This window comes from Symphalangus syndactylus, chromosome 19 (genome assembly GCF_028878055.3).
Source record: "Symphalangus syndactylus isolate Jambi chromosome 19, NHGRI_mSymSyn1-v2.1_pri, whole genome shotgun sequence".
Lineage (NCBI taxonomy): Eukaryota > Metazoa > Chordata > Mammalia > Primates > Hylobatidae > Symphalangus > Symphalangus syndactylus.
The window spans coordinates 42,780,380-42,922,199 of record NC_072434.2 but is presented as its reverse complement, the minus strand read 5'-3'; the positions used below and the strand labels follow the sequence as shown (position 1 = coordinate 42,922,199).

The 141,820-nt window shown below is 49.2% G+C and overlaps 2 protein-coding genes and 3 long non-coding RNA genes across 19 annotated transcripts; 2 read left to right on the top strand and 3 right to left on the bottom strand.

The window, feature by feature from the left end:
• The first annotated feature begins 37,519 nt into the window (after positions 1 to 37,519).
• Positions 37,520 to 119,591, top strand: LRP8 (LDL receptor related protein 8). 12 transcript variants are annotated; one of them, XM_055235296.2, is made up of 20 exons: positions 37,520 to 37,829; positions 38,624 to 38,743; positions 76,225 to 76,347; positions 84,580 to 84,708; positions 88,208 to 88,597; positions 89,519 to 89,641; positions 92,575 to 92,613; positions 93,880 to 93,999; positions 94,073 to 94,198; positions 98,577 to 98,751; positions 100,813 to 101,040; positions 102,639 to 102,757; positions 102,996 to 103,135; positions 104,562 to 104,703; positions 106,646 to 106,798; positions 107,650 to 107,874; positions 109,947 to 110,015; positions 114,247 to 114,419; positions 115,586 to 115,762; positions 118,083 to 119,591. In XM_055235296.2, the coding sequence occupies exons 1-20, from the start codon at positions 37,715 to 37,717 to the stop codon at positions 118,119 to 118,121; spliced, it is 2,925 nt and encodes a 974-aa protein (XP_055091271.1). In that variant the 5' UTR covers positions 37,520 to 37,714; the 3' UTR covers positions 118,122 to 119,591. The 12 variants fall into 12 exon arrangements, with proteins under 12 accessions (XP_055091271.1, XP_063469921.1, XP_055091272.1 ...); XM_063613851.1 differs by lacking the exon at positions 88,208 to 88,597; XM_055235297.2 differs by lacking the exon at positions 92,575 to 92,613.
• Positions 60,400 to 71,162, bottom strand: LOC129458908 (uncharacterized). 3 transcript variants are annotated; one of them, XR_008649768.2, is made up of 9 exons: positions 70,499 to 71,162; positions 69,697 to 69,800; positions 69,264 to 69,401; positions 67,960 to 68,456; positions 67,317 to 67,799; positions 65,148 to 65,330; positions 62,587 to 62,681; positions 60,961 to 61,120; positions 60,400 to 60,589 (listed from the first exon to the last, which is right to left on the bottom strand). It is a non-coding gene; the product is annotated as an uncharacterized lncRNA (long non-coding RNA). The 3 variants fall into 3 exon arrangements; XR_008649769.2 differs by having other exon boundaries at positions 67,960 to 68,411; XR_008649767.2 differs by having other exon boundaries at positions 67,960 to 69,401.
• LOC134731990 (uncharacterized) lies at positions 108,452 to 110,035 on the bottom strand. Its single transcript, XR_010114768.1, has 2 exons — positions 109,877 to 110,035; positions 108,452 to 108,985 (listed from the first exon to the last, which is right to left on the bottom strand). It is a non-coding gene; the product is annotated as an uncharacterized lncRNA (long non-coding RNA).
• Positions 119,592 to 122,344: 2,753 nt separating the features above from the next.
• Positions 122,345 to 126,549, bottom strand: LOC129458907 (uncharacterized). Its single transcript, XR_008649766.2, has 2 exons — positions 125,770 to 126,549; positions 122,345 to 122,690 (listed from the first exon to the last, which is right to left on the bottom strand). It is a non-coding gene; the product is annotated as an uncharacterized lncRNA (long non-coding RNA).
• A 23-nt stretch (positions 126,550 to 126,572) lies between these two features.
• Positions 126,573 to 138,460, top strand: MAGOH (mago homolog, exon junction complex subunit). 2 transcript variants are annotated; one of them, XM_055235307.2, is made up of 5 exons: positions 126,573 to 126,754; positions 129,486 to 129,544; positions 131,454 to 131,564; positions 136,404 to 136,486; positions 138,207 to 138,460. In XM_055235307.2, the coding sequence occupies exons 1-5, from the start codon at positions 126,667 to 126,669 to the stop codon at positions 138,304 to 138,306; spliced, it is 441 nt and encodes a 146-aa protein (XP_055091282.1). In that variant the 5' UTR covers positions 126,573 to 126,666; the 3' UTR covers positions 138,307 to 138,460. The 2 variants fall into 2 exon arrangements, with proteins under 2 accessions (XP_055091282.1, XP_055091284.1); XM_055235309.2 differs by having other exon boundaries at positions 126,576 to 126,709; positions 138,207 to 138,338.
• The last annotated feature ends 3,360 nt before the right edge of the window (positions 138,461 to 141,820 follow it).

Below are 141,820 nucleotides of genomic sequence, written 5' to 3'. Positions count from 1 at the left end.
TGAAACCCTCTCTCTACTAAAAATACAAAAATTAGCTGGGTGTGGTGGCAGGCACCTGTAGTCCCAGCTACTCGGGAGGCTGAAGTAGGAGAATCTGTTGAACCCAGGAGGCAAAGGTTGCAGTGAGCCAAGATTGCACCACTGCACTCCAGCCTGGGCAACAGAGTGAGACTCCGTCTCAAAAAAAAAAAAAAAAGAAAAAGAAGTAAAAATGAGAGTGACGTGGTTACAGCCAAGGAAGCCGAAGAGGCAAGATGGGAGCCTCCCTCAGAGCCTCCAGAGGCAGCACAGCCCTGCCAATGCCTTGTTTCTGCTTCAGGCCTCCAACGCTGGGAGAATAGAGTTCTGCCGCTTTTGAAGCCACTCTGTGAGAATTCCATACAGCAGTCACAGGAAACTAAGACAGCTCCCACACCCAGTTTCCACTTCACAACCTTGAGAAGCTGGGGAAGCAGTTCTGGAGGTGCCAGGGACTGGGCACAGAGCCAGCCTGGGCTGGGGTCAGAGGCGAGGAGAGCTCTCTAGAGGAAGCCTTTATCTTGGAGTTTGATCTTGAGTAGGAAGTGTTCACGGGGCAGGTGGCGGTGGTGGGGCGGTGTGTGCCTAATTTTCAACAGCCCAGAGAACTGAATATTGTGGGGCTTTCTAGAAATTTTGACTTGCAAATATGGCTGGAATAGGAGGTACCTAGAAGGGAGAGGAGGGAAACACGACTCAACAGGAGGCCAGGGCTAGGTCGCAGAGGCCATGTTGTGCCTGTGGGAGCCTTGCTCTAGATGTGAGATTTTTCTTCTAACTTTATATTTTAGAACAGATTTAAAGTTTCAGAAATGAATTCCAAGTTTGTATAGAGTTTGTGTATACTGTTTCCCCTAATATTAGCATCTTACCTGAGTGTGGGTATATTTGTCACAATTATTGAACCTATGTCAGCCCGTTATCATGAACTGAAGTCCATAGATGATTCAGATTTCCTTTGTTTTTCCGAACGTCCTTTTCTGGGCCGGGACCCCATCTAGGACCCCACATTGCATTCAGTCGGCGTGTCTCCCTAGGCTCCTCTTGGTTGTGACAGTTTCTCAGACTTTCCTTGTCTTTGATGACCTTGACAGTTTTGAGGAGACTGTCCTTCAATTCAGATTTGTCCTGTGCTTTTCTCACAATTAGACTGCGGTTATGGGTTTTGGGGAAGAAGACCACAGAAGCAAAGGGTGATTTTTACGCCATCATAACAAAGGTGTGCGGCCGGGCAAGGTGGCTCACGCCTGTAATCCCAGCACTTTGGGAGGCCAAGGTGGGTAGATCACAAGGTCAGGAGGTCGAGACCATCCTGGCTAACACGGTGAAACCCCGTCTCTATTAAAAATACAAAACATTAGCCAGGCATGGTGGCAGCTGCCTGTAGTCCCAGCTACTCGGGAGGCTGAGGCAGGAGAATGGCGTGAAGCTGGGAGGTGGAGCTTGCAGTGAGCTGAGATCGCGCCACTGCACTCCAGCCTGGGCGACAGAGCGAGACTCCACCTCAAAAAAAAAAAAAAAAAAACGTGTGCGCTGTCACCATGACTTACCTCTGTTACCGTTGAGTTCGGTCACCTGGCTGAGGTAGTGTTGTCAGGCTTCTCCACTGTAACCCTCAAGTTACACTTTTCCCTCCCTTTCCACGCTGCACTCTTTGGAAGAAGGTCATTTTGCACAGCCCACACTTAAGGGTGGAAGATTATGCTCCAACTCTTTTTTTTTTTTTTTTTTTTGAGACGGAGTCTCACTCTGTCACCAGGCTGGAGTGCAGTGGCGCAATCTTGGCTCACTGCAAGCTCTGCCTCCCGGGTTCAAGCGATTATCCTGCCTCAGCCTCCCGAGTAACTGGGACTATAGGTGCCTCCCACCACGCCCAGCTAATTTCTGTATTTTTAGTAGAGATGGGGTTTCACTATGTTGGCCAGGATGGTCTCGATCTCTTGACCTCGTGATCTGCCCACCTCGGCCTCCCAAAGTGCTGGGATTACAGGTGTGAGCCACTGCACCCAGCCACTATCCTCCAACTCCTTGAGGTGTGACGGGCTTTAAGCAGGAAATTTGCATGGTAAGATTATCTTCTTAAAACCCAGTGTTGACAAAGATGTGGGGAAATAGACACCCTTATATTCTGTTGGTGCAAGTGTAGATTGGAGCAGTGTTTTAGGGGGACAATTTGACACATCCTTCAAATGTTACATGTATATAACCTTTGACCCAGCAAGTCAATCCTGCAGAAATGTCCACCCACAAGCAGAGCGATACCTGGACAGAATTCCAGTGGTGGCACTGTTGGTAGCCAACTAAACTGTGAAAAGAACTGAATGGTCATTTACAGGGCAATGGATGGGAAAACTGGGAGATCTGTATCATGAAATACTAAGCAGCCATCAAAGAGGAGTTAAATCTACGAGTGTGGACAGTGAAGTTCTCCAAGATAGGTTACAAGTGCAAAAGTCATCGCAGGTGTATTATATGTGTGATCCGAATCCATTGCACGAATAAAAAGAGCTGCACATTGGTATGTGCACATATGGATGGAAGGTGCATGGCGGGACCCACAAGGAACCAGAACCTAGTGGCTCTGTGGAGAGGGACCCTGGGAGTAAGGGTGGGGACTGGGGAGGAGGGCATTTCTACTTCTCATTTTATACCTCTCTGTAGTGTTTGACATTTTACACAATAAGCAAGTATTGCTTTCATGATAAAATGTCTTTAATATTAAAAATATTTCTTTGAAGTTTTGCGTTTGAAGAAACCTCCCGTGGCTGCTTGTGAAGGGTGAGGTGGGGGATCCAGGGTGGAGTGGAGAGACCCATTAGGAGCATCCAGGGTGTTTATATGGCACCTGAGACACAGGAGAAGGTGGGTTGGGGAGTTACTTAGGAAGCAGAATTGAGAGGACTGGGTATTTCTTGGTGGGGATGGGGTGGGGGCAGAGGGTGTTTCCCACAGGGCCCTGGCAGGAAGCAGATGGTGCACTCCAGATGGGGAATGGAGAAGAGTAACCAAGGTACTGGTGACTAAAGCCAGGACACGTTAAGGGAAACTAACAAGGGATGGTGCAGCACCTGGGCTGGCCACATGTGGGAGATGTCACCACCCCCAGGCAGAGGGAGGGCAAGGCCACCGGAACCAGACAGGGTGGCTGTGGGAGAAGGTGCTTGACAGGAGGGACCAGCCTACCCATGGCCTGGAAGGAGGGGGCCTGGAGCAGACACCCCAACCTCACTCCTGCCTCCCCATCTCCTATTGGAGATAGTACCTCCCGTTGGCCAAACCCAACTGGAAACCACAGAACTTGCCCATGCAAGGCAGCCTCCTGGGTGACAGCCAGGTAGGGAACAGTAGAGGGGACTCAGCACCCAGAGGGAGGGGTCTAGGTTGATATCCAGATTCCTGGCTTGGGTGCCTGAGGGATGGAGGGTCCCTTGGAGATGGGGACAGAGGAGAAGCAGGTTTGTGGGAGGATGAGAGTACCACTGGGGTCTATTTCAGGTGGAGTAGGCTACCTGCTTCACAAACAGCCCTGCAATCTGTTGGTGGTGGTGGGGTTGAGATATTGGGCTGGAGCTTAGATCCCAAATGGCCTAGTTTCCCATGCCAGACCCTTTACCTACAGTGACTCTTTGAGTTCACCCACCCCGCTCAGGCATACAGGCTTCTATCTGAGTGTAAAATGGGCCCTAGATGGCTTTTGTTGGGGGCACACATCAGTTGTGCTGGGCCTCCCCCAGTTCTTCAGAGTTATCAGGGTCACTGCTCTGGGACCCATGGACTTGTGTGTGTGTGGTCTGGCCCTGTAAGGCAGCCTAGGGACACAGGCTCTCAGGCTGGGTGAAGGAGAGTGGAGGGGGTGTCTTACCAAAGCTTACAGAGACTAGCCTCGGGACTGGAGGGCCTTGGGCCACAGCGTTGTACCCAGGCAGGAGCAGATCTTGAAAGAGCTTGATTTTCTATGAAAGGGTCAGCTGTGAGGGAGGCAGTGGGAGGGGGCACAGTCCCACCACCCTGTAGGGGACTGGAGTTCCTCCAGGATGGCCACCAGCTCCTCAGAGGAATGAAGACCCCAGAACAATGTGAATAGGGTGTTTGCAGGGAGAACAAGGAACCCACTGGCACCATCAGCACATTCCACAGGATTCTATAATCAGATTAGCTCCCAGGAGGGCCCAGGAGGGACGGGACAATGGGGTGGAGCAGAAAAGGGGCCAGGAACTGCCTCTGTGCTGAATTTGCCTACTCTTCCCTTCCCTACGCTATTCTAACGCTTTTAAATCTCTCCATCTGATGGCCCCTCACTGATCCTAAGGGGAAGCAGCCTGTGTGAGGACAGGGACTTGTCTAGGGTCATACGCACTTGTCAAGGACTCACTCCTGACGTCGAATTCTGCCCTTTCTTTGTGGGAGGCTATTTTCCCAGCCCCCTTTGGTGACAGGCTCACCCCCACTCCCTACAAGGCTGGTACATAATTTATGAGATCCAGTGTAAAACGAAAACGTAGCGCTCCTTGTTAAAAAATTATTAAACATTTCAGGATGATGCCTGCAGAGCATTAAACCCTTCTGAATGCAGAGTCTTGTGCAGTTGCACAGATCGCAGGCCCTGGCAGCCAGCCCCGCCCTCAGTGCCGCTTAGTGCTGGCCTCCTCCTTCCTCCACCCCATGGCCCCAGTCACCCCCTGGAACCCAGCACCCCACCTGCCCTGGAAGAAAAGCCCTCCTAGGCTTCAGGTTAGGCCAGGGGCTCCTGGGTGTCCTACAGACCCTGGGTGTCCCTAGATGGCACTGGGAGGCATCATCTCTAGCAGTCTGTGGGCTTCCTGAGGGACTCCCCCAGAGTCTGCAGCACCTGGCCTGTGGGTATTTTATGAGTGACAGAGTGCATGTCTTCTGGCTAGGACATTTAGGACAGCTTGGAAGCCCCTCCCACTCTGACTCCCTGTGCACAGCTTCCCCCAGACTCAGCACTTCCTTCTGGGTTCACCCAGGTCGAATCAGGACCCACAGCCAGGCCTTCCCATTTTCTGGTTCCTCATGCCAGGATGGGATGGCCCCTCCCTTTATTGGAAAAAAAGTGAGGGCTAAGGCAGATTAAGGCGATAAGGGGATTTCTCAGAGAGCAGCTGTAAAGCTCTGTGGCAGGATGAGAATTAATAGATTAATATCCGAGGCCAGGCTCTGGGCTCTGGGCCCACATCTTTGCTGATAAGTGTTGGTTCCTGTTCAAGAAGTACAACTCTTTCCAGACAGAAGGAGTTGTACTTCTGGACCAGATAATTGACATTATTCCCATTGTACGGATGAGAAACTATAGCTCAGAGAGGTCAAACTGCTTGAAGACGGCTGATGTGCAGTGTAAACTAGTTCTGGCCCAAACTGCCTCCCAGGTCCTTGGGCTGAGTCAGGTCCTGCCCCTACCCTCATGGCCCTCACTGTCTAGTCACTGAGATACACACGGAGTGAGACACACAGGGAACTCCGTGGAGGGAGAGGTCTTTGTGGGTAGAGCAGTGAGGGGAGACTTCCTGGAGGAGGTGGAGGAGAGAAGAGCATGAGCTGTCTTTCAAGGTCAAAGGTTATTCTCTTCAGGGTACCTATTGCAGGTGTGCAGAACAGCCTGAGCAAAGGGGTAGAGGAGGGCTGGACGTGGAGAGTCTGGGATCTCCATACAGGACCTAGGAGTCCAGAGGTCCTGACAGGGGTCCCTGGGTGGACAGTAACCAGGCTGAAGCCCTTGGCCTTTGTCCTCTGGGCCAGGGAGCTCTGGATGGGGGCAGGCTGGACACTCTGGGGCAGCTGTGAGCAGGAAGGGGCTCTATTCTGGGCTGCAAGGAGCAGAGAGGAGCTCAGCTGCAGGAAGGCCACAGGGTCAAACTTGGGTGGTCCAGAAGCGGCAGAAGGAGATAATCAAGGACCTGTCTCACAGAATTTGCCCTGCTGACTAACTCCTGGCCCAGCTTTGTCCAAGGATCTGCAGAAATCTCAGTTCCAGCAGGCAGCCTCCCACTGCACAGGGTGACAGCAGGCCCAGAAGCCCAAGGGTCTGCCATCTCTTGTTCGGGTGCTTACACTACCCAGGTCCCAGGACAGAGTTACAAGAGAGGAAGACAGTGATGATCAAGCTCCCAGAAACACTCATTTGGCAGATGGAAACACTGAGGCTGGCAATAGGAAATGACTTACCCCAGCCTATACCCCAGCTAATAGAGAGAGTGGCAGGCTGAGTACATTGATCTAGGATGGATCTTTTTATTCTTTTTGGAAAGAGGAACAAACATCGGTGAGCATGCACATGTCGGGGCCACTGGGGCAGGCATTATGGTTTGTCTTGAGTGTGTAATATGACATCAAGCTCAGAGACACTAAGTTCCCTGTCCAAGGACACACAGCTGAAAAGTGGGCAGGTGACTTCTTTACCAAGTCTCAGTTTTCTCATCTGTGCAAGGTGGGATCAGGCTGGGAGAGGCTCACAAGGAGCAAAAAAAGGGCTTGAGAACCTCTCCACACTTGTCCATGAGACTGGCTCCTGGCAACCAGGGTTAGATCTAGAGGCTTGAATGTATAGCAAAAATAATTCATAGACAGTATTGTGAACTTCTATCAGGAGGAATTAAATGTCGGGTTGTCCTCATTTTATATTATTAACTGCTATTTAAGAACATTGACTAGATCCATTTTCTCATTATTTCACTAGGGCTTGCAAAATGAAGATATTCTGATATTTCTTTATCATTTGTTACCTAGAATATCTCTATCAAGGGAAATTTCTCTTTATTAACTATTAGTTTACCACGAGGCATAGTCACTGCAGGTGTCACAGTCTAAGCAAGTATGTGATGGGATTAAATTTGTCTTTTCTGAAAGAAAATCTCAAAGGACCAAATAGTGTAATGTAAACAAAGAAAATTGTTAAGCAGACAATTGTTTATAAAGTTGTTTACCTCGTGGTAAACTAATAGTTGATAAAGAGAAATTTCCCTTGATAGAGATATCCTAGGTAACAAATGATAAAGGAATATAGAATGTCTTCATTTTGCAAGTCCCCAAAACCACTGTACTTTAAAGATTCACAAGTAAATTCTTCAAAGCCTTTTAGAAATAGATATCTCCAATGCTACGTAAGTGGTTCCAGAGCATAGAAGAGCTTCCAGTTATGTTTCATGAATGCCATTTAACATTGATAGCAAAATGCAAGAAAGCACAGAATAGAACACAATAAGTCAGCTCACATTAATATTGAGGTTGCAACTATCCTAAGTAAAAAAATAGTTTTAGGAATACACTTTAAAATACAGACACACATTAAGGAAATAGCTTACTGTTGTAACAAACCTTTGGAGTTTATACCAGAAATGCAAGGATGGTTCAATTTTAGAAAATCAACTAATTAAGGTTAATATCAATAATGTAATATTAATATAAATGCCATGTAAATAGGGTACATCAAAAGAGGAGAAAATCATGTTATTTTCCCTATAGATATGAAAAAAGCATTTGATAAAATTCAACATCCATTCCTGATTTTTAAAAACTTCTTGATAAAATAGAAATAGGTGGATATTTCCTTAATGAGACAATATCAAAGCAAATGCCATCAATTTGCATAATGATGAACAATTTGAAGGATTCCCAACAAATTCGTGAGCAGGACAAGGATGTCCCCTTTCACCAGCCTTAGTTAACATTACTTTGCAGATATTAGCCACTATAATTTCACAAAAAATAGAGGTATAAGTATTGGGAAGAAATAAGAGACAAAAGTGCTGTGTTATTTGCATGTGATATGATTATACACTTGAAAAACCTTAAAAAACTATTACAAATAAGATGATTTGGTGTAATATGGGTAAAAATTAAAATATAAAACTTAATAGCTTTCTTATATGACAATGAGTTAGAAAAGATAAAGAAAGATTCCATCTACAAAAGTAGCAAAAATTATAAAATATCTTGCAACACATTTAATAAGAAACATGCAAGATCTATATTAAAAAATTTTAATGCTACTGGACACCTAAAACACAATAAGAGTAAATAGAAAGAGGTGTCCTATTTTGGAAAGGAAGATAATATTTTAACAAAATCAATTCCCTAAATTAATGTATACATTTAGAATGATTCCAATAAAAATGAAAATAGAGTTCTTCCTCAATATATAATGGCTAGAATATGGTAGATATTTAGTTTTAGCTTATGTGAAGTTCAAAATAGATATTCTTGATTGGCAGGTTTTTCTCTCTCTATTTCTTTCTCTCTCTCCCTTTCTCTCTTTACTTCCCCTCTCCTATTCAGATTTCTTTAATCTTGTGTCTCTCTTATTTTCAACACATGGTTTCCAAGGTGACTGTGCTCATCTGCCTCTAGCTGGTAAGGGAACATGAATAACCAAACATTGAAGGTTTTTAAGGCCAGTCCTAGAAGTGATACACATCACTTCCACTCATATTCCATTGGCTAGAATTCAATCAATCATATGACCACATTTAATTACAAGAAAGGCTAGGATATGTAGTCTATCTGGTTGCTTAAGCAATAGAGGAATTGATTTGAAGCACTTTTTGTCATGGGAAAATTGACAGATTCTAAAGGTCACATGAAAAACATTCAAGGATAGCTGGGGAATATTATAAATAATTTTATGCAAATTTTGACAACTTAGATGAAATGGACAATTCCTTAAAAATGCAACTCTAGCAAAACTCACAAAAGAAGAAATAGAGAATGCAAATAGCCCCATATCTATTAAAGAAACAAAATTTACAATAAAAACCCTTCCCACAAAGAAAACTCCAGGTCCAGATGGTCTTTGCTGGTGAATTCTATTAAACTTTTAAGGAAGGAAGAAATAATACTAATTCTACACAAACTATTTCAGAAAATAGAGCTTTTAAAAATCAGCAATAAATGTCAATTTTTGTCATCTATAGAGAAAATAATATGAACACTTCCTAACTCACTTTAGGAGACCAGTATAATCCTGATATTAAAACCCAGTAAAGATATTACAAGAAAAGGAAGTGCAGACAAATATTCCTCGTGAATAGAGATGTGAAAACTTGTAACAAAATATTAGTAAATTGAATCCTGCAACATATTAAAGGAATAATACATCATAACCAAGTGAGATTTGTTCCAGAAGTGCAAGATTAGTTTAACATTCAGAAATGAATGTAATTCACCATATTAACAAAATAAAGGAGAAAATTCACGTGATTATTTCTATAGGTGCAGAAAAATCATTTGGCAAAATTCTAAATCTATTCATTATAAAAACACTGTCAGCAAACTAGAAGTAGATGGTAAATTACTCGAACTGATAAAGGCCATCTACAGCTAGCATCATGCTTAATGGTGAAACATTAAATCTCTTTTTCCTAAGTTCAGCAATGAGGCAAGAATGTTTACTCTCACCATGTATATTTGACATTGAGTTGGAAGTTTTAGTGCATTAAAGTAAGAAAAATAAAAGGGGCCAAGCATGGTGGCTCACACCTGTAATCTCAGCACTTTGGGAGGCCAAGGCAGGAGGATCACTTGAGGCCAGGAGTTCAAGACCAGCCTAGGCAACATAGTGAGACCTTGTTTCTACACACACACACACACACACACACACACACACACACTAGCCTGGCTAATGATAATTAGCTACTCAGATGGCTGAGGGGGGAGGATCACTTGAGCCAAGGAGGTTGAGGTTACAGTGAGCCATGATCATGCCATGGCACTGTAGCCTGGGTGACAGAGGGTGGCAAACCGAGACCCTGCCTCAAAAAAACCAAAATAAAAAACACAAACATTGGAAAGGAATGAGTTAAAATGTGGAATTTGCAGATGATATATTGTTCAATCAGGAAACTGGAATTTATGAAGAATTCCTAGAACTAGTAAATAAATTTAGCAAGTTTGCAGGATATGAGGTGAGTTTATAAAAATCAATTTTATTTCTATATACTAGAAAAAACAATTGAAATGAAATTTTAAAATATCATTTACATTGTCATCAGAAAATATCAAATACTAGAAACAGCAAATAAAATATATGTAAACATGTGTCTAAAAATATGGCTAAGAGAAGACTTCATATGGTTAAGATGTCCATTCTCCCCAAAATGACCTGTAGATTCAATACAATCCCTATTACAGTAAGAGTAGGCCCTTTTAAAGAAGTAGACAAGCTGATTTGAAAATTTACATGAGAATTTAAGCACCCAGAATAGCTAAAACAATCTTGAAAATGAAGAACAAGTTTGAAGAACACTGCCTGACTTAACGACTTACTATAAAGCTACAGTAATCAAGACAATGTGATATCAATGTAAGTATACGCAAATAGAACAAAGGAACAGAACGTAAAATTCAGAAATAGATCTCATGTATATAGTTGAGTTTCAACCAAGGGACCAAAACAATTCATCGGGGAAGGAACTTCTTTTTGAACAAATGGTGTTGGAACAACTGTATATCGATATGGGAAAATGTTAAAGTCCTTATCTCACTCCAAACACAAACATTTATTTATATGGATCATAGACATAAATGAAAAAGCCATAATCATAAAGTTTCTAGGAAAAAAATAGAATGTTTTTGGGACGCTGAGGTAAGCAAAGATTTCTTAGAGGTCAGGACATAAAATAACCATAAAAGAAAACAATTTATAATTTTGAAATTTATAAATTGCACACTTCTGCCATCAAAAGACATAATTGAAAAAGTGACTTTGGGATGCTAAAGCGGTATTATCGCTTGAGCCCGGGAGTTCAAGACCAACCTAAGCAACACAGTGAGACCCCCATCTCTACAAAAAAAAAAAAAAAAAAAAAAATAGCAGGATGTGGTGGCATGTGTCGGTGGTCTCAGCTACTCTGGAGGCTGAAGTAGGAAGATTGCTTAAGTCCAGGAGGTCGAAGCTGCAGTGAACCATGATCACACCACTGCACTCCAGCCTGGGTGACCCTATCTCAAAAAAAAAAGAAAAAAGAGTGTGTGTGTGTGTGTGTGTGTGAGAGAGAGAGAGAGAGAGAGAATGAACAGGTGAGTTACAGATTGGTAGAAAATATTCACAAAACATAAATATGTGTATGTCTGTGTGTGTGAGACAAAGGACTATTATCCAGGATATATCAAGTACTCCTACAACTCAATAATTAAAAAGATAACCTAATTTTTAAGTTACGCCAAAGATTTTAATGGACACTTCACAAAAGTTATGCAAATGGCCAATAAGCAAATGAAGAAATGCTCAACACCATTAGTCATCATGTAAATACAAATTAAACCACAATAAGATACAACCACCCAACCACCAGAATAGTTAAAATTGAAAAGATTGACAACCCCACAAATATAGCCAAGGTTGTGGATCAGTTGGAATTCTTATATACTGTTGGCAGGAATAGAAAATGGTACAACCATTTTTTTTAAGTCTGATAGCTTCTTACGTGACATTACTTTGGAGATATTAGCCACTATAATTTCACAAAAAAAATAGAGGTATAAGTATTGGGAAGAAATAAAGAGACAAAAGTGCTGTGTTAACACCTACCCTCCACCAAGAGAAATGAAAAAATAGCAGTTCCACCAAGAGAAATGAAAAAATACGTCCACAAAAAGATTTGTATAAGAATGTTCATAACAGCTTTATTCATAGTTGTCCAAAATTGGAAACAGTCCAGGTGTCTATTGGTAGGAAACTGGCTAAAGAGACTGTGGATTATGCATGTAATGAAACGTCGTAGAGCAATCAAAAGGAGCAAACTGTTGCTTCACAGAACAACCTGAATGAAATTTTAGAACAAGCAAAACAAATCTGTGATGAAAAACCTCAGTTGTTGCCTCTGGGATGGTGGGAGTGGAGACTGACCAGGAAGGAGCATGAGGGAATCTTCTGGAATGATGAAAATGTTCTATGTTTTATTTTAAATAGTTACACGTGTATACAACTGCCAAAACTTACCAAACCAAACACTTGAAAATCTATGCATTTTTTATGTCTAAAATAGACCACAATAAAAACTAAAAGAATAGCTAGGAAAATGACACAAGAAATAAAGAATCCAGAATTAGACACAAACACATATGAGAATGTAGTTTTTCTAATGAGTGGGTAAAAATGGATTATTTAATAATGATATTTAGGTAACTGGAAAAAAGTAGGTTGAGACCGCATATCACTTCTTACACCAACATTAATTTTGAATGTATCAAAGATTGAAAGATAAATAAATGAAACCGTGAAAGTACTGAAGCAAACATGTTTCATTCTTTTGTTGTTCTTTGTCTGGAAAGGCGAAGGCCTTTCTCAAAATAATTCAAACCCAGAAGTTGTAAAAAAAAAAAAAAAAAGATAAATATGATCACACTAAAATTAACCACATCTGATTGGGGGGAAAATACCATAAATAAAATAGAAAGAAAATGAATAAACTATTATATAAAGAGACACCACTCTTTTTTTAAAGATTAATAACCCAAGAAAAAAATGGGCACAGGGCATGGACAGATGGCTCACAGAAAGTATATGCAAATGGCTTCCAAATACATGAAAAGATGTCCCCCTAAATTACCATAAGAGAAGATGCCAATATAAATGACATGAAGTTACAATTTTCCCCAGCTAGATAACTCGGATAAAAATTTTTGATAATATGTTGGTAAGAGTGGAGGGCAGTAAGCTCTCTCCTGCCTTGTTAATGGGAATATAAATTAATAACTCTCGGGAGGACATTCTGGCGATATCTATCAAATACAAAATTGCACTCACCCTGTGACCCAGGCATTCAGCTTCCAGGAATTAATTCAACAGATACACTTCCACATGTCCAGAAAAATGAATGACAGAGATATCCATGGCATCCCTGTTCACAGTGGCAAATAATAGCCATCAGGAGGACGCTGGTTAAATAAATGACTGTGTCTTGATATAATGGAATTCCTTGAGATTGCTTGAACTACACCAGAGCAGTTGAATGTGGTCCCTCAGAACACAGACTCTGGAGCTAGGATGCCTGGCTCCTAACCCCAGCTCTGCCATTTTCTGACTGTGTGACCTACAGCCAGTTCCCTCACCTAATCTCTCTGTGCCTCAGTGTATGCTATCTCTGAAATGGGACTGGTAAGAATGATAATGATGATAGTAATAATAACAGCAGCAACAACAATAATAACAATAACGTCACTTACCTCAATACTGTGCTGAAAATTAAATAAGCAAATATACACAAAGCATTTAGATCGGCGGTATATGGTAAGGACCGTGTGTGTAGGCTACAATTGTTACTGATCTAAAACAATTTCCAAAATATATTAAGTACAAAAAAACAAGATATGGTTTCAGTGATATAAAATTGGAGCCTTCAGGATAGTTCTACATACTTATGCTTGTATAGGCATGAAATATCTCTAGAAGGGTACATTTTAGAACAAGCAAAACAAATCTGTGATGAAAAATCTCAGTTGTTGCCTCTGGGATGATGGGAGTGAAGACTGACCAGGAAGGAGCATGAGGGAATCTTCTGGAATGATGGAAATGTTCTGTTTTATTTTGAATAGTTACACATGTATACAATTGTCAAAACTAAAAACTACAAATTGCATCTGAGGAGTAACCAGCAGTGGAAGACACAGTTCTTACCGAGTAACTTTTATACTTTTACGTATTTTTTTTTACAAAGTATATATGTTATCTGTTCCAAAATTTTAGTATTAAAAAAGACATATTTTGAAAAGAAAGTCCCTTGTGTTCTGATTATGGTGGTTACATACGTTTGTACATGAGTTAGAATTCATAGGATTGTATATCAAAAGAAAAAAATAAATTTTACTACATAATTTTTTAAAAATTAAAAAAGAGAAAGTTCCTTTGGCCTCAATACATAATACAGCGCAAGCCTGGGGGATGGGACACCAGCAAGGAAGTGACTGCATTTTGTGGAGGAAGAAAGTCTTGGAGCAGGGGAAGGAACCACAGCAGCAGGAACAGAGAGAAGAGGGTCCGGGGCTATGTGGGGAGGTGCCTGGGCTTGGTGCTTCTGTGAAACACACACTGTCTGCCAGGCACTGTCCCTGTGCTCTCTCCTCATCACAACCCCAAGAATGGCAGCTGCGGCCATTCCTAGTCTCTGTGAAGTTCAAATGACTGGCCCAGTGTGTAAGCAGCAGGACCTCTGAACCAGGCCTGTCTGACTCTAAAACCTGTGCTCTTTTTAGCACAGGAGGTTCCTTTTCCCCCAGTAAATTAGATCCGGGGGAGTCTGGGAAGACTTCACAGAGGAGGCGACATTTGAACTGGAGCCTGGCTGAGTTTATCTAGGACTTCCATCCTGCGCAACCCTAAGCAGTGCCATTCACAATGTGTTCTCTGGGACTGGGTCTCCCTGCAGTTGTGCAGCGCACAACCTGCACAGTCATGGGCAGCAACTCTGAGTTCTTCACACAGAGATGGAGGTGTATGAGGAAGATTTTGCTGTACAACAAATCACTTTGCAAATGCAGTAGTTGCTTTAAAACAATTGGCATTTACAGGCCAGCAGGGCAGTTCTTTTGATCTCAGCAGGATTTATTCCTCTACCTGAGTCAGCAGGTGGGTCAGCTTAGGGTGATCAACCATCCTGGTTTTCCTAGGACTGTCCCAGTGATAGCCCTGAAAGACCCATGTCCCAGGAGAAACCTTAATCCTGGGCAAACTGAGACAATTCGGTGACCCTGGTTGACTAGGGGCTCTCAGGTCTGGGTGGGCCTGGGCTGCGGTGGCTGAGGCCTCCCTCCATGGGGTCTCTCATTCTCCAGCAGCCAAGCCCAGTCATTCTCATGGCAGCAGTGATGGGCCAGGACAGTGAAAAGAAGCATGTAGGGCATCTTTCTTACAGCTGAGGCTGAGAACTGGCCTGTCATCACTGCTGCCACATTCCGTTGGTCAAAGCAAATCATAAGGCCAGCCCAGATGGAAGGGTAGGAAATTGGCACACCCCGCCACCCGCTTGATGGGAGGAACTGTAAAGTCACACTGCAAGGGTCACAGATATGGGAGGAGGGTGGAGACCTGGGGCCAAGTGTGTAATCAACCTGTCACAGACGGGACGTCCTGACTCAGGTGCAACAATAAACACAGTGACATCAACACAACTGCCCAGTGGAACCATAAATGCTTATTGTTTTAAACCAACAGGTGCAACCGGGAGGCAGTTTATTACACAACAAAATCCAACTGACGCACCTTCCCTAACTCATCTGATATATTTGGGGAGTGGCAGGAAGTTCAGTGTGGCTGGAGCATGGTGAGGCTGTTGGAAGGTGAGAAGAGACAGAGAGAGAAAGAAGAATGGCTGGGGCCAGGTGTTTTCTCCTAGACTAGCGGGATGAGAATAGGAGAAGGACCATTATTCCTTTATACAGTTGGGAAAGACTGAGGCCCAGAGAGGGCAGTCATGCGTTCAAGACCACACCGCCAGTCAGCACAGTCAGGGATTGGAGCCAGGACTTTCCCTGCTGGGCCAAGGGAGGACATGGGAGGAAGGAGGGGATTGGAAGTACTGTTGTAATTTCTTTACTCGAGGCCAAGAGGCCATCAGCTATTTGTAAAGAAATGGGGGTGGGGGCTACTGTTAGAGATGGGCGGGTATTGAAATCACTGGAACTCCCCAGGGCACTTGCACTCCTGCAAGCATGTGTTTATTTATTTCTTCAGTTTGAATGATTTTTTTCCTTCAAAAATTCCCTGGGGCTCCCTCTGTATTATTAGGTAGCAAATGGATCTGCAGGTATTTAATGAGGTTGGAAAATAAAGGATCCAGAAGCCTTGACCAGGGTTCTCTTGCCTCCTGTGGAGGCCCCTCAGGCCAGGAACCAGGCCAGGTCTAGGGGAAGGGCCTCCCCGGCAATGTTCTGACCAAACCAGCCCCTGGCAGTCCCACTGACCGGCCACTAGCTTGTAGCAACTTTGGACTAGTCCCTTCCCTCCTGAGACCTTGGGCTCCTCCTCTGTACCTTGATGGGGTGACAAGGTGAGACTCAGTGTGTGTGGTAGGATTAGAGACACCAAGGAGCATCCTGGCATTGCAGGCCAGAGGCCTGGTTTGAGCAAACCGGTGGTGACCGGACAAACAGGGACCTGTGCGGGGGACATTGCTGCCCCCAAAGTGGCTTAGAGGAAGTTGGTAGAGTGCAGCACCCCACCAGTGACTGTGAGGAGACAGGAGGGGCTCTGTCCTCCCTTGGAAAGGGCAGATGGTATTCTGTTTGACCAGCAAGCCTACTGTGTGTCCAGGGCTTACACATACCCTACATTGACCCATGGCGGCTTCTCTACACTCCTAGGGGGAGCCATCGGCTGCCCCAGTGGACAGATGAGGAAACCAAGGCTTGGGAGGAGAAGCAGCGCATCCTGTGGCACACAGTAGGTGTGACACAAGGCAGCTGACTCTGGCTTCCAGGCTCTTCCCACAGATCCGCCGAGCTTCTGCCCTCCCAGCCCCACCTGCCAGGACTAAGTCCTCTCCGCCGGCCCTGCAGCTGCGTTCTCTGCCTCTGCTCCATGGACTGGCGCCTCACACGAGCTCCCTGGCCTCTGGCTTCTGGTGGGTTCACTCAGCAGGAAGGAGCAGCAGGAGCTCTGGGGGTGGGAAGGAGAGAGAGGCTGGCGGGTTCACTCCCTGGTGCCGTCCCTGCTGAGCCAGTTGTGTTCCTGTACGGAAGGCCACTGGCCCTCTTCCACTGCGTCGGCCCTCACGGGGCTCCAGGACTGCTGCCTGCTTTGCCCTGTGGGTCCTGGGGTAGTAACTGCTCCCCACTGTTGCTGTCTTGGGGAATTTAATCATCCCTTCACCTGTCATTAAACTCACTTCTGTCACACCTATGAGAGGGACCCTGGGAGACACCCTGCCCCCACTCCCAAAGAGCTCTGGGCTTTGTCACCCACACTTCCTCCTCTCCCCTTTCCAGCTTCCCCAGGCCCTCTCCTGTGAACAGTCCATCAGGGCTGGGAGGAAAGTAGGCTGAAACCAGTTCCCAGCGAAGCAGCATTCGCCAGCATTTACTTCATACCTCCCTTCAATCAACTCACTTTTCTCTAAAAGCTTTAAAAAAAATGAACCTGGGAATTTTTTAAGTAACGATTTAGTTTAGGACAGTTTTAGATATACAGAAATATTGTGAAGGTAGTTCAGAGATCAACTCACTTCTTAAACTTTATTTTAAAAGGAAATGTTTCATTATTTCTGCAAATGGAAAACCGGTATGACTTGCCTCAAGTAGACTTTAATCTTAAAAATGAACAGTGAAAACAGTCTAATGTTATTAAATTTAAAAATTAAAATAAAGAATTAACAGCCCTATACAAGCTGTAATAAATCTGACTGATTACAAAAATGCAGTCTGTGCAGAGTTGGCTGGGGTGTGTGTGTGTGTGTGTGTGTGTGTGTGTGTGTGTGTGTGTCTAGGAATAAGAGAAGGCAATTCAACCCCTTCACAGTGCTGGGCCATCCTCAGGTGCCACATGGCTATTCTCCACAGCCCATGTTAATGACCCTGCTGAGAGCTCTCCAAAGAATGGGCCAACCATGGCGCAGCCCACATTTATGGAGCACCCGCCTTGTGTGGGCTCCATTCCAACGACTTACATATATTCCCATCACAGCCTCCCAACTACCTGATGGGGTAGTACGTACATCATTATCTCTACTTTTTAGGTGAAGAAATGGAGTTAGGTTAAGTAACTGGTTCAAGGCCACAGCCAGGAGCCACATCAAGGTAGCTGGACCCCAAAGCCTGCACTTTTACCCGCTGTGTTCTGCTACCAAGAGCTGGAAAAGGGGGAACTGTCTTTAAATAGGAGTTGAACAGGGGTATCTCCTCAGTTTTATCTCCCCCAACGAACTTTGTACCCTGAAATTTCTCAGTGACACAGAAAAGTTGAAAATGTGCTCCTACTTCACCTTCTGCCATGATTGTGGGGCCTCCCCAGCCATGTGGAACTGTGGGCCCATTAAACTTTCCTTTATAGGCCAGGCACAGTGGCTCATGCCTGTAATCCCAGCACTTTGGGAGGCTAAGGCGGGCGGATCACTTGAGGTCAGGAGTTCAAGACCACCCTGGCCAATATGGCAAAACCTTCTCTACTAAAAATACAAAAAAAAAAAAAAAATTAGCCAGGCATGGTGGCGCATGCCTGTAATCCCAGCTACTTGGGAGGCTGAGGCAGGAGAATCGCTTGAACGCAGGAGGCAGAGGTTGAGTGAGTTGAGATCGCACCACTGCACTCCAGCCTGGGCAACAGAGTGAGACTCCGTCTCAAAACAAAAACAAAAACAAACAACAACAACAAAAAACTCCTTTCTTTTATAAATTACCCAGTCTCCAGTATGTCCTTATAGCAGAGTGAGAACAGACTAATACACTCTCCCTCCCCTAGTTTGCTTCTCCCTTCACCCATCCCCACTGATGGGGAGCAGGCAACACCCTCCTCCTGGCTGGGAGGCCTGGCTGACAAAATCCCGAGCTGGACCAGATAGTGGCAAGTGCCAGCTGGGATGCAGCAGTCCCAGGATCTCTGCCACAGACTCACCATGTCACCTTGGGCCTCGCCTTCCATACCTGCAAAAAGGGGGCAATGAACTTGCTCTGGGCCCAGGGATAAGGAACGATTCTTGGTCAGGTTGGCACACTCCAGGGCCTTCCACAAATAGCAGCTGAACCACCCCATCCCCGGGGCCTCGGGCACAAATCAGCAGCAGAGAAACACCTTGGGGCCCAGCTGGCCTAAGCACAGGCCGAATCAAGGAGGAGCCAGGCCAGGGCCCCTGCAGCCGCCTAATTCCGAGCTCTCAGCATGATGCATGGGACAAACTAAATCCATAAATAAAAGAAGAGTGGCCTGTGGCATCTTGGCCACAACTGCACTTCTTGGCAAACGTTGGCAGGGGATGGTAGGAGAGCCCCTAAGAAGGCCCAGCCCAGTGTCCTCTGTGTCCACCTGCCTGCCCCACAGGCCACACAGAGTCTGGTCACCAGGAGTTCACTTGGCCTTGTTCCTGCCTCATGTGTGTTCTCCCTGACCAGCTCCAGACACAGCCACCTGCTGCCTCAGCCCCAGTAGTTCCTGATGCAGGAGAATGGGGACTGGTGGGAGCCAAAGGGCTTCTGGTAATGAGGGGCTTGGGTCAATAGTCTGGGTTCAAGGCCCGGTCTTGGGGTGAGGGCTGTCCCCTACCCACTCTGCATGCTACCCAATAGATCAGGAGTGAATTAACTCCCAGCCTCCACTGGGAATCTCTCCTCAGGACCCTCATACCCTGCATAGTAACCACTCCCTTCTCATCCTCCAAGGCCATCACTGGACACCTGGACACCCCCTCCAGGAAGCCCTGCTGGAACGACCCAGATTCAGCCACTTGACTCCCAGGTGCATAGGCTTCTCCCAAAATGGGAAAGTCCTGGGCTGGGCCCAGCCCACCAAGATCTTCCCTGGCAGCCTTGTTTAAAATGCCAGCATTCTCCTTGCCTCAGCAGCCCTAGTCCCCATTCCCTGCTTTAGTTTTTGAGCATGGTCCTTATTGCCATCTCTCATGATTTTAATGATTTCTTTATTTTCTGGCTCCCCCCTAGAATGTAAGTTCTCTGAGGGGAGGGTCTTTGTCCTTTCTGCTTGCTTTTGGATCTCTGTGTGTAGAGCAGCGCCCATGTACATGGCCTCAAATATTAGACAAAGGACAAATAAAAGGTAGGGTGCACAGCATATGCAAAGGCTCAGAGGTGTGATCGGGCTTGGGAAAGAAGAAGGTGTGACAGATGGTGGGCATCCCAGAGCAAGGTCCTCAAGAGGTGAGGTGAGGGGAGGAGAGCAAGGCCCAAACACAGAAGGATCTGGAATGCCAGGCCAGGGTTACAGGGTGATGAGGGCCATGGGAGGGTATTAAACATTCATTCCATGAACAGGACACAGCCTGCACAGTAGCTTGCTTTCTTCTCTTTTTTGCTTGTTTGTTTGAGTCAGCATCTCACTCTGTTGCCCAGGCTTGAGTGCAGTGGTGCAGTTATAGCTCACTGCAGCCTGGATCTCCCAGACTCAACCTTCAGAGTAGCTAAGACTACGGGCATGCATCACCATGTCTGGCTAATTTTTTATTTTTAGTAGAGATGAGGTCTCGCTATGTTGCCCAGGCTGGTCTCAAAGTCCAAGCAGTTCTCCCACCTCGGCCTCCCAAAGTGCTGGGATTACATGCGTGAGCCTCTGTGCCTGGCCATTTGTTTGTTTTTATCAAATTGGTTGCAAACATTTAAAAGGTAAAAGATCAGGATATTTTACACAAAAATCTAGATCTATTTTCTTGAAAGCTTTTCTTGAAAAATCAGAAGAGCTGGTCTCACCGGGTTCTCATCCCTGCCAGACAACCACCCACTGGAGTGGGTCTCACTCCCCAGCCCCTGAAGGCCAGTGGGCTTTCTGCCCCTGAGCAAAGCTAGAAGCCCCTAGCCTTTTGTCAGGGTCTCCAGAGCACCTGGCTGGCCTAGGCCTGGTCCTTAGACGAATGCTGGATTGATGAATGAATGAGTGGAGAACAGATGAATGCAGCAAAAATGAGAGTAATAATGCCTGCTACCTGTGCCCCACTTTCCCAGAGAAGCATAGAGGTCCTGGTGTTTTGTAAACTTGAAAGTGCTGGAGCTGAGTGTGGTGGCTCACACCTGTAGCCCCAGCTACTCAAGAAGCTGAAGCAAGGGGATTGCTTGAGCCCAGAGTTTGAATCCAGCCTGAACAACATAGTGAGACCTCATCTCTAAAACAAAACAAAACAAAAACCAACTTGGAAGTCCTGGGAATAATAATAACAAGAAAATAAACACATACGTAGCATTTACCAGGTGCCCAGCCCCGTTCATAGCAATTTTCTTCCATTATCTAATTTGTCCCTCCCTAGGGTGCAGGACCTCATCCCCTCCTGGGAGCAGTATGCCACTTACAGGGCTGGTGGGAGGATTAACTTAATTAATGCAGGTAAAGTGCCTAGAAAAGAGCCTGGCACCCAGCAGGTGCCCAGCAAGTGCTAGTCATTGATACACAAGTCAGGCACTTCCACCCAGCAGTGAGCTTGTGTGGTGCCCAGATGAGGCCACCGAAGCTGGGGAAGGTTGAGAGACTCACCCAAGTTCACAGGATGATTGGTAGGGAACAGATGGTGAAATATGTAGCACTGGGGGCCCCCACCAGGGAGCCTGTTCTGGTGAGGGGCTGGGTGAAGGGGCAGATCTCTGGTAGAGCAGAAGCCTCTGGTCACGGGACCATAATTCTGGTCCTGGTTGGGGGTTTGGGCTTCCTCCACTGCCTTCCAGTCCTGCAGTCTGAACCCAGCACCCTCCCTCCTCGCTGACCCATCCAGCAGGCCCTCTCAGTGTAGCAACTTGCCTTACAGATGGGGACACCAAGACCCAGAGGAGAGGCAGCCTGGCAGGGGAGAGGCGCCTGGGCCTCTGGTCAGACCCTCCACATTCCAGTCCCCGCCCTGCTCCTTGCTGGCCCTGAGACCCTGGCCAAGCCGCTTAACCACGCTGGTTCTGGGTCCTCACCTTTTATGACCCATCAGAAGTGTGTACCCTGCCCCAGGCACCTGGCTCAGAGCCTTGTATGTATCATTCCATTCATTCCTGACAGCAACCTCATTCCATGCATGGGGACTCTGAAGCACAGAGAGGGGAAGCAGCTTCCCCGGGTTCACACAGCTAGGTGTGGATTCAGAGTCAGGATTCAGACCGAGGCCTGGGTGAGTCCAAAGCCTGTGTTCTTGAAGTGAAGGAAATAATGTGGGCCTCATATAGTGGTTGTGAGAATGTAGGGCAATAATAATACAATAGTAGCTAATGTTTCCATCACTTTTGGTTATTGGACCAGGTGCTATTATAAGCATTTTTAACGTATTACTAGTTTAATCTACACATCGATACTATTGACAGGCATCAATGCTATTATCATCCCCTGATTATAGATCAGGAAACTGAGGCACAGAGAAACTGAAAGCACAAGTTAGGTGATTTGCCCAAGGTCACAGACAAGCGTGTGGTAGAGTCAGGGTTTAAATCCAAGCCTTTGGTTCCCAAGTCCTTGTTTTTTTAACCCAATACTCATGAGCGCAGAGCACCGGCCTGATGGGGCATGCTGGGCCCGAAATCCACATGAGCTCTTCTCCTACCTCCAGCATTACGATGTCAGCAGCAGAGCCGGCAATGAGGATGCAGGACACAGGGATTCCTGTCCCAGACAGCTCTCCATCCCCCTCACTCCAGCCCCACCATAGGATCTGGTTGGGTCTGGTTGGGGGCACAGGCCATCACCCCTGGGAAAGAGAAGTATCAGCCCAAGAACGATGTGGGAGCTATGCCATCCATCTCCCTAGAAACCTGGGGCAGGGCTGGTCCAGCTAATGCTGCCTGTTCTCCATCCTCACCAGGGCTGTCCCTTTCTCTCAGTTTCCAGAGCCTAGACCTGGGATCCCACAGCAGGCCCCAAGGAAGCCATGACCATACTGAACATACTCTTTGCCTTCTCCTGTCCTATATCCCGCCATTCCAGGTCTTCTTAAGTGAGGGGACATCTCCAGCCTTGCTTCAATACATGCTTTCCAACTTCTTACCTGTTCTGCAGTTCCCTCCGCCTGAAGGCTCTCTCACTCTCCTCCAGAAAGACTTCCATCTCCCTGCAGGTAGGGTTCGTCCACCCTTTCTCGGAAACTCCATGGCCCCACAGCATCACACACCACTGTGATCATCTTGTTTGTCTCAACTCCTAGACTAGGCACCTAGTAATTTTACACAAACCCCTCCAAATGCACAGCAATACACTCAGAAGCACGCAATCACACAGATGTATAGCAAAGCTCTCTTCATCTAGGATACATCCAGAAACCCCAAGGGCCAGTTACACAAAGGCACAGGCACATACACATGACCCTCTAACCAGGACACCCGGGTACATGCTAATGGTGACACAAGCAACAAGTTGACATCCGGGAGCTTACACACACACACACACACACACACACGCTCATAGCGTACTTCCAAGCACATACAGACTCAGCTACCCATACAAGACCACATGAAGAAATAGCCCTCTCCACACATGGATATGCACACACATGTACAGTCATGCAGAAACACGCAACACCCCACAGTGGGCTCACACACAGAGGTGCCATCTGGTGTCTGTGCTAGAGTCAGTCCCAGGGTGGGCTGGGCGGGCTGTGGCCTGAGGCTGGGAAGGCATCTCCTCTGAGACAGGTTGGGGGTCCCAGGGGCAGGGCCTGGGAAACCAGGCCACCACCCCCCGCTGGAGCTCACTTATGGAGGGGAAGAGAAATGATGTGTCTATTGGGCTCCTGGGGAGTACGGGGTGAGGGGTGGGGAGAGGGTGGTCCTGAGTGGGAGGGGCCTCTTGGGCTGATTCCTGGCTCCAGTTTTCTTCTTCCCACTTGGGCTTCAGACCATCCCCAGACCATCCCCAGGATGAATGAATGAATGACAGGGCCCAGGAAGGCCCCGTCCCCAGGCCCAGCTGCAGGCCATTGCTCCAGGCACTCTTGACAGCCTTGCCCCTTATGTAGTGAAAGGCAGCATTTACCAGCATTTACCGAGCACAGGGCAAGACCCAGGGAGAATTTGCACCCCAGGTGCCTCACAGGTTCACCCTAGTCCCAGCCCGGCAATGCTGACACACAGACCACAGTGTCCCTCACTTCAGGGATGTCATCTCCCATGATGCTCTCCACACCTCTGACACCTAGGGATCATTCTGCCCATTTTCAAGAGGCTCAGGGAGGTGAAGGGAATTGCCTGAAGTGAACCAGCCCTCCCGAGGTGTCTCCTGGTCCCTGGGCCCCCAGGCTGGGGCTGAGTGTCCCTCAGTCCTCACCCACTACCCAGGAAAGTGGCAAGAGCAGGGACAGCCCAGGGTAGGGGAGACAGCAGGATAGATGTTGCTGGACACAGCCCAGTGAGGAGCCATAAACTGTAAGGGCCGGAGATGGTGCGTCAGGGACTACACATTCCACTCACTGCAGCCACCCGAGCAAGGGCAGGGAAGAGACCTCAGGGCTTTATTCGTAAGTGGGTGTATTAGTCTGTTCTCATGCTGCTATAAAGACACACCTGAAACTGGATAATTTATAAAGAAAAAGAGGTCCATTATAAAGAAAAAGAGTCCATTAAGGATTCACATTCCATATGGCTAAGGAGGCCTCGCAATCATGGCGGAAGATGAAGGAGGAGCAAAGGCACATCTTACATGGTGGCAGTCAAGAAAGCGTGTGTAGGGGAACTGCCCTTTATAAAACCATCAGATCTTGTGAGACTTAGTCACTATCACGAGAACAGCATGGGAAAAACCCACCCCCATGATTCATGTCCCTCCCACAACACCTGATTGTGGGAGCTACAATTCAAGATGAGATTTAGGTGGGGACACACTCAAACCACATCAGTGGGATACCTGGAAGTCATGACATTTCATTCATTCATTCATTCATTCATTCAGCACATATTTATTGAGTCACCACCCTAGGAATGGAGGATGCAGCGTCAGACACACCAGAGGCCTTGCATCTGGACCTGTCTACTGGTGGGGACACATCCAGCCCTGTTCTGGGGACTGCTGTCTCGAGACTAGTCGCTGCCACCAAACCTTCCTGTCCTTTCTCCGGTTTCTTCTTCCTTGGGTATAGTCTCCTTTGTTTTAGAGGAGAGCAGGTGGTGTCACCCCAGTGACCATGACTGCTCACAGTGATTGAGAGCTTACTAGGTGCCAGGCCCCTGTGATTCAGTTAAGCTTCAGTGAGGTAGGTACTTCCATCATCCTCATTTTACAAGAAAACTGGACACATGGAGACATTGAGCCACCTGCCCGAAGTCACACAGGTAGGACATGTGGCAAGGCTGGGATGTGAACCCAGGAAGTCCCATAGCAGTACCTGCACACAAGACCACAGAGCTATTCCTCCCCTACCGGCTCTGCAGTGTGTGTATGGATAGGTGTGGGGGTGGTGGGTGAAGGACAGGGGGAGGAGGCTGTCAGGGAGTGGGTTTCCAGGACAAAGCAGAACAATAAAATGTCCCTGCTGCCTTGTCTCTTTCCGCTTCTCTATCCCAATTTCGCTCTCACCTCACTTGATATATGACTCATCTGGCCTGAGAGTTCTCCTTGCTTCACTCTAATGCCTTCAGTGCCTCCTTGCTGCCTTCAGGATACAGTCCAAGACCCTGGGCTTGGCATTCATGGCTCCAGGAGGCGCCCTCTCCAGCCCCATTTCTGCCAGGCACTGCCCTGTGCTCTGTGCTCTGCTCACAGCAACCTGTGAGCTGCGTCCCCACCCTGTGCCTCCTTGCCCTGCTGTTTGCCCCTTGTCTTGTCTGCCTGGAGCACTCTTCCCCCCACTTTCCCTACCCAGCTCACTCCCGTCAGACTTCAAAAGAGCTCCAGGCAGCCTTCCCTGGGCCCCAGGTTGGGCTAAGCCCTCTCCTCTGCACTGTCACAGCCTGGTCTGTGCTACAGCCTTGATCCACTGGGTTGTCACAGTTTCCATCTCCAGCTGCCCCCAGGATGGGTCCCCAACATCACCCGGCATGGGGCCTGGCACAGGGGCCCTGGGTGGACCTGGATTGCGGGTGAGGTTTCAGGGCCCCTGGAAGATGGCTCCACAGGCAGTGAGAAGTGGAGGAGAGGACAGAGTGGGGCCCAGGACAGGTGAGGTGTGGGGTCCAGGGCACAGGGAGTCAGAGTGGCCAGAGGGGTCTGGGGACTGGGCGCTCCAGCGCTTGGTTCATTGAGGCCCCAAGGACAGCTACCCAGGCTGATTCACAAGGTTGTTAGGGTCAAACCACAAACATCCCATGAGACTGTGGCCAGGCTATGGCCCCAGTATTAAAAACTATATCGATTATGGAGGCCAGGTGCAGTGATTTATGTCTATAATCTTAGCGTAATCCTAGCCTTGGGAGGCTGAGGTGGGCAGATCACTTGAGGCCAGGAGTTCGAGATCAGCCTGGGCAACATGGCAAAACCCTGTCTCTACTAAATATACAAAAATTTATCCAGGTGTGGTGGTGGGCTCCTGTAGTCCCAGCTACTCGATAAGCTGAGGCACAAGAATCGCTTGAACCTGGAGGCAGAGGTTGCAGTGAGCTCAGATCGTGCCACTTCACTCTAGCTTGGGCAACAGACAGAGACTTGTCTCAAAAAAACCAACAAACAACAACAATGACAACAAGAACAAAAACAAAAAAACTAAAAACAAAAACAAAAAAACACCTGTATAGATTATGCAATAATAGATACATACAAAAGAGATGCATGTTGCATTTTATAAGAAATAAGTTGGCCAAAATCATTTATTATCTACATTAGGATCTTTCTGAGAAAGGAGAGGCTTGCACTAAATAATTATCTTGAGACAATAGATGTAAACCAAGATTGTCCTAGAAACACCAAATGTATAGCCATCATTATGAAGCATTGTAATAATGAACACCTTTGAACTCAACTTCAACATGAGAGCATGACCAACGCTGTGGGCTTCTTCCTTGTCCCATTCCCCTGCCTTCCCTACAGAAGTAACTACTATCTTAAATTCTGTGGCTCATTTTCTCATTAAAAACAAACAAACACACTTTTATCACATATGTATGAAAACCTAAACAATATCATTTAATTTTCCTTGTTTTGGAGCCTTACAAGTGTCGAATCCTGTTGTTTGTGGTCTTCTGCAACAGGCTTTTCTCACTCTGCATTGTAATTCTGTGATTCCTTCTTGTAGCCGGCCACAGCTATGTTAGACTCATTGCCACTGCTGTATAGGATTTCATTATATGGTGATGCCACAATTAATTCATTTTACTGTTAAGGACATTAGGGTGGTTTCCATGTTTTTACCATAATAAACAGCACTGCTATGAATATCCTTGCACCTGTCTCTGGGTGCTTTCATGCAAGTGTATCTCCAGGGTTTACACTTGGTAATGAAATCGCAATATTCTAAAGTGGTTGCAGCAATTTACACTGCATTAGGAGCATATAAGGATCCCTGTTGATTCCTGCCTCTCCAATACTTGCCACTGTGGGACTCCTTTTCCATGGAAAATCTTCCTGTGGTCTTAATTTACATTTTCCTGATTTCTATAAGGCTAAGAATCTTTTCTTGTGGTTTATTTTTCATTCATATTTTTTCTGCTGTGAAATGCTCATTCATATCTTTTGCTCTTTTTTAATTGAGTTGTCTTCTTACTGATTTGAAAGAATTCTTTATGTATTCTGGAGAGTAATGCTTTGTGCGTTATTTGTGCTATAATATATCCTCCCAGTTTGCGGCTTGTCTTTTCAACAATCAGAAAAAAAATTAACTTGGACAAAGAAGAGATTAGGCATGGTGAAAAACACTTCAACAGAAACAGCAACAAAACATTACTAATATCCTCAAAGAAATAAGAGAAAATATTACATCCATGAAAAAAGAACGAGATACTCTTAAAAAAAAGGAATAGTCAAAGAACAAACAAAAAGGCCTTTGGAAATATGATAAGATAAATTTTTGAAAAATAACAAAAAACTGTTGAAGAGTTGAAGAAAATTTCCAGAATGAAGAGCAAAACGGGATGAAAAATAGGTGAAAAAAGATATAAGAAATATAGAGAACTGGTCCAAGAGGGCCAATATTTGAAAAATTAAGGAGTTCCTGAAAGAAAAAATAAAATCATTATAGAGGTACTTCTTTTAAATTTTCTCCAAAATGAAGATTTGTCCATGAGGACTCACTGGGTACCCAGCACAGTGAATGGAAATCGATTCACTTCAAGACACGCTAAGGCTGAGCAGGCATGGTGGATGAGCCTGTAGTCCCAACTAACTACTCAGGAGGCTGGGGCAGGAGGATCCTTGAGCCCAGGAGGTCAAGGCTGCAGTGAGCGATGATTGTGCCACTGAACTGCAGCCTAGGTGGCAATGAGATCCCATCTCTTAAAAGACCCACTGAGGACACAGCTTCCAGAAAGAGAGAACAGAGTCTCTATAAAAGATTAGGAAACAGAATGGCCTTGGACTTTTCAGCAGAAACTGGAAGACAATGGAGCAAGCCTTCAAAATTCAGAGGGAAAAATATTTCCAGTTTAGAAATTTATACCTGGTCAAACTATCTGATTAAATGTGAGGCACTTTTAGAAATGCAAGGTCTTAAGATTTCACCTCAAACACATCCTTTTAGAAAAGTATAGGTATATATCGGACCAGGCGCAGTGGCTCCGGCCTGTAATCCCAGCACTTTGGGAGGCCAAGGCGGTTGGATCACCTGAGGTCAGGGATTTGAGACTAGCCTGGCCAACATGGAGAAACCCCATCTCTACTAGAAATACAAAAATTAGCCAGACATGGTGGCACGCACCTGTAGTCCCAGCTACTTGGGAGGCTGAGGCAGGAGAATTGCTTGAACCTGGGAGGTGGAGGCTGCAGTGAGACGAGGTCACACCACTGCACTCCGGACTGGGTGACAGAGGGAGACTCCGTTTCAAAAAATAAAATAAGATAAATAAATAGGTAAACAAAAAATAAAACAGAAAGCTATGGGTATATGTTCCCCCAAATAAGGTAGTGAACCCAGAAGGGGAAGACATGGGATCTAGGAAGTGAGGGGTTCGATCCAGGAGAAAAGTGCAGAACAATCTCCAGGTGACAACCAGGGCAGCTGGCCTTGCCGTCAACCAGTCCAGGACACGGCAGTCAGAAATCCGAAGGGAATTCTTCAAGAGGAATAAGTTGGTAGAATACAGTAGTCCCCCATTATCCTCGGGGATGCATTCCAATACCCCCAATGGAACCTGATTGCCGTCAATCAGAACACGTTTCTGTTCATGTCTTGCACCCACAAATTTAATGGCTTTTCCATCATTACTAAGCACTCATCACACACAGGTGTTGTAACTTTTGCAGCTTGAGGTGCAACAGCAAAACTAGCACAGATTTCTTTCCTTCTTCACGATTTCATGAATAGAATCATTCTTACTGTAGTCTTAGCAACCACAGCATACAATTTTGTTTTTTTAATTTTAATTTAACTTTGACTTATTAAGTCAAGTACTTTCACCTTTCTACTTAAAGGAATTACTTTACAGCTTCCCTTTGGCATGTCGGAATCACCAGCAACACTCCTCTTGTGCTTTGGGGCCCATAATGAAGTAAAATAAGGATTACTTGAACAGAAGCACTGCGATCCTGCGACAGTTGATCTGGTAACTGAGGCAGCTGCTGAGTGACTGATGGGAGAGTAGTGTCTATAGCGCGGATCCACTGGACAAACGGATGATTCACATCCCAGGTGGGACGAAGCCGGACAGCACGAGATTTCATCGTGCTACTCAGAATAGCATGCAACTGAAAACTTACAAATTATTTATTTCTGGAATTTTCCATTTAATATCTTTGGACCGTGGTTGACCTCGGATAAATTAATCTGCGGAAAGTGAAACTTCGGATAAGTGGGGATTACTGTATTGAATGTGGGTGATTGTAGTAAGAGGAGATTTACACAAATGAGGGAGAGTTTAGGGAGGAAAGAGATAAATATATAGAAAGCTGAGAAAGAAATAAAGCAATAAAGCAAAACATAACAATTACTAATTCCAGGGAAAACACAACGGCATGCAGGAAAAAAGTATTAATCATGGCACACTACAAATAGCATTTATTTTATTATGATCACATAGAAGTATGTTCAGAACATGACACCAAACGCACAGACAACAAAAGAAAAAATAGATTGAACTACATCAAAATTGAAAAATTCTGTGTATCAAAGGACAGAATCAATAGAGTGAAAAGGCTGCCAATGGGATGGGAGAAAATATTTGCAAACCATATATCTGATAAGGGGTTAATAGCTAAAATATATAAGAATTCCTACAACTCAACAACAAAAAACTAAACAACCCAATTGAAAAATGGGCAAAGGACTTTAATAGACATTTCTCCAAAGAAGATATACAAATGGCCAATAAGTACATGAAAAGATGCTCAGTGTCACTAATTATCAAGGAAATGCAAATGAAAACCTCAATGAGAAAAAAAACCTCACATTCATTAGGATCTGTGTTAAAGCAAACAAACAACAACAACAACAACAAGAAGAAGCAGAAAATAACAAGTTTTGGCCAGGACGTGGAGAAACTGGAAATTTTACACATTGTTGGTAGGGACATAAAATGATACAACTGCTGTGGAAAACACTATGGTGGTTCCTCAAAAAATAAAAACTAGAATCACAGTATGATCAGCAATTCCACTTCTGAGTATATTCAAAAGAGCTGAAGGCAAGGACTGGAAGAGATATTTGTGCACTCATGTTTATAGCAGCATTATACACAGTAGCTAAAATGTGGAACCAACCCAACTGTCCCTTGATGGATGAATGAAGAAACAAAATGTGGATCAGACATACAATGGAGTATTCCCCATCCTTAAAAAGGAAGGACATTGTGACACGTGCTACAACATGGATGAACCTTGACGATGTTATGCGAAGTGAAATAAGCCACTCACAAAAGGGTAAATATTGTATGAGTCCACTTACATGAGGTGCCTAGAGTAGTGAAATTCATAAATACAGGAAGTAGAATGGTGGTTTCTGGGGCTGGCGGGGAGGAAGGGAGGGGATTTCGAGGTGTCTCACGCCCATACTCCCAGCACTTTGGGAGGCTGAGGCAGGTGGATAGCCTGAGCTCGGGAGCTCAAGACCAACCTGGGCAACATGGCGAAACACTGTCTCTTTAAAAAGACTTAAAAAAAAAATTAGCCGGGTGTGGTGGTGTGCGGCTGTAGTCCCAGCTACTCAGGAGGCTGAGGTGGGAGGATTGCTTGAGCCTGGGGCTGGTGGAGGGTGGAGGTGGGCAGAGGTTGCAGTGAGCTGAGGTGGCGCCACTGCACCCCAGCCTGGGTGACTGAGTGAGACCCTGTCTCAACCAATCAATCAATCAGTCAATCAATTAAAAAATATAAAAAACAATTTAAAAAATAAAAACTAACCCAAAATAAAAGCAAACAGAAAAGTACTGAGTCTGCCCCTGAAGGCCATGTGACTCGGAGGTGGGCACCCAGGGCCTGAGCCACCTGCAAGTCACCTTGAGGAATGCCTGTCATCATGGGCAGAGTGGTCAGGGCTCCTGCCCTCCATCCATCCTGGAATAAACAGGGAGCTCAGAGCTGATGGCCTTTAGAGAAAAGAGACACATCTGGGCCCATTGTTTATGTGAATAGCCATACATTTAATTTAATATGCATTGGAAAAATATAATGAGCATATCAAGCCTGTGATTTCATGGAGATTATTGCTTAGGATGAAGCTAAATCTACTAAGTGAAAGGATTTAAGGGGAACCCTGGGATGACAGTAGCAGGTAAGAGGAAATAGGGAAAGTCACTCAAGCGGATGGGAATGGCTGCAGTTACGGGATATACTGACCTAGTTCAGCCCCTCAGGTTAGGGATGGACACCCCAGGCCTAGAGAGGGAGAAGGACCCACTCAGTCTCCTACATAAGACAGTGGTGGAGGAGGCAGCTGTGAGCCCACCCTCCTGAAAGCACACGGCCAAGAGGCAAGAAACTGAGGCTGGGTCTGTCCTGCTTTTCTACGAACCCCTGAACCACCTTCATCCTCTCCTTTCCTCTGCAAGATGAAGGGATTGTGCAGCTAATAGCAATAATGCAGCTAATATTAATGGTAACTGCAGATAATTCTTACGGAGTTCTTACTATGTGGCAGAAACAACCACAAAGGCAATAATAATAGCAATGGCTTATATAGTGTGTAATTAAGTTCTTAGAAGGGTTTTTAGTAGATAGTGCACACTATATAAGTGTATACATAGTTGGCCCTCTCTATCCATGGGTTCCGAATCCTGGATTCAATCAACTGCAGATCAGAAATATTCAGGAAAAAATAATTGCGTGTGTACTGAACATGTACAGGCTTTTTATCCTTGTCATTATTCCCTAAACAATACATTGTAACAACTATGTACGTAGCATTTACATTGTATAGGTATTATAAACAATCTAGAGATGATGTAAAGTATACGGGAGGATGTGTACAGATTATATGCAAATATTGTATCATTTTCTACCAAGCACTTGAGCATCTGAGGATTTTGATATCTGCAGGAGGTCCTAGAACCAGTCCCCCATGGATACAGAGGGAGGACTATATTAATTCATCCTCACAAATCCTACGACAGTGTGTGGCAGCCAGCCTCCAAGACAGCCCCTGGATAGACCTCCTGGGAGTCACACTCCTACGTAGTTCCCTTCCACATAGAATAGGGCTGATCTATGTAACCGACAGGATATTGCAGAGATGAGGGAGCGTGACTTCCATGGTCAGGTCTTACAAGACATTGTGACTTCATTGCTTTCTCTTTCTTCGATCCGTCTCCCTAGGGAAAGCCAGCTATGTCATGAGGACACTCCAGCAGTCCTCTGGAGTGAGCCACATGGTGAAAAATGGAGTCCTCCTGCCACCAGCCAAAAGGGACTTGCCAGCCTTGTGAGTGAGCCGGCCCGGACACTCCAGCCCCAGTTAAACCATTGGAAGACTGCGGCCTCGCCAACATCTCAACTGCAACTTTGTGAAAGACCCAGCGCTAGACCCATGCAACTAAGCTGCTCCCCAATTCCTGGCCCACAGACACTGGGAGAGATAATAAATGTTTATTTCTGTTTGAAGCTGCTAAGTTTTGGGGTAATTTGTTTTGCAGCAATAGGTAATTGATAGCATTAGGAAACATTAGCTAATGCTAACAATGTTTTGCAGATGAGGGAACTGAGGCATAAAAGTAACTTGCCCCAGGTCACACAGGTAACAAGTGATTTAAACCATGGCAGTTTGGATCTATGTAAAGTTCAGTAATAAATGAGAATCTCTCTCTTACAGGAATCAGGACACTTTGCCTGCTCAGAGGGAGAGAGGGAAAGAGACAGAGACACAAACACGGAGAGACAGTGACACGGAGAAGTGCACCATGGGCTCACAGTACCATGTGAAGGACTAGGGCTGCCCTTGCGTAAAGTGAAGGCAGTGGAGAAGTGAAGTGAAGTGTAAGTGAAGCAGAAGGTGAAGGATGGTGGAGAGCACCCTTGCCCTTGCAGCTTGGCTGTGCTTGGCTTGGGTCTAGTGGTCTCTGACCCTAGCTGGGCTGGTGACTCAGCCTAAGGTACCTGGGGTGGAATCTGATGCCCCTGAGCAGACCCCTCCCTGGCTCTTTTCCCCCTGTGCTGACACTGTCTGTCCCAGGATCTCTCTGCCTCCAGACCAGAGCTCCTCCAGGGAAAAGGTGGAGTCTTGTTCATCTGTGTCCCTCACCTAGCACAAGGCCTTCCAGAGCAGGCTGGGCGAGGTGAGCACAGAAGGTCCTCTGGCCCTGGCCCTGGAGAGGCATCACCACTGGGGACAGAGTGAGAACCAGGATGATCCTGTTTGTGACTGGAGGATCCCATTGTATGGAGGAGCTAACAATGACAGTCCAGTGTGATCAGGGAGATTGGGACACACAGTGCCGTGGAGCCCCAGAGGAGCAGGGAGGATCTCTGTGGAGGAGGCTAGAAGGCTTCCCAGAGGAGAAGGCATTTGAGGTGAGGCCCAAACGGTAAACAGAAGCCAACCCATGCAGGAGTGTTCTAGGCAGAGGGCACGGCCTAGCAGAGGGCACAGCCTGGCAAAGGTCTGAAGCTCCAGTTCCTGGGAGGCAGTGTGAAAGAGTAGGCTGCTGGGGCTCCCATGTCTCTGGAGACCAACATGGGACTTGGGAGTGGCAGGGCGCCATATTGACAGCAGGTGAAATATCACCTACATCTGTCTCATGGGGAATTCATTACGTTTCGGGTTGGGTTTGGGAGTTTTCTTTGGAAACTCAGGGTAGGCAGGGTCTGTAAGCTTGAGTCAGCCCAGGATGGAGAGGCGGGGTAGGGGAGGACCGGAAGTCACCTGGGTGGCAGAAGTTTTACCAGGACCTCAGTGTCCATTTGGTGTCTTGTGTGTTTCAACGACTGAGCTTTCTCCCTTTGCCCCTCACAGAAATTAACCAGTTTATGTGCCCTGAAAAATTCCCACTTCCACCCTCTGGGTTCGCACACTGGCTCAGTCACTTACCAGCTGTGTGACCTCTCTGCTGCTTAGTTTACTCATCTGTAAAATGGGATAAACGCAAAACCTGCCTGATGGAGATGTCGTAAGGATTAAAGAGGAAAAAGAATTTAAAACATTTAGAATGGTGCCTGACCCCCAGCAAGTATACAGTAAATATTGGCTATTGTTGTTATTTTATGTGGTTTTCTTTTAACTTTTTCAAGTAAATACAACTTACCTAATGCTTGTTATGTGTCAGGCCTTGTATTTATCCTCTGAAGACAAAGATGAGGAAGACATAGTCCTCCTAGGGGTACAAAAGCCTTCAATAAAGGCAGAAACAAGCATTGGTCAAATGTGCCCTGTGCCAAGAATCCAGGAATGCAGGAGAGCGGGCTCCTGTCCTCCGGCAGCTCGCAGTGACGAGGGAAACAGTTGCATAAACAGACTGTGGCAACACAGGGTGGTCAGGGCTGTGACAAAGGGAAGCCCAGAGACTGCAGGAGCCCGGGGAAGTGGCCCAAAGTGGGTGGAGGCTGAGAGGAGCCAGGAGGACCTCTGCTGAGGGGGCTGTTGAGAAACACGGGTTTGCCCACTTTGGTAACTGGCATCCTTCTCCCTTGGGGAGGTCGGGGGATGCCTGGGCTCAATCTTGATTCTGGGTATTGGAAAGCCATCAGGGTTTTGTGAACAGGAAATTATGTTTGAATAATAGTAACAATAACTAACATTTCTCATGCAGCTACAATATACTGTATGCTGTGCATACACAATCTCATCTCAAATCCTCACCACAACCCTGTGAGGTGAGTACTGTCACCTTTCTCATTTTTCACATTTAGAGCCACAGAGATTGAGTTGCCCAAGTTCACATAACTAGAAAGGGAAGGAACAGACTCAGACCCAGGCAGTCTCACCCACAGGCCCATGCTCTCCATCTCTCTCTTTTCTCCTTCCTTCCTTTCCTTCCTTCCTTTCTTTTTCTTCCTTTCTTTTTTTTTTTTTTTTTGAGACAGAGTCTGGTCCTGTGGCCCAGGCTGGAGTGCAGTGGCGCGATCTCGGCTCACTGCAAGCTCCGCCTCCCGGGTTCACCCCAGTTCTCTTGCCTCAGCCTCCCGAGTAGCTGGGACTACAGGTGCCCGCCACCACGCCCGGCTAATTTTTTGTATTTTAGTAGACAGGGTTTCACTGTGTTAGCCAGGATGGTCTGAATTTCCTGACCTCATGATACGCCCGCCTCGGCCTCCCAAAGTGCTGGGATTACAGGTGTGAGCCACCACGCCTGGCCTCTTTTTCTTTCTTTTCTTTTCTTCATCTGCTGCCTCTAAACTTCAGCCCACATACTAATCTTACAGTTGGAATGAACCTCAGAAATTCCTTATCTCTTCCATTTCCCAGATGAGAAAGTGAGACTTGGAGATAGGACTGACTTTCCTAAGACCACAGAGTGAATAGGTCAGTTTGGGCGGCAAGATGGGCTTCTATCTTTGTCCCCCAGTCCCAGGCACCACTGTGCTTGACACAGAATCCAAACTCCCAGCTGTGGCCTACAAAGCCCTGGTGATCAGGGCCTTGCCAACTCCCTTCAGCCTCACCTGAGGCACCCACTCCTTCCCTGTCATCAGGCCCCGGCCCATCTTGAGGCCTCTGCATTGCCATTCCCTCTGCCAAGAATGCCCTTCCGCCTGACCTTCATGGGTCAGGATCCATCTTGCCATTCAGTGAAATGTCACCTCCTCCGTGAGGCCTTGCCTGATCACTTCTACAGTTACCCCCATTGCTCTCACCTGGGTCTGTCTTGTTTTTTCCATAGAAGTTATGATGACCTGAAATAATCTTTTGTTTTCCTGATTTTGTGTGTATCTCTTCCAACTAAGACATAACTGCAGGAGAGCAGGGAGGGACCTTATCTGTTTCCACTGTATCCTTGAGCCTTGAACGGCGTTTGGCACATATAGGTGAAAGTACGCCTGCATTTCATTGTCTGTGTGCTAATGGTCTGTCTCCCCACCGGTCAGGGACCTCTCTGGGGCTGGCACCATGCCTGATTCACCTTGGCACCGGCAGGCCCAGCACAGGGTTGGCACAGAACAGGGCCTGAAATGCTTGCTGAATGACTGAATGAACAATGGACAGAAGGGGTGATGATGGCAGGAGCACCGTGCCGGGCTCTCTGGGGGTCTAAGTCCCTTTCTGGTAGGGTGGCCACAGACATTGCCACTGGGCTGCCCTTTGGGGGACTAGGGCTCAGGAGGCTGCTGAGGAGACAGGGTGGTTTCCAGGCCAAGGGCTAACAGCACCTGTCCCTCCGCGAGGGAGGTGAAAGGGCAAGAGGGGAGGGAGGGTGGACCTAACACTGGCTCTTGGCACCTGCAGGCCGGTTGTTTTGAGTGGTCAGTGTCCTGGAATCTCATTCTCTAAAGAAGGTTGTGTGGGTTGGACCCGGCTCACAAGTCTGAGGCTGAAATCGAATCCCAGCTCTGCTCTCCGCACCCATTCTCCCCAGCGTGGGTGAGGGGGGCTGCAGCCCTCCAGAGGAGGAGGCGCCTTCTCCTTCCTGCAGAAGACAGCAGGGGCGGACAGCGCCGGCCTAGGTGCGCGGCCCCTAGCGGCAGGGATGGCATCCCTTCCGTGCCCTCCTCTTCGCCCCCACCCCCCCCGGGCCCGGCCCGCCCCACAGACCTCGCCTTTCTCCATCACAGCGAGGATTCCTTGTCTTCCCTGCGGGCCCCCCTGGTTGCCCCTCTGCCTAGGCGCCTGGAGCGTACTTAACGACGATGAACAGTCTGTGCACCAGGCCCAATCCACCTGCCTCACGTCCCCATGATCACATGAGCGTGCAACATGCACAGATGCACATGGCACGGAAACCAAACCAGCCACAGGGATTTATAATATCCCAGCTGGAGCCCATGACAGGTGCAGGGGTCCAGCCCTGCGCCCCCAGCTTCTCCCTGCTCATCCACATCTTGGTACCTCACCCCCATCCCTCTCTTCCCCGCCCCACGCGCACACTGCACAGGCCTGTTCGTCCTGGAACATCATTTCCCCTCCCGCCCAGGCTCACTCCTAGACATCCCTCAGCCTCTGATCGGACTGTCACCTCCTCCAGGAAGCCTCTGCTGCTTCCTCTGGACCTGCTACCTCCGTGGTGAGGGGCTCGCCTGGCCCATCCCTGCGTCTGCAGAGCCCAGCATCCAGGCGAGCCCAGAGCAGGGCCATGGAGCACCTGCTGAGAGAAGAGTGGACGAGGGACAGGAGGGAGGAGGGCGAGGAGGCGGCGGCAGGGGGAGCGTGGGGCGGAGACGGCAGCGGGAGGGAGCGCGCGCGCTGGCGGCGGCCGCCCAGGGCCGGGGCCGCGCGCCCAGCCTGAGCCCGCCCCGCCGCCGAGCGTCACCGAACCTGCTTGAAATGCAGCCGAGGAGCCGGGGCGGGCGGCAGCGGCGGCGGCGGCGGCGGCGGGGGCAGCGGCAGCCCCGGCGCCGCGGCAAGGACTCAGAGGACTGAGGAGCGGCGGCGGCGGCGCGGGGAGCGCGGGGCGCGGCGGCCGGAGCCCCGGGCCCGCCATGGGCCGCCCCGAGCCGGGCGCTCTCCGGCCCCTGGCGCTGCTGCTGCTGCTGCTGCTGCTGCGGCTCCAGCATCTCGCGGCGGCAGCGGCTGATCCGCTGCTCGGCGGCCAAGGTGCGTGTGGCGGGTCTCTGACTCGGCTCTGCTCCGCCCTAGCCACCAACAAAGCGCGGCCCGGAGGCCGGAGGAGGGAGGGGGGGGTCCCGAACCCGGGGCTATCGGGGGCGCCGGGGCGGACAGGCTCCACGCGACGCGGCTATTCCTGAATTTGCCCTCGGCCCCCCGCCCCCGCGGGCCTCGGTGTTGAGGGCTCTGCCCTCTGGGCAGCGGCTCTTGGGGGAGGGGTGCAGGGGGGCTTGGCCAGCGGGGAACTTTGCCGGAGGGGCGGCCATTCATGGTTCTGGATGAGCTATGTGATTCTCGCCGTTGGGGTTTATTTGACACGCGCGCTCCGCGGCGGTAATGAGCAGAGCCGGGCGGCTTCTCCGCCTGACAATGCGTTTCCGCAGACCCCTGCGCGCGGCGGAGAGAGAGGGGGCTGCCTGCCAGGGTGATGTGCCTGCGGCTCCCACTGCGCGTGGCGCGCGGGCTCGGGGACTCCCTATGGGTTGCGTGTGCGCGGATCTCTGACTATGGGTCGCGTGTGCGGGTGAGTGTGTCTGAATTGAGGGTATGCCCAGGTCGTGTGACACTTTGGGTGCCTGGTCTCGCCGTGCCACCGAGCGGCCCGACATCCACGGAACCCCTGCCATTGTGCCCTCCCTTTGGATGGAGTGTGCCCGAAGCCCCCGGGGTCTCCATAATCGCCCCCTTTCCTCCTCCCCAGAGGGTCCTTCCGGGTGGCCCTGGCTGCATGGTGGGGAGAGGGGCCGAGTCCGCTGATCCAGCTCACGCTCCCTCCCCCGCAGGGCCGGCCAAGGAGTGCGAGAAGGACCAATTCCAGTGCCGGAACGAGCGCTGCATCCCCTCTGTGTGGAGATGCGACGAGGACGATGACTGCTCAGACCACAGCGACGAGGACGACTGCCGTGAGTGGCGGGCCAGGGAGCTCAGACCCGGGGAGAGAAAAGGAACGGTGGGGGGCACCATGCTTGGCGCGCACGTGGCCGCAGCCGCGGCGCTGCCACCTGCGCGGGACTTGCCGCCGGTGCCTGCGACCGGGAAACCGCCTGGGCACCGCCTCCCTCGGGGCCGGGTGGCTCTTAGCGACCCGGAGCGGGCAGGAAAGCTGGCGTGTCCTGGTGGGGCCGGGGCGGAGCCCCTGGCAGTGTGCCGGAGGAGGAAGGAGCACCATGCTGGGGAGGCTGAACCGGAGCTGTGGGCGGGGACGCGGCAGTCCCTGCAAAGGTCTAGCTTCCCGAAACACGGCCCTCTCGGACTCCTGCCTCGGCCCCGCGGGACGGGCGCGTGTTTCAAAGTTCCACGCAGCTCCGGGCCGCACTGCGCTCCTTTTCCTGCTCAGTTTTTGTGAATGAATGGGCTCCCCAGGGCCCGATTGGCTGGGCGAGGACCACCCCATAGGCCCCCGTGGCCGGAGCGGCCAATCGCGGAGCAGATGGATGTGTAGTATTCGGGTTCCCTGAGCGCGGGGGCACTGCCCTGCCCCGGCCCCGCCCCGGCCACACCCCCGCGCACATCCTCAGGGTGGTAGGTGCAGGCGGGGCTCGGGCGCCACTTTTCTGCCGAGTCACAGTGAAGAGCTTTTTGAGCCACCCTGGTTAGCAGACCGCGCTTTTCTGCTAGCCCTGCTCGGCTCTGAGTCATGTGGCACACCAGGAAGGAGGGTACCAGGAGGAAGAGTTTGTTTCCTGGAAGGGGCCCGAGAAGCCCGAGGCCACGCGTGAAACGGCTGCCGGCTGCCTTTGCTGGGCGTGCGCGACTGATTTTGAAGTTTCTTCTCAGAGTGCACAGGGTTTCAGAGTGTCTGTGGGACCGGGAACTAGTTAGCAGGCAGTTGCCACGATGGAAGAAATGTAGTTCCGGGAACAGAAAAACATGGCTCTCCTAGAGACATAGACCCAGGCAGTCATTCATTCATCATTCGGGAGCATCTGCTGTGTGCCAGGCGCTGGGGTGCCCTCCAAGACAGGCCAGCCCTGCCAGCCAGGGAACACTGACAGGGTCTGAGGGAGGAGAGCGACAGGTGGACAGGCCCACAGCCCCACACTGCACAGAAAGGGTCGCGGGACACTTGGACAGGCACCCTCTCTGTTGAATCGTTTTGGTTTTTGACTGTGTTTGCCAGTCACCCTCCCGTTCACTTTCAGACCTAACCCAAAGTTGGCTTTGTGTCTTGTGCGTGGCAGAACTAGACTGCCTGAGTCTATGTCTCTAGCACATCTTTCCCTCCTGCCTCAGTTTCCTCACCTGACCACTTGGGTTCACATAATTCTTGCCCCAGCAACCTCACTGGACTGTTTTGAGGACCAGTTCTAAAGTGAAATTGGAAGTAATGAGACTAACATGTGCTGACCATTAACTGTGCCAAGCACTGCAGTAAGTACTTATCTTGTATAAACTCCTTTAATCTTCATAACAGTCCTATTTTAGAGATTAAAAAACAAAACAAACAAACAAAAACTGAGGCACTGAACTGTTAAGTTACCTGCTTAGCAGCTACTGAGTTGTTAAGTAGGAGCCTGAACTTAAGCATCTGACTCTAGAGTTCTTAGTCTAATCATGACCCTGGACCATTTCCTAGTGCTGTTGAGGTTATGAAAATGGCTCTGCCTTGGTAAAATATTGCAGTGAGTTTCCTCACTGGGAGTTGTTCTGTGGTCTCCTAAGAGTGGGAGTACTGAGGATGAGGCAAGGAATAGAAACTGTGCGTTTCTGGGCTGGTTATGCCTTATCTCCCTGGCTCTTTATAACAACTGTCCTTGTGAGGATGGCTGTGAAAAGCAGAAATTTTCTTGTCATTCTACTTTCTAGATAAGGATGCCGCCTCAGAGAAGTTGAGTGACTTATGCAAGGTCACACAGCTCAGGATGACAGAACTTGGTCAGGATCTCTGCCTGCCTCGAGTTCAGGGCACTGTCTGCTGAGGTGGGGAGTGTGGTGCGGAAAGCACTAGGAGTGTGATCTAGGAGCTGGAAAGACAGGCTTTAAATGTTAGGCCTGGCACGTTTCAGCTCCATGTTAGGCTTTGGACAAGATGGAGGAGTAAAGTAGCTGGGTGCTGAGTGACGCTCAGGTGGGCCAAGAGAGCTCCAATGGCCAAGCTGGGCTCCTGCATGGCTCTGAGATGCATGGGGTAGAGTCATAGGCAGGGAGTTATTAAACAAAAGTGAATGACGTTCAAGCTTGGAGTGGAAAGGGTGGTGGCACTGCTGATAGTACCAAGTAGCAATCACACATGGCTTGGCTTTTCTGAGCTTGTTTCCTCATCTGCCAAACAGGGGCAGCTGTCCCTCCAACGCTGGCTGTGCACATAGACACACAGGGCTGGCAAGAAGGGAACGGATGGATGAGTGTTCCCACCTCCACGGCCTTTAGAAACGGACTCCTGGTAGCCATAAAGGGAAACTGAAGAATGGAGTGGGGCTTACACTGGCTGTGTTGAGGCCAGGTGCTGGAAAATGTTCTTTCCTCAGCCCTTCCCCCATTCTAGGCCACCTGCCCAGACTGAATTTCTTTGAACTGTTCTCCCTGCAGGAGAGACAGCTGTTGGCTCGTCCCTGAGGAGCTCTTTATTAAACCTGGGATGGAGGGGTGATAGGTGCTGGGATAACAAAAGCTGCTCCTCCGTGAGCAATCTCCATGCCTCACCCCTGACCACCTCTTTGGCACACCACCCTGCAAGAGGGCTTCAGCTGCCCCACCTTTGTACATCTCTGGGCCTGCAAAATGGGGGGTGGAATTTGTAGACAGAGTCTGTGTGAGGCAAAATGAGACCAAGTTCCCAAAGGGGCCAGAATGCAGCCCCTGAATACCACCAGGCTGGAAGGAGGGAACTTTTAAGGAAGCCAAGGAAGGCTTCCTGGAGGAGGAGACAGCTGAACTAGGCCTTGAAAGATGGTAACTAATAGCATTCCCCCAGAGTTTACCATTTAAAAACAGGTGGTATGGTTCCTATATTATAGAGGACATAGGCTTGGAGGGGTGAAGTGACTCCCCCAAAGTCACAGAGCTCCTCAGGGTTGGAGCTGGAACTCAAACTGAGGCCTTCTAAGTCCCGAGCCTCATCCACAGTGGCTGGGACTTGGCTCTTTGGAGACACAGCTGGAGCTTGTGGGATGGAAGAGGGAAAAGCTCCTGGGGCTTTAGTTCCCAGCTCAAAGAACCTTCAAAGTGGAGGAAGGAGCTGGAAGCCAGAGAGCCAGGCCCAAGGAAGCCCAGCCAGGGGAAGTCGGGTGGGATTCCTGGCTGTGGGCCTGGGTCACGTAGGCCATTTGGCCCCTGGGCCTCAGTTTCCTGTTGCTCCCTAGTGTCTGGGGGCAGAGGCAGAGATTCTGGTCTGTGGCCCGGCCTTTACTCCCAGAGTCACAACTATAGTAACCATAGCGCCGATGAACACTGACTGAGCACTTGCTGTGGACCGGGCGTCGTGCTGAGATTGTCCATGCATCGCCCCTCGTTCCTCTATTCTACAAAATGGGGCAACACTATGAAGTATCTGAATTAGTCCTATCTCATCGAGGCACAGGCGGGTTACGTAACTGGCCCAAGGGTGTAGAACTGCTGGGGTGTGAATGTGGGTGACCAGCTATGGAACTTGTACTGTCTCAAGTACTGGCTGGTGACCTTAGGTAGGTCCTTCCCAGGCCTTCACTTCCCTGTCTTGAGATGACATCTTAAGGCTACTCCACCTCACTTCCTCCTCCAGGAAGTTCTGTGCTTCTCGCGGAAAGGCTGGCTGGACAGGTGGACCAGTTTTGTGCTCACTGACCTCGACTTTGTTCAGGCTTCTTTGGACTCTTTTGTTATCCCAGCACCCATCACCCCTCCATCCCAGGTTTAATAAAGAGTGGCCACAGGGAGGTCTCCCATGGCTGAGAGTTCATTAGCTGGGCAAGGCCAGGCTGCAGGAGTGCTGAGGCTTGCTGGGAAACAGCCTCATAAATAATTAAAGCTCGGCCACAGCTCCTGGCCTGTGCCGTAGCCCGCATCTGGCCCTCAGTGTGTGGCCTGGACGCGTGCTCCTGACACTGGACCCAGCCTCATCTCCTTCGTGGATGGAGCCATCTGACGACAGTGCGGCTCCTTTCTGAACCTCCCCTTCTTCATCTGACCAGGCAACTCCACCATCCAGAGTCCTCCTGGGGCTCCCAACTATCCGGAGGATAAAGTCAGTGTAGACTCCTCTGTATTTGGCCCTCTGTGACCTGCTCCTCTTACCCACTTCCCTGCAACCTCTTTCCACCTCTTCCTGTGAGCCTGTGACACCAAACTAGCTTCTGCCACACTCTTACCTTCCTGCTGCTTCTCACCTCCAGGCCTTTGTGTGTGCCATTCCGTCTGCCGGACACCCTGCTCCCTCACTGGCTAGATTCATTTTATCTGGTGCAGATAAAATGGACACCTAGGAAATCTGGTGCAGGTGTCACCTCCTCTAGGAAGCCTTCCCTGACACCCCATTGCCTCCAGGCTGAGATACAGGATTTGAGATAAGAGACTTAGAGACCCATGTCAAAGTCACAACTCAGACACACCTGGTTTTTACATCCCAGCTGTCGCCTCCTGGATGAATGGCCGTGAGGGTGATACTAGGCCTTCCTTTTCAGAGATTAAATGTGAGGATTAAATGAGGTCACGTGCCTGGTAAGCAGGTGTTCAGTGAATGGCAGTGGGTGAGGCTGTTCTTGGTGGGAGGGGTTTCACTGAGGTCTCTAGGTACCTGACTCTGGTCTTTGCAGGCCACCCCGGACCCCCTGATTCCCCTGCTCCTGTCTGCTTAGCCAGATGTCTGAGGTTCCTGCAGCTGGTGCTCGCCTTAGCCAGGGAGTTGCCCAGCCACAGCAAAGGTGACAGAAAGCTGCTTGGAAAGGAGCTGGGGGAAGAAATGAGTCAAACAGGCCTAGGGCCCTAGGAGGGGCAGTGGATGGCTTCCCTCTGGCCGTGTGCTGGTCCTAGAGGCTGGCTTCTGTCCTGTCTGCTCCTTTCCTCTTGGCTGTGCCTGGGAAGGAGAGGAGGGCCTGCATCCCCCATGGCACTGCCCAGCAGGCCCTAGCAGGCCTTGGGAGTGTTTGCTGAAGACTTTCCCTTGGGCCCTCCCAGGTCAGCGTTCCCCTGTGTGAGTCCCTGGGGCCTCAGGGATGGTTGGCTTCTTCCTCCCCGATTGTCTACTGGTGTCCGACTTGACAGCTTTCCTCCTTGGGGAAATGCTGGTAGCAGGTGAAGCCAGAGAGAGAGAGATCCCCAGGGGGCGGTGAGGAGCGAGAGCCCAGAGGGCGGCTGGAACAGGCACCCCCTCGAGGGAAGTAAATGCATGCATGCTCTCCCAGCACCAGGTTAGTGGTCTACTCCCAGGCCCATGCTGTCCCAGGGGGCCAGCACTGGGGTCTGTGGGAGGGTGTGGGGTTGTGTCCTTAGGGTTGTGGAGCCAGGCCTTGCAGCCCCAGGCCTAAGTAACGTTGGTAGCACCTGCCCCCAAAATGCCCACACATCCAGATCACCCAGGCTCTGAAGGCCTGGCAGGGATGCCATCTCCTGCAGAGATGCCTTTCTAGACCCCTGTCCTCCAGCACCTCAGGCCCTGAGCTACCACAACTTGTCCTTGTTCTTCCCACAGTTGCAGATCCTTCTCAACATCGTGCGCTCCGCCAGCCTTGTGCTGGGCAGTAGGAATTCCAAAGTCGTTTCCTCAAGGGAGTAGCTAATAACAGCTATATCCCATGCCTGGGACCACGTTGGACAATTCACATCCTTTAGCTTCACTACTCACAACCCTGGGAGGGCTAGTTTTTCATTATTCTAATTTCGAAGATGATGAAACTGAGGCTCAGAAAGGAGACGGGACTTGGCCAATGTCATGACCGTTAAGTGGTGGAGCCAGGATCTGACCCAGGTCTGTCTGGTCTGGAGCCCAGACTCTTCTTAAGCCATTCCCCGCTGAGCGCTGTCTACCCTGGTGGGGTCAGAGGCTGGTGCTTGGAGGGTATGGGAGGAAGTGGGGAGCAGCTGCAGGACTCAGCAGTGCCTCCCTGGGCTACCAGTTTCTGACCTGGGGAGTAGGACTGGGGAGGGACCCTGTTCTCTGGAGACCCCACAGAGCCCTCACATAGGCCTCCCTTTTCCAGCTCCCATGGGGATGACATTCCAGTTTCCATAGACTTCTCTCAGCCTTTGCCTGTTAGATGCTGATTCTTCTTCTGACTGTATGGAAGGGGAAACTGAGGACCTGATAATAGTGATGCAGATGACCTCAGGGAGTGTCAGCCCAGGGTCATCTCTTTTACTCTCTGTACTAACACAGGGCCTGGCTGCCTCCTCGCACCCAGGTTTAGAAAGGTGAAACCAAGGGTCTGGTGATCGAATTGGCTCCATTGTCAGTAGGGACCCATTCTCAGAACTCAGGTGTCCTCAATTCTGGGCAGGACTGGAGTCACAACTGTATGTGCTTTCCCCTCCCACTCCCAACCTCTGGATGATCTGGGAACAGGGTGCTCTCAGGCTGAGGGGTGGACACAGGCCTTTTGCAGTACCGAAGGGCTTTGGGCTCCTGACTGGGGACCTCAGATGCACCACTGGCCCCACTGGGCCCTGCTTGCCCACCTCTGGATTGCCAAGAAGTCATCTAAAATACTCACGTTAACACTAAGAAGAGTTAGGGAGCGAGCTAGTGAGGGGGCTTTCTCATGCAAGACCTCCTTCAGCCGGTGCCTTGAGGTATCATGACTGCATTTCACAGAGGAGAGAGCCGAGACTCTGAGAGATGAAGTCATTTGCCCTGGGTGGCCCCGCTGGTCAGTGGCAGGACTGGGCCATGCCTGTCTGGCTACAAGTCTAAGGCAGCTGAAAGGAGATATGCATTCACACATCCCAGTCACGATGACAGTAAAGTGTGGCTTGCGGGCTGTGCTGGGGCCTCTCTTCCTTTCCAGGCATCCCTCTTTGCCGGCACCTGCCAGTGGGTGTGCCAGCTCCCTCCTGAGCAGCCCGGCCCCTCGGGCGCCCTCCAGCATGAGCTGTGTCCCCCGGCAGTGGTTTTAATTATCAGCCCTGCTCACCCCAGCTCCTCTCACAAGCTGCCATATGTCATAGACTCCAGTAATCACCCCGCAGCCGGAGTGGCATGGGAGGGGCTGAGGGCCTTCAGGGGAATCCTGCTCAGTCTTGACCGAGTTCTTCACTGACTGCACCCGCTCTGACCTCTTTGTCTCTGGTGGGGCCCAGCCTAGGTACCCACAATGGGAGAGCCGGGCCTAGCTGCTTTGGGGGCATAGAATGTGGCGTACTCTCAGGCGCCATGGAGTGTCCTCGGTAACTGAGAGTCACCCAGCGAGCCCAGGGCTGTGGGGCTCGTGTGGTGCACACAGTTCCCATGACCCCTCATGGCCTCTACATGCCTGCCCCTTGGAACGTGGCACGTGGCAGGACAGACAGCCCAAAGCCATCTGCCAGTCTGTCTAGGAGTCCACGGGAGTGGTCATGTGGCCCCCATCCTCCCCTGGTCACTGGCCTTGAGGTACCACAGGGGACTTCATCCCAGCCACTCTGGAGGGCATCTTAGTTTCCAGCCCTCTCAACCTGCCATAATCCTTGGATGGCTTTTCCAGTTGGTGCCTCACAGGCGTGCTCCTGGGAGGCAGGCGGTGCAGGAGTTCATTATGATCCCCATTCCCTGATGAGGAACTCAGAGAGGATAAGAGACTCACCCAGTTATTGGTAGTTCTGGAGCTAAAACTCACTTCAACTGATTTTACTTATTTAGTTTTCAGGGTAAGTAACTTCTGGTTAGCTGAAAGTAATTTTATACTGGTAATGAAAAACACAGTTAATAAAGAACAGGAGATGAAGGTTGCAGTGAGCCAAGATCGCACCACTGCACTCCAGCTTGGACGAAGGTAGTCCTCACCCTTGCTAGTACCACTATGTAAGCAGCATAGCCTTCTAGAGATTTTTCTCTGCATGTGAGTTCTTGGGCATGAATGTATGTTTTGTTTTTTTTTTTTTAACAAAAATGAGGCCATGTTATGCCGGTTGTTTTCACATATGGCTTTCTATGGCAATAACAGTCGTTCACATCCTTGTTTTAAAGGGCTAGATAGTATTCTGTTGTGTGGATCTTCCATAATTTATGACATTTTCTCCCGTTGATAGATGTATGTTTGTTTGCTTCCATGTTTTTCCCTGCTGTATGCAATGCTAGGATGGACATCCTTGAACTCCATCCTTGTGCATTTGCTTGGTCCTTTCCTTAGACTAAGTTCTTAGGAAAGGAGCTGCTGAGTGTGTGCATTTTCAGCATTGCCATTTTGCTCTCTAGAGGGGAGAATCTTTCCCATCTCAGAACTTTCTCCCTCTATGGCCCCACGGCTCTCCTTTCCAGCGAGGCAGGCAGCTGAAGGACTTCCCTCTTCTCTGAGCACAGGGCCACCTCATTCTGGTCCCATGGGACAAAGTAGCCATATCCAGGCCACAGAAAGCAAAGCCAGGAGAGAGGACAATGGTGTTCTGGCCCCAAGGGCTTTCACCCCCACCAAAAAAAAAAAAAAAAAAGCAGAAGAGTACAAAACTGTTCCTTCATTCTTCTCAGGGTACGGTAGAAGGCATCTCCTCCATAGCTTTCTAATTCTTCTATCTATGCCCCTAACTTGCTGTGTGACCTTGGGCAAATGGCTCTCCCTCTCTGAACTTCATTTTCCCTTCACTCATTGGTCCTTATTCCACCTGCAGTGCCCCCAGCACTCGGAGCAGACTCCTGTGCCTGGAGCTGGGTTCAGGGCTGGAGCTGGCCAGTCCTGGCCTAGGGCGGGGATCTGTGCCTTACTACCTGGTGACAGTGCAGGGAGTATAGCTGGCTTGGTGGGCTGGATTCTGGGCAGGGAAACAGGGCAGCTGGACTCCTTAGCTCCACTTCCAGAGCTCCACCCTGAGGCCCAGGTTCCTTGGGTGACTTTCCCTTCTGCCTTCTTCCTGCACTCACACTTGGGCCGGATGCAGTGCAGTGATGGAGAAAAATGGAGTGAGGCCCACCAGCTTCATGAGACTTTCCAAAAGGGGGAAAATGAGCCCATATTCCGGAGGTGTGCAGGCTGAGGAAAGTACTTTGCCCAGAGCCTGGCCCTGAAAATGAGTGTTTCCCTTCCCTTCCTAAGCCTGTGATTCCTGCACAGGGAATGGCTGAGTAAAAGGAACTGTCCTTAGCTTTCCTCCTCCTCCACCAAGGACACAACAAGAGGGCAGTGGCGAAATAGCAGCAGGAGAGATTTAGGTCAACTGGCCAGTTGGGAGGACTTGGCTGCCTGAGAGAACAGCAGCTCCTCGGGCTGGGAGGGACTGTCGGAGCCATCTCATCCTACCCCATCTGCGCTGGGGCCCCAGGGTGGCTGCTTCCTGAGTGGCCCAGAGGGGCCCGGTTAGCCAGCCGAGCCTGCCACGGTACTTAGCCACACGTGGGGCCTTGGTTCCCCAGTGGGTCCGGGCTAACATCAGAGACTTGGCAGCTGATGAGAGGCAGGAAGGTCCTATCAGGCCCAGGTTAAGCTGCCCGATTGAATAGCTAGAGGCCAAGGGTGGGCTTTCCTGGTGGCCTGAATCCAGGGACATTCAAGCCAGCACTCCTCCCCTCCCTCCCTCCCCCACTTCCTGGACCCTGAGCTGCCATCTGCTGCCCTACTCTCTCAGAGCCCTTTCTCGGCCATGGGCATGGGCACATGTGTGTGTGCTTGGGGTGTGTGCTTCAGAGGAGGGGGTGTGTACCAGGAGGGAGGTGACTATTCTGGACCTGTGGAGACTACGGGGCCAAGATGACACTTCTCCCATACCCGCTAAGTCTGCCCAAACCAAGCCAGAGCCCACCCCCCCTCCCCCCGCTCCCCACTAGGCAATCGTGGTGGGGAATGATTTGTAGCTGGAGGGGTGCCAGCAGTCTCTCTTCCCAGCCTGCCCTCTGCCACAGCAGCCTCTCCTCCCCAGGCCGCGTGTGCTCTGGCCCTACCCGGAGGGCTGCTTGTTATAAACAGCAGCCTTTCTCCTCTGTTCCCACCTTGCCGAGTGGCTATTTGGCAGATGCTTGCCCCTCTTGGGGTCTCTGCCCCTTGGGAGTGGGGCATCTCCAGTGCCTCTCAGTCCCGTTCTGCGGAATTCTTTTGTTTTCCCCTAAGAGTCAGGGATTCACATGGTGGGAGTCTGCCATGGCCAGGCCCCAGGTACCAGGTGCTCCAAGGAGCTGACCCTGTTCTCTGAGGCCCAGGGCAGGAAGCAGGGGGGCAGGGGCTGTGAAATCCAACCCCATGGGTCCCCAACAGGAGACATGGCCTAAACCATACAACTGTTTATTAGCAGAGCCTACATCTACTGGAGGCTTTTTCCGCCTGCTTATTTTTGTGCTGAGCTCTGACGGGGCTGATTTTTTAATACCTATGAGCCAGTGAGAGCAGACTCTACATCAGCTGCCTATGCGACGCTCTTTTGTCTCCCTCCCCTCCCCATTCCCAGCCTGCCTCTACTGCCTGCTTCTCCACTGTAGGGGCCAAGTGGTACATCGGCCAACGTGGCCTCTCCAGCAGCAGCCAGACCTGGCTTCCAGCTGCAGCTCTGGCACTTCCTGGTTGGGAGGCCCTGGGGCAAGTCCTTTGAATGGAACCCCAGATTTCCGCTCTGTACAACGTGGGTAATAAATAATTCCTGGCCTATGTAAAGTACCAGAAACCTCCTTGGCCCTCAGTGTGCGAGTCCCATGAGCCAATCGGTTCTTCTTACACCACTGAATTGGACCAAACCAGGGCAGAGTGCTCTGGCAGCCCATGTGGCTTGAGCACCTGTTCTCTCTGCCACCTCCCCCACCATGCCTTGCCCTCCCCTCTGGCCCTTGGTCTCTCCCACCCTTGAAGGTCCTGTGCTGATGTCTCCCCTCTGCGACAGAGGCCTGATCCCTTGTTGCTGCTGGCTAACTGACCTACCTGGCTGGCTGCCCTCCAGGCTGTCAGCCTCACTTTGTCCCCAACATGCCATGTGACCTGGGTATATTCCTGCTCTGGGGCTCTGAGAGACTGAGGATTAGATCAGTGGTTTGCGTCACTTGGGGCAGCTTTTGAAATTCTGCCCCAGCCCCTTCCAGGCCCACTTGGTGCAAAGCCAGCTGGGAGGTGTAGATGTGCAAGTCCCCAGGACGGGCCCCTACCTCATCCGGGAGAGGATCTATCATGACATGGATAACAGCAGGGCCCTACCAGGCCGCCTGGGGTCAAGTCCACACCTCACCACTTCCCAGATGTGGGGCCCCAAGCAAATGACTTCACCTCTCTGAGCACCTGCCTCATCTGGAGAATGGAGCCACCCCTCAAGGTGGTTGTGGGATTGACAGGTGAGTTAACTTCTGAGGCACACTAAGAGCAGTGTGTGGTGCACTTGCAGTGCTCAATTCAAGATTGCCTGGGCTTCTATTGACCTCCTTCTCTGAACCTCCCTCTCCCATCTGTCCTTCAGGAATCCCCATCCTTACTGGGCTGCTGCACTGCCGGGTGGAGTAGGAGGAGCCAGGGAGCCCCCAGAAAGACTCCTTTATCTCCCCTTCTTCCCTGCCGCTCCAGGCTGTCACTTGCTGGCCCAGTTTAATTAGGGAGAGGCCTTCTAGGAACCTCATTAGGAAATGAGCCCAGAGCCTTAGGGACCTTCAGGAGGGGTGGGGTGCAGAAGGAGATTACATTATCATTGGCCCTGCCTGGCCCCTGGCCTTGTGCCCTAAATATGCCCAGGAAGTTATGGACACTTGGTCCTTTAGTGGCCAGGACACAGGCCTGTGACATGGTGCATAGTCAGCCAGGGCTGAAGGGACCCATGCTTCTATCTCCTACTCCCGCTGGGCTCTGGCCTCACCTCCTGGATCAGGGTGGAGAAGGGTGACAGAGGAGGCTTATCTGGTTCTGCCCCACCCAGCCCTGGTGCCCACTGTCACCAGCGTGGCTCAGAGCAGGCCCCTGGTGAAGGTGTTGAGTGAATGGATGTGTGAGCTGTGGGCAGCATCTTCCTTAGGCCAAAGCGGCCTCCCCCTTCCATCCCAGTGCAGGAGTTTCCTCAGCAGCCTAGTGGGGTGGAGGTCAGGGGGTCCAATGTGTCCGGGGACTGGGCACTCACCCACTGACCAAGCAGCTCCCCGCCCCTGGACTGCTCTTCCTGTTAGAAAACCTGCTCTTCTGTCAATCCCAGATCTGTCCCCTGCAGCTCTCCTGCCCTCTCTGATCCCAGCTCTGTTAATGGGAACTCTGCTTACAGAGTCTGCCCCCACCTTCACTGAAAGCCTGCCACATGTCCCTTCCTACCTGCATTCTTGCCACAGCTCCCATGCTTAGGGAAGTCCAGCCTGTGACAGCTGACTTGTGGTGTGGGCTCGGATAAGGACCATCCTCTCTGGGGCCACTGCTTCTTTGGCTCCCCTAGCGTGGGGCCTGGTGGCATGCACATTCACAGGCTCTATAAATGTTAGCTGCATCCTGCGACTTGCCTCCCAGGGCTTTGAGAAGTGGAGGGTGAGGACAGAAATGCCGTGCCTGGAGGCAAAGGTATCGTTATGGACAGCTTGCTCTCCTGGGTAGCAGGGCAGCAGCGCCCAGATCCTGCAATGACTGTGGCACAGCATATAGCACTGGGGGGCTGTGGCTGAACCTCTTCTGCCTCTTGGACTAGTCCAGAGCGCAGGCATTGCCTGGGCCTTGGGCAGGAACCTGGGAGTCATCACAACCCCTCTCTTCCTCCCTCTGAGCCCTCACCCCGAATAGGGGAAGGAGGAAAGTCCTGACACTCACCCTGCCTACCTGCCAGCCTGGGCCTCTTCTGCCCCCGCCACCCACTGCCATGCCCTTCCTGGATCTCAGCAGCAGCCCCTTCCTAGCTTCTGTTCTCTCCTCCAAACCCATCTTCACTCTGCAGCTGAGTGCTCTGAGAGATGCAAAGCTACACCCTTTCCTTGCTCAGCTTCTGCAGTGACGCCCACCCCTCATAGGACCAAGTCTTCTTAACTGACAGTCAGAGCCCTTCAAGACCGGACATGCACCTGTCTCCTCCCCAGGTCTCACCTGGCACTGACCCCAAGCCCCAGGCGTCTCCTGTTCAGCCACACCCCCAGGAGAAGCCTCAGGCCCTTTTGCATGCAGGCCCCTAGCCTGGAAGGCCCCACCTCTGCTTGTCCGGCCTCACCTGCAAGCCTGGAGTCACCATTTCCAGGGTGCTTCCTCCCCTAGGTGGGTCAGAGTCTCCTCTGGGCTCTCCCATCCTTGTGTTTCCCCACACTCTGTACCATGATGGCCTGGTTTAGAGTCTGTGGTTCACAGTGCAGTCCACAAACCTCAGGGGGACAGGGACCTGCGGAGGATGGCAGAGGAAGGAGGGGTGGAGGGTGCCCCTGACCCCTTGCTAGGTTTCCAGCCCCTCTTGCCACATATGACTGGGTGTGGTTTTCTGTGAGTCCCTGGGAAGCGCCTGCTGTGGACTGGAGCCTTTGGGTCCCAGCTCCAACATTCACTGAGGGTTTGTTCTGTGTCAGGTGCCCTGCCAGGACCTGGGGAGGATCTACAGATGGGAAAGCAGGCCATGCCCTGGGAACACCAGCCCCTAACTTAATGTGTGACCTTTTCTGAACCTCAGCTTCCTCTGCTATGAAGGGGATGAGGACCCAAGACCCTTCCCTGTCACCTCGGGCACATCTGTGCTGTGACTGGGATCAGACATGGCCCCGCATGACCCTGAGGCTGCAGCTAGACCAGAACTTCCTCTCCACTGGGCCTCTGGAACCCTGGTCCAAGCTTCACAGGAGCAGGGGGTGAGCAGAGGTTTTGCTCTCTTTTCAGCGAAACTGCCCACTTCGTTTGCCCAGCATGTCAGCATTGCCGTGTGCTTGCCATGCATAAATTGAAGATGCCTCCTCGGCTGCTCAGAACTATCCCAGTTTTAAAACTCAACATCCTGCATCTCAGGAACCCCTTCAGTTGTGAGCAAACTGGGACACTTGACCAGTCTAGCTGAGCCCCCAAGCCCTGGCCACTGCCCTCTCTGGTCCCCAGGAAGTCCTCTCCATCCCTTGTGGAATCTGCTAGCTGGGCACGGCTCACTTAATTAAAAACAAAGAAAAAGCCCAGGCACAGTGGCTCACACCTGTAATCCCAGAATTTTTGGGAGGCTGAGATGGGAGGATCACTTAAGGCTGGGAGTTCAAGACCAGCCTGGGCAACATAGTGAGACTCTGTCTCTCAAAAAAAAAAAAAAAAAATTAGCCAGGTGTCGTGGTTCATGCCTATAGCTACTTGGGAGGCTGAAGCAGGAGGATTGCTTGAGCCCAGGAGTTTGAGGTTGCAGTGGGCTACAGTCATGCCACTGCACTCTGGCCTGGGTAAGGGAGCCAGACCCTGTTTCAACCCCTCCCTGCCAAAAGAAAAGACTGATTTCTTCCTCACCTTTTGGGAGAACTCAAGAAAGAAACAGGCTCTTGGAAGGTCTGGAAGAGCAGGGCCAAACATCCTGAGTGGGGAGCTGTGTGGATAGAGCCAGGAGGCCTGGCTGCTGTTACAGACTGCCTCTAGCCCAGCTGCGTGACTCCCCTCTCTGGCCTGTTTCCCCGTCTCTGCCCTGCTCACCTCGTATGACTGTGGTGAGAATCATAACATTCACGGGCCTGCCTGTGTTACCACCGCCATTTCTGTTCTTCCAGGCATGTGGCTGTCTGTCCATGTCCCAAGTTGGCCTCACTCCTCCCAAGTGGAGGGCAGCACTGAGATTGTTGTTCTCGTGATGAATAGAAAGAAGCTGGAGGTGCTGGCCACATGCCTTGTATGAGGCTCTGCAGTTGACAAGGCCCTTCCTACGTGTTGCCTCCAGGCTCATGGTAGCCTTTGGGAGGTGGGCCAGCAGGAATGACTCCACCCATTGTACAGATGGGGACACTGAGCCCATAGTCCCACAGCATCTGACTCCTTAATGGTGGGGAGAAGGGAAGCCACATGGGTGGCCGGGCTGTGGCCGTGGTGTGTGGCAGTTACGAGTGGGGTCACCGGTTGGCTGGTCCTCTTCCCCTCCCTATGCCCACTCTGTCGATGTCTTCATCAGTAGGGAGAGATGGAGACAGATGGAAGAGAAGGCAGAGACAGAGGAGTAGGGAGAGAGAGATGGGGTGGGGTGGGGTGGGGAGCACACTGGGGAGGCTGGGGGCAGGGAGGGTCCACACAGTGTCGCTCCTTCCTCTGTGGTTCTCACAGTCTGTCTGCACTGATTCCTGACAGATGGAGGGAGGAGAGAGCTAGTGCCAAGAGGCTGTCACCACAGGCAGGCAGAGCTGGGGGAGGGCGCTTTGTGGCCAGGGCTTATGTGGGGAGGGGAAGCAGCTGGTGGTCTGGCTGCTGGGCCTCCTTGGAGCCCACACCCCAGGAACTGCCAGGGGACAAGAAAGTGGGCAAAGGGTAAGCCTGCCACCTGCCTGGGACTGGCCGTGCCCATGCCCCTGTCTAGGCAGAGACAGCTACCCCTCCCCCCTCCTAACACCCTGCTGCCAGCAGGGCCCTCCCTGTAAGCTACAGATTCCTCCTGCGCACCCCTCACTCGGTGTTGGGGGTGGGCAGGGGCCTGCGGACTGGCCCTGAGCTGTGATGGAGGTGGACCAGGGCAGGGAGGCCCCCGGGATACTGGAGGGTATGGCAGCTCAGAGCAGGCTGGGGCCTAGGTCTTGCATCTGCTGGCTGGAGCTCAGCCCTCACTGTGCTGCCCTGGGTGTTTCCCGAGCCCCTTTTCATGGCATAGGGCCTCCTGCATTTCCTCCAGGCTCTGAAGCATGTGCAGGGCTGGGCAGGCATGATCCGGGGTGGATTTGGCACCTTTGTCATCTCCTGTGTCTTTATAGTATGGCTTTCTTCAGGCAGGACTGGCTTTCATGCTCTCTTTCCCAACCCCCCAGTGCCCATCACAGGGCCCAGCACAGAAGAGGGGCCCAGTGTATGCTTGTTGAATGAATGAATGGATCCCCCTGCTTGCATACCTCCTGGGATGGAGGCCCCACTCCTTTATACGGCAATTCTTTCCAAGATTTTCCAAAACAAAATTCTTTCTGGTTCTTCCCGAGAAGCTCCATGGCTCCCAGGCCTGCCACAGGGGCCACACAGAGACCCTGGCTGATCCTGCTGCCTCAGAGCAGCGCGGAAAAGACCAGAGACCTCTGAGCCAGCCCAGCTCCTCACAGGCTTCTGCACGGCTGGGTCTCCACTGCACTAACCTCTGGGTTGTCAGTAATCATAGGTGTCACATATGGAGCCCTCACTGTGCCAGGCAGCATCTCATTCCATTCACATCAGCCTGTAAGGCAGGTAGTTCTCATCCCCCATTTACAGAGGAGAAAAATGACTTCCTCCCCGTCACACGGCTTAGCAGGAGACAGAACGTCTGAGTCAGGAGGGTTGGAGGTGGGCTGGAGGAAGACCTCCTGGAGCATGGGATTGTGGCAGGGCTTGAGGATACTGGGGGCTTGGCAGGAGGGGGCAAGGCTGAGCAGGGGGCAAGGCTGAGGAGGGGCCCAAGGGCTTTTCTGGAGGTGGAATCTGCCCCTGCCCCAGCCCCTGTCTCTTCCCTCTCCCCATGCTGTCCCCAAATGGATCCCTGACACCAAGACTCCAACTGGGGTAGTCCCAGAGGTGAGACCTGTGGACCTGGGGCCCAGAGCCCTTCTAGTCCCCCGGAGGCCAGGGTGTGGGTGTGCTCCGGGGCAGAGCTCAAGGCCACTAAACTGACGCGGAAGGTCAGTCCAGTGACCCGAGACATGCAGGGTTACGGCTAGGGGCGTGAGGACTCCCATCTCTGGTGAAGGGTAGGTGGGTGGGGCTGGGCTTCCTTTCTGCTGCTGCTCAAAGTTGGTTCTGCTCAGAAGCATCCTCCCATTCATATGAATAACGGCGATCACTGATGATAAATGAAGGTGTGCCTGCCCTGTGCCAGGGCTGGGCTGGGTGCCCTGGGGACAGCTGAGAGGAGTTGGAGGTGGAATCCATCCCAAGAGCAGGGGCACAGCTTTCACCACCTTTGTCTCATCCCCGGAGCCTGACACAGGCTGGGCCCTCAGGGGCTGCTTAGTAATGCCTTAGTCATTGAAAAACAGGGACCTGGCCTCTCTGCCAGGATGCCCACTTCCCAAGGGTACACTGGTCCCCAGCATGGCCCTGCAGCCTGACCTCTCCCCTCACCGTGGCTCTCTGGATCCTTCAAGGGGCTCCTGCCAGCAACTGTAGTGGGTGGCTGGAGCCTCCTCCCCCAACGTCACACAGCATGTGGGCTGGATGAGCCACCTCATCTCTCGGTGTCTTGGTTTCCTCTTCTGCACAGGGGCGTCATGGCAGGCCCTACCTCAAAAGGCTGTTGGTTGGGAAGATGAAGTGAGATGATGAGCCCCATGCACCATCATCAGTGATGCTTATGCTTATGGGGAGCAGGGTGGGAATCACCTCTGCTCTCCATGCATGATTTCATGAATCCTTTTAAAAGATGGAGCCTCACTCTGTCGCCCAGCCTGGAGTGCAATGGCATGGTCTCGGCTCACTGCAACCTCCGCCTCCTGGGTTCAAGCGATTCTCTTGCCTTAGCCTCCCGAGTAGCTGGGATTACAGGCACCTGCAACCATACCCAGCTAATTTTTGTATGTTTAGTAGAGGTGGAGTTTCATCATGTTGGCCAGGCTGGTCTCGAACTCCTGACCTCAGGTGATCTGCCCATCTCAGCCTCCCAAAGTGCTGGGATTATGGGCATGAGCCACCACACCTGGCCCATAGATCCTTTAACAGCTCTGTGAAGGGGGATCTGTCCTGTCTCTTTACTGACAGAGACAGTGAGGCACACAGAGGTGGGGAAACACCCAGGATCACATAGCATAGGAGTGGCAGCAGCAGGATTTAAACGCTGGTCTCTTGCACTCCAAGGTCCACGTGTTAGCCAGTGCACCAGGCAAGGGATAAAGGACTTAGTCTGAGAGCTCCTTTGGAATTGGAGTTGCAGAGGCTCTGGCTTCCTGTGCTGATCTCCTGCAAGCCTCCAGCCCCCAGTCACGTCTGTCAGCAGCTCTGAGAGCCCTCCTTGGGCCTGTCACCTCCCACATGAGCAGGGAATCAGCAGGCAAGGTCTGGGCGGTGAGGATGGGGGATTTCCCGACTCACTTGAGATCCGTCACAACATTAATGTTAATTAAGCCTTGTTAATTCAGCCCTCTGCTTACAGACGGCTCCTGACAGCAAATTGCTCATAAGTGAGGCAGTAAATTTATTGCTGCTTTTTCCAAACATTTAGCAGCAAAGACGGTGCCCCGGGAAAGGCAGAGACCTGGAGGGCCAGTGATGCTTAGTTCCTGCTAGCCTGAACCCCCCAGGATCTTCATGGCCTAGAGAACAAGGTGGGGCTCCCCGGGAGACCTGGGTGAGAATGAACTCTGGCCCGCTCGGAGCATACTGCCTGGAGATGCGGTGAGCACTGTCTCAGCACTGACTGGTAGCTCTGTGAACATCCCGTTCCCTGCGCTGTCCTCCCACAGTGCCTTGAAGCGTGCCCTGCACACAGTAGGGCTCAGCAAAGTTGTGTTTGGATTTGGATGTGCAGCCCTGAGCCCACCTCCATGTCAAGAAAGCCTCACTGCAGTGCAGTCTGATAGAGCCAGCAGCCTCCGCGGGGACTGAGCGCCCTGCATCCTGAGGTGGGCACCCAGGGCCAGACCACTCTGCCAGGGCTGCTGGGAAGGGATCTCTCCCTGTCCTGGGTCATAGGAGCACTGTTGGAACCAGGATCAGGCCCACATCCTGGGCCCGTGACCGCAGCCTCTTGCTAGGCTAGGTATCTACTCACTAGGTGAGGGCAAAGCCTCTCCTGAGTATAGTGGGACCCCCTCGTCCTAGGTCCTGCTTCCCGCCTTGGCCTCAGACTGGGTCGTGCCTGGACAAATTGAACAAACCCAGGCTTTGGGTGCCTAGAATTTTAAAAAATTAATTAGAGCATTAAATGGCAGCCCTCTGGGAGAATCCTACCATCTGGCTGTCACAGGAGAGGCAGGAAAATCTATGCATATTTGTCTGCAGTGTGTGAGCATCATATGAAGCCAACTGTGCATGTGTGGGTATGCGGTTTGTGTGCTGCAGTGTGTGCCCAGCATGACGTGTGTCTGAGTATGTTCAGTATGTGGTGCACACCTGAGTGTGCAAGTGGGCAGTGTGTGCCCTGCTATATGCACGGGTGCCCATCTGCAAGTACATGCGCTGTGTGCATGTGCCTGAGTGTCTGCACGTCTGTCTGAACACACCTGTGCGTGTGTGGTCCATGCCCAGGCCTGCCTTTTTGGTGCAGTGAGCCAGGCTGGGCTGTGTGCAGATAGGAAAGGGGCTCGTGACTCCTCCTGGCTGAGGTGGTGGGCACAGACAGCTGTGCAGAAGGCGGGATGGGGTAAGTGTGGCAAGTGCACAGCTGGCCTTCAGTGGGTGAAGCAGGGCAGGCATCCTTGCCCTCATTTGACAGATGGGAAAACCTAAAACTGGAGCCTGGGCTCTGGGGCTCCCTGCGTGGTGCTCTTTGTTCCAGCAGGCTGCTGCCCTGGCTGGCACCTGTGCTTTTGGCATCTTTATGCTGTTAGATTTTCATGGTGGCTCGAAGTGGTTCCTGAAAGAGTACCACCACCCCCTACTCAGTATTGCTCGGGGGCAAGGTCAGGATTCCCATTGCACATCCTATGTTCTCCTGTTTCATGGAGGAGATATCAGGGCTGCTGGAGAATGCTGGGCCTGATAGTCCTCTGACTGCTGTGTGACCTGGGCCCATCCTGTCCCTCTCTGAACCTCAGGGGTGATTGTAAGAACTAAACGAGGAGACATATACAAAGGGCTTCGTAAACCACGAAATGAGGTGAGGTGATGTAGACAGATGAGGGCCTGGCCCAGAGATGGCGTCACAGTATGATCAGGGCCAAAGCTGAGGCTCAAGTTCACGTGTCCCAGGGTTTCCTGAGGAGCAGGCCAGGAGGTGGGACCCAGGACAGAGGCAGGTGCCCTCCCAGCCTTGCAGACTCTGAACCTGTCCTCAGAACCATCTGCCTGGTGCCAGTACTCTCCTCCAACTCCAGCCCCAGACACGTGGCTCATGGCAGTGAAAGTAGAGCAGGAACGGACCCAGAGAGCAGTGGGACCCAACCCCTCATCCAACTGGTGTTGACGCTGAGGCCCAGAGAGGGGGAGTGGCTTACGCAAAGCCACACAGCAGCTCAGGGGTAGAGCTGGGACAAAAACCCAGGCCTCCCGGCCCCTGGCTGTGTTCTCCTTGATACCATACCACTGTCTTTGGCAAGAGAAAGAGGACACAAGAGCTAGTTCACATGCCTGGAGAAAACGATGTGGGAGTGCCACCCAGCTAGAGAGCACTGGAACAGACCAGAGCCCCACTTCCTGCATGAATGGAGGATCTGAAGCAAGGCTTCAATGATTACTGCTTTTCCTAGGTATGCAGAATGCTGGAGGGTAAATAGGGTTTGTGTCCTGGGCTGTACATTCTGTATAGATGGAAAAGCCCCAGGCTTCCAGATTGCCTGCATGCGATGCCTTCAGCACACGCTCCCTCAGTGCCTGCCTCCACCGAGCTGCTAGTCTGGTAGAGAAAGAGGGTTGAGTGACACCAACACAGGATGATGAGGCTGTGGGTCAGAAGAGGTCTCTGATCCCACATGGGGTCATGGAAAGCTTCCCAATAGAATAGAGAAGGGGAGGAGGGTCCTCCACTCCCAACTCCTGGAGAGTGAGGAATGTATGTGTCTCAGACACCCTGGCCCCCTGGCAGTCTGGGCCTCATAAGAGCTCATGCTTGGGCAGGCTCACCGTTCACCCTGGAATGGGTGGCTGGGTGCCTTCCAGCTTCCTCCCCAGCGCCTCTCCTGTGCCAGGGCCCATGCACGTGGGTGGAAGAGAGGCCATTCTAGAGGCCCCTGGCTCCCTGTGGGGCTTAGGAGAGACTAGTGTGGGGGCAGGGGTGGAGGTGCAGGGAAGGTGGTGGCCAGACCTCCTGTGACCTCTACTCATTGCCTGTGTGTCCAGGTGGGACAGTCTCGGCTGCCCCACTTGGCGTTACAACCATTGTGGTGTTAGCCGAGGACGAGGCTTCTGAAGTAGCCTGCACTGTGAGCCCAGCTGGCTGCCAGGTGATAATTCCACCCGCCTTGACCTTTTTCTCCAAGGAACAGGCCTTCTACTTTTTACATGGAGAAAACAAGTCACAGAAGAACCAGGTGGCCCAGGATGACAAAGGCTAGGCCTCCAGATGCCCTTTAAAAATTGCAACAAAAACTTCTTAAGGACTCACTGTGTGCAAAGCCTGGTGGTGAGGCTGCCACAGTGGCTGAGAAAAAGGGAGGAGGAACTTCGGTCACTGAATATTTTCTGTGTGCCATCCCTTATGTCGGTAACTGATAGATGTGATCTAGCAACGAACTGCCCTCCGAGTCAGGATCTACCACATTTTTAAATGAGGACACTTGGGCTCAGAGCAGTCAAGTAGCCTGCCTGAGGTCGCTTAGCTAGTAAGGGACAAAGGCGTGATATGAGTCCTGGGTTCCTTCACCTGTTTTGGTGGGAGACTGGCCATGTCAGGCAGCAGACTGGGATCTTCCAAACCTTAGTTCTGGGAGGAAGTTTCACTTGCAGGAAAGACCAAGGTGAGTGGAATCATCTTCAGGCAGCCGGCAGTGCTCACTGGGCAGGCTGTTTAAAAGTGGCTTCCTCTTCAAGCTATAGTGGGACCTGTCTTATTGGGGGAGCCATGCCAGCTCAGAACCCCTAGGCTGATGGGCACCCCTCTGTAAGGGGCTCTGAGAAGTTGCCGGTGTGGCTGAGGTCTGGGCCAGTATGCCAGTGGGCAGTGAGGGTTTCCTGGGCACATGACCCCACTCCTTTCCTCCTCTTGCCTCCCACAGCCATGTCTGTCTCCTTCTGCCCAGCTCTGGCTGGAGGCGCTGAGCTGGGGCTTGTGGCCATGAACTATGCCCATACTGCTCGTCCTGTGGCTGGCCTCAGATGGTTGGGTGGTCCCAGCCCGAGCCCCAAGCCCCGGCCCTGCCAGAACCAACACCTGGAGACATGGCTACCTCCGAAGGTCTTACCTAACTGCAGGGCATGCCAGCATCTAGCAGGGTCCCTCATGCACAGTAGGCCTGCTGCTTGATTATTTTGGCTTCCAGCAGCAGAGACCTGAGACTTTCCAGGTAGCACAGGAGTCAGCAGAAGCTTGGCTTTCCCAGAACATGGGACAGAGGAGGTGTCCTGGACAGGGCCGGATGAGGGGAGGCTGCTGGTGGCCCCTCACTGAGCCTTTCTGCAGTGGGCCTGGGGACCCCATCTGCCCTGAGCATTTGCCAAGCAGTCCAGTGGCTGCACGTGGGCCTGCCTTTCCTCCCCCACTTTGGCATGGCTGTCTCCCAGGAAACGGGGAATTTTCCCTCATTCCCATCATTAGGGTGCCAGGGCAAACAAACAGTCTAATCCAGATGAGCCCTGGGCCACAATCACACTCTCTTTGGGGGTTTTCTCTTCACTTGGAGCAATGCTGAGAAGGCTGGAGTAATTGGTATTCCACCCAGGTTAATAGAACTGCTGCCTCCCCGGTATTATGCCTTAATTTCCTTTATCGCTCAGCAAGTTGGAATTCATCGCCCCTTTCCTTTCTTTTTCCCACCGAAACCTATCAGAAGCCTGTCTGCTGGGTAAAGTCATTTCGTGGCAGCTCTTGGCTCCTTTCCACTTCCCTGGGAATCTTTCTGACCAGAGCCAAAGAACAAGGAGGGGTGAAAAATCCATTTGTACAAAGTGGGGATCTCCTGTTGAGAGCTTATTTCCCTCCCCGTTCAAGAGGAAGGAACGTGTTCAGCCTCCAGCCAGCACGGCTGACTGAGTCCCCTGTCGCTGAGAGCATTCAAGAGGGCGAATGGCCATATGTCAGCGGTGGGAACAGAGGATTCCTGCACTGGTGGGGGTGGGGGACAGAGGCAGGCCTTTGCCACTCCTGGCGCCTGGATTAGAAGCTTCTAGGGTTTTGTTTTGTTTGTGAGTCTAAGATTTGTGATTTAAAACTGGAAAGATTCTGACTCCTTAGTCCTAACGTTCAGCGGAATGAGCCTAAGTACTTGTAAATTGTGTGTTTTACAATTCTCAGATCCTGAGACAGGGAGATTCTGTTCTGGATTCGAAGACTATCTTATGATTCCTTGAGTCTCTTCGGCGGCAGTTCTGTTCCTGACTGGGTCTTGGGAGGAGTGGAATTGCTTTGCTGAGGTTGCCGTGGGAGCGCAAGGCTGCCGTGGCCCCTCTTTCTCATGTATGAAATCCAAGGGCTGGGCCACATGGCCTCGGGGCCCAGGTGTGTTCTGCCTGCAGCCCCCTTGGCTCCACTGGAGCCTCCCACAGGCCCTTTGAGGACTGGCAGCTCCCCAGCACCTCACTGGACCCAGATGCTTTTCCAGCTGAGCTATGCCCCTTGCCTGTCTGCCCCCGGCCCTCTCCCATTCCAACAGGGAGGCAACCCAACTCTCCCCAAAGTCCCTGCAGGAAAGCTGGAGCAGTGGGGGAGTGGTGGTGGTAAGAAGCCGCATGATTGACAAGAGCTCTACCTGCTTCTGTGGGGATGTGCAATTTCACCATGAATTTCAACATTACAACCTCTCTTAATTCCCACCCCCTGAGGTGGTTAGCCCCATTTTATTGATGAGGCTCTGAGAGGTTAAGTCACTCACCTATAATCATACAGGTTGTTCCCAGGCCCTGACTCTGGATCACGTGCTGTAGTATGGCCCTAGGCCACCTGGGCAGTTATGACGAAACTCTGTCTCTACAACAAAAATCCAAAAAAAAAAAAAAATTAGCTGGGTGTGGTGGTGCACACCTGTAGTCCCAGCTACTTGGGAAGCTGGGGTGTGAGGATGGCTTGAGCCTGCAAGGTTGAGGCTGCAGTGAGCTGAAATACCACTGCACTCCAGCCTGGCCAACAGAGGGAAACCCTGTCTTCAAAAAAAAAGGAAAAAAAAAAAGGCATTGATTGGCCCAAGGTCATGTGGCTTGAGGCAAGACAAGAACCCAGGTCATCTCATTCCTAATGCAGTGCAAGCAAAGGAAAAAGCGAGAGGTAGACATTCATCATAGAGTCTATAGCCAAACTGAGGAACAAGAACCCTGGGTGTAACAGCCACAACCCAGAACAAAAGGATATGGGTCTTCGTTAAACTCCGGGGTGCTGACATCACTCATCTCCCCTCTCTGGGCCTCAGTGCCCCAGCTGTAAAACAAGGACGCCGACCTTGGTGGTCTCCAAGCCCACATCATGTTAGGTTCCAGCCTAAGATGAGCCCGAGGCCAGGAATCTGCTTGTTGGGTAGGGGTTGCGGACCACACGCTCACACCTCCCTGTTGGAACCAATCCTGGGGCGGTTGAAGAGCTTCAGAGAATGGACCCCATTTCCTTCCAAATGCACTGAGAAGCCAGAAGCAGCCTTCTCCATCTGCTTTCAAAATCCACCTTTTCCTTCTGGATCAAACATAGTTCCTCGGGGGAGGCTTCCTCAGCCCCTACTACTGCCAGCCAAAATCACCCCCTTTCTTTGAGGACCAGCTTAAAAAGTCTCTCTTCCAGGCAGTGAGCCCTCCCCAGGCCTGCCTCCTCTCCCTCCAGCAGACCTTACTCACAGGCAAGGGAGATGCGGGCTTGGAAACCACCAAGGTTAGCGTCCTTGTTTTATAGCTGAGGCACTGGGGTCGAGAGAGGGGAGATGAGTGACATCACCACCCCAGAGTCTAACCAAGATGCATCTCCTTTTGTTCTGAGTTGTGGCTGTTACACCCGGGGTTCTCCTCTCCTCAGTTTGGCTATGGACTCTCTGAAGAAGGTCCGCCTCTCACTTTTTCCTTCTCTTGCACAGCATTCAGGATGAAACAACCTGCGTTCTGGTCCTGCCTCAAGCTACATGACCTTGGGAGGATCAATGCCTCCTTTTTTTTTTTTTTTTTTTTAAGACAGGTTTTCCATCTGTTGCCCAGGCTGGAGTGCAGTAGCATGATCATGGTTCACTGAAGCCTCAACCTCCCCGGCTCAAGCCACCCGACCTCCCAAGTAGCTGGGACTACAGGTGTGTACCACCATGCCCAGCTAATTTGTTTTTGTATTTTTGTTGTTGTAGAGATGGGGTTTCACCATGTTGCCCAGGCTGGTATTGAACTCCTGGGCTCAAGTAATCTGCCTGCCTTGGCCTCCCAAAGTGCTGGCATTACAGGCATGCACCCACCACACCTGGCCAGTTCATGCCTTTTAAGGTCTTTGCTTCCTAATCTCTCAAAGTGGGTGGTGGCCTCTGCCTCACACCCACCTCACAGCTGCCCTGAGGAGCCAGGCTGAGGGACGGGGGATAGAGTCTCAAACCTGTCACTCAACTCCACACCCACTAAAGACCCAGGACCAGTCTGCTAGATTTCTCTTGGGCTCAGGGAGTATCCCAGTCAGAAAATTTCCCTGTTCCCCAACGCTCCCATGATCCGCACCTCTGAGCCGAAGGTCCTCAGGAGCCCCTGGCTCCAGGGCCCTTCCACTCTCTCCATTGAGCACCTGCCCTGAGCCACGTGCTCTGCCGTCCGCATCACCCAGCAGCACACCTGTCTCCCCTCCCACAGCGGGTGCTGACTACAGTGGCCCACCCACTCCACCCCACCCCCCACACCTCAAGCACCCTCCTTCTGTCCCTTTCACTCTCACCTTGTGAGGTAACCCAGGCAGGCCTTTGAAAGGTACACATGAAAACCTGACTCCTCCGATGTCTAGGTGAGGAGGCTGAGGCACCAGAGGGTAAGGGGCGTGTCCAATGTCACCCCAGAGGTCAAGGGCAGCCTGGAGGGGTGCCCAGGGCTCCCGAGGCCCAGATTACTGAGAGGGTCTGGAACCCAGGCAGGGCTTTGTGGAACTCCCCAGAGAAGCCCTGCGAAGGGCTTTCTCACAGCTGAGGGCCCAGCATTTCACTAGGAGAGACTGGGAAGGGTTTGCATCTCCCTGAGCCCTGCTCTATGACAGTGGCCGAGCCATGTGTCACTGGCTTACTGAGCTGCTGGGATGACTTCTGAGCCTAGTCCGGTCTGGTGGACAGCTCCTGAGGTCTCCCCTGGCCAGTGGGGCCACAGATCTTCATCTCAGCACTGACGGCCAGGGTGGGCACAGCTTGGAAGGGGCTTCCCGTAGGCACTGCCTGGGTCTGTTTCCCAAAATACAGCAGCAAAATAAGCACCCCATGGAGACTCGAGCTTGCTAACGTCCTACCTTTGGTGTTGTGGGCCCTGGCTGGCCCTGGGCTGGGATCCACTCATTTCTGCTCTGTCAGAGGTGGGGGCATTTGGATGGGGGCATCGTCAGACACCATGAACAGCTAATGCCTGAGCTGGCCATCAGGGGTGGGAGAGTTTTGCCCATGGAGGTGGAAGAGGGGCTTCCGGCCTGGTGGAGCTGCATGAGCAAAAGCACCTGGTATGAAGGTCGATGGCTTGTCCATAACCACTGAGTGGCTACTGGAGGCAGGTGATGGCCAGGGATGGCCCAGAGCAGTAGCAGGGCAGCTTGAACTGTTCCTGAGTGCCCTGCTAAGGCAGTCGGTCATATTCAAGGGGAGATGGGAAGCCAACAGGCAAGGAAAGATGGCTCTTTGATTATGGAGAGGCCTTTGGGAGGACAGTGACTACTGTGTCTGGATTTGTAGCCCCTGGAGCCACAGGAGTGGACTGTGAGGGGCTGGGGACCAAGCCACAGTTCCCTCCCTCTGTCAGCCTCACTCTGGGCCTGGTGGTGGGTAAAACCACACCTAAAAAGGAGACGAACTTAGAGCTTATCTCATCCAACTCACCATGCCATGAAGGAAGAGAGCAAGGCACAGAGAAGGCCAGAGACTTACATCAAGGCCACAGAGCAGAGCCAGGCCCTCCAGGCCAGGAGTGGCAGATGGCCCATTGCTAACCCCATTCTCAGTGAGATATTCTTAACCTCTCTCCAGAAAAGCCAGCAGACTCCCTGCACAGGTCTCAGCGATATCACAGAGTGATACTTTAACCTGCAGACCTTCTGCTGGGCACACAGGTGGGCAGAGGCTCCCTGGATGACCAATGTGAGCCTGGGGGTGGCAGAGAGCTCACACCAGCCTCCTGGGCACAGCCTGCCCCACACTCCCTGGTGAGGAGCCCAGAGCCCAGCACAGAGGAGCACTCCAGAGAGGCAGCTGTCCCGCACCAGGAGCCGGATTTCCCAATAACAGGTGCTGCCCATTTATCACCGGAATGGGCCAGTGAGGCTCCTGTTAGGAAATGCTTCTCCTACCAGCCTAATTGGTGAAAGCATTTACGTTTTTCACTTAGCCAGGGCTGCTTCCTAGTGTGTGCAGTCTCTACCTGGTGGGCAGAGGAGAAGATGCTGCAGCGACCCACTGCTGACATCAGAGGCCCGAATGCCCTGCCTGCCTGTGGGTAGCAGCGAGGGACCCACCACCCCTCCCCACACAGGCAGGGGTCATCACTCAATCATTCACTCCATACAGGCAGGGGTCATCACTCAATCATTGGCTCCACACAGGCAGGGGTCATCACTCAATCATTGGCTCCACACAGGCAGGGGTCATCACTCAATCATTGGCTCCACACAGGCAGGGGTCATCACTCAATCATTCGCTCCACTAGAGGAGTGTCCGCACCTCGTGGGTTCTTGAGTCCCTTTGGCCTGGCCTCCTTGGCCCTGGCTGCAGAGTTCTGCTCTGGGAGCCCTGAGCTTCCCACTTGCAGTTAGTGGGGGCCGAGAGCCCAGAGAGGCCTGCCCTGTGTCACACAGCGTGTTGGTGGCAGAGCAGGGCTGGAATGAGATCTAGAACCTTCTCAACTGCAAAAGAAGAAGCAGAAGAGCTGCCCCTCCTTCCCTCAGGGGGCTGGTGGCAAGAACAGGGCCTGGAATGCAGGGGTCCTTGGCAAGCTCCAAGGTCAGCCCGCCCAAGGGGGGCAAAGCCGTGGACCCATCAGCCCCAGGGGGCCTGGCTGGGGTTAGCCAGGAAGGTCCCCTGGTCAGAGGAGGCCACGTTTCCACTGGGGTAGGAGTGGAAGAGGAATGTGAGGCTGGGAGCCTGGCAATGACTGTGGCTGGAGGGCCTAAAGGGTCTCCTGGCCTTGCCTTCTGGCCTCTGGAAGCTTCTACTTTAAGAATGCCATGAGTTTTCTTCTAGCTGTTTCTCTGGAACCCACAATCCTAGTGCCAAAATCCAGGGTAGGGCTGGCTGGAGCCTGGGAGAGGGCAGGAATGTGGTCATCTTCTCAGCCTGCTGCCTGCTCTCAGAGCACCCCTTGCGTAATGCTTGGTCCCTTTGCAGGCACCAGCCACGGACCCCTGCTGATCCCATCCTGCTCACCTCTCCCCCATACCCACCTCCTCCCAGCCCCTCAGCTGTCACTCGTTCAATACCTCCTGCAACCACAAATCACTGGGACAGGAAGACGCCTTTGTCAGTCTGTCCCTCGGAGACGCTCTTATTCCCTGTGGTGACAGGCCTACATACCCCAGCAAGGGCTTGGGCCTCCCTTGGTGACAGTGGGGCCAGGGTCCGGCAGTATCTGAGAGCAGCTGGGATGTAGTGGGGCCTGGAGGAGGTGCTTGGCTGTGGGAAGCCCCAGATGACCTCTTTGAGGGCTTGGAACAGCACCAAGATCCACAACCCCTCCGTGTCACGGGGTCACAAATCCAGAAGGTCAGCTGGAGGGGGCCCTTAGAGATGTGTTGTGTTCGCCTGAGGAAACTGAGGCCCAGAATGGGAAGGGGTGAGTGACACTCCTTCCACCGCTGGGGGCCCTGCCGCTGCCTCCCATTTCGTCTTTCCTCGGGCCTCCTGATCCTTGCAACCTCGTTTTCATGCCTTGGTGTTTTGGGGCGAAGGTGGACCACTTGTTTCTTGTTTGGACCACTTGTTTCTTGGGAAATAAATAGATTTATGGTCTTAGGATCTGGCTTGGTTAGAATTGTGTAACTCCTTAGTGGAATGGGTTGGAGGAGAGAACCCAGAAAATTTTGAGGGAAACTTTTCCCGATTTGAAAGCAAAGCCGCCCTCACCAAAAAGTGCTCCTTCCGCTGCAGCCTCTTAATTCCAAATGGGGCGAATCCTTTGGCTCGAGCCCTTCACGTGTCTCCCTCCTCCTCAGCACCTGCAGCTTCTCAGTCTCCCCAGGTGGGATGGGAAGATGGGGGAGAGGGCAAATTTAGATGTCGCCTGCTGATGGATGATGGTGGCTTGAGCCCCAGAGCCCACTGGGCAGCACAAAGCCACGCACCGAGTCCCGCCCACCACACGCGGGTGCTGGCTCCTGCACTCTACTGTCAGGACACTGTGGGAACCGTTCGCCTTCTGGGAACCGCCGAGCCTTGAGTAGTCAGAGACTGTCGGCATGTAGACTTCTGGACTCAGATAAACAGTTCCTTTCAGGGAAGGCATCAGAGGCTGCCATCCGCAGCTTATCGACATCTCGGACTCTGGCAGTAGCTGTCATGGAGTCTTGTCACAGGGGCTTAGGGTGCAAATCAGAGTGTTATGGCCTTAGAACCGTAGGTCCCTAGAGTGTCAGAAGCAGAGCCATGTGGAAGCTGTTTGCAATGTTGTGATGGACCCACGGGATCTTTAAACTGAGGGCTTTAGGAACATCACATGTCCAGGGAGGGGTTAGGGTTTGAATCCATTGCTGCTGGACCCCAGATCTGCTGGCGATGGGCTCTGGATGTCACCCCCACCCCCACTTCCAACCGTGCAGCTCCATTTTAATCTGTTTTATATGTTGGAGGTTCACTTGGGAAAAGGGTTCCTCTGCTTAAAAGTAGTTTGCCAGGCCCTGTGCTGAGCCCCAGCTCCATGCCAGGACCTGCCACAGCCTGAGAAGGTGGCTCTGGTAGTGGGACAGCCGTCAGGCCAGGGCCCCCGGGTGGGGTGCAGGTTGCTCTGGGCCATGGTCTCCTCCCCCTCATTACTGCTGTGTCGTTGCTGCAGCCAGAGAACACTCTGGGTCTGTCGTCCTGTTGACTGGGGTGACAGTTTAATAGTAGCTTCCTGGACTGTCATTTAAATCTGCCTGCCAGGTTAGTAGGCCAGGGGCGGGCTGGCACATCCCCTGCCCCCACCCCGGATCTTCGTTCTGCTGGAAGCGGTCGTCTTGGCAACGCTGGGGCCTGGCGAGCTCTGTCGAAGGGTAACTGTCGGTGGGAGCAGCCCTTTCATCTCCCCGACCCAGGTACAAGTGGCTCAGCTGCCTTAGGGCTGGGCTGCAGGACCAGAGCCAGGCCACCCTGCGCTGGCCCAGGCCTGGGAGAGGAAGTGGGAACAGCCGAGTCCCTTCTGTGCACCCAGCTTTCTAAGGTGGGGGCTTTACCTTTGCTCTCCGCCTCTCAACTGCCCTAGGAGGGGAAAGAACCTGCCCCAGGTTGCTGAGCAACAATGTTGAGCTGGAATCCACCTTTCTTAGGGGTCGCTGCTCTGCCTTCAGAGAACATTCTCTAGAGCCCAAGACCTGTCCACAGAAACCAGAGATCAGTCAGAGCCTGTAAGGCTGACAGCTCCCTCATCTCCCTGTCCTAGGTGGCTGGGTATCAATTCTGTCCTTTCCTGGGCCCTCCTCTGGACATGTCCCTGCTCTGAGGATTGGGGTCTCTGGTGGGGTCCCTGCAGCTTCACTCTGGGCTCCATGCTCTGTGAACACTTTGTTCTATTTTTTATGGCCTAGTGGGGCTGCCCCAGAGACAGACGGCTAAGTACAAGTACCAGACTGCTGTGTGAACACGGGCCAGTCCCTCCCTTCTCTGTACCTCATCTAATCATCTGTAGGATGAGAGGCTTGTGCCCCAGCAGTGTTTTCCTAGGTGTGATTCATTGGACCGCTTGTTTCTTGGGAAATAAACAGATGTGGCATCTGAAAAAGGAGTTCCTTGGTTAAACAAGCTTGGGAGGCTGGAGGAAACAGTCAATCAGATATCTTTACTGCAGTCCTTCCCAGGGCCTTTATAAACCGGTGGGCATCATGCATCTCCAAGGGGGAAAATAATGTCTATCCCAAATATCCTGGTGCATGGCCACCCCTGGGCTCTGTCCTGCCCCCTACCCCTCTCCTCCTCTGCTAGGGGCCGATTTTCTGTCTTGCATGACCTCACGAAATCCCAAAGGAAGCTCTGGCAGCCTGGAGCCCTGGGGTTTTTTGGCTGCTGGAGAGCAGCCCTGTGTTTAGCAAAAGGCTGGATGGGTCCCTGGGTGAGCTCAAGGAAAGCCAGGCCCCTGTGCTGTGCCGGGCCTCTGCAGGGCAGCTTGGTGCACAACTTGGTGAACAACTCCACCAGGGCGAGTTGTTCCCTGGCCTGGTGGAGCTCCAGGTCCCTTGCCACTTGCCTTGTCCTCAGACCCTAATGGTCACTCTGCTCGCTCCTCCATGCCCCTAAGCCCCATTATCCTTCCTCCTGGAATGCTCTTCCCCGCTCTCTTCACTCCCACAGCTTGGCTGACTCCTCTTCCTTGAACACAGTGCCCTTCCTCTGGGAAGCCTTCCCTGACCCCTGGGCCAGGTCAGGTGGCCCTCGCCTGGCTTGCTGGCCACAAAGTGGGATTGGGAGTCGTTACCTGGGTTCAAGTGCAGCCCTGCCACAGACATGTGCTGTGGCTTTGAGCAGTCACTTCTCACTAGGCCTTGGCTTCCAGGCATGTAACATGGGAGACCCACGTAGGGGGCCTCAAGACCCTAGAGTCCAACACGGCAGGACATTCAGATTGCCAAGAGGAAGTCGCACGGAGCAGTGTCCCTCGGCAGCCTGGACTGATCTTTATTTTGGAGCCTTCTCTCTGCACCGGGGCTCCAGGATGCGTGTGGGTGGGGAGCAGCATGGGAAGGATGTCTCTGGAGGCAGGGGAAGCCAAGAAATGCTGAGCGATTCTAATAATTTCACAGGATCACAGACACTGAGTGTGGAGAGGGCCTTAAGACTTAGCGCCGCCGGGCGCGGTGGCTCACGCTTGTAATCCCAGCACTTTGGGAGGCCGAGGCGGGCGGATCACGAGGTCAGGAGATCGAGACCACAGTGAAACCCCGTCTCTACTAAAAATACAAAAAATTAGCCGGGCGTGGTGGCGGGCGCCTGTAGTCCCAGCTACTCGGAGAGGCTGAGGCAGGAGAATGGCGTGAACCCGGGAGGCGGAGCTTGCAGTGAGCCGAGATCGCGCCACTGCACTCCAGCCTGGGTGACAGAGCGAGACTCTGTCTCAAAAAAAAAAAAAAAAAAAAAAAAAAAAGACTTAGCGCCACACCTTCATTTCCTGACGAGGAGGAGGCAGGCTCAGAAGGTTTGATGGATGGGCCCAGTGTTACACACACGGCAGCTGGGGCCAGGGCTGCGACTTCACACACCTCTAACTTGCGCCTTTTTGCTTTTCAGTTCATAAAGCCCTGGGGCCATCCTTAGCTTATTTGCGTCTCACAACGACCCTGTGTCCCATGAAGCAGGGATGGTATCCTTGAGTGCAGACAAAGAAAGTGCAGCTCAGAGGAGTCGTGTAACTTGTGTAAGGTCACATAGCCTACAAGTGGCAGGGCACAGTTTGATAGACCATGGACTGTCTGGCACTTTCCTTGGCCCGTGTTCTTGTTATAAGTAGCATTTCCCACTTCCTTTGTCCTGGATTTCCCACTCTCCCCCACTCTACCCTGGGGTCAGCCCCTCCTCACTGCCCCTAGAATCCCCTAGTCCTTTGTGGCAGCCCATCTGTTGCCATGGCACCAGATTATGATGTTGCAGACCCTGGTTGACTACGTATCACTCCTGGGCTGAGGGACTCACAGAGGTGGGCATTGTCCAAGGGGCAGACTGGCATGGGGGGACATAAATCCCTGGAAACAGGGAGCCATGGCCTTGAGCCCAGCTGGGGAATCACCCTGGGAACCAGAGCCAAGGCCAGCAGAGTAGGGGTCTGGCATGGCTTGCTCTGACAGCCTTAGAATGGCGGCACGGCCCTCATCTCATGGCAGGGCTGATATGGTCTCTTCACAAGGGACTATTGGGCTCATTGCACTGAACGGCCTGACACTGGGTGTTCACTAGGATCCCCCAGAAGAGTCTTTTTGCCTTTTGTCTTTGTGACAAAGCTGCATGGGAAAGCCACATCCCCACTTGCCCAGGTTCACCCCGAGGTGGCTATGCCAGGAGTCAGTCTCCACTCTGACTCCAGATCCTTCCATATGGTCACACTTCCGATGGGGCCCTCCAGCCTGCTTTAGTCTAGTCCCCACCCTGAAAGTGCCGTCTATTAGTGGAGCAAAAGCTGTCCCAGGCCCGGGTTTATTCTGCTGCACACTTCTGGGCACATTCCAGAAGACCTGAGAGGTGTGTCAGTACATTTGAGGACTCTCTGGGGTCCTCATTCTTAGCCTGGTAACACTGAAGTGGCTGAGGGTCTGAGTGGAAAGAGATCAAGCTTTGGCAGCTGCCACACAGAGTTGAAATCACACTTCTGCCACCTAACACCCTCACTTCTAAGCCTTAATTTCCTCTTCTGTACAATGGGATTAATAACAACAGCTACCAAGATAGCTGTGAGGAGTCACTGGGATATTGGGTGAAAGGTGCCAAGCCAGAACCAGAGTGGAAAATCTCCAAGCTGGTCCAGCCAGTGAACAAATCTGTTCCCAAAAACACCACCACAGGGCACTCTCCCTGCAGCTGCCATTTCCCGGGCGGGGCTGACCTCAAAGCTGCCCTTTGGGACAGCAGTGGTGTTTTTGGCTGCTCTGGCCTCCTTGCCCAGTGCCTGCCAGGGCTTGACACATGGAGGGAGGACAAGCTCACCCCCAGGCTTTCAGAATCCCAGGGAGGGCAGGGTTTTTGGGGGGGTATCTGGTTGTCCTGTGCCCAGCGACAGAGCCCCATCATCACCTTCTTCTTCAAGCCTGCCCTGCTGTTTTGGTCACTGTCTGACCACACATCCTTGCCAGACTTGCCTACTTGCTCTTAATTCCCAGAGACTGGGCTGGGCTGATTCTGTGTTCTCAGTGCAGAACGTAGAACAGAAGCAAGGTTCATTGAATGTGGAACTGAAGCTTGCACAGGGCTTTCCCATCTGCTGTAAGGTTTTTCTTCCACATCTGGTACTGCTGAATGTTTGACTGGGGAGCCATGGTGGAGATGAGCAGGCATCTGACTGTGGGTTCAGATTGTGACCCTGCTCCCCCCAGCTGTGACCTTGGACATGTAACAACATCCCTGGGCCTGGATTTCCTCATATGTCAAATGAGTACATAGCAGGCCCCCTGCCATGAGGTTTCTTGGGTAAAAACACCTGGCAGAGACTGGCACAGAGGAAGCACCCGGTGAGTGTTAGAACGAGAAAAAGAGAAAACTAGGATATACGTTTCTTTTTTTGGATGCTGAGCTTCTTGTGGGGGGAAAACCACTGGTGTTCACATTAGGAAATTCCCCAGGTGCTGTGGTTCATCTTGGTACTTCCTTTAAGATGATTATGGACTATGATTTACCAATAGGTGGTATTCGCATCTATCACTGACGATGACCTCTCAGTGCAGGAAACAGGGAGGGCCTCTCCAGAGCCCTGGGCTGAGAGGCAGGAGAGCTGTTCTTATCCCTGCCGTGCTGTATTTCCCTAAGCCAGCCCCTTTCCCTTTCTGGGCCTCAATCCACCCATCTGAAGGTGGACTCTGATTCCTCAGGTTTCTTCTAGTTCTGCACATACAGAGGCATTCTTCTAAGCAAAGTGTGAAGAAAACTTATCTTAGAATGCAGATGTACTGCAAAGATTCCACTGAAAAGGACAGACATGGAACAGATTCAGAGACACAGTCTCTCTCACCAAATCCCTGCCAGGCTCCCCAGAGGAGGGGGAGCAGGCCTGCAGCCCCAGAAGCACTCAGAGGGCCTGTGGGTAGATTTGAATAAAGCTGGTCCATGGGAGTGGCTTCCCAGGGAGAAGGCAAGCCCCAGAGCTGCAAGTATGGAGCAGAGGCTGGGTGGCTATGCTCGCGTTTGACTCAGTGTCCCCCACTGAGACCTGCCCCAAGCTGGATTCTTGCTGAATTTGAGAGTCTCTGTGCTGCAGGGACAGGGAAGAAAGCAAAAACCATGCTGGACTCGCGATCAGTGATGATCTAGAGCAGAGGTCATCAAAATACAGGCCACAGGCCTGGCCTGTCACCAGTTTTTTGTAAATAAAGTTTTATTGAAACATAACCATGCTCACTCATTTATCTAATGTCTCTGACTGCTTCAGCCCCATAGTGGCAGGGTTGAGTAGTGTGACCAAGACCATTTGGCCCTCAAAGCCTAAATAGCTACTATCTGGCCCTTCACAGAAAAAGTTTGTCAACCTCTGCCCTAGAAGGACATTCAGGGGATTATAGGAGCTCAGGAGAGGCTGCTGATCAAGACTGGAGGTGATACTTAAGCCCAGTGTGTAATGGAAAGAAGGTGGGAAGTGGGGGAAAGGGCTTTCAGACTAAAGACAGCTTGGGAAGGTATGATAGTATAAAAAGCATGGGGTATGTGAGGACCCACTGGCAGTTGAGGTGGGGCTAGACTGGGAAGTATGAGGAGGGGAAGATGAGGGAGCAGGGCAGGCTGGGGCCACGGGACTTCTAAGCCCCTGGGGAGAGGCCGCATCCTAATGGCCCCTGATGTTAAATCCATCCCAAGCTCATTCCAGGGGAGGACTTTGGTGGTCTGAGCGCCCCAAGGCCTGGGGTAAGTCACTGCTGTGCTGAGGTATCCTCTTTTAGGCTGAAAAGAGACCCCCCTGCCGTCTTCATTTCTGGGCCTCCTGATCTCGAACTACCACACCTGAAAGCTTATCTCTCACCAGATCACCCTCTCTTTTCCTGATGAAGAAACTGTGGGCCAGAAAAGGGCCATGATGTGCTTGAGGATACAGAGCAAAATAGCACAGCAGTGACTCAAATCCAGACCTCTGGACTCCCTGCCCAGTGCTCTCTTCCTCACCTTGTTCTGTAGCGGGTCCTGGACGCTTGGTCCAGCAGGAAGAGGGTGTGTGTGAGTTCAATGCAGATTTGACGCAGATGAGCCCCCAATAATTCAGAGGCCTAGGGCTGCTATGGAGGGTGCAGGGTGTCAGGGGTGGAGCGCTCAAGGCCCCTTCCCGGTCTCCAACACCCCCCCACCCCCACCACCTACTGGGGGTAGCCAGGCAGCCTCAGTTCCCCCATGGAAGTCCTGACAGGGCAACTGCTCTCCCCCGGGCCTGCTAGATGCGCCCAGTGCTGTGCTGCTGCTTGGGAAGAAGCTGGGGCACCTTATGACATGGGCAGCCATCTCTGTTTCCTCTCCTTGATCTGGAAACTCTAGTTCCTCGTAGGACAAGACACAGAAGGCAGTAAAGAACCGGGCTGGGGATGGTACCCGCATTCTTATCTCAGCTCTGTTACCAGCTGTGAGCTCTCAGCCTGCTACATCTCCTGTGTGGACACAGAACCCCATTCCTTCAGCTTCTAATTAAACCCTGAAAACAACAGTAGCTGCCACTTCTTCAGCATCTGCCATGTGCCTGAGTCTGCTGCAGTTTCTTCATACATTATGACTTCTTGTTGCTCCTCCTCACCGCCTTTTGTCTTCTTCTCCCTATTATATAGATAAGAAAATGTAGGCTCAGAGATTAAGGAACATCCTCAAGGTCACACAGATAGGAGGAGGAGGAGGAGGAAGTGGGATTGAAATCCCCGGAGCAGTGTGGAGGTCACCCTACAGGCTGTAGGCACTGGGGACGGGGACTGATTTGGATGTCTTGCCCAGTAGATCCTCTTCCCACTGCTCCGAACACAAAATACCTCATTCATCTTGCCACAATGGAACCATCTATGTGTAGGATTCATGATCACAAACTCCCTGGTGCCTGCAGAAGGGACTTTGACTTCCAGTCCAGTTGGGGAAAGTGGGACAGGCAGGTAAAGAGACTGAGAACTGGCTGAAGGAGCTAAGGCAGCTGCTGTAGGGTATCAGGGAAGGCTTCCTGGAGACAGCGGCAGTGGAACTAGACATTGAGGGAAAGGCAAGAGTGTGACGGGGTATGATGAATCTTGTCATGCTTGCTGGATTTGAGCCCTTGGACTTGGAAGGCAGAGCAGAATGTCACCTGTCTTCACGCAGTGTTCAGATGTCTAAGGAATGAAGAAGCTTGTCTCTCCTGTCCTCTGCCCTTGGTCAGCAAGGCAGTCCATGGCCTGGTGGGGCCGTGGGAAGCCCTGTGGTCCGGCTTGCAGACCAAGCATGTCCTGGTTGGCCCACCTCCCTCCTGACTGCTCCCAGGCTCACCACACTCTCTTCCTTGCCCTGCAGCCAAGAAGACCTGTGCAGACAGTGACTTCACCTGTGACAACGGCCACTGCATCCACGAGCGGTGGAAGTGTGATGGCGAGGAGGAGTGTCCTGATGGCTCCGATGAGTCCAAGGCCACTTGCAGTGAGTCCTGCCCCTCAGTCTGGGTGGGGGTGGGCCTCAGTTTCCTCCTCAGATCATCCTTGAGAGGCTGTGAGGCTCAGGAGAGGTGACCAGTTGAACACTCTGTGCCACGCACTCAGGGTGCTCCTGGTAAACACGTATGTTTAGTTGCTGGTTTCTACTGACCTGTTTCTGGACTTTCTTCACAGCCCTCTTGCAGGTTGGACCCTGTTTCTGTGGCAGCAGGAGCCAGAAACAGCCTTGTCAAGCCCTTCTGCCCAGAAGGAGCCCTAGCATGTCCTCCAGGCCTCCCTGCTGCTGTTCTTGAGGACCCCGACCATAATTCCAGGAGTGCCAGTGGCAGCTGGCGCTTCTTAAGTCTTTATCGTGTGCTAAGCTCTCTGTGTGCATTAACGCCTTTTATCCCCACAGCAGCCTCATGAAGCAGATACTGTCATTTTCTCAGTTTTGTAAAGGAGAACACTGAAGCTCAAAGAGGTTGAGTGACTTGCCCAAGGCTACCCAGCCGAGACTTTGAGGTCCTGGCCCGTTCCTCTACCCTGGGTGGGCCGAGCCTAGGAGCTCCTGCCTCCATGGCCAGCTGGGTGGTGGCAGAGGCAGGCAGGGGGAGGTGGAGGCCAGAGCTGAGCCCCAGGCCTGCCCCCTACACTCAGGGCTTTGTCTCTCCATGATTTATTTTCCAGGCCCTAATCCTCAAAGCAAACTTACACCCGGCAGGTCATTCCGTGACATTTGTTAAATTAAAAAGGAGATGAGAAGGGGGCGGGGAAGGACCCAGCAGTCCAGAGGCAGAGCTTCAGCAGCGTGAGCCCGAGACAAAAGGCTCAGGCGAAAGCATGTGGAGGATAGTGGGGCTGGCAGGGACCCAGGAGCCCCTCTTTAGGGATAACAGTCGCCCCAGAGGCAGAGGTGGGGACAATGGAGACCGGAGTCCCATCTAACGCCGTGGCTGGTGATAACTGGGTTTCCTTGTCTCCTAGCAACAGAGCTACCAGTCTCCACATAAGAGAAAGAGAAAGGGAGAGAGAGAGAACAGAGCGAGAGCGGCCCCCACCCGAGAGAAGGAGCCCTCATTTCCTCATACAGCTGCTCCTGGCCTCCCCAGCCGTGCTGCAGGCCCCATCCTTCCCTCACCCACCACGTGGCCAAACTCCATGCTGTCCTGAAGGCTCCCAGGCAGGAGGGAAGCCCAGTGCTTTGTCCTGAGCTTCAGAAGGAACAAAGCCCTGCCACACCCACTTGTGACTTTCATCCTCTTGGCAACCTAAGGAAGGAGGAGGATCCCCCTGTAGAGAGAAAGAAACTGAGGCTGGAGTCGGTTCTTCCCCTTGCCCGAGGCTGCCCAGCTAACAAGAGGCAGAGTCGTGTGCAGCCTGGACTGTGTGCTTGGGGAGGGGTTGTGGCCACAGGGAGGTTTTCCCTCACTGCAGTCAGCCAGCTCCTCCATCCGTACCTCACTCCAGCAGATACTCCGACACTGGGGGCAGAAAGGGAAGGGAGAGGAGCCTCATCGTGGTTATTAGAGGGGAGCTGCCTTGCTACCTGAGGGCTAGGCTCCCCTTCCTCCCCTGCCCCATCCCCAGCCCCATCTCTATCTCTGCGTGGATGTCCCTTTTCATCTTCCTTTCTGTCCCCTTCGGGGTCCCGCCCACCACTGCCCTCTTGGGCTGCCTCCCTTCCCTGCTCATCTCCTATCCTCACCCTCCCTCTCACCATCTCTCCTTACTGCCCTACCCATGTGTCCCTCTGTCTTTCTCCCTCTTGCCCATCCCAGCATCTGCTGCCTTCCCATCCCCTGGGCTGGGCAGGGGCCCTCCTGCCTCCCAGGCCCGCTTTTCACAGTTGAGGGACAACTGGAGGCCCAGAGAAGTTGATAGACTTCCTTCAGAGACACACAGCTTATTCACGGCAGGTCTCCCTTTTATGAAAAAGGCTCTTCGAGCTCTCTGAGGTTTCATAAGGTGCCTATGGGAGCAGTAGCCAAGGCAGCACCCCAGGAGACAGAAGCCCAGCTCTCCTGTGGGCTCTCCCAGCTATCACCGTGAAGCCCTGCATATCTTCCCACCTCCCTCTGGGCCCTGATCAGTAACATTCCGGAATTCCAGAATCTTCTCCATTCCTAGATTCCTAAACTCTTAGTATTCTGAGACCCCCTTTCTCCCTTGCTTGTGCTGGCTGGGGTGCAAGAGCCATGATACCCACTTCCTGTGTTACATTGGTCGGGTGTAGGCAAGGCGGAAGACTGCCTGGAGGAAGTTGGCTAGAGTGGGAGCTCTGGTCAGGGTCAGGCAGAACTTGGGGCATCAGGACCTGATAGCAGGCTTGCTCACTGCTTCCCAACTGAATGAGAACCTAGCAGCCAACCTGCTATCCATTTAATTGGTGTTGCCATAGCAACCTCCACGGCCCGCCAGGTTCCTGGGGCTGTGCCAGCTCCCAGGATGGAGCCCCGTTCCCCAGCCCTAAAAGAAAGATTATAGGCAGTAAAGTGTAGTGAGTTTGGAATTGGATATAGTTGGGTTCAGGTCTTTTAACCTGTTAGGCCTCAGGCAAGCTGCGCAGTCATCCTGACCCTCAGTTTATTCATCTGTAGAATGTGGTAATGGTACCTGCCTTAGAGGGATTGTGAGAATCAAATGAAAGAATGCAAGTATCATCGCTGGAGTAAATGGCAGTGTTATTTTGTATTATTATATTTTGGCTGCAAGCCCTCTCTCCCCAACACAACAGTTTGTTAGATATTAAGATGTTAGATTCTTATAGTGTTAAAATAGTGGCCGGGCACGGTGGCTCACGCCTGTAATCCCAACACTTTGGGAGGCCGAGGCGGGCGGATCACGAAGTCAGGAGATCGAGACCACGGTGAAACCCCGTCTCTACTAAAAATACAAAAAATTAGCCGGGCGTAGTGGCGGGCGCCTGTAGTCCCAGCCACTCGGAGAGGCTGAGGCAGGAGAATGGCGTGAACCCGGGAGGCGGAGCTTGCAGTGAGCTGAGATTGCGCCACTGCACTCCAGCCTAGGCGACAGAGCAAGACTCCGTCTCAAAAAAAAAAAAAAAAATAGTGTCAGTGAAGGGAGTTGGACTGAGCGGGAAAGGGATTCGAGAGAAGGTCCCAATTCTTGTGTTTTCCCCGATTATGTTGACTGTCCCTAGCTGGCTGGTGTTTCTCCCAGCTCTGTTTCCCTCTGGTTCTGTGTTCTGTACCTATCAAATGTAGCCAGGAGTCACAATGGAAAAGCCCAGAACATTTGCCTAATGGCAATAGCATTTCAGCTCTAATTATAGCTCACTTGATTGGGGACGGCTTCTGACCCACCTTCAGGCTTCCGTTGGGAGGGGTGAGGGTGGGGGAGGGGAGGATGATTGAAGGTGAGTTATAGTTCTGGATGCTATTTATTTGAACATGGAGGCTTTTTCATGCATCTTAGAACCTTTCCACCTGGAAGGGGGGCCTCTCTGATTAACCAGGCTCATCTTCCTATTATAGATCAGAAAATGGAGGCCCAGTGATTTTCTGAGCTCACTCAGTAAGTTAGGGACTGACCCAGCAGCATTTTGTCTGGCCTTGACTGAAGGAACTTGGTGTAACTCCCCCTTCTGCACCTTGGGTGGTCCCATGCTGTGCTTCCTGTGGCAGGAGGTGGATTGAGTGACGCTGGCAGTTCTCACCACCTGAGCCTCTGGTCCCTTAGAGCTGGCAGTCCTCATTTGGAGGTTATCTGCCCCTAAAACTCATGTGGGTTGACACTGTAGATGTGCTCCCTCAATGAGCAGCCGCCAAGTACTTTCATTCTTTAATAGACATTTCCCTTTTTGTTAATTTGTGAATTTATGAATTGGAGAAAGTACCAATGGATTTGAATTTCTGGGGCAGGATTCTCTGGGAATTTAAATGCCTTTAAATGCCGTGAGCCACTCCAGGATACAGAGTTTTATGAAAAGCCCCCTTGCCAGCTTTGGAGGGCTCCTGTTGTCTGAGAGACAGTGGGATTCTTCACTCCTGCCTCTCAGAACCTAGGGTACTTGGAGAGCAGGCCAAAGGCATATGGTCCCCTCCGGGGGCATCTGTCACAGAGGGAGTGGCTGTCCTGGGATGGGGTCTGCGTCGCGGTGGACCATGTGGATTTATAATGTGCATTCCCCAGTGGTGACAACAGGCACGTCCCCAGCCATTGGCATTTGCACTTCATGAAATAAAACAAGGGCAAGTGTTTTCTGAGCTCCTAGTTTGTTCCAGGCTCTGAGTGTAGGGATTTCCATATGTTTCCTCTTTTAAGCCATCCACCAACCCTAGGAGATTATTCAACCCCATTTTCAGATGAGGAGAGCCAGAGTGCAGAGAGGTTCAGTAGTTGCCTAAGGACCTTAGTTTTAGTAAATGAAATTTGGACCCAGGTCTGTCTGACTCTAAAACCCAGGCTCTTTCTCCTACATCATGCTGCTGGGGGCCCTTGGGCTTCAGTTATCCTGAGAATGGACATCAGATGGCCATCGTGCAGAACCTGCCCAAAGGCTCAGTGAGTGCCCTTCCTCCAGTGACCTCTCTCCAGGCAAGAGGTGCCAGGGAGACCAACAGGGTCTGCTTTTCTCCTGTGCAGTGGTTAGGTGCAGTAAGTTAAGCAGTGTGTTTGGACCTGGGATGGAAGTCCAGATCTGCCTCTCACCTCTAGCCTTTGAACAAACAACTTACTCTCTCTGGGCTTTACTTTCTTCATTCACAAAATGGAGGTAAGAATATCCACTTCACAGGGTGATACCATGTGTCAGTACTTACCCAGACCAACTTCCCAGGACTGTGGAGTGGAGAGGGCTGACCTGGGACCCTGCGAACCAGGCTCGAGTCCTACCTCTGGGGGAAAAGCCACATCACAGGAGAGACAGTGAGGTTCCAGGAGAGACAGGAATTGGAATACCCAACTGCCAGTAGCTGTGTGACCCTAGGCAGGTCCCTTCCCCTCTCTGGGCCTTGGTCTCCTGCCACTCCAAGGGATGTTCATCATTGTGACCTCTGAGATCTCTCAAGTCCTGGCATTCCAAGAGCCTTGGCTCTTTGAGGGTGGAGGGCTGTTATCAGGCACTGCTGAATCTCGAGAGCCTATAATTAGAGCTGTCTATTTAGGGACACAGCAAATGTCTTATTAATTATAAAGAAAGGAAGCAGACAGATTGTTTAATCATTGTCCTTGCTGAAAGGTTATGCAATTAACTATATAAATATTCATTAAAAGTTCGAGCAGCTGCTTGCTGCACTGGGGTCTGTAGAACCCAGGCTCCTGGAGGTGGAGCATACAGCCAAGGGCCCTTTCTGTCACCTGGGCTTTTGTGAGGAGAGTTTGGGGATGGTTCTGGGGCATGCAGGGTTTGATGGAAGGGCAAGGCTCTAGTCATAGGAACCCAGGCTCGGTGTCTCGCCTGCTGTGCATCTTTGGGCCAGTTACTTGGTCTCTCTGAGCCTCAGTTTCCTCATCTATAAAATGGAGTGCTTACGTGCGGGACTGCTGCCCTGCTGCAGTGCAGTAAGTGTCCCAGGTATGCCACTTATGTGGTGACCTTTGTGAATGGCACCCCTGGAATTTGCACTGGCAGCCCGCAGGGCCTGCTTACCTTACAACAGCCATTTATTGCTCACAGTTCTGGAGGCTAGGAAGTCCAAGATCAAGGCACCGGCAGTTTCCGTGTCTGGTGAGGGCCCATTCCTCATAGACGGCACCTCCTTGCTTCATCCTCACATGGTGGAAGGGGCAAGGAGGCTCCCCCTGACCTCTTTTATAGGAGTACTAATCTCATTAATGAGAGCTGTACCATTATGGCTTAATCACCTCCTAAAGGCCTCACCTCTTAATGCTATCACATTGAGGATTAAGTTCCAACATGGATTTTCAGGGGATACCAACGTTCAGACCATGGCAGAATGAAATGAAAAAATATAAAATTTTCAGCACAGAGCAGCCTGACACAACGTAGGTGTTCAAAAACTGGGACTCCCCTCCTCCACCCTTGAGAGGTTCTGTTTCCTGAGGCCTGGCTTAGGGATAAGTAGTTGCTTTGACCTTCCATCCCATTGCTCTCTTGGGGGCTTGCAAGTGTATGAACATCTGTATCGCTTTTATGGTAGTGAATTGAAAAGAGATGAAACATCCCTTGTCTTATATGCTTGCAGAATATTAACCAACCCAGGGGTTCCCAAATAGAGGTGCATGGGAATCACCTGGGTTTTGGTGGGGAGTTACTAAAATGCAGATCCCTAGGCTCTGCCCTAGAAGTCTAGATTCAGTTGGTATGAGCTGAGGCTCAGGAGCCTGCACTTTGAGTAGCTCCCTCACCCTCCATCCTTTGATGAGAGGACCCCAGCGAAGCACTGGTCAGCTTCAGCTTCCTGTGTTCCAGTGGGGCCCAGAGGGGAGGTGCTTACCTGGGGTCCTGCAGTGTTGGTGATAGAGGTACCCTGGAAGGACCCCATCTCCCAACTCCCAGTTTCCCTTCACCATCCTGCACTGCAGCCCCAAGGTGGCCTTATATAAAAGGCCTTTGAGGGTTAGTACTTTCCAGAGCTCAACCTGACAGTTATTTGCTCATCCATCCCACAAGTCTGCCAATCCTCGAGCAACGGAAATTTCTGTGAAATGAATCCCAGGAATCCTGTATTCCCAAGGGATTGCCCTGTACTCATGAAATGCATTCCTAGGGATAACATTGGGAACCTCACTTTCAGGGGCCTAAGATGCTCTTCTCCCATGGCAGTAGTGGTGTCCAGGGGCCTTGACTTCGATACCTGCCCCCCTCCCCAACTCACCTGTGCCCTTTTCTGTATCCCTTGTGGTCTCTCATCCCAGCTATAGAAATGGGAAGAGGAGAAACTGGTCTGAGATCAGAGAGCAAAATGGAGGGCGAGGCATGAGTAGCCCACTGCCTCCAGGGGGAAGTGGATTATGCCGGGTCTCCAGCATCAGACACAGCTGACTTTCAGTCGATCCTAACGCTGCTCTTCACCAGCTCTGTGACCAGAACTTAGTGCTTACCACCATGTTTGTCACACAGCAGTGCTCAAGTACTCAGTGAATAAGCACAATTCAGAGTCATCTGGTATGTGTGGATAATCATAATAGGTAACATTTAGTGAGCACTGGGCTGGGTGTTCTAGGTGCTTGCTTTACAGACATTCACTTAGTCATCATAGCAATCCTATGAAAGATAGTATTATCCCCACTTTATTGGCACAGAGATAAGGATTGTTGGCCAAGGTCACATAGTGAGTGACTGAACTAGGATTTGAACCCAGGCAGCCAGGCTCCAGAGCCCATGTTCTCCGCCTCTATGCTGGAGGCCAGCACATAATCCTCTCACCCTGCTGGCTTATTGTGAAAATTAAATGGAAGTGTCTAGCACCATGCCTGGCACATCCTAGAGACCACGGAGATCGGGCCTCCTGCACACCCTGGAAGGCTGAAGGGAGCCAACCACGGAGGTCTGAGATGCGTCTGCCTTGGCTGAGCCTGTCACATGGGTCCAGCAGAAACTCATGATAAGAGCTGTCCCCAGCCTTGAATAGGGTTCTCATTCTCTCTTCCAAATTGAGATTCAACCCTGGGGCTTCAGGCCCCTGATTGAGTCAGCCTCTGATTGCGGCTGCAGTAATTATAGCTATGCAGTCCCGCTGGGCCCTGCCATGCAGCAGCTGCTCTCAGCAGCAGGATCAGCACCATCACTCGGGGAGGGGGCTTAGAGGCAGGCCGATTGGAGTCGTTGGGGCCTTGGTGAGCCCTCCAAATTTACAGGTTCCAATCATGGAGTCACTGATCTGGAAGGCAAACTGAGGCCCAGCTGGGGCATATCTCACCTAAGGGCACACAGCTGGGAAATGGCAGGGAAGAGTGCAGGGCATCGTGGCTCCATGTTGCCGGAACTTAAAGTGGAGGTTTGGAGGGATGGGAGGTGTGGCCAGGAGGGGCAGGCAGAAGTCAATGGATCAAAGCGGGACTTGAGGGCCAGGGACTAGGGGGCCATGAAAGACGTTATGTAGAGAAGTGATGGGGTCAGATTTAGGATTTGGAAATTCCTGGGGCAGACGGAGGCTTCTTCTCAGCTGATGAAACTGAGACATGGGCCAGGAGAGCCCTGATGGACTCCTAGGGCCTTGGACCAGGTGGCTGGAACAGGGTGGTAGGACTGGTTGGCACCATGCCCTGTGTCCCCCTTGGCTAAGCTATGCATGGACGTCTGTCTCCACAGCCAAGCAGGTGTGTCCTGCAGAGAAGCTGAGCTGTGGACCCACCAGCCACAAGTGTGTACCTGCCTCGTGGCGCTGCGACGGGGAGAAGGACTGCGAGGGTGGAGCGGATGAGGCCGGCTGTGCTACCTGTGAGTCTGGGGTCAGATCCCCAGGGTCTGCCAAGCATGGTCAGGCAGCCTCAGGGAGTGGCAGCGACTTCTGGGGAGGGGGCCCCAGTTCCCCGTGGGGCTTGGTAGGTGGAGAGGAAAGGATAATGATCAGGACATTAGTAATGGCTAGATTCTGTGGAGACATTGTCTTCTTTCATCTTCACAAGCACCTCATGAGCAGCCATTATCATCCCCATTTTATAGGTGAGGAAACTGAGGCTCAGACAAGGGAGGAAAAGTACCCAAGTCTGAGTGATGAAACAAGATTCAGATTCAGGACTGGACAGCAAAGCCCATGAGCTTTTTTGACCATGTCTGACATCTGCTCATCCATCCCACAAGTCTGCCAATCTTCGAGCAAGGGCAGGGGGACCAGGGAGGGTGCTGCATGGAGAAATGGTGGTGGTCTGAGCCAGGGCGCCGGCAGTGCTGGGGGGAGGCGGACGGATTCCTGAGGTGTCAAGGACGACTGTTGCTGAAATCTCAGATTCGAGCACAAACGTCACAGGGCAGAGAAGACATTCTCAGCAGCCTCGGCAGGGACAGATGGAAGTGGTCACTGGGACAGTTCCACATCACTGAGCTTCAAACACAGGATTATCTCCTTCCCAGGGAGCAGGCCAGCAGGGCCTGGGCCAGTGGGGAGCATGGCCAGGCCTCACTTTTTCAATTCGAGGGGCACCTACTGTGTGCCAGGCCTGAAGCCAGGCTCTGAAAGGGACAGTGAGGTGAATCCTACACAGTCTTCCCTCTGGAAACACATGATTAGTGGGGGAGACAGACTGGCTGTCGCTACTAGGCTGTGCGGCTGGGCTGAGATACGGGCGGTCACCCTGGAGGGCTTGCCAGGCACTTGCCCATCACTGCTGCCTACTCCCCTCTGCCAGCCTCTATATTTGCATCCTATCCATCTTTCCTGGCCCAGGGAAAATGCCATCTCCTCCAGAGGTGTCTGAGTCGTCACAATTTAAGATTCTAAGTCTGGAATTTGATGTGTCTGAAGCAGGAAGCATCTGGGTATGGAGGGAGATCCTGGCTGGGAACAGTAGTTTCAAAGTCCCAGTGATGGCACTGGCTCACTTCCTCAGCTGTGATAATTTTGCTGGGACTCACTGGCCAATGAGAATCCTCTTTCCTCTTTACCAACCCCCATAATCAGATGATTCCTCCAATATGAAGGCCGCTACTGCAAGGGATGGGAGTCTTTCCAACTAGGGCATGTTGGAAAGGAACATTCCCCATTAATTATGGGAGACAGAGGTGTCAGAAGGTCTTACTGGGCTTCTGTGCTATGGCTTCCACCCTCCTAGGCAGAGGAAAAGGAGTCCACCCACCCCTCATCTCTCAGAGCGTCTTCCATTTGTGAGTGCTAGGAGTAGGGTCTCTCGGCCTACGTAGGCCTGAGAATATGGATCTTAAAGTTACCGTTGGCTCCAAAACCTCAGAGAAAACTCAGTATGAAGAAGCACTTCCTTGCCATCCAAGTCTTCAAGTAAAATTAAAAATTAAGGCCGGACACGGTGGCTAATGCCTATAATCCCAGCACTTTGGGAGGCCAAGGCAGGCGGATCACGAGGTCAGGAGATTGAGACCATCATGGCTAACATGGTGAAACCCCACCTCTACTAAAAATACAAAAAAAAAAAAAATTTAGCCGGGCATGGTGGCTATCGGGAGGCTGAGGCAGGAGAATCACTTGAACGCAGGAGGCGGGGTTGCAGTGAGCTGAGAGCACACCACTGCACTCCAGCCTGGGCGACAGAGCAAGACTCCATCTCAAAAAAAGAAAATTAAAAAAAAAAAAAGCACTTCCCATCAGAACTCCCAGAAAGCAGTGAGTCCACCCTCCCTGCACATGCACAAGCTGGGTGGGGACAGGCAGGAAGGGAGCTCATCTAGGTGTCAGCGTAATCTTGAGGGGCAGTGGCACTGGCAGCACGTGCTTTTTCCACCAATGCCCCAGTGTCTCAAAAGCCCAGGAGGGGAAAAAAATTCAACTGTCAGACACTTGGTAGAGCTGTCAGAAACGCATGACACGAGCTACCTACCTGGTGAAACTGAAGACATCACTCTATTTTATCTTCAATAACAATGAAAATTCACATTTTTCCATCAGAAAGTGAAAACGCAGACTCTGGGCGCCCCCACGTGGAAAGATCTGGTGCTGCCACCACCACATCACCTTTGGCCACAGCCACTGCATCCATGCCCCACCAGGGCCTATCCCCTTCCGGGGGCCAGGTCTTGGCCTGTGTGTGGACACACAGGAGGGAGGGAAGTGAGGAGGTCACTGCCCTGAAAAACAGCTGGAAAAACTCCAGGAAGGGAGGAGAAAACCAGAAAAGCCAAGAGGAGGAGTCAGAGTAGGAAAGAAAAGCCCCAAACCTGAGTTCTGGTTCTCTTGCTGTCATGGACTGTGTGACCCTGGGCAAGCTGCTCCTCTCTCTGGGCCTCAGTTTCCCCATCTATAAACTGGCAATAGGGCTGGCTGGCCTCTAAGTTCCTCCCGGCCGCTGAGCTCAGACTAGCCTACCAGAGAGAAGCCCAGAGCCCCAGGCAGAGCCATGACGTATGTCCTTAATTACCGCACATCCCATAATTACACCTCATACCTGGGCCAGACCAGTTCTAGCCACTCCACACCCACTCACTACAGGGAGCTCTGTACCAGGCCCTCAGGACAAAGGAGGGACACCTCCAGGCAGTGTGGATTCTTGGGGCAGATTGAAAAGGACATGAAACTCAGACGCCTGCGCGACTGAGGGGCTCAGAAACGAGGGCAGAGGCAGAGATTTCCCAAGCGGGGAAACCACGGAAGAGGTGGAATTTGGGCCCTTGGAAGATGAGAGCTCATCATTGCAAAATGTAGAGACAGTGGTGGGCAAGAAGTAGGTTCCCAGCAGATGGAGCAACTTGAGTAAAGGCTTGGAGGTGGGAGCCTGTGCACTGGACCCAGCAAATGGTCTAGCATGGCCGGAGCTGCGAACGTTCAGGAGTGAGGTGATGGAGCCACAGGACTGACCCAAGAGACGCCTTGGATACCAGGCCAGGGGACTCAGGTGGAACAGTGCAGGTTATGCTATGCATCGCTATGCTATGAGGAGCCAACCCCAGACCTTGGTGCCTGGGAAGGGTCAGTGTCATTTAACGGATCATGTCCTGGGACCATAGCAGGGTCCTTCAAGACAGGCAGTGCTGTAAGGTTTCAGAATCCCCCTCCTAGTCCCACCATGCTCATGCTCATTTACCCAGTGAGGCCTGGGGGGCTCACAAAGGGCAGGTGTGTTGCCCGTCACCTAGCATGTCCGTGTTGGAAGCCCGCCTTCGCTATGCCTAACTGCACGTCCACCATTCAGCCCCCAAAGGGGACTTGTTCTGGCCCCCGGGTGAGGGTCGGAGCCCTTGTAGCCGGACCAGCGGGGCCCCAGGTCGGCCGGGGAGGGGGTCGGCGGGCCGACCGGCTCTCTGTCCCGCGCAGTGTGCGCCCCGCACGAGTTCCAGTGCGGCAACCGCTCGTGCCTGGCCGCCGTGTTCGTGTGCGACGGCGACGACGACTGTGGTGACGGCAGCGATGAGCGCGGCTGTGCAGACCCGGCCTGCGGGCCCCGCGAGTTACGCTGCGGCGGCGATGGCGGCGGCGGCGCCTGCATCCCGGAGCGCTGGGTCTGCGACCGCCAGTTTGACTGCGAGGACCGCTCGGACGAGGCAGCCGAGCTCTGCGGCCGCCCGGGCCCCGGGGCCACGTCCGCGCCCGCCGCCTGCGCCACCGCCGCCCAGTTCGCCTGCCGCAGCGGCGAGTGCGTGCACCTGGGCTGGCGCTGCGACGGCGACCGCGACTGCAAAGACAAATCGGACGAGGCCGACTGCCGTAAGCCCCCTCCATACCGCCCAGCCCTGCCCAGGGATTGCGGATCCGCCAGGTGCAGGCTTCCTTTCATTGCCTTACCTGAATACATTACCCGGGTTTACTACAGAGGAGACCGAGGTTGGGAGAAGTGAAGTGACTTGTTTGAGTTCACGCAGCTGCCGGGCTGCGGAGCTCAGGTCTAACTCCAGAAGCCTCCACTGGTACCTGTGTCCCTGCTGTGAGCCCTCCCAGTAGTACTTCCCGCCCCCATCCCCCCGAACCCCTCTACCCAGAAACCTGGCAGGCTCAGGAGCTCCCCCCATCTCTTCACCTGCTAGGCCTGCTCATTCCTCAAGGCCTGGCCTAGACTCCTCTGACCTTCCCAGCTGGGCTGGGTCCCTCTGCTGGGCAGGTCCCCAGCAACCTTCTCTTACAGCTCATGTCACACTAATGTCCCCATCTGAGCATTCCTCACCCCTGCTCTGCACCCTGAGCTCCTAGAGCATGAGGAGGCTCTTAGGAGTCTCTGGGCTCCCACCCCCACCTCCACCCCTCCCAGCACAGCACCTGGCACGGGAAGGTTTGCCAAATGGATGAAGTCATTAAGTAATGAGCACCAAGACTCAAAAGAAGGCCGTGTGTCTGTTCTGAGGAGTGGCCCTGGAGAGAGGCAGGGACAGGGAAACAGGAGATCTGGGTTTAGTCCTGAATCTGCCAGCCAGAGTGCTGTGTGACCCTGGGCAAGGCCTTCCCCCTCTCTGAGCTTCAGTCTCCCCATCTGTACACTGAGGTGCCTTGGCCAGGTGTCCTCTGAGGACTCCTAAGTTCAGCCACTGGTTCTGTTTTTGCTGGGGGTGGCTATGGCATGGGGATGGGGGTGGTGGGGAAACTGTCCTAGCACCACACTGACTCTGATCCTCTCCCCTTGCCCTCTCCTGGCAGCACTGGGCACCTGCCATGGGGACGAGTTCCAGTGTGGGGATGGGACATGTGTCCTTGCAATCAAGCGCTGCAACCGGGAGCAGGACTGTCCAGATGGGAGTGATGAAGCTGGCTGCCTACAGGGTGCGTGTGATCAGGGCACAGAACACATCCTCTGTGAGGATGACTCTCCAGAGGGCAGAGTTGGGAGGAGTTTCCACTTGGTCCCCAAGAAGCATTTTCCCCCAGAGCATCACTTGCCCCTAAATCACCTGGCTGCCTTTCCATGGGGTCCTAGTGGCACCAGAACTGGGTTTGTAAGGACTTTGCCAAAGCTGAAAGATGCCTAGGGGGACATGACAGAGCACTTGGGAAGTCCAGCCCCCACCACTTGTCCAGGTCCCAGCTGCTGAGTGGCTTCCCTCACTAGTTCCCAGGCTGAGCAGAGGCTGAGTCTTGCTCCCCAGGGAGCCCCTTTAATTCTCAGATGGTTATTCTGGTCACCACCTGCCCTCTGCAGGAACAGGGACCCTCATTCACTAGTCATCTCGGGGAATGGATAACAGGCTGGGCAGTGTGGCAACTTCCCCTACCCGGGGTCCATGGGGCAAAGGTCCCCCCAGGAGACGGTCAGTCCAGCCTCTAAGGACCTGAGTCCTGCAAGATGAGACGCAGATCCCCACAGCCTTGCCCAGCTACATGAGGCTTAGCCTCCTAATCATCCCTGGGATCCTGTCCTGTGAGCAGAGCTTCCTCAGGTCCTGGATTTACCTGTCTGTCCTGGGCCACCCTCCAGGGACCTGTGAGGGACCGGAACTGGAGCTCTGCTTGCCTGCTGTGGGCCCCAGCCCAGCTCTTCTTGTCCAAGGTCTCACAAGCACTGTCCACTCTCTTGTCCGGCCCAACAGAGTCACCTTGTGAGGGTCCCCGCAGATTTCAGTGTAAGAGTGGCGAGCGCGTGGACGGCGGGAAAGTGTGTGATGTGCAGAGGGACTGCCGGGACTGGTCAGATGAGCTTCTGAAAGTGTGGTGCGGTGCCTGTCTACACCCACCGGCTGGACTCAGTCTCCTACCATCCCCCTCCTGGTATCTGGGCTCGAGGCCCTCCAGTGCCCCCTGCCCTGACACTTTCTGCTCTGACCCTCTCTTTGGACTCATGTGCCGTCCTATGGCTTCATATGGAGCTTTTTGCCCCCAGGCCTCTGGTCTACATCTCTACAAAGTGCTAAGAGCTTGTCCATCCCAGGTACTAAAAAATTATGTTTTCTCTCACAAACTTGGCCTTTCCTCATTCCTTCCCTGTTCAGACCTCTGAGACCTTCTGGAACTTTCTCTCTTCCTCGGTGTTCCTGCCCTGCTGACCCAGCCAAGGCCCTGGGCTCTGAGGTCTTCTAGCCCATTGCAGAAGACCCAGCAGAGGGAGAGGTGGGCACAGCAGGCAGGCAGCCAGGTGAAGCACATCCCAGGGCCACTGCTCAGGCCATACCTGTGTGGGAGTAGGGCAGGCCTTGCAGCAGGAGGTGGCACCATCCTAAGCCCTGAGGAGTTCGGACCTGATGGGGAGACCAGACTTGCAGGCCAGACTAAAGCGAGACCTGGATGGAAGTGGCTGCCCTGATGTCGGCTACGGCTGTCAGGGTGGGTTCCAGGCTAGAAAGAACAGAGGCTCCAGGCTGTAGGTAGGGTGGGCATCCCAGAGAACATGCTAGAAACCCAGTGTGGACTCCAGGAAGGTTCATGAGTCTTTTTTTTTTTTTTTTTTTTTTTTTTTTAACTGTTCCCAGGTCAGGGCTTGAGGGAGATTTGACAGAGAAGCCCTGGGAGGACAGAGCCTAGGTCAGTCCCTCACTCTCCTGCCTCCTGGCAGACTGTTTCCCCAGCACCTCCCTCCTGGGCGCTTAGAGGAGGTTCATCCTCTTGAGCTTCCCAGGAAGAGCATATTTCCTCCCCCTTTTGAAGATTAAAAAACTGATTGTGAAAGGAAGAGTAGCTGAGTGAAAGTGACTCAGCTTCTACCTGAGCTGGCAGGAGACAGACACTCCCTCTGCCTCCAGGCCCTGCCAAGAGAAGTCCCAGAAGAAGGAACTTGTGGAAAAAGAGACAGGGAAGCCAGAGCTACTGAGCCTAGCTCCCCCCACACCCAGATTTGGAGTAGCCAGGGACTACTGTCCTACTAATCCCTCTCTTCTCTCTCGTCATTTGCATGACACACCAAAGAGGAGTATGTACACACGTGCTTGTGTCTGCGTGTGGCCTCTGTCTCTGTGTTGGTGAGAGGCCAGTGTCTGTATCCATGTCTTCTTCTCTGAGTAAAGCAGGGGAACTGCATTCATGCATGTATGTGTGTGACCCCATGTGTGTGTGAATGTATCTATGGAGTCCATGGGACTGTTTGTGCTCTGCACATAAACTGGTATGTGTGCATGTAGTTGTGTGCATGCTGGTGTGTGCAGTGACACCACTTCTTCCTTCCATGGAAGGAAGCCGCAAATACTACTCTGGCCTCTCTGCACCACTCTACCCCATCCCCCTCCTCTCTTGGCTCCCCAGCGGAATCACACCCAGGCTAGGTAGAATTAAGAAGGACCGAAGACTTCCCTGCAGGCATTTGGGGAAAGGCTACAGGGACAGATGCAGACCTGCTCTCCTTTCTCTTCCCCTCACCCACCTGAGCCCTGGAGGACTCTGTGCCTTCCTTCATCAGAAGCCAGTCACTTTGAGCTCTCTCCTTTCCCCTTCCCCCTTTCAGGGCCATCCCACCTACACATGCCACTTCATCAAGTGCTCAGTAAATAGAATTGTTGAGTTGCTGCTACCTGCAAAAGGAGAGGAAGGAGGCGAGTGGATGCATGATGGGGGCAGTGGGTGAGTGGGAGGACAGAAGAATGAACGGTGCTCAGGGAATAACACAGGAAAGGAGAGGTCAGGGAGGGCTCCGAGCAACTGAAAGATTCCTGGAGGTGGGAGCTGCCATGGCTCAGCCCACCTCCAAGCGTCTGGGGCTTCCCAGGGCTGGGCCTGGCTGAGTCATCCCTGGGTCCCCCAGTCATGGGGTTGCTGTGGTCTTGTTCTTTCAGTTCCGCCAACATTCCTGGGAAACAGGAGGAGGCCCAGGGGTAAAGGGGTTATTCCCTAAGCATGGCTCAGGCTGGAAGTGGGGGCACCCCATAGCTGTGCATGGCCTGGGGTGGGCAGCTCAGACCAGCTACATGCATGGCCATGGCTGGCTCAGCTCAGCACTGCTTGGCTTGGCTGGAGTGGCGGTGCATGAGCCTGGGGGGCAGAAGGGGAGAGGGGCGTGGCACCTCCCCTTGGCTTGTGGAATTAACCTTCTGTGACTCTAAAGCTCAGGAGATGCTGTAAGAGCATTGGTCCTGGACTCCCTGACCTCCCCTAAGACCCTGCCAGAAGATAGTGAGGGAGTGGAGGATGGGGAACCAGAACCAGATGACCTCCGGGCATCCGTTCACCTCTTGCAGCAGGTGGTAATCCTGGGACCAGGCCCATGACAAGATGGAGGAACAGGGACAGGTGCTGAGAGGAGAGGAGTTAAAAAAACCCATCATATTAGTTCATGATAGGAGAGAATTGATTTAGCAATGGCTCCATGTTAAAAAAGGCCCAGGAGTCTTAAATAACCACAAGCACATTAGGGGGCATCCTGTGTTGTTCAGGTTCCTTCTGGGTGGCAAACTAGCTCTGGGCCCTGTCCAGAGAGGGACATGGACAGACGGAGTGAGTCCAGAGAAAGGCACCCAAATGGCAGGAGACCAGATATCAGTGCTTTAAGGAGGCTCTGAGGGAGCCTGTGCACCCTGGCCAACCCCACACAGCAGAGCTGGGAGCACAGGCAGACGCCTCAGCAGGCAGCGCTGGTCCACAGTGGAGCCAGCTGCCCCAAGAGGGAAGTGGGCTCCCTGAGGCTGGAGATATTTAAGCAGGGGCATTTTGGAAGGGATTCTTAGGGTATCCTGAGGGTTGGATGTGACACACGCAGGCCCCTTCAACTCTGAGGTCACGAGGAAGGAGGCGCTGCGAGAAACATGTTTGTGAAAGGAAAGACCTTGGGCCAACTGGGGAAGGCCTAGCTGCCTCCAGCTTGGTGGTGGACAGAGCCCCAGCCGGGAGGCCGGGACCTAAGTTCTGGTTCCACTCTACCCTGTCTCCGTGTCTGGCCTTGAGTAGGGACCTGCCCTCTCTGTGCCACCTCCTGCCCAGAACACCTGGTAGATGAGGCTGAGGCTCAGTGAGGTTGTGGAGCCCTCCTGCCTCTGTGGGAGTCCCACTGCCCTGAGGCTCTGCTTCTGCTCTAGGTCCCACCCCTGCCCTGCCCCCACTCCTCCTGGGCTCCTGGACCTTCAGGAGCCCATGTCTCTCCCCAGGGCTGAACGAGTGTCTGCACAACAATGGCGGCTGCTCACACATCTGCACTGACCTCAAGATTGGCTTTGAATGCACGTGCCCAGCAGGCTTCCAGCTCCTGGACCAGAAGACCTGTGGCGGTGAGACCTTCTCCCACACCCCCAAGCAGAAGCAGATCCTCCTGCCGGTTCTGACCCCTGCTCCTCCCCACAGACATTGATGAGTGCAAGGACCCAGATGCCTGCAGCCAGATCTGTGTCAATTACAAGGGCTATTTTAAGTGCGAGTGCTACCCTGGCTACGAGATGGACCTACTGACCAAGAACTGCAAGGCTGCTGGTACGGACACCCCAAGGGCAGAGGGGCAGCTCTGAAAGGGATACAGGAAGCAGTGTGCTTCCACATGTGAGGAGTGGATGTGTGCTTGTGTTACTGAGAGGTACAGGAATCCTCGGTCCCTTGTCTAGCTTGGGAGAAAGAATTCAGCCAAGAGACAATTAGTAACATAAGCCAAAGGTTTATTAAGGAGATAAGAGTACAGTCTAAGACAGGAGCAGGCTGACCCAGCTGGGAGCAGCAGCAGTAGCTGTGTTTCTTTAAAGGGACAGTGCACTCTGAAAGGTGAGGCAGAGCGGGGCAGGCTGCTAAAAGAGAATGAACAAGCCACAGCCCTGAGAGTTCTGCACTGGGTTTTTTCTTGAAGTTCCTGTCTCTGTCCTAAATCTCTGCCTTTTTCTTTGTCTAGTTTTCCCATTCCTGCTTTAAGTCCCTGCCTGTTCCTCACTTAGTTCCCACCCAGGCTTGTGGGACCTCCCCTTACTATTAGCTCACGCGCATGCCCAGCTCTGGGCACAAATACTACCTAATGGTGGCATCACTCATTACCACCACCCTAGGAAGGCTGCATAGTGGTCAAATCTGATTGGGCCTGCATATTTCTTAGGGATTTCCCCTTTGCCCTCCCCCTCCTCCTCAGCATGCAGCTAGCTACATTCTGATGGGAGAACTGCAGAGTGAGCAGTTTCTGGGCATCTTAAGGGGCGTTCCTTTCTGCACAGGTATTTCCCCTCCTCTCTGCTCACACCTAGCATGAATGTTTTGGGTGGTCTCTAGGTGTGAGATTTTCTAGACTTCCCTTTTCTCAGGGACTCCCCCTTCTGCTCATGTCCAGCTGTCTGCCTACTCTAACAGTTGCACACACAGTGCTCAAAAGTGTACATACACATCACACACAAAACGCACTACACACTAACACCCACACAGACACTGTATAGAGCCACCCAATATAGCCCACAGAGATGACACTCATACAACAGAATATACAGACACAAAATTGAACCACACAGAGACTACACACACAGCATAGGGAGTCCACACAAAGAGCACGACCTGGGCAGACCTACACATTGATCAATTCAGCCAACAGAATTAATTCATTGTATTCAGTTGTTTATATTGAACACCTAACATTGTAGTAGACACTGGGGATTCAGCAATAAGCAAAACAGATGCGAATCCCTGTCTGCCCTCAAGGGACTTATATCCTAATGGATGAGCCAGGCTAGAAAACAGATAAATAAATAAAATATAGTGCATGGCAGATGGCGATAAGGGCTAAGGAGAAATAGAAAGTAGAGAATGGGAACAGGGAAGTCCAGGTGAGCAGGGGGTTCTAGTTTTAAATGGAATGGTCAGGGAAGCCCTCACTGAGAAGGTATTTGAGTAAAGAAGGTGAAGGGGGGTGGGTGTGGTAGCTCACGCTTGTAATCCCAACACTTTGGGAGGCCTAGGCAGGAAGATCACTTGAGGCCAGGAGTTCAAGACTAGTCTGGGCAATGTAGCAAGACCCTATATCTAAAAAAAATTTTAAAACTAGCCAGGTATAGTACACCATGCACCTATAGTCCCAAGCTACTCAGGAGGCTGAGGCAGGAAGATCCCTTGAGCACAGGAGTTTAAGGTCACAGTGAGTTACGATGCCACTGCACTCCAGCCTGGGTGACAGAGTGAGACCTTTTCTAAAATAATAATAATAATAAATTTTTAAAAAGGGAGTGAGGGAGGTGAGACAGTGAGCTACCATGCAATTATCTGTAGGAACAAGCATTTCAGGCTGAAGAGACAGAAACCGCAAAAGCCCTAATGCAGGAGCATGCCTAGTATGTTCAAGGAATAGCAAGGAAGCTGGTACAGTTGGAGCGAGGAAACTCGGAAGAGACGAAGCCAGAGAGGTGGCTTGGGGCAGCCCAAAGGGCCTTCTAGACCATTGTAAGAGCCAGTTCTGGATTTCACGCTAACTGGGGGGAAACCATTGAGGGCTCGGAGTAGGGAAGGGACATGGTGTGACATTTTAAGAAGGTCCTTCTGACTGCAGTATTGAGAACAGACTGTAGAGGACAAGGGAGAAGGCAGGGAAACCACTTAAGAGGTCATTGCAATAATCCAGAAGCGAGGTGTGATGGTGGCTGAACCCTTATTCCCACATTATTACTGTGGGAATAATGAGAAGTGGACAGACTGCAGATATAATGCAAAGGCCAGCCAACAGGATTTTCTTATGAATTGAATGTGGAATGTGGAAAAAAAAGAGTTACAGCAATGGAAAAAATAAGATTGCTATGTATGGGCTTGGGAAAGACGGTGAGGGAAGCAGGTTTGGAGGAATCTTAGGCTGTTTTGGACATGTTAAGTTTAAGAAAACTGGTTAGGTGTCCAAGTAGAGATATTGAGAAGGCAGTTGTTGGATATATGAGTCTGGAGTTCATATGCAAGTTAAATACAATACACATCATATAAATTATAACAACACAGCAGCCATAATACTGACATGTAGCCCATAAACCCAAAAAGTATACCACCCAAACTGTACAATATGTAACTCATACATTAGTATATCACATATAACATGTAACCTGTTCTTGCCCCCATATAGAACACATGTAATACATGACACAGATTATGTACATGCACTGGAGACAACATGCAACTACCCATGCATATACAAAATCCACACACATGAATATTTCAAGTGCAATTACATAAAATCTCAAATCATAAACACAGGGGGTTCCTGTCACAGTCACAGCTGTCATTTAAAATCACTCCAACATGCCCCTTTAACCTGGATCTTGCCTTCAGGGAGGTGAAATGTCATTACTGTCATTTTGGGGTGAGGGAAATCACAGCTTGTCAGTGGCAGAGCTGGCCTGGAACTCAGCTTTCATCCTTGCCCCTTCCTGCACCTTGAGCCCATTCTCCATGCTCTCTATTTGTACCACACTTCTGTCTCACTCCCACCCTGCTTTGAATTAGTCTCCATCACTACACACAGGTCACACACCCAGCCCCAGGCCCTACACGACTCTGTGCTGGTCCCATCCTCCAGGGAGCACATTAGCTTGGCAAAGATGCACAGTGACAGGGACTAGTGGCTGGCAGAAGCGTCAGCTGGAAAACAAGAGAAGGAGGCATAGGGAGCTTGAGGGGCAGGTGTTACTAGGAGCAGCCCCTCAGACAGTGTTGGTGCCTGAGAGTGGCCCAATACATCTAGAAACAGCCTGTGGGAGCTGGTGCTAGGCCCTCAGAGGCCCGTGGGACAGTGATCTCCCATATGGAGTAGCCAGGAAAGTCTAGGTCACTTATTTATCATCTTAAAATCTAACTCCAAATCTAAGAAGAAAACAGGTTTTGTGTATACATGAGCAGTTGTATGTTGTCTCTACTGCATATATATAATCCGTGTTGTATATCACATATGTCCCATCTCTGCCATTGGCTCAGGATAGAGAACAAACTCACCCAGCTCATAGGACCCTTTGTGATCTGGCCCCTGCCAATCTCTGAAGCTCATCTCTTGCTATGTCCACAACACTTTCTATCCTGAATTATCTTTTTTTTTTCCCTTTGAGACAGAGTCTCTGTCACTCAGGCTGGAGTGCAGTGGCACAATCATGGCTCACTGCAGCCTTGACCTCCTGGGCTCAAATGATTCTCCCACTTCAGCCTCCCGAGTAGCTGGGACTACAGGCATGTGCCACCATGCCCAGCTAATTTTTTTTTTTTTTAGAGATGGGATTTTGCCATATTGCCCAGGCTAGTCTCAAACTCCTGGCCTCAAGCGATGTGCCAGCCTCAGCCTCCCAAAGTGCTGGGATTACAGGTGTGAGCCACTGTGCCTGGCCCCTAGTTATCTTTCTAAGACACTTACTTGCTCAGGTAGTTCCTTCTTGAACCACAGCAGTAGGGCCCAAGTAGAGAAGGTGGTAGTTGCTGGAAAGAAATACATGGTAGGTGGAAGGGACAACCTGAGCAAAGGCCCTAAGGCAGGAAGCCCGTCCATGGCTAGGTAACGGTATCTGGTAGCTGGAATCAAGCTATGTTGGAGGGGCGAGTAATAAGGCTGGACAGGGAACTTGGGGTCACACTGTGGAAGGCTTTCAGTGCAGGCCTAAGGAGAAAATGGGGAGCCATAAAAGATTTTGGAGAAGTTTATATCTAATAAAAAGAATAAGAATCCTCCTGCTATGCATGGTGCTCTGCATCTTCTGCTTTCTGTACTCATTATTTCATCTGCTCCTGCAACCTGTAAAGTAGGAATTGTTGCTACTATTTTAAGGAAAATGGATGTGTCAGCCAGCAAGCCAGTGGCAGAGTCTTGGTCTCCAGGCTCCCTCCCTCTTGCACTGACTCTTTCTCTTTCAACCTCCCTGCATGGCAGCTGGCAAGAGCCCATCCCTAATCTTCACCAACCGGCACGAGGTGCGGAGGATCGACCTGGTGAAGCGGAACTATTCACGCCTCATCCCCATGCTCAAGAATGTCGTGGCACTAGATGTGGAAGTTGCCACCAATCGCATCTACTGGTGTGACCTCTCCTACCGTAAGATCTATAGGTGAGCGGCCACATCCTCTGCAGCAAGGCCTGAAGAGTGGGGGTGAGGGGTGGTGACAGGTGAGGAGGGGAGGAGTGGCCTCTGCCTCTAGAGCTCCTCAGGACAGAGTTGGGAAGAGATGCAGGATCACAGTGGATATGGAACTTCTGGGACTTTACTGGGGCTGGAGTAGGCTGAGGGCTCCCTTGGGTTAGCAGCTTTGAGCCCCAAACACCTGGGATTTGTCTGGCCTCTGGAGGCCTAATATGGAAGCACAAGACACAGGAACTGTTTGCCAGGGCAGAAAGGAAGAAATCCTGGCTTTGGGGAGGACTTTCCAAGCAGCTCACATCCCTGTGTGTTGGAACCTGAGGACTTAGACCTGGTCCCTGCCCAGAGGATCCCTCTCATGACATCCATTTGTGATGATCATGAGAAAGTACAGAGGAGGCCTCCGAACTCACCTGGGCATCTGATCTGGCATGCCCTCCTGGATGGCATCACTCCAAGGCCAGCTTTTCACTGTCTTTGACGCCACAGTCAGTGGACCTGGTACTTGGGAAGCTCCTCACACACTGGAGGAGGTTCTCTCCTAGGACTTTCTCAGATGCCAGCAGCCTGTCTCCCTGCATGTCTGGGCCCCCTTTAGGCAGTCATGTCCTTTCTTTGTCCTGAGATCCACTTGGCAGGAGTGCCAATGACCAGGCGCTGGGTAGACACTGAGTCACTGATGAAAGAATGATGGGATAGATGGGTGGAAGAGTGGATGGAAGCAAATATAGCAAGTGCCACTCACTGACAACTAGATTCCTGCCTCCCCGCAACATACAGACACTCAGTTCACACACACCCAAAAACATAACTAGAACTATGCCTGTCCAAGAGTTGTAACTGAAAGAGGCAGGATTTGGTGACAGACTAGATATGGGGCTGATGGAAGAAATTTACTCCTTCATAGTGAATTTTGGGAGTTTCAGGTTTTTGGCTTGGGAGGTTTCATGAATGGTGGTGCTGTTCTCTGATGTGTGAAGCAGTGGAGGAGGATCAGGGCTCGGGTTGGGCCGTCTGGTTGGCCGAGGGGAGGGGAATGGGGATGAACAGTTTTGGACATACTGAGTTCAAGGTGTCCATGGGACATCCAAGGGGAGCTAGTTGGCTTTGCAGTCTGGATCATAAGAGAGCTGTTGGGATTGGAGACTTAGTTATTGATGGCAGTGGACACTAAGGAACTAATCACCCAGAGAGAGGGCAAGAAGAAGAAAACCTCTGGGGAAACAGCATTTGCTGCTTTGCTAATGTTGCCTCCTGAGTGTCTACTGTATTCTTAGCCCTTCTCTCCATTCTCATTGGCACAGTCATTCTTCAGACTCTCTTAATCTCCCACCCAGATGCTGTAATGTCCTCCTAACCAGTTTCCCTGCTTCATTCCCTCTCCTTCCGACCCATCCACTCCATAGATGCCACAGTGAACTAACATGCTTATTGGACTATGTCCTCTGGCCTGTCCAGTTACCACTGGGGATAAATCCTAATTCCTTGGCATGGTACTCAAAGCCCATCAGGATGGGGTTCCTACCTATACCTGCTTGCAGTCTGACACCCACATAAGCAGCTCCCCTAAGTATCTCACTGTTCAGAGCAGACTCACCTCTGGCCATTTGCACAAGCCTTTCTTGTTCCCTAACGGCTTTCTGTCCTGGTGAATTCATGCTCCTGGTGAACTCGTCCTTCAGGACTCAACTATAAAGCCTTCTCCCACCCTCTGGGATGAGGCAGTCTCCATGCCTCTGCTGCCATAGCCTCTAATGCTTTCCATAATCACACTGTATTATATCTGGCTCACTCTAATAGGCAGAGCTGTGGGGCAGCCCCACCTTAGAAACCAGAGACTGTGGCCCATGTAAGTCTGTACCCCTACCCTGGTACCCCAGGGAATGTGTAGAGTGGAAATTATCCACGTTCCTCTAAAAATCTATTGCCATGGCCCAGATGGAAGAGAGAGAGGGGAAGGGTGCACAGGTGGCTCCAGATGGGCCCATGGGTGGAACATCTGCCCCATGGTCATCTCTGTTTTCTCTTAAGTGCCTACATGGACAAGGCCAGTGACCCGAAAGAGCAGGAGGTCCTCATTGACGAGCAGTTGCACTCTCCAGAGGGCCTGGCAGTGGACTGGGTCCACAAGCACATCTACTGGACTGACTCGGGCAATAAGACCATCTCAGTGGCCACAGTTGATGGTGGCCGCCGACGCACTCTCTTCAGCCGTAACCTCAGCGAACCCCGGGCCATCGCTGTTGACCCCCTGCGAGGGTGAGTGTCCTAACTGAACTTCCCATTCTCCCACCATAGGTGCTCAGTCCTCTTACGTCTGTCACAAGAGCTATCTTGAGGGCTCTAGAAAGCTCTGGACCACTCAGACACAGGTCATAGGGAAGTCTTGTTAATCCCCAACCAAGGTTCTCTGGGCATTGGTCACCAAAGTTCTCCCCGGACTCTCCCACCCACTCGTTATGTCGTAGAATTGGAGCGTCTCAGAGCAGAGTAGGGCTCTAGAGATGGCCTGATAGAAGCTCCTGGGGGTGGAAGCCTTTCTTCAGGCTGCTGTAGGTGGGCATCTGGCAGCTGCTCACATACTTCCAAAGACAGGTAGCTCATTACCTCCCATAGGGCCTGTTTCACTGTGGGGCAGCTCTGCCCATTAGAAAGTGGGTCTTTTTCCCTCATAATCCCAAATCTGTCTCCCTACAACTTCCTCCATTGGCCTCTGGAGTTACATAAAACATGTCTATTCCCTGCCCTGTGGGAGAGCCAGCAAGATTTGAGGACCAAGATCATTGGTCTGTTCTGCTTCAGACTGCCTGCCTCCATCCCTACCCCTGTTGCCTATGGTCTCTGGGCCCTCACCACCTAGGCTGCCCTGCTCTGGCCACCCCTCAATTTTGGGAGTTAGGGATTCTGAACAGAACAGGACTCCCTCTCTCCCTCAGTGGGGATATCTTGAGATGGTTTTTTTAGCGTTGTATCATGTTAAGTTTAACAGAATCAATAGCTGCTTCCTACTGCTATTTCCTTGTTAAACAGGGATAAGAAAACCTTCTTCTTCAAGCAAGGGCAGCTGGTGAGGGGAGTACCACATGGGAGGTTATGTGAGGCCTTGGGAAGTGACTGATAGCTGCCATTCACTAAGCATAGGTCAGGTGCTCCCAGCACAGAACTAGGCACTCTGACAGATACAGAGCCTCTCCTCTCACCCTCACTTCATCCCGGTTCTCTGTCTGTTCTCATGCAGACCTTGTGTTGCACCTGCCACATCCTGTCCCTCACATCATAGAGTTACACCCAGCCCAACCCCAATCCATTGTGGATCTGTCAGGGTCCCAGCAGGAAACCCACTGCATATTGAAGATAATTGGAGGAGGGTTTAATAAAGGGACTATTTACAAAGGAGTGGGTTAGGTCTAATTTACTACCTTGGATTAGTTAACAGTGGGCTGCTACCAGCCCTAGTAGGCCTGAGGAGACAAAAGCAGGGAGGGTTACCTGAGTTAGGAAGCTCATCCACTTTCTCCTCTGAAACCAGAAAAGAGAGGGCTTATTAGGGCCTTCCCCACACTGACACCCTAAGGCTCTAGTTAGCACTGCCAGAAGTGGGAGAGATGGGGTCACAGGCTATGCAGCTGAGTCTGGATGCAATCTCGGAGAACAGTTTTCCTCAAGTTCTCAAAAGACGTGAAGGCTAAAGTGCCTGCTAATTCTAAGATTTGATGGTTCAAAAGAACTTTAGAGGTCTTCTCAGTCCCTACTAAACATAACCCACAACTAGTCAATGGGTTATTGAGCTCTTGTGACTCAGACTACCCTGGTCATGTCCCCAGCAAGAAGCCAAATTGGGTTATTTTGTCTTTTAGGTTCATGTATTGGTCTGACTGGGGGGACCAGGCCAAGATTGAGAAATCTGGGCTCAACGGTGTGGACCGGCAAACACTGGTGTCAGACAATATCGAATGGCCCAACGGAATCACCCTGGGTGAGCCCTGCCTTTCCTGGGTTGGGGGCCTATTCTAGTGCCTTGTCCTGATCACTGTCTGGAACTCCATGAGTCTTGTTTCTGGGTCCTCTCATGGTGCCAGTGACTTTGTTTCCTAATGGTTGCCCTAGGCTGGCCTCAGTGTGAGGCCTAGAAATGTGGGCGGGGGGGGGTACAAAGGAACAGAGCTCCAGATTGGGGTCCCAGGTTCATGACCTGATCCTGCTTCCTTCCCAAGATCTGCTGAGCCAGCGCTTGTATTGGGTAGACTCCAAGCTACACCAACTGTCCAGCATTGACTTCAGTGGAGGCAACAGAAAGATGCTGATCTCCTCCACTGACTTCCTGAGCCACCCTTTTGGGATAGCTGTGTTTGAGGTGAGTCCTGTAAGGAGAGGCATGGGCCCACTAGGAAGCTGAAGCCTAGAAAATGCTTGTTCAAATAGGATGAGTCCCTGAGACTTGTTCAAATGAAAACAGGAACAGGGAAACCAACTGATTTGTTTGTAAACAATCTGTGAGCTGCCTGCACACAAAGGCTCTGCAGCCCACTCTCCACCTGGCAGCCTTTCCCATGCTCTCCTCCCAAGACCCCTCTCCCAGAGCACTTCTCACAGGTGAGTTGCTAGGCATGTATTTTTCCTCTCTATGCCCTCAGCACCCAGCACTGTAACCCATATACAAAAGGTACCCAGTAAAGGGAGGAAAGGAAGAAGAAACATACATATCCTTAGAATCATTTACTGGAGGAAATGGCCTGAGAGATGCTGTTCAATTCTGCACATTTTTATTGACTTCTGCCAGACCCTGGGGTCATAGAAGTGAATCAGACATTATCCTAGTCTCAAGAAGCTCCCAGGAAAGCAAGAAGCCAAGACCCTCTTGTGCCCTGACCCTAATGACTTTTCTTCTCCGGGAATGAAGAAGCCAGAACCAACCAAGGTCCACCAAGGGGAGGGAAAGCAAGGGGATGATGGTCTGTGGTGGGCATTGGCAGGATTTGCTTGCAGCAAAGTTACTCAGCACTGCTCTGAAGTTGCGGGCAAAGCTCCACCACTAAGTCCAGCCCCTGCTTTAAAGGACAGGTGTGTTGGTACACAAGTGTTTGTGCTTGTTTATATACATGGCATGTACATGTAAAGTATGTGTATGTGCATGGGTAAATATAAATGCATCAGAATAAAGGTGTGCATTCCTTTAAGTGCTGGTGCTTATGTGTGTACATACATATACCAAGATGTATTTAGACTGCATATTCAGGGGCAAATGTAGCTTTTTGTGTGTGGATGAAAATTTGGGTATGTGTTTAGATCTGTGTATGAGGATGCACAGTTGTACCCGTATGTGTGGATTTGCTGACAGATGCACATCTAGGCTTATATGGACTAACCAAGTGGACTCATATGGATACCCAGAGGCTATAGGAAGCCCAGCAGGGCATAACCTTCAGAGCTCACACATCCCTTCCAATCTTGGTCCCAGGCCCCAGTAACGATAATGCTACAGAGATTTAACCTTGGGTTTCTGCTGGGCTCTAGCAAGCAGGCTTAGTTCAGCATGAATGAGTAATGTTGTGGCTGTCAGTTCAAAGCACAGAATCAACTAATAATCCTCTAAGATAGAAGGGAACGAGGAGAGGTGCATCACAGATTAGAGGCTGAGAGCCCCGCCGTGAATCCATGGACAAGACAGATCAGGGGAGATTTCAGGGCAGTTCTTGTGACTATGGTTTGGGCCAACCCCTCAGACTGAGGTCATGGATTTAGACTCCAGGCCTCCCATCCTCTGCATCTATACCCCACAGGACAAGGTGTTCTGGACAGACCTGGAGAATGAGGCCATTTTCAGTGCAAATCGTCTCAATGGCCTGGAAATCTCCATCCTGGCTGAGAACCTCAACAACCCACATGACATTGTCATCTTCCATGAGCTGAAGCAGCCAAGAGGTGAGCTGTCTCTGGTCCTAGGTCCCAGGTCCCCTGACTGTGTCCTCTCCTTTCACCAGGCAGGCTGTGTTCACATTCAGGTCACAACTCAGCAACCCCAGTAATAATAACAACAATCCCTCTTGTTGGTAGAGTACTTTTTCATCATATATTTTGTCTCATTTTACCTCAAGTTCTTTGTGAAATAAGGCTGGGTATAAATGAATACATAAATGTCCTGTTTTTGCCAATCCTACAAAGTGTGGGTATTACTCTTCTAACAGTTGAGGAAACAGAAGCTCAGAGAGGTAAAATAATGTTAGCAGGTGGCAGAACTGAAACCTAAACCCAGGTCTATCTGGTTCCACAGCTGCTTTCACCATGACACACTGCATCTAACTTGCTATTTGTAGCCATTCTGCAGTAGTATAAGCTAATGTATCCGAAGGCCGTATAATAAGTCAGCTTATTGGTTGGGAATAGAATCTAGGAATCCTACTACTAGGTTGTTCCCTCCTCTATCACTAGAATATACTAATTCTAACTGTAACTGAAGTGTTGGCTGGCAGGGTGAAAGTGGGAAAGCAAGGGAGTGTAAGGAGGTAAGATTGGTGCCTGATTCTAGACCTAGAAATTTAAATGAGAGACGTAGTATGTGGCACAGGGAAAAACAAAAACCATGGGCTTACGGGCTTTGGAGCCCAGCCGACCTCAATTTAAGTTCTATCTCTAGTCCAGACATGGTGGCTCATGCCTGTAATCCCAACACTGAGAGGCTGAGGCAGGAGGATCCCTTGAGCACAGGAGCTCCGGGCAGCAGTGGGCTATGATTGCATTACTGCACTCCGGCCTGGGTGACAGAGCAAGAACCCCACCTCTTTAAAAAAAAGAGTCCTAGAGTATAGCTTTGACGAGTGAGGCTAGGTGTCTTTATCTGTCATTCTGGGATGTAACGTCCCCACCTCTCAGAATTGTTGCAAGGATTAAATGAGTGTGTAGGGATAAAACACTAGGTATGGTGCTGGAAAGTACCCAATAAAAGTAGTAGGGAGGCCGGGCATGGTGGCTCATACCTGCAATTCCAGCACTTTGGGAGGCCAAGGCGGGAGGATCACTTGAGCCCAGGAGTTTGGGACCAGCCTGGGCAAGAAGGCAAGACTCTGTCACTACAAAAACTATAAAAATGACCCTGGTATGGTGTCATGCGCCTATAGTTCCAGCTACTCGGGAGGCTGAGGTGGGAGGATTTCTTAAGCCCAGGAGTTTGAGGCTGCAGTGAGCTATGATTGCACTGCTGCACTTAGCCTAGGCAACAGAGTGAGACCCTGTCTCAAAACATTAAAAATAAAAAAAATTTAAAAAGTAGAAGGGCTTCACAATTGCAGAGATGTGGAACCAACCTGTCCATCGACTAATGAGTGAATAAAGAAAATGTGGCATATATACACCTTGGAATACTACTCAGCCATAAAAAGGAACAAAATAATGTATTTTGCAGCAACTTGGATGGAGCTGGAGGCCATTATTCTAAGTAAAGTATGATAGGAGTGGAAAACCAAAAACTATATGCTCTCACTTATAAGCGGGAGCTAAGCTATGAGTACACAGGGGCATACAGAGTGATATAACGGACTTTAGAGACTAAAAATGGGGAAGGTAGTAGCGGGGCTAGAGATTAAAAAAAAAAAAACTACACATTAGGTACAATGTACACTACACTTGGGTTACAGGTGCACTAAAGTACCAGAATTCACCACTATATAATTCATCCATGTAACAAAAAACAATGTATATCCCAAAAGCTTTGGGGGAAAAAAAAAGAAAGAAAAAGAAAAAAAATATGAAAAAAAAGTAGTAGGGCAAGCTTTTTGAGCAAGCCAGGTTGGAGAGGCCTCATCCTCAGGAGGCAGGAAGACCTGGCATGTCCTCTCTGTGCCCTAGCTGTCTCCCTCTCTGCCATTAGCTCCAGATGCCTGTGAGCTGAGTGTCCAGCCTAATGGAGGCTGTGAGTACCTGTGCCTTCCTGCTCCTCAGATCTCCAGCCACTCTCCCAAGTACACGTGTGCCTGTCCTGACACAATGTGGCTGGGTCCAGACATGAAGAGGTGCTACCGAGGTAAGCAGACCTTCCAGGAGGGATGGCCCCTGGCAGTGTCAGACCCTACCCTGCTGAAACCTTGGCTTCTGGGACACAGTATGCTACTGGTTTTCTTCTATCTTCCCTGGTTACTTGTTGCCTTTTGGGGGTTTCTCTTTTTTACCTTCCTTGAATGCTCATGTCCCCAGGATCCTTCCAAAGCTTTTTCTCACTCCCAAGGAAAAAATGCACATATACATAAAACATTTTAAATTCAGTTTCAGGGAGTTTCTGGAACCCTTTAAAAACCTCAAGTTAAGAACCCTTAATCTCCATGGCTTCAGGTACATGCAGATAACTATGTATTTGCCTGTTTCTCACCTAGAACTTAACAAACAATACACAGAAGCCCTTTTGCAATATAATTGGGACTAATAGTTAATACTTCAACCACATACACAGATTCATGTCCCAATCTTGATGTATAGCCAAGGCCTTTCATTTGAGCCTAAGTCTACTGCATTTTTAATAATTTACAGGTTCAATTGTTTAAAGTGGAATAAGAATTTAAATCTATTGGTATAACAATATGAGTGTAAAATCCTTCTAGATTTATCTGATTTCCCCTCCCTACAGTCTTTTCATTGCTGGCCTTACTCACAACTAATTCCACAGCAATGTTTTAATGATTCATCTTTATTGAATCAAAGTGAAGTGCTTAGCATTCAGCTAAAGAAAAGATCATAGCCCACCAGGGAGATTAGGAAAGGCTTCACAGAAGTGGCATTTGAGCTACGCCATGAAGATAAGTTCCTAAGTATATCTCAGAGGCAATAACTTAGGCAACAAAATTATCTGTCCAAGTAACCTCCATGGTATTTCCCCTCCAGCACCTCAATCTACCTCAACTACGACGTTAGCCTCTACCAAGACGAGGACAGTACCTGCCACCACAAGAGCCCCTGGGACCACCGTCCACAGATCCACCTACCAGAACCACAGCACAGAGACACCAAGCCTGGCAGCTGCAGTCCCAAGCTCAGTTAGTGTCCCCAGGGCTCCCAGCATCAGCCCATCTACCCTAAGCCCTGCAACCAGCAACCACTCCCAGCACTGTAAGGAAATGAGTTCTGCATTCTTTCATGACATGGGAGGGCTCCTAGGGAAGCCAGGATGGGGGTATGTGATAAGCGAGAACCTACCAGAGCTGAATACTGCATATCTTTGAGGAGGTTACTGCATATCTGAGAGGGAAGTAGAGTACCAGCCTGCGATTTAGGACTCCTAGATGCCCCTACCTTACAGAGGGTCTGGTAGGAAGCTGAGACCCTGTGAGCCTCAGTTGTTTCTCTTAGAAAGTGGAAATAACCACCCTTCCACACCTGCTTCACAAGATTGCCATGATAGACAAAGGTGTAACCGGTGTAACCGGAGGTGCTCATGCACACAGCCGTTGCTGACTCTGCGAGGGTGTGTGTGTCTATGTTTCACAAAGTTTTGATGTGTATATGAGGAGGCGTCCCTTGTGTTTGGAAAGCTCTCATCTCAGTTCCCAGCAGGTCCCCAGATAGTAATATCTACAACCATGGTCTCCTTATACCTCTTTCCAACCCTGGGATGAAAATAATTAAGTTCACCACTTATTAAATCATTGGGAGCAGTAATTGTCACTGCTAGAAATGTTCTATCTCATTAATCAGCAAATACCTTTTTAATTGAGTTACCTGCCAGAGGGAGTTCATTTAAAAGGATAAACTATCTTTTTAATTTTTTCCCCTACATGGACAGCCCAGAAACCAAGCTGCTTGGCAGCATCTTCCTAATTGGTCCTATTTGCCAGCAGAAGCTGGCTTTTTGGAGTGGAGCACTTACTCCGAAGTTTGCAGAGGCAGACGGAGCATGTGTGAATTCCAGTTCCTCTCGTCTGAGGGCAGAGCCTCTCACCAGCTTCTCCTCACTGGCTTCCTCATGCTCTAGGTTTTACTATCACTGTCCAGTGTTCGCTGTGGCCCAGAGCGGGGAGGACAGCAGCATTTCCACAGTTAGCTCTGGAAGCAAGCAGCACAGCTTTTTCTCCCCTTAACTGTTAGATTCTCTTGGAGTAACAAGGATAAACAGTCACATTGAGAGAGGATGGGCCTTGGGCCATTGCTGGGGCAGTCATCTCACCTGCAGCAAGTGTAGATGATAGCTCCTTTTCACACCACAGGGAGCTGTCAGGAGGATCTAAGGGAAAAATGCTTTCTGAACTATAAAGTGCTTCACAAATGTTACAATGAAGATGGTTATAAGAGTGAGAAAGATGGCACGGCATAGTTTTTCAAAAAGACAGTAAATTTTCCAAGCACTTTTCAGTTTAAAATGTGCTTTTACATATCTTTTTAAAATCTAGACCCTATTCAACAACCCCATCCCACTCTCCACCCTCTTAGAATTAGGCAAAGTTGTGCCAAGCATTTTATATTCATTTTAGATAAATTATTTCATTTAATCCTTACCATATCCTTAGGAGGTAGGTAATATCACCATTTTAAAGATATAAAAGTATAATACCATATGCTGTATTTATAATATATAATAATTTGCCCAAGGTCACATGGGTAGTGAGTAGTAGAGCTGGGACTTAAACCCAGAAGTCTGACACAGAAGCCTATGCTCTTGATTCCTCTTGATTCCTCTACACTACACTACGTCCCATTTTAATTACTTATGAAAAATAATCTGATAATGCAGATGGACAGACAGCTCACCAAAAACAATACTGGCAAAGCAACAGATACTGATGGAAAAAGGCAAATGACCTAGTCTGTCAGCAACATAAAGACCTAAGTGCTCACTTTGCCATGTGCAGCCCCCAGCTTCCTACCACCATGATGCTGTGGAAAGTGTATGGGACTTGGGACATGGGTCCTGGGTTCAAGTCCCAGCTCTGCCACTTTTCTGTGAGTCCCCAAACCCCTCAGTTAAGACTCAGTTTCCTTGCCTGTAAAATGGAGATAACCTCTGTCCTGCTTGCCTCACAGGAGTTGTGATAGGATCTGGAAAGACTGAATTATTAGGCAATAGCCAGGATCATCATTTTAGAATGAGGATGAGAAGCAGTTGGGTAGTTCTTACCACTTGAGGCCAGTAGAGGCTTGGATACACAGTGACAGAGCATCATTCTGCAAATGTTTGTGTTTTGCAGCTGGGAATGAAGACAGTAAGATGGGCTCAACAGTCACTGCCGCTGTTATCGGGATCATCGTGCCCATAGGTGAGTGTCGCCCCCAGTCACTGAAGAGAAAAGAGAGACCCTGCTTAGGCGTAGGGAAAAGCGCTAGCAGGGTAGAGAACTTGGCCTGCCCTATTGACTTGTTCTGCCCTTGCAGCCTTCCTGCCCATCTCCCAGTCCTGATTTAATTTGGTTTTTTAGCCTAGCACACAAGGCTCTTCAGGACCTGGCCCCAGGTGACCTTCCAGGTACATCCCCCATCTCCCCATCCCTCGATTCAAACTCTACACTCCAGCCATGTGAAGTGCGACTGTATGATCCCTAGGAACAGGGCTGGTATCGCTTGCTCACTATTCTCCTCAGCTCCTAGCAATGTCTGGCACATGGTAGGAAATCAAGGATTTGCTGAATTAATGAATAGAGCTGCTTACCATTCCTTTAATAGGTCATACTGTCTTGTTTTCTTTCTGTTTGGTTTTCAACAAGTATTTATTAAGCAGCTACTATGTGCCAAACTCTGTGATAAGGGGAGGAAAGGCAGTTAAAGATGAATAAGACATGGTTCTGTCCTACAAAAGTTTATAGTCTTGTTGGAGAGACCCACATAACACAGATAAGTTTGTTACGACCTGGTAGGTCCTAAGGTTAAGCTGCATGTACTGACTTCAGAGACAGTGCTGAGGATACACTTAACTTGGGCGGGGGGAGAGGGGAAGAGGGAAGAGGAGGTTTCCTAGCGGAAGTGATATTTGAGCTGGGTCAGCCAAGTGAAGGAGGATCAAGAGCAGTCCAAGCAGTGAAGACAGCATGAGTAAAGCCAGGAGTAGGAAATGGCCTGGAAGGGTCAGGGTGGGGTGGGTTTAGAGCTAGAAGGAGACCAGTATGGCCAGAGTATAACACTTTGTTAAGACCTCACAGAGAATCATGGGGGCTGATTCATTCTCTTCCACCCCAACATCCACACGGTGTCCTGTACACCCCTCTCTTAGCAGTCTCATCTCTTAGCAGTATCTTTGCATTCTGATTGTCCATTCAGAGCTTTATCTCCCTTATTTGGCTATGAGTACTTCAAGGACAGGAACTTTGTCCTTTTATCCTGGGAATCTTCAGTATGCCGAGTTAGTCAGCAAATGTTTTAAAAACTTCTCCACTGTGTGAGACACTGTGCCAAGTGCCAAGGATCCAGGGAAGAAAAAAAATAAAGACTTTAAGAACTTTCAGTCTTTAATCAGGCAAAACTAAAGTCCTTTAAGGTAGATGTTAATACATGTCATAATGTGCTATGATAGGGGCATGTTGGATATAGATAGAGACAGAGAAACAATGTAATAGTGGCATGATACTCCTGTGAAGGGATGGTAGAAGGAAAGGTAATTCCAGAGTAAAAGTGGCGCTTCTGGAGAAGACAGCATTTGAATTGGCCTTGAAAGGCTTCACCAGGAAAGATGATGGTGAGGTTATTATTCCAGGATTATTTTGATTGGACTGGAGAAAGAGAAATCTACCCCTTTCTTGCCATCCTTTGCCCTATAGAAAGAGGCATCTGTTTTGCTGACATAACTCACTCTGAAGTATTCAATATTTTTAATTTCTGCTAATCTGAGGACTGAAAGATGAGTATTATTTCCCTAACATTTCCCTGTGAGGTAGAGTATCTTTTCATAAGCTTATCAGCCCCTTTACTTATATTTTATCTGTTATGAATCGCCCACTCACAGTCTTTTCTTATTTTTCTATTGGCTTTTTCTTATTTATAGAAATATTTATACATGACAAATATTAAACCTTTAAAATATATGTTACAAATATTTTCTTCCAATCTGACATTTGGTTTTAAAGTTTGTTTATGGTACCTTTTGCCATGCATAAATATGAAACTTTTAAGTATCAGATCTGTCAATCTTTTAAGATTTCTGGGTTTTGTGTCTTGCTTAAGAAGGCCGGCCTCACTCTAACTTATTGAAATATCTCCTGATGTTTTTCTTTTCTACTTTAAACTTTTTTTTAGTATTAGGATATTAATCTATTTGGAATTTAGAGTATGGTATGAGGTAGAGATTTAACTGTTTTTTCTCTATATACCTGTCTAGTTTCTCCAAAACCATCATTGAATAATCCATACTTCTCTCCTGATTTGCACTGTCATCTTTATTATAAACTACATCCCATATGTACTTTGATTTGCGTCTAAGCAGTTTATTTTCCTTCCCCAATTTATATATTCCTACATACTATTAGCACAACTTCATGATATGTTATGCTCACAACATCTTCTCAGCTATTTTTATTCAGTTTCTCTTCTAGGTGAACTTCAGAATAATCTTATCAATTCTATAAAAATTTTGGTGAAATATTTATCAAGATTGCTTTAGATATATGAGTTTATGTGAGGAGAATATTATATTAAAGCTTCCCATCCAGAAATGTGGCCTATTTATTTCAGTCTTCTTTTATGTCCCTCAGCAGAATTTTATAGATCACATAGGACTTGCATATTTCTTCTTAGGTTTTCCTAGGTATTTTATAGCTTTTGATGGGCTACTATGAATGTATTTTTATTCCAGTACTTTTTCTTTTTCTTTTTTTTTTTAAGAGACAAGAAGATCTTGCACTCTTGCCCAGGCTGGAGTGCAGTGGTGTGATCACAGTTCATTGCATCCTCGAACTCCTGGGCTCAAGGGATTCTCCAGCCTCAGCATCCCAAGTAGCTGGGACTACAGGCATACACCACCACACCTGGCTAGTTTTTTAAATTATTTTTTTTGTAAAGACCAGGGCTCACCATCTTGCCCAGGCTGGTCTTGAACTCCTGGGTTCAAGCAATCCTCCTGCCTCAGCCTCCCAAAATGTTGGTATTACATGTGTGAGCCACTGTGCCTGGCCTCCGTTACATTTTCTAATTGGTTCTTGCTGATTAAAAAGACGGCTAATGATCTTTTATGTTGATTCTTGATTAACTAAAATTATTTCTGATAGTTTTTCACCAGCTTCTCTTAAGAGTTTCTAAAAATACAAACAGCTGTTAATAACAGCTTGGTTTCCTCCTTTCTCATACGTATTTATTTATTTATTTACTTTTTTTTTTTTTTTTTTTTGAGACAAGGTCTCACTCTGTTGCCCAGGCTGGAGTGCAGTGACACGATTGTGGCTCACTGCAGCCTTGACCTCCCAGGCTCAAGCAATCCTCCCACCTCAGCCTTCTGAGTAGCTGGGACTACAGGTGCCTGCCACCATGCCCAGCTACTTTGTATTTTTTGTAGAGATGGGTTTTCGCCATGTTGGCCAGACTGGTCTCAAACTCCTGGCCTCAAGTAATCTGCCTGCCTTGGCCTCCCACAGTGTTGGGATTACAGGTGTGAGCCACCGCACCTGGCCTCCTTTCCCATATTTATACCCTTAAACTTTTTTCTGGCCTTATTGCATAGCTAGATCTCTAAGACAATAAATATTAGCAGTGATAACTGCCTTGTTCCTGTCTTTAATGCATATCAATTATTGTAATCTTACTAAAACGGAAACCCCTTCCATAGCATCCTAGATAGGTGATCATTCAGCCTCCACTGGGATGCTCAGAGTGACTGCTAATCACCTTACAAAGCTACTTGCTCCATTTTTACCCAGCTGTGTTGGAGAGAGCGTCCTCCTTTAATCATTAACATAGTCATTTATGCTAAATCAGAGCTTGTGTTGCCCCCTGTGTCTTCTTCTAGAGATCTTCTTCAGGTGGAGCCTCACCTTTGGAAATAAACACTCTGCCTGGCCCCATCCCACTCTCCATCCCCCAGTTTTGGGAGAGAATTGTTTTCTTAGAGAAATCTAGGGAAGCAGCAGCATTAGGGCAAAGGTGTGGTAAAATTCACTCATTCATTCAGCACATGTTACTAGGCACTTACTCAGTGTTAGGAACTGGGCGTAGAGAGTTAAAAAAAAAAAAAAAAAGACACAGTCCCTGCCTTGAAAGAGCTATCTAGTTGGGAGTACAGACACATAAAGTAAGATACTGTGTGTGATCTGGGAGCACACATGAGAGAGCAACTGACTCTGCCCACAGTTGGGGAAGACTTCACATTTGAACAGGATCTTGAAGGATGAATAGTTAGTAAAGGAAAGAAGGGATGAGAGATGGGCTTTCAAACAGCAGAAAAAGAACATGCAGAAACAGAGCCTGAGGAGCAAAGGGCAGTAAAAGTGGAGTGGTGACAAGCCTTGCACTGATGTCTGAGCAGTGGGCTGGAGCCTGCTGGAGGTCCAGTGTCCTGTGTCCTTCCTCCAGTGGTGATAGCCCTGCTGTGCATGAGTGGATACCTGATCTGGAGAAACTGGAAGCGGAAGAACACCAAAAGCATGAATTTTGACAACCCAGTCTACAGGAAAACAACAGAAGAAGAAGATGAAGATGAGCTCCATATAGGGAGGACTGCTCAGATTGGCCATGTCTATCCTGCAGTAAGTATTTCTCACTGGGAGAATTCCTACCTTCCGACCATCTTCCCTTCCATCCTTTCTTCCCCTCCCATCCTTTCTTCCTTCTCATCCTTTCTTCCTTCCCTTCCTTCCTTCCATCCTTCCCTCCCTCCCTTCCTTCCATCCTTCCCTCCCTCCCTTCCTTCCATCCTTCCCTCCCTCCCTGTCTTTTTTCTTTCCTTATTTCCTTCCTTTCCTCCCTTTCCTCCCTCCTTCCCTTCCTCCTTCCTTCCTTCCTCAAACATTTATCAAAAACTTACCATGTATCAGGCACTGTTCTAGGCCCTGGGGAACACAGAAATGCTGGGGTAGGTGGTTAAGGTAAAAAGGTATCAGGACCACCTTGTACCTAGAGGCTCTTCCAGACAGTAAAAAAGCCAAATGTCTCTCTTTCTGCTCAGTAAATTTTTAGAACCTCTAGCCTGGAAGGGTTACTGTGGCCATTTAATTCAAATGTATTCATTTCAATACTGTATGCCAGTTATGTGCCAAGCACCACATTAGATATCAAGTATTCAAAAGTCAATAAGGAACGTGCTTGCTCCCAAGAAGCTGGTAGGGAGTTAGAGATATTAACATACAGTGGTATAATTGTGTGCTGAATGCCATGGTGGAAGCTCAGGAGTCCCCTCTTCTAGAAAGCTATCCTTGGCTTGCTTTGTTCTCCCACAGTCCTCTGGGCCTCTCTACCTCACAGCCCCTGTCACACTGTAGTCCACTTGTCTTTTACTCAGTGGTCTCCTCACTAAACCATAAGATCCTTGAGGGCAGAACTGTCTGATTAATCTGTTTTCCTGAAGCCTAGCACAGCATGGCTGACTCCCAACAAATATTGGTTGAACAGATGCCATGGCAACATCAACAAGGGAGCTATTAATTCTGTCTGGGGAATCAGGCAAGGAATGCCTCACAGAGAAGGTGACAGATGGACTATGTCCTTGAAAGATTAATAGCAGTTTTCCCGGGAGAGAAGGAGGGAAATGGCATTCCAGATAGAGGCATGTGCAAAGGCTTAAAGGTACAACACAGCATGGCTTTTTGGGGGAATGAGGACCACGAAGTGGCACAGCAGGTGTCACTGTTATACAGCACAGTCAGGGGGCTGAGTGTGACCTCAGAGGTCATCCACAGTGCCATCCCCCTGTCAGGCAATCAGCAGCTTTGATCGCCCACTGTGGGCAGAGCCCTGTCTTGGGGAGACCAGAGAACTGGAAGACCCAGCCCCTGCCCTCAAGGAGCTTTTTGTCTTGCCGGGGGAACCAAGGTCACAGCTGCACCAACTCCCGAAGAACCCTCTTTCCGAGCTGCCTGTCGTCAAGTCCAAGGTAGGGCAGTGCCACTCTAAGTCTGAGGGGCTGGTGAGTGAGGGCATGAACCAAGGCAGGCGCAGCCAATCCTAGAAGGCTTTCTGGTTTGGGAAGGCTGCAAATTGTAAGCTGGGTGTTGGGGCAAAGAAGAAAAATGGGTTAGTCACAGACCAATGAATGGCATGTGGAAGAAAGCGATCAAGTTTGGGGCAGGGCAGACAGAATTGCTGCTGAGGCAAACTGTTCATGAAGGGGAGACATGGGAAATGAGATGGAGCAAATGAGGAGGGTTAGCAGACGGCCTTGAGGATCCTTAACCTCGGCCAGTCCAAAAAAATAGTTGCTTGACCAGTTTTTGAAGATCAGAGGGGGCACAGTGGAAGAAGCACTGAACTTGGAATAAGAAAACTCCCAGTTCCATCCTTCCACCACCCTGTGATCTCAGTCACTTCTTTCTGCTCACTGTTATTTGTAAAATGAGAATAACAACCCCCATTCTACCTGCCTCCTGAGTTTATAAAGTACAAGTGAGATAGCACATGTGAGAGCACTTTGTGACTTACAAAGCACTCTGCACATGTAAAGTGACATTATTTCCAGAGAAAGAAATGACTCAGGGGGAGTTACTCCTGATGAGTCTAAGGACCAAGTAATAAGCTTCTGCCAGTTGCAGAGAAATAAGGAAATCAACATTTAGTGAGCACCTACTGTGTGTCAGACACTGTTCCCAGTGTTTTACATACATTTTCTCATTTAGTCTTCATAATAACCTTATCAAGCTGATATTATTAGCCCCATTTTGCAGATGAGGAAACTGAGACTCATAGAAATTGAATAACTTGCCTAAGGTCATAGCCAGGAAGTGGCAGAACCAGAATTCAAACTCCAGTCTGTATATACACAAAAGCCCATGCTCTTTCCTTTATATCATGAGGTAAATAGCCTTGAAGCTCTGGAAATCAATATTCTCAACAACCTGTCTCTCCTCTGTCCATTTCTCAGATAACTGTACCATCACTACTGGGGCCTATCTTTGGCCTAGAGGTCTTCTTGGAGAGAGTGGGAGGGTAAGCTAGACTAGAATAAAATAGTCTTAAATATCTACACTGGTGGAGGATGGCCATTGCATTCATAAAAAAACTACAGATAACCCAAAGATGACTTGAAAGGCAGTAGAGTTACTTTTTATCATATGTAGAATGTCCAGAGATGGGAGATACTAGTCTGATTCTATTTTATGTTGGTTACATTGACCTAGGATACTCTGGGCCCTATGTGTTGTTAGGTACTATGGTAAACACTCTCTGTGCATTATCTCATTTGATTCCTCAACAACCCTGTGAGGTAGGTCCTATTACTATTCCCATTTGATAGATGATAAAACTAAGTCTCAGAGAAGTAAAGTGGCTGGCCCAGATTCACATAACTATGAGGAAAAGTACTGAAGCTGGGGAGGGTCTTTCCAAAGGAGGGTATCTGGGAAATGGAAAAGAGGCAAACAAGATTACATCAGGACTAGTTGGGGAAAGTTAGATGTGTATCCTGGAGAAGAAAACACTCAGAATGAAGGGAAGGGAATTCAAACACCATCTATAAATTTCAAGGGTTGTCCTATGTAGAACTGTCTCTGAGTCTGAGAGATGGAATCAGGGAATGTCAGAAGATATAAACAAACAAATTTCACATTAATATAGGAATTTAAATCTGTTGTCCACAATGGAATAGACTGGCTCAGGGGTTAGTGGGCTCACCATCTCATGGTCAGCCATTTTTGGCAGACAGGAGTCTAGCATCTACCTAATGACTGGAAAGCAGGGGTGAGGGAGAGAGGGATGGAATTTAATTAACGTGCATTGCCTCCCAACTCTGTTTAATCTGTTGGGAAGGTGCAGTATATTACCTTCCTAACTGTGATTAGCATGCAAGAGGCAAGTAACCTCATAGCCTGAAATTTAACATTTGCCAAAGCTAACTCACTGAAATTGACCAAACCTAAAATCCTATAAGGGAGGATTGAGAAGATTTAGATCTGTGCAACTCTACTTTACAAAGATACAAAACAGAATGATGAAAAAATCTACAGCTTTGGATTCATACAGACCTTGGATCAAATTTTAGTTCAGCCACTTGCTATGTGATCCAGAACAAACCCTACTTAAGCTCACTGAGTTTTTTTTCTCATCTGTAAAATAAATAGGATAAATCCTGTCTCTAAGGATAGTTTGAAGATTATGTGAGCTAATACCTGTTAAAGTAATGTAAGTCTATAATTTGTCAATACTCAATAAATAGTAACTCTTATGGATCTAATGATGAATTCTTTGGTTTGTCCCCCCAGCGAGTGGCATTAAGCCTTGAAGATGATGGACTACCCTGAGGATGGGATCACCCTCTTCGTGCCTCATGGAATTCAGTCCCATGCACTACACTCTGGATGGTGTATGACTGGATGAATGGGTTTCTATATATGGGTCTGTGTGAGTGTATGTGTGTGTGTGATTTTTTTTAAAATTTATGTTGCAGAAAGGTAACCACAAAGTTATGATGAACTGCAAACATCCAAAGGATGTGAGAGTTTTTCTACGTATAATGTTTTATACACTTTTTAACTGGTTGCACTACCCATGAGGAATTCGTGGAATGGCTACTGCTGACTAACGTGATGCACATAACCAAATGGGGGCCAATGGCACAGTTCCTTACTCATCATTTAAAAACTATATTTACAGAAGATGTTTGGTTGCTGGGGGGCTTTTTTAGGTTTTGGGGCATTTGTTTTTTGTAAATAAGATGATTATGCTTTGTGGCTATCCATCAACATAAGTAAAAAAAAAAAAAAACACTTCAACTCCCTCCCCCATTTAGATTATTTATTAACATATTTTAAAAATCAGATGAGTTCTATAAATAATTTAGAGAAGTGAGAGTATTTATTTTTGGCATGTTTGGCCCACCACGCAGACTCTGTGTGTGTATGTGTGTGTTTATATGTGTATGTGTGTGACAGAAAAATCTGTAGAGAAGAGGCACATCTACGGCTACTGTTCAAATACATAAAGATAAATTTATTTTCACACAGTCCACAAGGGGTATATCTTGTAGTTTTCAGAAAAGCCTTTGGAAATCTGGCTCAGAAAATAGATACCATGGTTTGTGCAATTATGTAGTAAAAAAGGCAAATCTTTTCACCTCTGGCTATTCCTGAGACCCCAGGAAGTCAGGAAAAGCCTTTCAGCTCACCCATGGCCGCTGTGACTCCTACCAAGGCTTTCTTGGCTTTGGCAAAGGTCAGTGTACAGACATTCCATGGTACCAGAGTGCTCAGAAACTCAAGATAGAATATTCCTCACCCTCAGCTACTCCTTGTTTTAAAGTTCAGCTCTTTGAGTAACTTCTTCAATTTCTTTCAGGACACTTGGGTTGAATTCAGTAAGTTTCCTCTGAAGCACCCTGAAGGGTGCCATCCTTACAGAGCTAAGTGCAGACATTTCCAGAACAGCCCAAGTTTACTATAGAGACAGACCCAGGCACTGAACGTCTAGGACATGCTGTGGATGAGGATAAAGATGGTGGAATAGGTTTTATTACATCTCTTATTTCTCTTTTCCCCTTACTCTCTACCATTTCCTTTATGTGGGGAAACATTTTAAGGTAATAAATAGGTTACTTACCATCATATGTTCATATAGATGAAACTAATTTTTGGCTTAAGTCAGAACAACTGGCCAAAATTGAAGTCATATTTGAGGGGGGAAATGACATACGCAATATTATAGTATATTGGATATTTATGTTCACACAGGAATTTGGTTTACTGCTTTGTAAATAAAAGGAAAAACTCTGGGTATATGTATAGATGTTCTTCATTATAGACACCTTCTTTGCTTTTCCTGGCCTTGGGGGAGGAAGGGAGAAGTGCTCTTTTCTATTTGTGGGGTCTCCCATTGGAAATATAATCCTATAGTCCCAGAAGGATTCAGTCCCCAATGGCTTTCCCATCCAAAGAGAAAGAGTTTGAGTATCTTAACTCTACTGTTCTACCACTTACTCCCACTAGACAACCAGGGATGCAACATGGAAGTGTTTTACTTAAGTAGGAGCAGAGGAGACGCATCCAATCTCATCATACCTGGAACCTGACACATTTAAGCAAATGCCTTCCCATCCCTACCTGCCAGATGCCCCCAACTCAATGAAGTTGGATGTCTCACCAGCTTGATACCCTTTGAATTTTCAGTCAGACATTCTGGAGTTCTAGCATCCTGTACCTAGGACCTTCCTCTGCGTCACTCTTGGCCTCCTAAACTCTAAGAAAATAACTATATTCTGGAGCTTGGGCACTGTGTTTTGCATAATCCAGCAATCTCCTCATGACATGCATGTGTTGATAGTCCTGAAACATTCATTGAGAGGGTAAATGCAGTTGACCTAGAATGATCAATACCAAACAGAATTTTAAGAACAGGTGGCCAACTCCTATGGAGCTTACTCACATATTACTATTCTTTTAAGAACGGAAAGTAAAATTATTTTTGACTGAAAATAAATGATGACAGTGAAAAACATGGAAATGTACTCAAAACAAGTGACTTTTTCTGTAACCTTCTTCCAAAGAAACTGAATTTTCCAAGGAATTAAATGATAACAGTGGCTAAGGCATGGTTTCTAAACTTTCAGTCAGATCCTGGCATCACAGAAAAAAATAATGAATGGGGTCTGGACATACAGCCTGAGATCTCAAAATGATGATGAAATTCACAACTTTTCTCAGAGACATCCATGTTTCCTGCATATGCTACAACTGCAGTTTTAAAGAGGCAGCAATGGGAGCAACCCTTTACAAGAAACAAATTGTGAAATACTGTGTTGGATGGCAGTAAATAAGATGAAACCTGAGGAGTCGGATCCACCTTCCCCCATTTGTAGAGGATTTTCAGCCTCATTTTGAGGTGTAGTTACATATCTTTTGCCTTTTGCCCCCTGTGCATAGGTACCTACAGCCAATCACAGATCACAGAATCACTGGACTATAGAGCTGGAAGGAAGCTCAGAGACAATGCCAAGAGGGCAGAAAATTTATCAGAAGCCAGTCCCAGTGCTTTTTCTCCATTTCCTTCTGCAGGAAGACTATTTTAGGCTGCCTAAACATTGTATCAAACCTGCTACCTATACTATGGTCTACCTTTCCTCCAGTGGAATGACAAAGGCACTAGCTGAAATGCCTTCTAGAAACAGAGAAAACGAAACTGTACTTATTTACTCTTGATAGCACGGATTATTTATAAAACAGATTGAAGTAACCCGTTAACTGGCAAAAAGAGAACGAGATCGGATTTAAATGTATGGTAGTAAGTCCTATTGATCCCTCCAGTTATCTCAGTATGACTGCAGTATATTCATTCACTAAAACCACTCACTAGATACCAACTACAAACCTGGCACTGCAGATGTAAAGGTCAGTCACACGTGTTCTGACTTTACAGAGTTCACAGTAGCAGTGAACGAAGATATATGTGGAAACAAAAAAGGCATTGATTCTATTCAGAGCACTGTTAGGGCACAAAGGAGAGAGGGGTCTTTCCACCTAAGAAGATGAGGAATAGGGTCATCATAGAAGTGACCTTAAGTCTTAAAAATTAAGAAGGGCATTCCAAGCTGCTTCAGGCAGAGACACATCAAGCTAAAACACAGAGGTATGAAAGAGCATGGGGACTTTAGGAATTGCACAGTTCATTCTAACAGGAACAAAAGGCTCAAGGGGGGCAAGAAATGAGGCTGTATGGAAAGAGGTTCAATGTAAGCACTTTATAAAATAGATTAATTTCTGATTCAATGAAGCATTTCTTGATCATTGTGTACAAGGCACTAAATGCATCATGGAAAATTCATTAGGATGCATTGCCAGCACTTTGCAGACCTGGTATTATTCAGCCTCAAGCTTTCCAGTGGCCAAAGGGAAATGCTGACTGCTTTTCATACATTTGAGTCAAAGATTTTTTTATATGGTCAATGAAGACTAATATAAGGGCAGTGGGATTTTCATAGAAGCATGCCATGTTGTCGAGAGCCTCTTAGATTTTCTCAACTGTGAGAAAGAAAACCGAAAATTTTGAAGACGCTGAGTCTGGAGAGGGGATACCAATCACTGTCCAGTTAGACACTGGTGGGAATGGGGAAATGGCACAGGAATGCAAGCCTCTCCACCCTACCCCCCGAACTCCAGCCATACACACATCATTTCACAAAATATAAATGAGTTAGCATTAAATGTTTCAGAGTAAATAATTCCTTTTCCCAAAATGCATGAAGATAGAGTAACAGACTTCTCACACTGTATTTTTAGGGTATGGATAATTTAGAAGGTTAAAGAATTACTGCTTCAATTTTTCAGTTAAAAAAAATCAGGAAGCTCTGTTCATTCAGGCTATGCACCATGTGCACAGTCAAGAATTAGCAGAAACAATCTGCATTTACAAACACTTTGTGCTATAAAAAAGTAATTTTTAAAAAGCCACTTGTATATATATATATATATATATATATATATATTTAAAGCCAAGCTTTTGATACTTTTTTACAAAAACTACAAGAGAAAACAAATACTTGTCCAAACCATATACTTTTAAAAGAGCATTTTTTTTTCCATACAAGCTGTTGTTAATTTGGGGGTAAAGTGCTGGTTTGCAAACTTCATCAAAGTATTCCCAAGCGGATTTTCCTTTTTTGTTTCCCCCCACCAATCCCCAAGTTACCATATTCAATGTAAGAATCAGGCATGTTAGAATGTTGTGTCACACTAACTGGTTCTGCTCTTTTTGTCTTGTCATTCGAGTTCCGTTAGCTTCTGTACGCAGTGCCCTTTGCAGTCTGGTGTCTCTTCTAGAGGCAAGGGGGCTGAAGATGGCGTGCTGCATCTCACTAGCTATACTGGCATCATCTTGGTAAACTGAAAACCAAATGTGGACATTTGTAAAATCAGTGCACTGTTTCTAGAGAGAGATTAAATTCATTTTTAAAAAATCTTTAAGTTTTGTTTCATTGCAATACTTTAATGAGGGGGAGTGAACTATCACTGAGTCCCTAATGTGTACCAGTATTCTACATAAATTATCCCAATCTTTGTCAACAAGTCGGTGAGATAAATACTATCAATACTATCCACTCCCATTTTATAGATGAGAAAATGGGCAAAGTAACTGCCCAAAGTCACAAGGTTATTTTTAGTGCCCCCAAAGAGCAATTGTACATGTAGCATTCTCTGCCTAAATTTTCCTTCTCTGCCTCCATATGACTAACTCCTATTTGTCCTTGAGTACTCCACTTAGGTAATGCCTCCTCCAGGAAGCCTTCCCTTTTCTCTAAGACTAGGTTAGATAACTCACCTCTGTACTTCCATAACAATTTTTGCCTACTTGCATCCCAATACTTCTGCCCTACCATTGATTCCCATGCCATTGGGGTTGCTTTTGCCAAGGTCATCCAGGACCTCCTCGATTATAAATCTGGTAAACATTTTCAGTCTTGATCTTCCTTGACCTCGAAGCAGTAGTTAACACTGTTAGCCACTCTTTTCTTGGAATACTCTTATTTTGGCTTCCATGATACCATTTCATGCTTTTTCTCCTATCTCTCTGGCCACATCTTAGTCTCCTTTGCCTACCCCTTAAATTATGGTATTCCATCTCAAATCCATCCACTTTTCTATCTCCATTACTGTACTTTTTTTTTTTTTAAGAGACAGGGTCATACTCTGTTACCCATGCTGGAGTACAGTGATAGGATCATAGCTCACTGCAACCTCTGCCTCCTGGGCTCAAGCAATTCTCCTGTCTCAGCCTCCCGAGTAGCTGGGGCTACAGGCACATGCCACCCTGCCCAGCTAATATTTTAACTACTTATCTGAATGTCATACTTCTAGTCTTTTCATTTTCCAATCTAACCTACAACACTGCAGCCAAAGTGTCTTTCTAAAGTGCCATAGATGTATCACCACCTCTTCTTTCCACTTTCCTGCTTAAAGCCCTTCAGCTGCTTTACTGGCACTAAAATCCAATATTCTTGGGTTTGCCCAAACTCTTTTAATATGGCTTATAAAGCCCTTCATGATTCGGCTTCTGCCCCGTCTCCAGCCTCATCGCTCACTACTCTATATTCTAATCACACAGTTCTGGGCCTCCGTCTGGAACATTTCCTTCAGGAACATTTCCCTGAGGACCCTACACTGGATTAGGAGTCACCTCAGGTGCTTCCAGAGTACTCTGTGCTTCCTCTCTTGGTAATCTTATCCTTACATGGTAATTGCTTGTATGCTCCTTAACTGCCTCCTGCAAGCTCTGTAAAGAACTGTCTTGCTCAACATTGTATCCTCTCTGCACATAACACTCAGTGGATGCTCAATAAATGACGCTGAATGCAGGCACCGCAGACACACTGACCATGCTCTTTCAGTTACACCATGTCTCATATCCAGAAACCTGGATTACTTCACAGCCTGACTGGAGTTGTGAGTCCTTTGAATTTCTCAACACTTTTGTTATTTGCCACATCTGAAGATCCCCAGATTCACTTATGATTTTTATAATTTTATTCCTGGAAAATAACCTTGTAGCAATTGTTTAATCCCTCTACGTACTTAACTCTAATTACCACCTCAAGATTGTTGGGATGATTCAAAGAACAAGCACAGGTAATCCCACTGACCCTAGGGGCTGACATTTATTAGGTGCTTAATACCTGGTGGTTCCCTTTTTTTCTTTTTCTTGAGATAGGGTCTTGCTTTGTCACCCAGGCTGGAGCGTACTGGTGTGATCATGGTTCCCTGCAGCCTCGACTTCCCAGGCTCAAATTATCCTCCTACTTCAGCCTCCCAAGTAGCTGCGACTACAGGTGTGCACCACCACAGCTACCTATTTTTTAAATTTTTTGTAGAGACAAAGTCGCCTATGTTGCCCAGGCTGGTCTCAAACTCCTGGGCTCAAGTGATCCTCCTGCCTCAGCCTCCCAAAGTGCTGGGATTACAGGTATGAGCCACCGTGACTAGCCCCCTTCTCTTTTATACAATTCCCTTGTTACCACCCATATCCAGTGTTCTGTAATAAAAATGTCTTATGGTTTTACAGCAATTTACAGTTTCCGAGACATTGCTTCTTATAACAGTTCTGCTAGGTGTACATTATTATGCTCATTTTAAAGAGAAGGAAACTGAAGTCTAAAAAGTTGAGTCAGTTCACCTTTGGTTACGAGTCATTGTTACACAAGGGATTATTTTAACCCGTGTCCAATGATTCCCGCCCCCCGGCCACACCTACTCTACACTCTGCTGCTAATGCTTTTTCAGGGAGAAAAGGACTCAGTGTTAAGACTGAGGGCCGGGCACGGTCGCTCATGCCTGTAATCCCAGCACTTTGGGAGGCTGAAGCAGACAGATCACCTGCGGTCGGGAGTTCGAGACCAGCCTGGCCAACACGGTGAAACCCCGTCTCTACTAAAAATACAAAATTGCAAAAATTAGCTGGACATGGTGGCGCATGCCTGTAATCCAAGCTACTTGGGAGGCTAAGGCAGGAGAATCACTTGAACCCAGGAGTTTGAGACCAACCTGGGCAACATAGAGAGACTCTGTCTCTACAAAAAACTTAAAAATTAGGTAGGCGAGGTTGCGGTGAACTGAGATCACTCCATTGCACTCCAGCCTGGGCAACAAGAGCGAAACTCCGTCTCAAAAAAAAAAAAAAAACAGACTGCAAATAGGAATCAAAGACTGCTGTCCCAACTTACAAAATCGTATACAGTTCTAGTTGCCGGGACCCAAGAATGATGTCATCTCAGCACTATCTCTAGAACCATTCATTCTTTCTAAGCCTAGAACTTAGACGAGTGAAAGCAGGTTCCTATTACATAATTATGATCTTGATTGCCTGGGCCTACTCAACTGTAAATTTTTTCCAGAGCCACAAAGGCTTCACAGAGGACAACTTTGCCCTGAAAAGAGCCTCTTTGGTCAGTGGTCCTCAACTCTGACTCACCTGAAAGCTTTACAAAAAGTACCAATGCCCAGGTCCAGCGCTGGAGGTTTTAACTGGCTTGGGGTAGAGCCCTGGCATCAGCATTTTTAGAGGCTCCCCAAGTGATTCCAATGTGCAGCCAGGCAGAGAATCACTGCTCGGTAAGTGGGATGATTGGAGAGTGAGAGATCAAATACTCTAACTTCTCACAGCACCTATTCTAGAGATCAGTGGGGCAGAAAGGTAAAAATAAAAGGTGGAAAGGGATGAAATGGGTAAATGTGGGTGAATTAGTTCCAGGGAAACGGCAATCTCCACTGTGGATTCAGGGAAGGCGTCACTGAGGAGGGCTTTCTTAACAGTTCAGGTCAGTGGAAGCCAACTCGAGGCACACATCGTGCGCGGCATCCTCCGGGGAGGTCGGGTCATTTCACCCCATTTTACTGCCGAGATGACCTAGGTCCAGAGACGGTAAGGAGCGGTGTACGACTCACACAAGTCGGGGGTCCTGTGAACCGAGGTTGAGCCTGTCGGGCCTTTGGCCCGAGGTCTTTAAGCGAAGTCACCAGACCCGGCGTTCAAAGCCCAGAGGTAGGCAGGCGGCTGGCTCTCGGCCTCAGGCCTGGAGAGAACCCACGGATAGGAACCTCAACCTCGCTCCCGCGTCCAGCTGGAGGGGCGGAGCTGGCTGGCCCCGCCTCCGGGTTAAACAAAGTTCGTTGCAGACTAGGCGTGAAGGGGTGTGGCAGTCTTGTTGCCACTTCCGGGCGAAGAGGTTAGCGAGAAGGAACCCCTCCACGACGCGACGACAGGACCTGACGTCACTTCCGCGCGCCACCGCAAACGTCAGTGTCGGGCGCAGAACGCGGCAGTGCGGCTTGCTCTTGGAAGTTCAGGCTCGGTTGTCTTTTGGGAGCCATGGAGAGTGACTTTTATCTGCGTTACTACGTGGGACACAAGGGCAAGTTCGGCCACGAGTTCCTGGAGTTTGAGTTCCGACCGGACGGTAAAAGCAGCCTGCCGCCCGCCGGGAGCGGGGACCAGGCCTGGGGGCCGGCGAGTGGGGAGGCCCAGGGTGGGAAATCTGTGGGTAACTAGAGGAGGGAGGAACTGAGACCTGTGCAGTGCAGATCTGAAAGGAACGCCACAGTGTCTGCTCCACGGGGTCTTCCTATCCATTCAACAAACGTTGACTGAACGCCCACTGTGTGCCAGGCTCTGTTCCACTCTTTGGGGATACGGCAGCGAAGGTAGACAAACTTCCTCTCTCGTGGAACTTGTGTTTTACTGCCGGGAGAGAGATCATAAACAAAAAGATGATTCCAGATAGCAGTGAGTAGTCAAAAAATAACATGGTAGAATAATTGCTGGATGGGCTGCTTTTAGATAGGTTGGCCATTAGAGAGCTCTCTAAAGGGTATATTGCAGCCGAGTCCTAATTAACAAGAAGGGCTCAGCCTTGTGAAGCTCACAAGGAAGACCATTCTACCCAAAGGGAATACCAGATGTCAAGGCTGCAGGGCGGGAATGAGCTAGGCGTGTCTCAGGTGGTCAGTGTGGTTGAAGAGTGGTGAGCTGGGAGATAGCAGGAGATGATGTCGGATAGGTAGGTAGGAGCGGCACCTTGTAGGTCTTTATAGACCACGGTAAAGAGTTTGGACTTGGAAGACTCTTTTTTTTTTTTTTTTTTTTTGAGACGGCTTTCGCTCTTTTTGCCCAGGCTGGAGCGCAATGGCGCGATCTCGGCTCATTGCAACCTCCGCCTCCGGGGTTCAAGCGATTCTCTTGCCTCAGCCTCCCGAGTAGCTGGAATTACAGGCGCCCAACACCACGCCCGGCTAATTTTGTATTTTTAGTAGAGACGGAGTTTCACCATGTTGGCCAGGCTGGTCTCGAACTCCTGACCTCAGGCGATCCGCCCGCCTCGGCGTCCCAAAGCGCTGGGATTACAGGTGTGAGCCACCGCGCCTGGCCGGGCTTGGAAGGTTTTAAGCAGAGAAGAAATGTGATCTGTTCTTGAAAAAGCATTCTGGTTATCGGCTGCAGAATGGGCAAGAGTGGAAACAGGGTTATTGATTAGGAGACTGTTGCAGTTGTCAAGACAAGAAAGATGTTGGGGGCCGGGCGCGGTGGCTCACGCATGTAATCCCAGCCCTTTGGGAGGCCGAGGTATGCGGATCACTTGAGGTCAGGAGTTTGAGACCAGCCTGGCCAACATGGTGAAACCCCGCCTCTACTAAAAATACAAAAAGTAGCCGGGTGTGGTGGTAGACGCCTGTAATCCCAGCTGCTCGGGAGGCTGAGACAGGAGAATCGCTTGAACCTGGGGCAGAGGTTGCAGTGAGCTGAGATAGTGCCACTGTACTCCAGCCTGGGTGACAAAGCAAGACTCTGTCTCAGAAAAAAAAAAAAAGATATTGGTTGGGACTACAGAGATAGTAGAAATGGAGAGAAAGATTTAGGAAACTGTTGGAGGCAGAACCAACTGGACTTTGATCGTTGATAGGATTTTGTTGGCAGAGGCACTGTGGTGAAGGAAAGAGGAATCAAAGATGACAGAAGACATCCACTAAGTGGGGCACAAAGATGAATCTGATAGGCCCCGACTGTGAGGGAGATAGATTTGTAAGCAGTGATAAAACAGCGTATTAGGTGTTGTGGTAAAAAGAAACAGAGGAGGCTCGCAGCAGAGAAGCGTGCACCTAACCAAGCCTGAGGGTCAGAGGAGGCTTCCTACATAAAATGATGGGAGGAGGGGATGTGAGGAATTGGTTAGGAGACCAAGAAGAGTCAAGAAGGCATTTTAGACAGCATGCAAATAGGCTGAAAACCAAAAAGTGCTTGGGATGTTTCAGGCAGAAACCAAGTAGTTTGACTCCAGCTGTGTGAGGGAAGAATATTGCAGGAATGAGGCTGGAAAAGCAGACAGGGGCTTAGCTTAGCTGTATGCCATGTTGAGGAGTTTGGATTTTACCAGGAAGGCAGTGGAAAGCCATTGACTTTATCAAAGTATTAGAGTAACCTAATCTGATAGATCTGTTACCACATCACCTTGTCCACTGTATGGACAGTGAACTGAATGTGAAGAAACTTGAGGCAGAGAGACAGCACAGAGGCTGTTGGAATAAATTCATTGGGCTCATCTCACATGTATGTCCTCTAGTCTACATGTGTTCTATTTCTTTCTGTCTTCTCCTCATCCCCACCGTATACTCACATTAATCTGTCAGATGCACACATGGGCAAAGGGTCTTGTGTACCAGATGTGCTCAGTGGTAAAAGCAGCAGCTTTTCCATCACAGAAATAGAGTGTGGCACAGTCACATGATAATACATGTAAACAGCATCCTACAGTTTTCAAAATGTTTTCACAGCTCATTTGAGCCTCAGGAGGTCCTATGTGCCAGTTAAGTTATCAATTACTATGCCTGTTTTCAGGATATTCACCTGCAAAAATGTGATTCGACAAAGTCAGAAAAGAGCCTGTCTGTGTTTATACCTCACCTGAGCTGCTTTTTGCAGTAGTTGAGTGTCAGCTGTATATTTGGCTGTTTAAGCCTGAAGTGAAGAACTGAAAAGACTAGTATTGTTGACATACCTTAAGAGTAAATAATAAATCTGTTAGACACTTTGAGCAAGTTAGATACATTTTGGGCAACTGCTGATGCCTTGGTATGGTATTGATGCTTTATTCATACGTTTTTATTATACATTTAAATTGTTTTTTGCCCCCACAGGGAAGTTAAGATATGCCAACAACAGCAATTACAAGAATGATGTCATGATCAGAAAAGAGGTATGAGCCTTCTGCCTTCTGAGAGTCCTTCATTTGCTACATTTCAGCTTTTTGTCTTGCATTGTTTTTATTGTTTCTAGTAGTATTGAAAGATAAAGAACAGGGAGAGAGACACATGTCTATAGACAGCTTCTGGATTATTTCCCAAATCATCTTTTAGTTGGGATTTTTTAATTTTACAATGTGGAATCAATTACTGGTAACCTTTGACATACCTTGGTTTGAACCCTGAGTCTGCTGCTTACTACCCCATGTAGCCTTGGGCAAGTTCCTGGCTGAACTTGATAAATCTGTTTCTTCACCTGTAAAAACAGGAATAATAAAAGCTATCTCCCACTCCCAAGTGCTGTCATAAAATTAAATATGTTATATTTAAAGTGCTCTGTATATTTCCTGGCACATAGTACACAATGGAGAGCTATTTAATTTGCATCTGAGTGAGAAAGGGAGCATGGGAAAGCAGTTGACATCATTGAATGCATGTTAGATGTCAGACATGGCATCTTATTTAACCCTGATTGTCAGCCCATGTGATGGGGGAGGGTATTATAGCCCCCTTACAAATAAGAAAATAAAGGCCCAGATATTAATTATGAGGCTTGTTCAGAGTTACCCCTGCTAGAAAGAGATACAGCAGGAATTCCCAATCCTGCCCCAGTAAAGTTCATATTCTCTGTTCTGTGATTTCTACTATATCATTAAGGCTTCATCAAAGCTACTCTTTCCTTTTAACCACTTTGCCACCTTTGAAAATGTCTTAGCATATATTTTCATACTGTTATTTTAGCTATTGATTTTATGCTTATTCACACATGTCAATATCCTCACTATTTTTTTACACAGGCATATCTTTTAAAATCCTCAAGAGTGTATTACCTAGTTAAGAATAACTGGCCGGGCGCGGTGGCTCACGCCTGTAATCCCAGCACTTTGGGAGGCCGAGGCGGGTGGATCATGAGGTCAGGAGATCGAGACCATCCTGGCTAACACGGTGAAGCTCTGTCTGTACTGAAAATACAAAAAAAATTAGTTGGGCATGGTGGCGGGTGCCTGTAGTCCCAGCTACTTGGGAGGCTGAGGCAGGAGAATGGCATGAACCCAGGAGGCAGAGGTCGCAATGAGCCGAGATCGCACCACTGCACTCCAGCCTGGGTGACAGAGCGAGACTCCATTTCAAAAAAAAAAAAAAGAATAACCAGGGCATGTGGGTGTCGCAGTCTCTTTTTTGCTACAACAAAATGCCTGAGACTGGGTAATTTGTAAGCAGTAAAAATATATTTCTCACAATTTTGGAGGCTGGAAAGTCCAAGATCAAGGTGCTGGCAGGTTCAGTGTCTAGTGAGGCCCAGTCTCCGCTTCCACAACTGTGCCTAGTTTTTGCATCCTCCAGAAGGGATGAATGCTGTGTCCTCATATGGTGAAAGAACAAGAAAGGGGCCAGCTAGTTCCCTTAAGCTCTCTCCTAAGGCACTAATCTATCCCTGGGGCCTCTGCCCTCAAGGCCTGATCACCTCCTAAAGGCCCTATCTCTTAACACTGTTGCATTGGGGATTAATTTCAATATGAATTTTTTGGAGGAGACACAAACATTGAAACCATGGCAGGGGGCACTCACAGATCTGTTTTGGGTTTCGTTGTGAGTTGGCTCTGTGGGCAGGCAGAAGGGCCATGTGAACAGGATGTACCAGGAGGTAGTAACAGCTAGATAGGGGACCGAGGTGCAGTTATTGGATACTTCTGACCCTGTCCCTCACCTGCACCATGCCGAGGTTGAGCATGAATGTCTTCCCACTTAAGGAGATGCCAGAAATAAGTCTGCAGGAACAGTTATTTTTATCTTCCATCACTATCTGAGTCAAAGCACTGCTTAAGGATACAACATACATTTTGTTTTTTAACTTGCTTTCAGGCTTATGTACATAAAAGCGTGATGGAGGAACTGAAGAGAATAATTGATGACAGTGAAATTACCAAAGAGGATGATGCACTGTGGCCTCCTCCTGACCGAGTGGGCCGGCAGGTGTGTTTTATTGATTATCCTGTAGTGCAGAAATCTTACAAATAAGATGAGGTTTAGTAATCTGCATATGATAGTGAAACTCTGTGTGTGTGTGTGTGTGTGTGTGTGTGTGGTGGTGGTGGTGGTGGTGGTGGTGGTGGTGGTGGTGGTGGTGGTGGTGGTGGTCCCAGCCCTGCAGAAAGCAGATTGCCAGCGCCTTGGTCTAAGGAAGCATTAATCCCATGGGAAGGAACAGGGAGAACAAGTGCTGCTGGCCACCAAGAACCCAGCCTTGAATTTCTTCTTAGGACCCCCCACACTCCCTCCTCCACATAAAGTTTTTGCTGCCTATCTCACTTATTAACTACTATGGACAAAGCATTGTGGAGATACAAAGAGAAATAGAACATAATTATTTCAACAATCTAATGAAAGGAAAATCATACAAATAATTCAGTGTATGTATTTAAATTCATGTATATTTATATACATTAATGTATATATTCATTCTAAGCACCATTTTGGTAACTAAAAAATAAAAGCCACTGTCATATTGAACTGAATTAACAGAAAAGGTATTTTCACTCTGACTGCTACCATCCTAATCCAGACTTCTAATAGATTTCCTTGTTTTTCCTCTTGTTCCATACCATCCATTTTTCTATCCTGAAAGCCAGTGTGATTTGATTTTTTTTTTTTTTTTGAGACGGAGTCTCACTCTGTCACCCAGGCTGGAGTGCAGTGGCATGATCTCAGCTCACTGCAGCCTCCGCCTCCTGGGTTCAAGCGATTCTCCTGCCTCAGCCTCCAGAGTAGCTGGGATTACAGGCACACACCACCATGCCCAGCTGATTTTTGTATTTTTAGTAGAGATGGCGTTTCACCATGTCGGCCAGGCTAGTCTCAAACTCCTGACCTCAGGTGATCCGCCCGCCTTACCCTCCCAAAGTGCTGGGGTTACAAGCGTGAGCTGCTGCATTCTACCAGTCTGATCTTTTAAAATGTAAATTTGCTTATGTATTCCACTGATTTAAACTCCAATGGCTTCTCACTGTACTTAAAATTCAAACTCCCACCTTATCTTTTACCATGCTTCCAATCTGTCATGGTGTTCAAACCTTACTAGCTTCATTTCTGTTCCTCAGACATACCTAGGTGGTTCTTACTTCAGGGCCTTTGCACTTGCCACATTCCGCCTAAAATATTCTTCCTTTAACTCTATACAAAACTGTCTCTATTATTGAGGTCTTCAGAAGTCACTTCCTCAGTGATGTCTTGCCTGTCCATTCAATCTAAGAAGTCTCTTCCCATCATTAAGAAAAAGATCTGTTGTGTTGTCTTTTTGTGTGTGTTTTTTTTGCTTTTTACTTTCAGTTTCATCACAATATGTGTTGTCTTTGTAGCACTTATTGTCTAAAACTGTCTTACTTGCTTTTCAGTTTTTTTCACTGCTATATCTCTAGTGACTAAAATAGTACCCATCTATAGTAAAAGCTCAATAATAATGTATTTGTTAAATTAATATGAAAACCCATATAAACTCATTCCTAATAATCTCAGAATGATGGACCAACCCTTGAAGAAGAGTTTTTTTTAAAAATCCACTCTCAGTACTTACTAAAGTTAACTTTAATTTATGTTTGAGGGATCTCAGTAATATCATATATATGTATTTTGCTTTACCATTTATAAAATTTTTATTTCTGTTAACTTGTTCTGCCATCACAACAATTCTGTAAAGAGGGAAGGGCATATTCCTTTGTACCAGCAATAAGCCATTGGATACTGTAATTAAAATCAATCCCATTAATAATTGCAAGAAAAGTTATAAAGAACTTGGGAATGCATTTAACAAGATGTACAAAACTTGAAAGGGCTTTATAGAAGGACAAAACTATGTATCGTTTTTGTGGATGGCAAGATTCAGTATCATAAAGATGTCGGTTTTCAACAAAGTAATTTATAAATTCACTCTTAATTCAAATAAAAATCGCAGTAGGCTTTTTTTCCCTTTAGAATCGAATAGAATGACCATTAAATTCATGGAAAATCAGAAGCAAGAGTAGCCAGAATAATACTGGAGATTTCTTATAAAGCTATGGTCATTTGTAGTATGATATTGCCCCTGGAATTGACAGCTAAACAAATGGAACAGAATAGAGAGCCCAGAAACCAACCTATGAATATATGGAAACTTGGAAAAGTATACTACAGAGGTGGACTTTCACGTTAATGGGAAAAGAACGAATTATTTAATAAATTGTACCAGGACAGCTGACAATATATTTATGGAATATTTTTTAAATTAGGCCATAGAAATCAAAAATTTTAAACAGAATATAGACTTTTATTATTTCTGGGTAGAGAAGGAGTTTTTAAAACTCCTTAAGGGGTAAGATTGGTAAATTTGACTTCTTTACAACTTAGGTTTGACAAAAGATGGCAAGATAAAGTTGAAAGATAAGCCATAGACCGGAAGAAGATATCTGCAAAACATAAAACTGGCAAGAGTTCTCTATCCAGAATATATAAAGAATTACAAATTAATAAAAAGACACTCCCGTGGCAGAATGTGCAAAGGTTATGAATAGATAACTTACAAGATCAAACTAGTGGCTAATATGAAAAGATTTACGGCTTCATTTGTAAAATGAAAGGACAACAGTGAGATACCATTTCAGACCCATTAGAATAACAACAGAAAAAAATCTGCCAAATTTAAAAAATGATAGGAGAAAAGAGTGAGAATAAAATTAGTATAACCGCGTTAGGGAGTAATTTTGTGGTATCTGGCAACATTTAAAATACTAGGAATTATGTGGAGACATTTTCACATGTACAAGGAGATGTATAGAAGAATATTCTTGCTACATTGTTTATAGGAATAAAAATTCAGAACTTAAGTTTATTTCAGTAGGGAAATGGAATACCATAAGCATTTAAAACTAATGAGCTAGATCTGTGTAACTCAACATTGATAAATCTCGAAAACAATGTGGAATGAAAAATGTAAAAAGTGTGTATAATAAGACCATTTTTGTAAAAATTTTAAAGCACACTACCACGTCTAGGCCAGGTGCAGTGACTCATGCCTGCATTCCCAGCACTTTTTTTCTTAATTGGGAGGCCAAGGTGGGAGGATGACTTGAGGCCAGGAGCTCAAGACCAGCCTGAGCACAGTGAGACCTTTTTTCTACAAAAAACAAACAAACAAACAAAAACCCTAAAAATTAACTGGTGGCGCATACGTGTAGTCCTAGCCATTCGAGAGGCTAATTTAGGTGCAGTATAGCATGAGCCCAGGCGCTCAGGGTTACAGTGAGCTCTGATCCTACCACTGCACTTCAGCTTCAGTGACAGGGTGAGACCCTGTATCTAAAAAGAAATAAGTAAAAACATTACCAAATCTGAAACGAGTGGAACAAGTCAGGGGATACAGGAAGGAGAACAGAATGGGAGATGGACATAAACTTTGTAATATTTTACTTCTTTTTTAAAAAAAATCTGACACAAGTATGGCAATAATTTATAAATCTGAGCATTGGAAACATCTCAGTTTTTTCTATTTTCTGATTGAATTATAACAAAAAGTATATATGAATCAAAAAGAAGAAAAAGTAAGTAGGGCTCACAAGAATATAAATTCCACAGGGCAGAGATCTTTGGTTTGCTTGGTTTTACTTATCTGTCCAAAGCACTGAGAACAATACCCAGCACCCAGCAGGCTACACATAGATACTTTTTGAAGGTTTATGGTACTCATGTCACTGTTTGGAAATTGAGATCCAACATCATACAGGTAGGGAGTGACAAAGTGGGGATCAAACCTAAGGTCTGGAAGTTGCCTAGGTAGATTAGATTCTTTGGTTTTTGTTTTTGTTTGTTATTGTTGGAGACAGGGTCTCACTCTGTTGCCCAAGCTGGAGTACAGTGATGAGATCATGGCTCACTGCAGCCTTGACCTCCTGGGGTGAAGGGATCCTCCCACCTCAGCCTCTCTAGTAGCTGGGACCACAGATGCACGCCACCACACCCAGCTAGTTTTCGTATTTTTTGTAGAGATGAGGTTTTGCCAAGTTGTCCAGACTGCTCTTAAACTCCTGGGCTCAAGTGATTCTCCTGCATTGGCCTCCCAAACTGCTGGGATTGCAGGTGTGAGTCACCACACCCAGTCCAGTTGTTTGGTATTTTTAAAACATAGATGTATTCATGTTACTCCACATTGTTGACAATGAAAACTCATACAAAATACTACATAGGCTAGGCGCAGTAGCTTGTGCCTATAATCCCAGCACTTGAGAGGCCGAGGCAGGCGGATGACCTGAGGTCAGGAGTTCGAGACCAGCCTAGCCAACATGGCGAAACCCTGTCTCTATTAAAAATACAAAAAAATCCATCCTGGCTAACATGGTGAAACCCCGTCTCTACTAAAAATACAAAAAAATTAGCCAGGCATGGTGGTGGGCACCTGTAGTCCCAGCTACTCAGGAGGCTGAGGCAGGAGAATTGCTTGAACCTGGGAGGCGGAGGTTGCAGTGAGCCAAGATCATGCCAGTGCACTCCAGCCTGGGCAACAGAACGAGACTCTGTCTCAGGAAAAAAAAAAAAAAAAAAAAACCTACATAGATTTTTCCAAATCTGAGAAATGGTAGAGCCTTAAGGGTACAACTTCTTCTAAATATGAGCTGTATTTATCTCTTGTTTCTAGTGCCCAGCACAGTTTAGTGCTCAGAGTGAACTGCCCTTGTTTTTGTGGCCATCTGTAGTCAAGTTTGTGTGATTTGGCAAATGACTAATCCTTCTGTGTGCTTGATGAATAATCCAATTCTACTTGACTTAGATTTTCTAAAATGTTTCTAGGAGCTTGAAATCGTCATTGGAGATGAACACATTTCTTTTACAACATCAAAAATTGGTTCCCTTATTGATGTCAATCAATCCAAGTAAGTGTGTGTGATCCTTATATCCAGTTGTGTCTGTTTTGGAGCAGATTGATAAGAAACCTTAACCAAATTGGGACCATTATGGGAAGATCTGGGGCAAATGCAAAATGCAGGTGGGCAGCTTTGTCCTCCTTGTTAGGGAGGGACCCCAAATTATTTTTGAGGACTTGCTCCTATTACTTTTGGTGTTTCATTCAGCCATTGCTACTGCGAGCTTCTTGTTGACACACACATACAGATTAATGCATAGGAGCAGCCAGAACAAAAAATGCAATATGCCAAAAAAGTACTCATGATAAACCGTAGAGTCACCAAGTCTGAATAGCTTTCTCAGTGTGACTGTTGAGACTGGCACCTCTTAAAATCTGACTTCGATGAAACTTGACATTTTTTAGGATCTAAATTTTATTTTATTTTAAATTTATTATTATTATTTTGAGATGGAGTGTCGCACTGTCACCCGGGCTGGAGTGCAGCGGCACAGTCTCAGCTCACTGCAACCTCTGCCTCCTGGGTTCAAGCGATTCTCCTGCCTCAGCCTCCTGAGTAGCTGGGACTACAGGCACCTGCCACCACACCCGGCTAATTTTTTTGTATTTTTAGTACAGACAGGGTTTACACCATGTTGGCCAGGCTGGTCTCGAACTCCTGACCTCATGATCCGCCTGCCTCGGCCTCCTAAAGTTCTGGAATTACAGGCGTGAGCCACCGTGCCCTGCCTTAAATTTATTATTTTTTACAAAAGCATTGGTTTGGTGAAAAGGGATCAAGATTTTAAAATTCATGTTGTCAGTGGGGCAGATTATCAAGTTGAGGCATGAACCTATGTGCTACAAAGAATCCTTAGAATTTGGCAACTTCTTTGGCTCTTATGTTTTGAGGGTTCAGGATTAGGTACGGCTCACTTTTGGCAAATGTTGGGCATAATTGTCTTCCTTTGGACACTCTTCTTAGCCAGTGATGCCACAGTAATCTTCAACCTCTTGGTCCTGCTTAGTACTACTACTTTTTTAAAAAGTTTTCCTAACTCGGGCCGGGTGTGGTGGCTCACGCCTGTAATCCTATCACTTTGGGAGGCCGAGGCGTGCGGATCACCTGAAGTTGGGAGTTCAAGACCAGCCTAACCAACATGGAGAAACCCCGTCTCTACTAAAAAATACAAAAAATTAGCCAGGCGTAGTGGTGCATGCCTGTAATCCTAGCTACTCAGGAGGCTGAGGCAGGAGAATCTCTTGAACCTGGGAGGCAGAGGTTACAGTGAGCCGAGATCACGCCATTGCACTCCAGGCTGGGCAACAAGAGCAAAACTCCATCTCAAAAAAAAAAAAAAAAAAAAAAAAAAACAAAGTTTTCCTAACTCTGAAAGTAATACATGTTCATTGTAGAAAATACAGGAAATGTAGAAAAGTAGAAAGGGGAAAATCATCCACAACCTTATCAATCAGACAACCGTTATTAATATCTTGCAGTATTTCTTTTTAGTCTTTTTTCTGTGCATTAATAGAATATATACTTTTTAAGAAGCATAAAAAATAGTTGAGATTAATAATTGTTATTTTAATTATTTTTTTCACTTAATGTAAGCATTTCCCTATATTAAAAACTCAGCATATTTAAATTACCTCATAATATACCATTTTAATATATAGTCTTTTCCGTTTTAGGGACACTTGATGGGTCAAAGTTTTAATGCCTGAACTTTTTTCCTTTTGCATTTTAGGGATCCAGAAGGCTTACGAGTATTTTATTATCTTGTCCAGGACCTGAAGTGTTTGGTCTTCAGTCTTATTGGATTACACTTCAAGATTAAACCAATCTAGATTGAATATTGGTGTGGACAGGGGGTTGGGGGGGGTGGGTGGGAGTAGAAAATTTTGTGTATATCAGGGCAGTATTTTTTTATAAACTATAAATGATTGTCTTTAATAAATATGTGATAAAATCCAATTTTTATTATTTTATAAAGACCTGAACATGTGAACTCTTCTCAATTACTTTGTAGAACACTGACATTCTATGTGAAGTATTGCCCAAAAATCAAGTCTAATTATACCTACCATTTTACAGGAAATAAGAGAATACAGAAACATGTTTTAAAAATACAGTGGGACTTCAATCAGCCATATTGAGAGGAAATTCCAAGGCAAATGACCTGGTTTCTTCAATAAATTACAAGGGAAACAGATGGAATGGGAGCTTATAAAGGAGACTTAAGAGACACATGACACAGTGTTTGGACCCTATTTGGATAATGATTCAAAAAAATGTAAAATTAGGCCAGATGTGGTGGCTCACACCTGTAATCCCAACACTTTGGGAGGCCGAGGTGGGTGGGTCACCAAGACCTGCCTGGCTAATATGGTGAAACCCTGTCTCTACTAAAAATACAAAAATTAGCTGGGCGTGGTGGCATGAGCCTGTAATCCCAGCTACTCATGAAGCTGAGGCAGGAAAATCGCTTGGACCGGGGAGGCAGAGGCTGCAGTGAGCGGAGTTCGTACCACTGCACTTCAGCCTGGGTGACAGCAAGACCCCATGTCAAAAAAAAAAAAAAAGGTAAAATTAATACCATTAAGGAAATTTAACACTGGTTTGATGGTTTAGGTATGAAATAGTATGATGGTTGGAGTTTTTAAAATCACCTTTTATAGATACAAATATTTTAGGTTTTAGTAGGTATTTCAGTGTAGGGGAAAATACTTTGGTTTCTTACATGATAACAAGATAAAATGCCTGGTCTCAGAAAAGTTTTCCATTAATCCACTTTAAAATCAGAATACCAACAGCCATTCAGGACCAAGATCAAGTTGTATAGTGTGGGAATTTGTTCAGCAGGTAGACCTGTAGACAACTTTTTCTTTCTGCGAAATTGCATGGCTTCTTTAAGCACAGTACTGGTTGAACAGATAGCACCTGCTGAAAGGAACCAGGCCTTACTAAGCCTCATCTGAAGGGAAGGGATTAGCCTAAACTCACCCTGCTAAGAACAGGCCAGCTTGGGACAAGGTCCCAAGTGTCCTGACTCCTGGACCCATTCTTTTTCCACCACACTCTACTTCAAAGACTGTGGGGCAAGTTAAGAACAGCACTGAGATGTCAGGGTTCCTGACTCCAGTGCACCTCCTCCTATAAGGGTATTTGGGGCAATGAAGCAAGTTGGTAGTAAAGTAGACATCAAAAAAAGTCACTCTAAACTTTTAAAGAAGTGACGGGACCTCAGGTGATAAAAGAGTCTTTTTTGTTTTGTTTTCTGAGGCAAAAAAAACTTTAGTGAAGAAAAGTATTCTTGGCTAGGTGCAATGGCTCACCCTGTAATCCCAGTACTTTGGGAGTCTGAGGCGGGTGGATCACCTGTGGTCAGGAGTTTGAGACCATCCTGGCCAACCTGGTGAAACTTCATCTCTACTAAAAATAAAAAATTGGCTGAGTGTGGTGGCACACACCTGTAATCCCAGCTACTTGAGAGGCTGAGGCAGGAGAATCGCTTGAACCCAGGAGGCAGAGGTTGCCGTGAGCCAAGATTTCGGCACTGCACTCCAGCCTGGGCAACAAGAGCAAAACTCCGTCTCAAAAAATAGAGAGACCGGGCATGGTGGCTTACGCCTATAATCCCAGCACTTTGAGAGGCCGAGGCAGGCGGATCACCTGAGGTCAGGAGTTTGAGACCAGCCTGACCAACATGGAGAAACCCCATCTCTACTAAAAATACAAAATTAGCCTGGCATGGTGGTGCATGCCTGTAATCTCAGCTACTCAGAAGGCTGAGACAGGAGAATCGCTTGAATCTGGGAGGCAGAGGTTGCGGTGAGCCAAGATCATGCCATTGCACTCCAGCCTGGGCAACAAGAGTGAAACTCTGTCTCAAAAAAAAAAAAAAAAAGAAAAAAACAGGGTCTGGCTGGTCTCAAACTCCTATGCTGAAGCTGTCCTCCTACCTCAGCCTCCCAAAGTGCTAGAATTACAGGTGTGAGCCACTGTGCCCGGCCTATCTATCTAACTATCTATTTATATACATATATATATTTTTTTTTTCTTTTTTTTTGAGACATGGTCTTGCCCTGTCACCCAGGCTGGAGTTTAGTGGTGCGATCTTGGCTGATTGCAACTTCTGCCTCCCAGGCTTAAGCGATCCTCCCACCTCAGGCTCCCGAAAAGCTGGGACCATAGGCATGTGCCACCATGCCTGCTAATTTTTTGTATTTTTAGTAGAGATGTGGTTTCACCATGTTGCCCCAGTTGGTCTTGAACTCCTGAGCTCAAGTGATCCACCTGCCTCGGCCTCCCAAAGTGCTGGGATTATGGGCATAAGCCACCGTGCCTGGCCCCTATTTATATCTTATACTGTCTATGTTTTGAAAAGTTATTATTTTTGATAGGTTTATCTTTTAGTCTTGCTACTCAATATATGAGTAGTGTACACACAATTAGTGTTAAAATCTTTTGCATTTGTTGGTGTAGTTACCATTCCCAATGAGTTTTGTGCTGTCAGACGATTTCTCATTGCTTAACATCCTTTTCTTTCAGACTGAAGAACACTCTTGAGCATTTCTTGAAGGAAAGGTCTGGTGTGTTGACAAAATCCCTCAGCTTTTGTTTGTCTAGGAAATTTTATTTTTCCTTCATGTTTAAAGGATATTTTTGCTGGATATACTATTCTAGGATAAACGTTTTTTTCCTTCATTACTTTAAATGTCATGCCACTCTCCTGGCCTGTAAGTTTTCCACTGAGAAGCCTGCTGCCAGACACATTGGAGCTTCTTTGTGTGTTATTTGTTTCTTTTTTCTTGCTGCTCTTAGGATCCTTTCTTTATCTTTGACCTTTGGGAGTTTGATTATTAAATGACATGAGGTAGTCTTATTTGGGTTAAATCTGCTTGGTGTTCTATAACTTTCTTGTACTTGAATATTTATATATTTCTCTAGGTTTGGAAAGTTCTGTTATTCTTCCTTTGAATAAACTTCCTATCCTAATTTCTCTCTACCTTCTCTTTAAGGCCAATAATTCTTAGATTTGCCCATTTGTGGCCACTGTCTAGATATTGTAGGCATACTTCATCCTTTTTTGTTATTTTTTCTTTCAATTCTTCTGTGTATTTTCAAACAGCCTCTCTTCAAGCTCACTAATTCTTTCTTCTGCTTGATCAGTTCTCATGTTTAGAGACCCTGGTGCATTCTTTGGTATATCAGTTGAATTTATCAGCTCCAGAATTTCTATTTAATTTTTAAAATTATTTCCATCTCTTTGTCAAATTTATCTGGCAGGATTCTGAGTTCCTTTTTCCATCTCTTTGTTAAGTTTATCTGGCAGGATTCTGAGTTCCTTTTCTGTGCTAT

Coding starts and splice junctions, on each gene's coding strand:
- LRP8 (XM_055235296.2), top strand. CDS start 37,715: ATGGGCCGCCCCGAGCCGGGCGCTCTCCGGCCCCTGGCGCTGCTGCTG. Junction 94,199..98,576: donor CAAGAACTGCAAGGCTGCTG/GTACGGACACCC, acceptor CCTGCATGGCAG/CTGGCAAGAGCCCATCCCTA. Junction 98,752..100,812: donor TCCTACCGTAAGATCTATAG/GTGAGCGGCCAC, acceptor TTTTCTCTTAAG/TGCCTACATGGACAAGGCCA.
- MAGOH (XM_055235307.2), top strand. CDS start 126,667: ATGGAGAGTGACTTTTATCTGCGTTACTACGTGGGACACAAGGGCAAG. Junction 126,755..129,485: donor GTTTGAGTTCCGACCGGACG/GTAAAAGCAGCC, acceptor TTGCCCCCACAG/GGAAGTTAAGATATGCCAAC. Junction 129,545..131,453: donor ATGTCATGATCAGAAAAGAG/GTATGAGCCTTC, acceptor ACTTGCTTTCAG/GCTTATGTACATAAAAGCGT.